A 144,179-nucleotide genomic window follows, 5' to 3' on the forward strand; every position below is an offset into this window, starting at 1 on the left:
GCTGGTCCGCTCGTGTCTACCAGGTAAAATATTTGTGGTTCCCATGCTGCCTTGCCATAGCTGCATTGCATTATTAGTGTGCCACTGCAAGGGATGAGTAACCCATTGTATGCAGATAACTTTGCCGTTGTCAGTTATATCATTGCTTTCCAACGACTCCAGTACATATCCTTCAGGATTCGGACTGGTAGGATATTTGCACTAGCTCCGGTGTCAATCTTAACCCTGAATGTGTGTTTGCCAACTTTCTTTGAGCACGTGATGTTAATAGTAGCAAAAACTTCCATTTGTTTGACTTCATCAACACAATGTGTCAGGTTCACAATGTGAAACGCCTGCTCGTCTTCTGGCTGAGTATCACTCCGCTCTGAGTCTTGTCTCAGGTTCTTTTCACTGTGGACTTCATGTATCAGCTTGTAGTTATGCAGGTCTCTGGAGCTCTCTTTGCTGCTGTTACCCTGTTGCTGCACCTGTCTTCTGTTGGTTTGTGTCCTACTGTGACTTCTGGCTGCAACTTTGGAGCCAGATTTCTTGCATAGATGAGTCATGTCCCTTTACACTGCACACCTTGCACAGATCTTGAAATGCAGAACAACTTTGCGGTGAGTGGGACAAACCACACTTACCACACCATTTGCTTACTCTTTTCGACCTGGTTATCGTGCCTGTACTGGCGGCTGCACCTAGTGCTTGCAGGTGCTGTTGTCCAGCTATAATGGCTTCATATTGACTGCCATCTTCTAGCAGCGCATTAATTCTGTGACCTTTCTTTTTCCCCAAGAGGTCCTTCTAAAATGCTTCAATGAATGTCGATATAATTACCAACTCCATTAGTCACTCTGACAGCTCAGTTTCTTAAAAATCACTTTCATTGCCCTTACTACGACATCTACTGATGAACTGGTCTATTGATTCCTGTGGCGGTTGCCTGTAGGACATCAATTCTAGGCGGTGAATTCTAAAATTCACTCTTAATCGGAGCTGATTTTCTTGCACTTTCCATATCTTTGCGGGATCTTTCTGGTCCTCTTCAGATAAGCCAGAGGTGTTGATTTCTGTCTAACCCCTCTTTCCAAATGCTATTAGTATTTTCACAGCCTGTTCTCTGGTTCTAAAATCACTTGGTCTGTGAAGCACAACTGCATTCTTTGTTTACGAAGTTTGAACTCGGATAGGATATCAATGGCCTTCCAGTTCATTTTGGCAAATTTGGTACCCATCTTTCTGCTGTACTTTTGCTTTCTGGTCTTTATTTATCTTTGTTCTATTCACTCTGTGCTGTTTCCTTTTTAAGAAATTCTCTGTTATTTAGGCTAGCTGCATAGATTGAGAGTAGCAGGTGTTTGATAGTGTTCTGTGTTTATTTTGCTTCCAGCATTTAAGCTTAACTGTTCACACAACTGTTCAATAGCTTTTTTTGCTAAAGTTTATGTTCTTCACGCTCAAGTGGTCTGACTGCGTAAATGGAGACTCTTCTTCATGCTTGAGTACTTTGATGATTTTTTTTAAACTTTGGCTGCGTAAATGGAGACTTTTCTTCATGCTCAAGTGGTTTAATGATTTTTTTAAACTTTGGCTGCCTGGAGGGAAACTCTGCAGTGTTCAGAGGTTTCCCACACCTTTTGCTATTGGATGCCTCCTGTAATTGCACTGACCCTGATCAGCCTGAGAAAGGAATTGGATCTTCCCCATTTGTTTTCAAAGGATCCGTTAAAAAAAATCAAATTTTTAAGCACTTGAAAGCTTTTTTTATTCCAATGGGGATTCATCGACCATTAGCACAATGACTCACCCAATCGCAGGAATTCACTTGCAGCCTGTCGTTCTGTACTCTGTCTTCTACAGCTGGAGGTAATTCCGTTTTTCTTTCCACTGTTTGGACCAGTATTTCTGTTGAACTTTCTCTCTTTTGGCTGTAGGAAGGGTCATTTTCAAGCTGTTTTACCCATGGTCTTCAAACCTAGACTTTGTCTTTTCGCCACAGCTGCCACCATGTAATAAGTTCTTTATGTTGTCTGATACAAATAAATGAGATGTGTGGAGTCCAGTTTGCTGAAGATCTCCAATAGGTTTATTAACAGCTAAACTATTATATATAGTACAGAGCAAACAATTTACAGAACCTTTATCTGGGTGTTACAGTTGCAGAGTATCTCTGCCTTATAGTCACATGACTATATCCTGGTACTTAGCTCATTAGCACAGAGATCTTAAAGGGACATCACTCTTAAGGCGATTACACAACAACAACAACTTGCATTTGTATAGCACCTTTAATTGAGATGAATTATTGTGCCCGACAGTAGAAGCAAGCTGAATTAGACTCTATAGCCCAGGTTGCAAACTTCCTCAGGGCTAGCACTGTTCCTGGGGTAGCTGTTCATCAGATGGTATCTGACTGGCCCCCCAAACATTGACCAGCACCCAGTGACACCCAGGACTCTGTTGCAGAGCAGTCTACAGATGGAATTCCAATTAACGGTTGAGGGTGGCTGGAAGTTTCATCCATTCCACAGAGCCCTGGCATTAAGAAGAGGAAGTGGGGCCAGAAGAATCTTGTCACCCCTGCTCCTGCCACCTCTGCTGGATGCAATCCTTGGGTTAAGACCATGGACCCTATACTCTGAGCAATGGCTTTGAGTCAAATGGTAGGTACTTAAAGGAATTCAAGGCCAGCATGATCTCCCGTGCTAAGTTCAATCACAAAGATGGGTTGGAGAGAAATTTCCTAGATTTTTCTCCCCCCAAATTGCCCTGGGTTTTAATCTTTTTTTTTGCCAGTCCCAGGAGATCGCTGGTGTGGTATTGAGATACACAATGTATCACAATTGTGTGGGACAGTCTGGATGGACCAGTTCATCATTGCGCATTTGAGTCTTCATCAAGTACATTTTCTATTGGAGGAGTCCAACCAATTGACCGATAGGAATCAGGCAACTTATACCCAAATCATGGTCTCCAAGACAATGAAAATAATCCTTGCATCCAGTGTGGTTTGAGGTTTTCAAGTATTTTAATAAGCAAATAAAAAAAATATGTCTTTGTAATTTGGGGTGTCAGCTACTTTAAAAATACTATTTAGTTAATGGGGATTTCTTTTAGTTTAGTTGTTGTAATAGAAGTCTTAAAACGTGAAATCTTGTGGAATTCTTTAAATTGATCTGGGGGGTTCATATCTCATATTTTAACATTAACCATCTCTCTGAGGTCGTAACAATAGAAAATCTACAGCAGGTGACAACTGATACTGTCCTCTCCTTTTGCACCCACCCTCTTCACTGGCATATTTAAATTAAGTGTGCACAGCAATGCTACGCCCTTTGTCTGCAGGATATTGCTTTGTGAGGCTATGTAAGATTCCCTCTCCACAATGGATCATGCCAATGGAACTTCCACTCTGAAATGGATCCTGCCAATGAGACTCCAACTCTAAAATGGATTTTGATGCTGTCATGCTAGGCCCCCACCTGCCAAGAATGAGGCACATTAATTTTGTCATGGACATTGATTTTAAATTGTTGCTGGAGCGAGGAAATGAAACAGATCAGCCGTAGCTGGAAAATACATTTGCATATTAACAGACGGTGATTGGATAGAACAAAGGACCATTCCCTGACACATTCAACCCACAATGGACCTTGATCATCAGGTATTGTGTGTAAGAGGAGCATTCCAAAGACTGCTAAGGTGATACAATCCAGGACTGGTAAGACCAGCTGGTCACATGACTAACTGGCTGTTCCAGGGTCTTTTGAACTAGCCACAGAGAGTTTGAACTCAGAGTGTCTGTTTGCTCCTGGACTGAGACAATCTCTGCTGTCTGCTCCCATCTCTTTCTCACAAGCCTCTGAATCCACTAAAGGCACATGAACCCCAAGAGAGAAAAGTCTCCTACAGTGAACAAGATTTAAGAAGAATACTGGGCCCCAACGAAAAGCAAAATCTACCTACAATCAAGGACTCTACAGTGAGCTCGAAGAACCATAACAAAAACTCTTCAGATATTGTCTCAAACTTTTCCACTTTATTTTTCTTTGCTCTTTTCTGTCTCTATTTGCATGTGTGTATTGCGTATACATGCTAGCATCGTGTATCTATAGGCATTAACCGAATTAGAGTTTAAGTTTAATAAATTTCAACTTTTCTTCCTTAAACCTAAGAAAACCTGTTTGTGCTGGTTTCTTTGCCTTATAATTGTAAAGTGGTGAACAAGGATTCACCAAGGTGCAGCTAAAAACACGGGTGTTTAAAATTAAACCCTGTTATGGTAAGATCAGGTGAAGGCTGAGAGGGAACCTGAGGCACCTTTTTCACCGGCTCGTAGCAATGCTAATACTGCTGCTCTAAAATGGATCTGGATGGTGTGACTCCTCTAAAATGAGTCCTGATAATGAGAATGTTTTTCTAAAATGGGTGATAACGCTCTAGAATGTCTCTAAGTTTTGCTTTAAAATGAGCCCTGATGGTGAGACTATTCCTGCATAATGAGTCTTGAGAGGATCCATTTTAGAGGTGGAGTCTCACTGACAGTGAGAGTCCACAAGTAAAAATGGCCCTGTTAGTGACTCTTCCCCTTTAAACAGGTTCCTAACAGTGAGACTCGTTCTTTAAGCATCAAAGCAGAAAAAAACTGATATAACTGCAAATTGCCATTGCTAGGCAACGTTATCCTATTATCCTTTGCTGAAGTTTATGCATGTGCAAGGGTTTGAATTTTAAAAAGTCTCCATTGGTTAACAGACATACTTACTCCAGTCGTGTTTACCACATGCAGGTCACCTGTGGAAAATAATTGTTCAAGGGTGTATAATATAGAGTGCACCATTTTGTGCCCAATAATAGGCACATGGGAATTTTTATTCCCGTGACATGGGATAATGACAAGTGGCAATTGGATCTGGGAGCTTTGAGAACTTTGAAATGTCTAGTCATTATGTTCCAGCCATCAGGTGTGTGGGACAGGCTTGATGGATCAGCTGGTCTTTTCCTGCTCGACAATTTTATATGTTCATATTGGCTTGCACCTGGCAGGTTTTCCATACTTAATTTACATGCAGTTTGCAACTGGTTTGAGCGTTCTGTGTTTGAGTTACATACAGGTGGAATAAAGCTGCGGCAAGGGAGGTGGAAGTATTTCAGAACATTGTAGCTGAAGGGTTATTAAAGACAAGGGTGACATTAGATCTGAAGTAACATTATGCACACCAGGTATTATTTTGGCATTAAATTACAAGAAAATATATCATACAGTAAAATTTTGCACACAATTTATAAGACTTGAAGAATGGAATGGCATTTTTACAGGATTTACTTTCAAGTACAGAGCTGCAAAGAAACAAGATGGGAAATATGGCAGCCATTTTATCCAGTCTTACGGTCACTATAAACATATTTATTATTACTATCACAGGGATGGAGAGGTGGAGGCCTGTAGGTACACCGTTAAATATAGCAACACATCTTGGAAACATTACTGCTCGTTCTCCAGTGAGAGTAGAGCTGTAATTGTCTGCATGTGAGATTGTGATCATGGGCAAGGACAGCATCTATCTGATCTTCGCTCACATGTTTCCAATTTGTGGACTTAAGGCTAAGTATTATCAGAGGGCCACTCTTGGCCTCAAAGGGTAAATTATATGGCAAACCTTCAATTTGGTACTTATTTTATTTGTTTCAAATTTGAGAATCTAAACTATAAATATTAACAGGGCTGTGATTGCTACGCTGTGATGTTCTCTGTCAGACTTGGTTTGTGAAATGTGACTGGTCTAAAACCCCCAGTTGCACAGCCACATCAGGTTTATGCTACAGCCGTGGAAAGTACTTCAACACATTTATTGCTTTTTAATGAGGAATCAGCAGTTTATCACTGCAGTGATCACATCTCAGGTGTGATGGGACTGAATGGACAGTGGAGAATATCTGGGTCTGTTGTAACTTGCACTGCCCAAAATGTTCAGTTATCCCACTGGGTTTTCCTCTGCTCCAAGCGTGCAGCTTAATTCTTTGTTTCCTTCCATCTGACAACATGACAGGAGGAGCTTCAGGGGCACAATCCCATTTAATGAAAGGAAGCAGCAAATCAGTAAACTGATGGCCGTGCAACGCTCAACATCACACCCCAACTCCCCTCAGACTTCTGTGAGCTGTAACTGAGGCATCGGGGTCAACAAAACTATTTGACAAGCACTCCTAATATTTAGTTTTATTACACAAGGTTTAGAACTGTATATTGTCTGCTGTGGCAAGTAACTTTACCATTCAGTTTCCTATTTAACTTATTTACTTGAAATCATTTTATGTTTCAATTAAAAGTAGTTAAATTCTATCGGCTGCAAGGGAGTTTTTAAGCAAACATTAGTTTTACCACAACTTCAGCCATTTAACCAATACCCAATTTAACTGGAACAGCTAGAAGTAGTGCTCCAAGTCCAGAGCTGATGTAAACTTGAGCAAATTTCAAAAAGCATTGAAGAAGAAGACCCATTGCAATTCAAATTGAATGAGCTAATATTTGGGAAGTGGCAAGAAGCACATCACTGTGCAATAGTGAAATGTGGCAAACAAGAGTTTGATTCAATTTTGAGCAAGACCTTCATAGTTAACTCATGGCCTTTCTGGGTTAGCAAACTATTCTCATTCATATCTCTCTATCCAGTCCTGATTCCTTATTACTTATTCTCTAGTTGTTTGCTCCCTGTGATCTAATTACCAGGAGGGGTAATACCACAGATCCCATTATGTCAACCAATGTACTTTCAGAAATAGTCCCTATCAGATCAATAGATCCACAAAATAGTAAGTACAACTATTTGAAAACACAACATAACTAACTGGTCGTTTAAATGGTAATGATCTGTAAGTGAACATAAGGCAACAATTGAAATAAGCATCAGATTCAATCTCACGGTTTTTGTGTGTAGGCTGGAGGGAGAGTCATGAATTCATGGAGTGCTTTATCAAATAGTTCAGAAGTATCGCACACAAATTCGCATAAAATGAATTACTCTGAAGTGCAGTGACTGGTGCACAGGCACTCAAAATGGACAGGGTCTCCTGCCAGAAAAATCAGCTGGTGAGCGCCCTCTGCCTTTTGGCCAACCGAAGTCCACACCAGCGGAGAGGGTAATCTACTTTGGAAAAGACATTTGTTTTACAGCATGGGGAATGAACTAAATGGATAGTTCTTTCAGAGAGGTGGCACAAATGCGAAGGGCCAACAGACCTTCTGTTGTGTTGTACAGTCTATTAAGAAAGATCCAATACCAATATTTGAAGGTGAGCAAGGGTGATCTCCTGTCCAGCAACTCTCCCTCAACCTACACCACCACTGAGATAGATTATCTGGTTATTTGCTGTTTATGGTACCTTGCTGTGTACAAATTGGCTACCACATAAGAAGAATGACTACATTGCAAGAGGTATTTCATTATGGAGTGATTTGGGATCTCTGAAAGGCACAGAAGATGCTTTATCAATGAACGTTCTTTCTTACCCAAGTCACTGATCAGATGAACAGTTAAAACAAACCCTCAGTGAATATTATCAGTCAGATATATGCAGTACGGATCCATCACATATCAAAGTCAGGCTTTATCAGAAGTCTAGGTATATGGTTTGACAGTACAACAAAGCGACCGCACAAGTCCAGTCATCAATAAACTCTGACATGCACGAAGAAATGCTATCTTAAGAGTTTCACAAATCTCCAGCAACCTATACATGAGACATGAGCTGCAGTTTCCACAACCTTCCTGTATCAGGTTGCAGCACATAACTAGGGTGTAACATTAGGGGCTTACAAAACCATAAATCAAGCACCCCACACTGAGCCCAAGAAAATTAAAGCTTTCAGTTCATTGCAGCTGAACTGCAACCAGAAGATGCAGGATAGACCCAGCAACTCTCAACATACAGCCTGTGTGACTCTACCAATCTTCTATCGCTTGGAACATCTCCTTCAGGTCCTGTGTGAAACCTTAGAGAACCTTATCAAACTGCTTGTGGGACTCAGAGGGCAAAGCAAGCTATCTAAAACACATGAAAAATGACACAGGTAAAGACCTACTGGATCATCCAACCTGTGACACACATCTGTGATGCCTGTGCATAACAATTCATTCACTCCCTTCCCCTCCTGTGAGAGGTGAGAAAAAGATACAAACCCCAGGCAATTAGCAAAAATATCTGGAAAATCCCTCTCCGATCCCCTTTAGCCAATTGGAACTTTAGTCTTGAAGACCACCCTGACCCTAATTAAAAGTACCAGTAGGCTTTGACTAGGTGTTGCCCTTAGGATGTTATTCCAATTCTCGTTCCTTATGCGACAGGAAATTTCCTACATGGAGGAGTGCATAAGTCCAAATAGTGGGAGCTGTCACCCATAATCCTCAGTGCAGATGAGGCTGCTCTTTAATGTTACAGAATAGTTTCGTCTATGGTTATACTGAAGAGTGTGATGTCCTCAGGACTAAGGTGAGGTTTAGTCGAGTTTAGTCCAAGCTATGAGGCAAGGACAGAGAGACAAAGATTGCAGTAGCTGAATATAAAGGCTTCTCCATTTATTCTGTCTGTTATAGTTTCACTTTGCGAGCATGTGTGTTCTACAGCAGCCTCCAGAGTACACATTGCACAATGCAATTTCAAACACTACAAACAGCATGGCCAAAAGATAACACTACAGGCTGAATCTTCTTCTTCTCCTTTCTTCTTTGGCCTCCTTGTCTCGAGAGACAATGGGTAAGCGCCTGGAGGTGGTCAGTGGTTTGTGCAGCAGCGCCTGGAGTGGCTATAAAGGCCAATTCTAGAGTGACAGACTCTTCCACAGGTGCTGCAGATAAAATTGGTTGTCGGGGCTGTTACACAGTTGGCTCTCTCCTTACGCTTCTGTCCTTTTTCCTGCCAACTGCTAAGTCTCTTTGAATGGTGGAAGATAATCCTCACATGATGATAGCAGTGATCACTGTCACACTCTTTCATCTTAGGATATTGTGCCTACTTATGAAGCACCTTGGGTTTTTTTTTCCAATGTTAAAGGCAATCATGCAAGTTATTGGAATTGCCTTTATATTTAGCACTGAGATAAGGAGACATTCCTTCACTCAGAGGGCTGTGAATCTTTGAAATTCTCTACCAGAGCCTGTGAATGCTCACTTGATGCGATCAAATATTGATAACATTTTTGGACACTAAGAAAATCACGAGATGTGGGGATCGGTTGGTAACGTGGAGTTGAAGTAGAAGATCAGCCATGATCTTATTGAATGGCGAAGCAGGCTCAAGGGGGCATATGGCCTACTGCTGCTCCTATTTCATATGTCCTTACATACAAAAAAAGTTGGGAAATACCATCAAGCCCATCAAAGCCCATCGTATCCATTCAATGCTCAACCTTGTGCAACCTGCTTCCCAATGCTGGTAATGATAACCTCTGAAGGGGACAAAAAAAACTCCCTGGCAAAGGAAACCAGGTTTAAAACAAGCTTAGGATACTCGAGTATGTTAACAATACTTAAACAGAGCTAAACAATGTTTGGTGTTCATGCAACTACCCGCATGATACCACCCTGTTGAGGTGACACTACCCCTTTAAATGGAAGGCAGATTCCTTTGCTCTTTCTCATTCCATATTCTTGTCCTCTGATTTCTTTTGAAAAAGCCACAATTCACAGAAACGGTAATGCATAAGCACCTGAACCCACAAGAAAAGAAAGATTCCCCTTTGCCTGCATCAAAGGCAGTTAGCATCAGCAAATATAAAAGCTGTTCATCTTCGTGGTAACGTCAAACACGTAACTCCACAGAAATGGATAGAAACTCAATTCAATCTGCCTCAAACCTGCTCTCTCCAGATCCAACCTCAGTGTGTTTGAAAGCTTGCTGTTCCAGACTGGATCAGAGAACAGACATCAGCTGCATTACGTGTTCAGAATGATAACTAGCCCAGCAGGGTCCTTTATTTAGAACATTTCCTATTGCTAAAAGGCCCTGATCCACTGCCACCCACACCTCTCCCTCTTCCCTTTCCAAAGCTTCACCTCAATTGTTCAGAAGCAGAAAGTGAACCTTTAAGCTGCAAGCTGGCCAAATATTACACCTATTAACTACAAGAGATAAAAAACAAACATAAACATCTTGACTGCTTGGACTTTAAAGATTTAAAAAGAGATCCTGAATATAATGAGACAAGGTGCCCTCTGGAGTTGGAATCCAAGTCTTTTCATGGTTTATTCATTAAAGAAAACTTTGAGCCCCTTGCATATGCATCAGTGCTTCCTGTGCAGTGTTTAAACCTGACATCAAGTCATAGGCTAATTGCCTCTTAAGAAAGACTCAAAAGAACATTTGAACTTGAGTTGCATTCTAAAATAGCTGCAGGTGATGCAGCTGTCAATGATGGCCTAGTTCCAAAGGTCAGGAGGTAGCAGTCTTCAGGGATATGGGGAGGGGACAGTTAGTTGAGAGATATTCCTTCCCAGGAATGAATTTTAAGCAGAGATCTGCAGCTATCCCACACTTGGCCAAGTGCATCTGAAACGAGTCAGATCTTGTTACTTTGCCTTGAAGTCACAATGGAAAGTAGTCCAAACATGGACATATACATACCTTAAATAGATCTTTGTATATGGCATTCTGGATTGTAACAGTTGCTGGAATGACAGGTCAAGGAACTTAACTGCAAAATGGGAGTCTTTATGGCCAGCATGGCAGTCAGGTAGAGTTTAGTTTGTCCATTTTTAAATTATGTTGGTCATTATATAAGAGTGAATCATCCTAGTGGATGGTTTCCTGAACATTACTATATTCAGCATGCTTAAATTTTCCCTCCTTTTTTTTCTCCCCCATTTAATTCAGTCTTTAAACTTGACGCACTGTTCTGCAAATGAGCAGATGCAAGCAATCAATCAGCTCCTAGGGGTCTGTCACTGGCACTTTCTGAATAGGCATTCGATGTTGCAAGTGATAAAGTGGCACATGTCAATTCACCTGCTGCTATTTCCTCTGGGGAATTTGATTCCACCTCCATGAGCTTCAATTGAAGTCAGGAAGTCACTTGGTGCATGGGAAAAAATGAAAGTAAGGTCTATTTGTTTGCACGCCCAACTTCAATAACACTGTCTTAATCGGAAGTCCAGTCATTTCACAGATGGTTCTTAAATAAAAAGAACAAATTTCATTTTCTTTTTTTAATTTAGGTAGGGGGGAATGTTTTCCTTATGAACATATCTGAATGAGGAATTAAACTCCTTTAACCTTCTATTCCAGTTTCCTGGGGGGATGGTCGCATAGTGGTAATGTCACTAGACTAGTAATCCAGAGACCTGGACTAATGCTCGGAGGTATGAGTTCAAATCCCACCATGGTAGCTGAGGGAATTTAAATTCAAATTAATAAAATGCTAGTCGCAATAATAATCATGAAACTACTGTTAAAAATCCAGCTGGTTCACTAATGCCTTTCACGGGAGGAAATCTGCTGTCCTTACCTGGTCTGGCCTACATGTGACTCCAGACACACAGCAACTGCCTTCTGAAATGGCCTAGCAAGCCACTCAGTTCAAGGGCAATTAGGGATGGGCAATAAATGCTGGCCTTGCCATCAATGCTCACATCCCAAAAACAAATATCAAAAAAAGCACGGTCACCAGATGGTTGAACAGAGACAGCTTTTGATTTTAAACAAGTGGCCTCATCCAGCCCTGCCGCAAACTCTGTTCCCCAGCAACTCAGTCCATCCCACTCCTTTGCAACAGCATGACGATGAACCAGATCGTTCACAACCTTGGTGTTGTACTTGGCCCCAGGATCAGCTCCCTAATACATATCCACTCTATTACCAAGACTGCCTACTTCCACCCGTGTAACATCTCCCAACACTGCCCCGCCTCAACTCATCTGCTGCTGAAACAAGCACCCATCCATGCCTTTGTTACCTCTAAACTTGACTATTCCAATGTTCTTCTGACTGGCCTCCCATCTACCACCCTACATAAACTTCAGCTCAGCCAAAACTCTGCTGCACACATCCTAACTCGCACCATATCCCATACACCCAACACCCCTGTCCTCACTGACTTACAATAGCTCCCACCTCAATTTTTAAGTTCTAATCCTTATTTTCAAATTCCTCCCTGTCTCTGTAACCTCCTCCAGCCCCTAAAATCCTCAGACGTAACTGCGATCCTCCAATTCTAATCTATTGATCATCCATGATTTTAATCACTCTACCATTGGTGGCTGTGCCTTCAACTGCCAAGATCCTAAGCTCTGGAATTCCCTCCCTAAACCCCTTGGCCTCTCTACCCCTCTCTCTCCACCTTTATGATGCTCCTTAAAGCTGACCTTTTTCACCAAGGTTTTGGTCACCTGTTTGAATATCTCCTTATGGGGCTCAATGACAAATTTTACAGGATAACACTCCTGAGCAGTGCCTTACTATGTTAAAAGCTCTATCTAAATGCAAAATTGTTGCTGTTATCGAGTGTTAATGGTGGATCCTCTCACATAATTAGTCTTTCTTACCCTGGCAATGCCAATTTTTGAATTGCAATACAGTTCTCCCAGATCAGCACCAGACATTTCCTCATTATTAAGTCGTCTCTTCTTCTGTTCCCTTCATGTGACGACAAGATTGAAACCCATGGAGGGAAGGATGTGAACAACTGGCCAACTAGTAAAGAAATAGTTACAGTGGAGTAGTAGTTACTGCGGACAAGCCCACAGTCACCAGTTTTACAACAGCTGGCATGCATCAGAAATTACTGAGTCCGGTGATCCTCCCAAAGGAAGTTACACATATCCTGCAGTTCAGTTTCACACACCCCTAATGTCCCAGTTTTGAAATCACTACAACCTGTTGATGGGATAGCAAGATTACTCATGCTCTCTGTATCTCTTTTCCCTACAGGTCCAATTTTCTGTAGAAATTCTGAATGCTTATAGGAGCTCAATGTACTGTCTATCCCAATTAAAAAGTGCCTCAGTGATGAACAGATTGTGACAAGAAGAAAATTTAGAAGAATTGTTTTCCCGCCCAGAATGAATGAGTAGACTAGACTTTCAGACTATTAATGCTCAGTCAGTTCATTCCTTTTTAATAAAGAGCTAGGTTAATGTGTGCTGAAGGAAGAGTATGAAGGATGAGGATAAACACAGATGAGCAAATACTCTTTGGAGCCTGATGGTTCATACACAATTAGGACAACGATCTGTGCAATGTAACTGCTCGGACTGATTACCTGGGTGTTACTTAATTATTCACGAGGATTGGGAGAAGTTTCACCAAGCTTTTTCCTCTGGGAAGATTCACCTGTGATTGGTTGGCTCATTCAGGAGATTGAGTGGATGGGGCCTATGATAGGGCAAATTGTGCAGTCTGTCAGAGGAATGGCCTTGATGGGCCCAATTGACTTTATCTCATTCCATATTTCACTGTTACTTTGACCTTTCATCATAAAGCCAATGGCTACTTGATGAAAGACCATACTGGTACTGAAGTAACAATGCACAATCTGCCTTACACCTTTCCCTGAGTGTTAAAGCGACATTGAAAATGGTGGAAACTAGCGAAGGCTTTACTGTATCTATATTCCCATTATTTTTGATACATACGTGCAACAGCAACTTGCATTTTTCAGCATTTTCAAGATGGTAAGGCATTTCACAAACAAAATTTGACTCTGAGCTGCATAAGGGGATATTAGGACAGGTGACAAAAGATTTGCCAGACAGGTAGGAGTGTCTTGAAGTAGGAGAGAGAGAGAGAGAGAGAAAGAGAGGCGGGAGGTTTAGGGAGGGAATTACAGAGATTAGGGCTTAGACAACTGATGGCACAACCACCAAAGGTGAAGCAATTAAGATCAGGGATGTGCACAAAGCCAGAATTGGGGGAAATCAGATATCTTGGAGGGTTGTAGGGCTGGAGGAGATTACAGAGATAGGGACGGGTGAGGCCAGGGAGAGATTTGAAAACAAGGATGATGAGAACTTTAAAGTCGAGGCATTGCTTAACTGGGAGCCAATGTAAGTCACTGAGAACTGGGACGATGGGTGAACAGGACTTGGTATGGCCAGCAGTAACAAAGGCATGAATGAGGGTTTCCGCAGCCAATGAGCTAGGGCAAGGACCGTGTCGGGCATGTTATGGAGGTGAAAATAGGTGGCCTTAGTGCCAGTGCAGATATGTGGTCAGAAGCTCATCTCAAGGTTAGGAACAGTCTGGTTCAGCCTTATATGTTGCCAAGGAGCAGGATGGAGTCAGTGGCTAGGGAACAGAGTTTGTGGTGGGGACCGAAACCAATGGCTTCGGTTTTCCCAATATTTAGTTGGAGGAAATTTCTGCTTATCCAGTGCTGGATGCTGGACACACAGTCTGACAATTTAGATATAGTGGAGGCATCAGGAGCAGTGGTGCTGAGGTAGAGCTGGGTCCCACCAGCGGCATGTGAAAACTAACATGATTTTCGCACCATGTCGCCAAGGGATAGCGTGTAGATCAGAAATATGAAGGAGTTAAGAATAGATTCTTAGGGGCTACCAGAGGTAACAGTGCAGGAGTGCAAAGAGAAGCCATTGCAGGGGATTCTCTGGCTATGCCTGGATAGATAAGAATGGAACCAGGCAACTGCAGTCTCACCCAGCTGGATGACAGTAGAGAGACATTAGAGGAGGATGGTGGCATTAACCATGCCAAAGGCTGCAGACGGGTCGAGATGGAGGAGGAAGGATAGTTTACCTTTGTTACAATCACATAGGATGTCATTTGTGACTTTGATAAGAGCCGTTCTGGTACTGTGGTAGGGGATGGAAACCGATTGGATGAATTAAAACACGGAGTTCCAGGAAAGATAGGCACAGATTTGGGAGGCAACAACACGTTCAAGGACTTTGGAGAGGACAGGGAGGTTGGAGAGTTTGCAAGGATGGAGCAGTCAAAGGTTGGTTTATTTGAGGAGAAAGTTAATGATGGCAAATTTGAAGAGGTGGGTGACAGTAACTGAGGAGAGAAAACCCTTAACAATATCAACTAACATGGAACCCAGGAAGTGAAGTTGGGTGGTCAGCAGTTTAATGAGAATAGGATTGAGGGAGCAGCGGGTGGGTTTCGTGGACAGGATGAGCTCAGAGAGGGCATGAGGGGAGTTAGGAGAGAAACTGGAGAAAGATGCGAGTTCAGGGCTTTAGAGAAAGATTGACCTGGTGGACTCGAGCAAGGGAGGTTAGTGGCAGAGGAAGCTGATCAGATGGTCTTAATCTTAGTGACAAAGAAGTCCGTGAGCTCCTCACATTTGTTGTTGAAGGTGAGGGTGGAGGAGACAGGACAGAGGAGTTTAATAAGATGGTTTGCAGTAGAGAAATGAAGCCGGGGGTCATCTTTGTACTCCAGGATGATCCTGGAATAGAGAGCAGTTTTGGCAGAAGAGAGTAGGACCCAATAGTGGCTTTGTATGGTCCAGCCAGATCTCACTGTAAATGGTCCACCATATACATTCAAGTCTGCCCCCATTAGACTTACGGGAGCAAAGATGAGGGCCCTATCACGGGGAATGGCCAGGGTGAGAGAGACTAATCGTTTTAGTCAGGACTAGGGCATCAAATGTAGATGTGAGGGTGTAGTTCAGAAGATCGGTATTTGCAGAAATGTTGTGGTGAATGGAGGGCCAAAGGCCAAAGGAGTTGGGATTTTGAAAATGTAGTTGTATTGAGGGGAGTTTTTTTCCCCGGGGCAGATGTAGTAGGAAACAGGGTTGGCAGAGAGAAGGCGGACGTGGGTGAGGAGCGATACAAGGAAGTAATCGGAGACTAACATAGCTGTGATTGATATGACGTGAGTTGCAAGACCACTTGAAATGGTAAGGTCTAGGGGAGGGCGTGAATAGGGATTGGCGTTTATATGGAAGGAGAGATGAAGAGAGGATAGCAGAGCAGTGAACTCAGAGGAGAAGGTGCACGATAAGTTGAGCTGGAGGTTGAAATCATCGAAAAGAAAACACAAAATAAAATGTCACTGGACTCCCCCACTGGCTTAGTGGGCAAGGCCCCACGCAGTGCGGTAATAAACCATAGCAACCACAAGATTCAAGGTTCGATTCTTGGTTGATGCTTTAGAAATGGCCTCAGCTCCTCTTTGCCAAGGAGAGGAAAGATCAACCAGGGTTCCTGTTTCTATCTGTTAAGAGAATTAACTGTCTTGAAAAGTGTGCTTGTGGATGTTGGGTGTTGATAGGATTGGGCTCAGTTGTCATGTCTTCAGTAGCTGAAGGCACTCACTGTTTAGACTCATGCATGATAAATGGCGACTTGGCTGAAAAGTGGAATAGTTCCCCAGCATGAATCAGTGTCTTCAGGAGAAGGAAAGCAAGCAATTGGGTGGGAAAAAATCCAGGTTTGTTTGAATCATTAATTAGCTATAATGCTGCAGAAGATAATGGGGAAGGTCCAAAATGGTCGACATTATCCACACACATCATTTGCCGTCCTTAATTTTTAAAGTAGTCATCTAGTATAGCATCCCTTAGACAATTTACTGAATCAGTAAACAAAGCACAATGAACAGTTTGAGGACCTCTGCCTGCTCAAGAAAAAAAAAATGCAAAATAAAAAACAATGCTTAAAAATAAAAACCTGTTCATAAAAAAAAGTCAAACGTAGAATCTTGTATCACGCGGACTTTCCAAGAAGCCCACAGGCAAGGCTTAAAGCTAAATTTTAAGAGTGCACAGCTGCCAGGAACTAAGTCTACTCAAAAACTCCACATTGAGGTAACACCACCACCTTTCTAATTTAAAGAGATAATGGAAATTGAATAATGATTGTTTTATTCCCCATTCTGTAGAGTTTGTACGTTTTCTGAATTCCTAACTGTTTCGCATCGAGGAATAATTTGCTTAATTATAGAGCATAAACACCTCCTGTTACATTCACTCTTTCATCCAGAATTATAGTAGTTATTACACTAAGGTAGGTTCATGATTAACCCACAGTTGAAGAACAAACCCACATCAGCATGCTGCTAAACTGCCTGAAGTGACCTCATTATCCTAACAATCCAACTAATGCACTCACCGACTAATGATTGGCTTCAAAACAAATTCTTTTTAATATATGAAAAAGGCAATTGTGTTTTCCGTTCTCTTCAGACAGTATGGAACAACTATCTGTACTCATCTCTGCCTCAGAGTAAATATCACTGCGCCTCATTCTTCTTGTCCACATTATGAACAATTTATAACTTGAATCCTGGGCTCCTGCCCAAATTCAATCACTTGTCCATTACTGGGTTCTGCTCTCGCTTAGTAAAATGTAACAACAAGATGCATTTACTTTCTCTTTAATAAGACACAGATGATTTAAGAAAAACAAAAAGATAAAATGGAATCTTTTGCTGCGTGAGAAGAGATAAAATGGTGGGTCAGTGGGATTGGCGGCACTAGAATGAACGTCAAGCCTTTGAGTTTATTGTTGTCCAGCAATCAGAAAGCCAGGCACACTGCTGCTGTGAGCTCCAGTTTGACAAAGTTAATGATTTCTTTTTTTTAATTCAAGGTCACATTTTTCCAGTTCACATTTCGCTTGTTCTTTATTTTACCAGTGCTAAAATGTTAAAGGCTCCATGTATTGACATTATTATTCCCAGCCAGAATGAATATGATTGGGCAATTCCCTTGTCAATCATCCCTGGAGAGACAGGGATCGATCTTATGCACATAATCCATATAATTCAACTATCCTCCACTCACTGAATTTTGCTAGAGAAAGAACCTGCTTTTATTGGGAGTCTTTGCTGTAGTATCTTTCATGAGTTCTGTTTGCTGCAGTTCATTGAGACTCTTTTTAAATAGACTTTGTTTGATGAGTAAGATTTTTTTTTAGATTTAGAGATACAGCACTGAAACAGGCCCTTCGGCCCACCGAGTCTGTGCCGACCATTAACCACCCATTTATACTAATCCTACACTAATCCCATATTCCTACCACTCCTCACCTGTTCCTGTATTCCCCTACCACCTACCTATACTCGGGGCAATTTATAATGGCCAATTTATCTATCAACCTGCAAGTCTTTTGGCTGTGGGAGGAAACCGGAAACCCAGGCAGACACAGGGAGAACTTGCAAACTCCACACAGGCAGTACCCAGAATTGAACCCGGGTTGCTGGAGCTGTGAGGCTGCGGTGCTAACCACTGCGCCACCCTAACCACCTAAGTAGACATTGTTTACTGTAAAATAGACAATTTGTTCTAAGTCTTGCTACACATCTCCAACTCATTGGCTGACACTGTGGTGTGAATACTTGCTTTGAATGTTAAAATCCCTTCTAATGTTGATTGTTTATTTGATACTAAAAAGGACTATTGAATGGCATTTGGACAAAGAAATAGTGCCACCTGTGGAACAAGTAAGAATCAATATCAATAGAAGGAAGGAGAATAGTTGTGTTTTTTGGGGGCGGAGGGGGTGGAGATGGGAGGTAGGAGGACATTGTTAGGATAATCAGGCAGTGATGTGCCAAGAGTAGCTGCAGACCTGAGCTGCAGCCAACACTATACCTGCTGCAATGTAGCTACTACATGTAATTTTTTGTAATGTAAATCACATTGTTATTTAAAGACAAAGGCAGGTGTAAGTGAAAGGACAAAAAGAAATGGGCCAAGGAGCCTTCTTCATTAAATCGAATCCTGTACTCTGGATGATGGATAATCTGTTGTGGTGGGGTTGGTTGAGGGATAAATATTGGCCAGCATATCAGGAGAATTTTCTGTTCTTCTTTGAATTGTGCCATGGCATGTTTTATGTCTACCTGAACAAGCAGGCAGGGCTTCAATTTAATGTCTTACCTGAGCATAGGAACAGGAGTAGACCATTCAGCCCCTTGAGTTTGTTCCACCATTCAATTAGATCTATATCTCAAATCCATTCACCCACTAATGCTCCATATCCATTGATGTCCTGCGCAGCAAAAGAAAACATGCAAATGATTGTCCAATAGTTCCGAACACAACATTTATAAACACACAAGGTTTAGATTCATGTGTACTAAGCTCGCAGTTCACCATTGTCAGTCTGATTCATTAAATCGCAATCCCTCTTTCCCTCTCCAAACATATGATGTGGCCTCCTCTGTTGTTTCAGATCTGGTTCCAGCATCCATTGCCAAAGTGCCAGATCAGCTGGCACCAGCCCAAGTCATGTCTTTGAACTTTCTACACTCCAAAAGACGTGTCAGATGATAAGTGAACTGGAAAAATCGGTGGGAAGGTTGCAAAACTGATAAGTGGACAAAGGGGAGGGAGAGGTTGGACATCCTGGCCGTGTTTAGATTGGAACTGATAAAGACATACATTAGGAGGGACTATTAATGGGCTGAGGGATTCTTGGTGTGGAGGAAGTATGAAATAGAGGGGAGGGGTGAAATCTTTCCTGTCAGTAATTTTACGAAAAAAAAGTCACCTTCTGTGCACACCAGTATTTCCACCAAAGGTAGCAAAAGGAAGAATTTCAACCTCAAAGCTTTTGCAGCTTGAGGAGGACATGTTGATAATCATCGCAGTGTTGATGATTAAATACATTCTTCACCACTAAAGCATATCCTTCTCGCTTGTTCAATTCCTTTAGCAGTCTTTCTTAAGCTCTATTTTCCAAAGGCTAATGTTTCCCCCATAATGTGGGAGAGACTCCAGAAATAACACATTCAACATGGAGTTAAGTGCCTTTAAAAGTCTCCTGTAAAATATCTACTCAAGAGAGGAGGTGGGAAACTTTATAAAAGCCAAAAAGGATTACATTTTTCCTTTAAGTACAGTTGAATCCTAGTAAACATGCAGCTTATTTGCCAAGGAATTTTATAGTTGGTCAAGAAGCTCTATAAATTCCAGGTTAAGAAAATAGCCCAGTTTCCTGATCTTTGGAACTCAGCTCATTGATCATACATTCCATTATTCAATCTGAACAAAAGGAAACAGAAAAAAAAGAGGCTGTGTAAAGACATAATTATTACAAAAGTGATTCAACTTTTAAAATCTTTTTATCTCAGTGACATTCAGAAGTGGAGGAGATGGGTTTGGCACACTCAGCATTGAATGAGGATAATTAGGGAATGTTTTATGTTTTTCTGAACAGTTGATAGTTAAAGGAAAACTGTGGCTTTCAAACCAATTATATCAGCTTTACAAAACATAGCCCCCACTTCCCCACCACAATATAAACCAATCAAATGATCTATATCAAACACTTACCCCCACCCCATATATGAACCAACCTTAATAGTTATATAAGATGGTCCCCTAGTTTACTCCAATCTGAATAGCTATATCACATGCCCCCACCCAGAGTTTTCACCTATTAGATTAGTCATTTCAAATGCTATCCCAGAATGCGCCAATAATATTGGCTATACAAAGCAATAACTCCCAATCCTACTGGCTATGCAAGCACACCTAGACAGTTAGCTTGGTCCAGTGGTAGCACTCTTGAGTCAGAATGCTCAAGGCTAATAATATAAGGACTGCAGTAAATAGTCAATGCTGCGTCTTGCAGTACTGAGAAGGTGCTGCACTGTTGGAAGGTGCCATCTTTCAGATGTGACTTTAAACTGAGGCCCTATCTGCCTGTTAAGGTGGGAGTAAATGATCTTAGGGTACAAATTGAACACGAGCAAGGTGTCCTGGCCAATATTTATCCCCCAATCAATAGCACCAAAGGAAAAACAGATTATTGGTTATTTATCTCATTGCAGTTTATTAGACCTTACTGTGCACAAATTGGCTGTTGCATTTGTCTAGATAACATATTTGTCTAGACTGCACATCAAAAGCAATTGATTGGCTGTGAATGTCTTTGGGACATCATGAAAGCAACTATATCAATGCAAAGTTGTTTCTCTCCAGTACACATCAATCTTTTTAGCTGTTCAAGATGCTCCCACAATAAGTACCAATTATAGTAGCAATACAAAAAGTTCCCCAGTAGTTGTCAACTCATTACCATCATTCCTTCCATACATTAAAGAGACATGCCTTAAAATGAATGCTTTTCATTTTGCCCAAGTTATCCACTCCAGTTCACAGATTTGGGGAGATCATTAATTTTGTCACATTGCGATATCTGCATTCAGCTGCCTGAAATTCTATGGAAAGCATCTGGCTCCATGCTTTAAGTCAACTTTGTTTTGCTCTTTCAGCACAAGACGTTCTCATTGAGCAGAAAGCTCGTGTCTTGTTTAATACAAACTGTTAAAAGCCAGAGTTTATAAAAACTGAGCAAAAAGAACTGGAGTTGCTATTTCTAGTTTTCTCATACATGTTAGCCAAGAGTAACAAGCAAAGTGACATCATTAACTCTGACAAAGGGTTGCTAATGATCTCCCCAGGGCTGTAAATGGCTGCTCTCAGTAAGGGGAAAAATATACACTTTCAGATTGGGCTTCCTGCATTTTTGAAATGATCAAAAAATAGTGCTGAGAATTAGATCCCATAGGAATAGTCTATGTATTAACTAAAAGTGAGGTAGAACCTGTAGTTTTCCTTTAAGGGTATGATGAGATCAAGAATACTATATGTGTCATGGCCCTTTAAAGTGAATGGGAAGTGGTTTAATCCAAAGGAATTCTGTAAAATGGGAGTGGGTGGGATGTGATCCAGTTCATTGGAATTCTGTGCTTGAATCATGCGTCCATATATCTAGAGTCAGCTATATTTCAAATATACATCTGTTGGCTGTTGAAGTGCCTCCCCACCCTCCCAGTTGATTAGATGGCAGTTACTGACAGTAGTACCCAATGTTCAGAATATAAGGCCAAAAGAACAGGAGTAGGCAATTCAGCTCCTTGAGCCATTCAGTTGTGCCATGGCTGATCTGTGCTTCAACTGCATTTACCTGCCTTTGCTCCATCCTTGATACCCTTACCTAACAAAGACCAAATGTAAAAGCAAGATATTACAGATGCTGGAAATGCTGAAATGAAAATAGAAAATGGTGGAAAAACTCAGCAAGTCAGGCAGCATCTGTGGAGAGAGAAACAGAGTTAATGTTTCAGCTCGATGACCTTTCATCAGAATTGGAGTTGTTGAAACTTGCGATCTGAAAGGAAGAAAAAGGGCTTTTCGTTGGATAAACCAAAGGATGAAATTAAACTGCGGACCAGGACAGCTTTGAGATAGTGAGTCAGTGCTGCTGTAGAGAGAGGTCAAGAGTGTGCATGTGGCATTGAGTGTGGATCTCAGGATGTAGCGAGAGCAGTGGTTTGAGAAACATTGAATATCATGCAGACATCTGTAATCATGGGTGGATCTGAAACACGAAGGGTGAAATTTCAGTTGGAATCCATGTGGAACAAGTCAGAGCCAGAGATATTTGCTGAGGAAGGAGATGTGACTGTCAAAGCAAGCTTTGGTAGATACCAGTCAAACATTAGGAGGGAAATGGAAAGCAATGAAGATGAACAAGGTAGAAGGGACATAAAAGCAAAATACTGTGGATGCTGGAAATCTGAAATAAAAACAAGAAATGCTGGAACCACTCAGCAGGTCTGGCAGTATCTGTGGAAAGAGAAGCAGAGTTAACGTTTCGGGTCAGTAACCCTTCATCGGAACTCCGATGAAGTTCCGATGAAGGGTCACTGACCCGAAACGTTAACTCTGCTTCTCTTTCCACAGATGCTGCCAGACCTGCTGAGTGGTTCCAGCATTTCTTGTTTTTATTTAAGGTAGAAGGGACAAACTGAAATCCCATCAGAGAGAATAACAGAACGTCTTCAAGGTGGACATTCCTGGAAGAGAAGTGGCAGTGAAGGAAACACGATCATAAAAGATCCATAGGACTGCAAATGAGTTTAATAAATGGGAAATTTGAGCCAATCACTTTAACCCTCATAAAGATTAACTTGACACTGCACTAACTTACAAAAGATTCTCATTCATAAAAATACCAACCAAACAGCTGGAAAAAGTTCCAAGTTCTTTCAGCAGCTATAATTGCTTCCTACCCAACTCATTGTCTCCTACTTCAATTCCTACCTTTCCTAAGCAACAACAACAACTTGCATTTATATAGCCCTTTAACGTAGGAAAATGTCCCAAGATGCTTCACAGGAGCATTATCAGACAAAATTCAACATCCAGCCACATAAAGGGATGTCAGCACAGATGAGCAAAAGCTTGGTCAAAGAGGTAGATTTTAAGAAGCAAGTTAAAGGAGGAAAGAGAGGTGGAGAGAAATAGGGAGAGAATTCAAGAGCTTAGGGCCTGGGCAGCTAAAGGCACAGCCACCAAAGGTGGAGTGAAGGAAATCAGAGCTGTGCAAGAGGCCAGAATTGGAGGAGGACAGATATCATGGAGGGTTCTAGGGATGGAGGTAGTTATTGAGATAGGGAGAGGGAAAGCTATAAAGGAATTTGACACAAGGATGAGAATTTTAAAATTGAGGCAATGCCGGTCTGGGTGCCAATGAAGGGCAGCGAGCACAGGGGTAATGGGTGAGCGGGACTTGGTGCGAGTTAGGACATGAGCAGCAGAGTTTGGATGAGCTCATGTTTACGGAGAGTAAAACTGTAATACAGTCATCATGATGGCCTCACTGAATAAGGCTATCAATAAATAGTTCCTGTGGACTAATGCCAACTAGAGCAAGACTGAGCCACACCCATTTCACATAGAACACAAAGATGGTGTCTTTCATTCTATCCTGATTGGAAGGATCTCTACACTTTTCTTTTAAGCAAAAGGTCAGTATTCTACTCCCATGGTAAGACTTGAATAGGAAATCTCAGCAATACAGCAACAAAAAATAGAATGGAAGGGTAAAAGAAAGAACTGAAGGCTGAATATGTAATGAAGAATAAAATATGATCAGTACATTGAAAGTTTAAGATGACATTCATCAAACCAGCTTCAGTGTTGTGGTTTATAACATTACATGGCCTCAAGTACCATATCACCAAGCTCCATTCATTGGTTATTCTCTATTTGAACTCCTGTAAACCCCTGTAAGGTTAGTAGTCTGTTTTTTGTCATAGAAAACTCACAAATTATGTTTTCCTAAAACTCACAACTTAAAGTACAAGATCATATGGCTTGCAATAAGAAGCTTTTTCTTGAATACTGAATATGTAGAGAAAATAAATTCCTTAAAAAAACGGTGCCACAACGTATAGATTAATCATTCTTTAATCTAATCAGCTAATTGAACTGTCCTTTGGAAACTCTTTTAAAAATTATGGCTCCAAATTTGGCAGAACAGGATGAACCATTTCGCTCTGTGACACACTAAATATCAGGGGTAGAGATTCCACTAGGTTCGCACAAACCCAGTGCAACAAATCAGGGAATTTCAAGTGAAGGTTACATCCAGCGCAAATCGAGTTTCTGCGGTCTTTTACATTGGTTTAAAAATCGTGCTGGAGGCTGGCCCCGCCCACAAAACTGGCCACACCCCAGATTGAATTAATCAGGTTTAGCAGGTTTCTGCTAATTGTAAAAGCAAACTACGGCAGATGCTGGAACTCTGAAATAAAAACAGGAAGTGCTGGAAATACTCAGCGGGTCTGGCAGCACCTATGGAGAAAGAAACAAAGTTAACGTTTCAAGTCAGATATGATTCTTCTTTAGAACCAAAAGAAGATAGAAATGTGATGGACTTTATGCCGTTGAAAGAAAAGAGGGGAGGAAGAAGAAAAGGGAAAGTCTGTGATAGGGCGGGAGAGATTAAATGACAAAGATGTTGGTAATAGTTGTAGTAAAAGACAAAGCATTTGTCCAGAGAGTATTAATGACAGAATAATGAACAGTTCTGTTTGAAAGTAAAAACATGAAAAACAAGTTGAAGACTGGCACATGGTTAAAAAAGAACAATGAAAATGGGGGTCATGATCTGAAATTGTGGAACTCAATGTTGAGTCCAGAAGACTGTAAAGTGCCGAATTGGAAGATGAGGTGCTGCTCCTCGAACTTGCTTTGAGCTTCACTGGAACACTCCAGCAAGCCTAGGACAGAAATGTGAGTGTGAGAGCAGGTGGTGAATTAAAATGGCAAACAACCGGAAGCTCGGGGTCATGCTTGTGGACTGAGCGCAGGTGTTCTGCAAAGTGGTCATCCAATCTGCATTTGGTCTCTCCAGTGTAGAGGAGACTGCATTGTGAGCAGCGAATACAGTATACTAAATTGAAAGAAGTACAAGTAAATCACTGCTTCACCTGGAAGGAGTGTTTGGGGCCTATGATAGTGAGGAGAGAGGAGGTAAAAGGGCAGATGTTACACCTCCTGCAATTGCAGGGGAAGGTGCCGTGGGAAGGAGATGAGGTGTTGAGCGTGATGGAGGAGTGGACCAGGGTGTCGTAGAGGGAATGATCCCATCGGAATGTTGACAGGGGAGGGGAAGGGAAGATGTATGAGGCAGTGGCATCATGCTGGAGGTGGCAGAAATGGCGGAGGATGATCCTTTGGATGTGGAGGCTGGTGGGGTGGAAAGTGAGGACAAGGGGAACTCTGTCGCGGTTCTGGGAGGGAGTGGAAGGGGTGAGGGCAGAAGTGCAGGAAATGGGTCGAACACAGTCGAGGGACCTGTCAACCACAGTGCGGGGGAATCCTTGGTTGAGGAAAAAGAAAGACATATCAGAAGTGCTGTTGTGGAAGGTTGCATCATCAGAACAGATGCATCAGAGACAAAGGACTGAATTTTATTAGTATGCCGCAGATCGCAGCGGTGCACTTTGAACTCAGCGGCCTTCAGACATGGAAGCATCGCCGCTGAGCCCCTGCGATATTACACGCGGAGGCTCATTTAAATGGAGGGGGTGGAGCTCCTGCCCCTGATGGCGCCCCCTAGAGGGGGCGGCCACTTAGTCCTCGGCAATGGCGTCCAGCACCACCATGCAAGCACAACGCCATTTTTAAAGGGCTACGAGCCCTTAGGAGAAATTTTAATATTAAAGATATATTGTGAAGTATTATGTGTAAAAATTAATTAAATACTGGAGGTGCTTTCCCACCCCACTCCACCCCAATGTTTGTTTACGGGGTATTATCATCAAAAGGAACAACCCGCACTTTCCCCCCCAACCTCTTAACATTTGCCCTTCAGCCTCTTCCCACCATCCCCACAGCCAATAAAAAAGGTTTTCCCCACACACCCCCCACCCCCGCCCTGATAATTTCAGTCCTCCCCCTCCCCACCAATGTCTCGCCTCAGACCTCCGTATGGAGTTCTGAAGGTGTGTGAGTTGCGGCTGGCAGGCATAAAATTGGCGTGGGACGGCTGCCGGGACCAGGTAAGTTGATTAGCATCTTACCGTAATTATTTTTAATATTTAAATGAAGGCCCCGCCTCTTGATATTTTACGGGCCCCCCACCACGACCCTCGACATCGAGGGGCTAGTAAAATTCAGCCCAAAGAAAACTGGGAGCATGGAATGGAGTCCTTACAGGAGGCAGGGTGTTAGGAGTTGTATTCTGGTGTATTTTAAGTAGCTGTGGAAGTCAGTGGGCTTATAATGAATATTAGTAGACAGCCCATCCCCAGAAATTGAGACTGGGAAGTCAAGGAAAAGAAGGGACGTGCTGGAGATGGACTATGTGAAGGTGAGAGAAGGGTGGAAATTGGAGTTCGGTGCGAGAGCAGGAAATGGCACCAATACAGTCATCAATGTACTGGAAAAAGAGTTGGGGGAGGGGGCCTGAGTAGGACAGGAACAAGGAATGTTTGACATACCCCAAAAACAGGCAGGCATAACTAGGACCCATGCGGGTACTGGTGCAGGTTCTGAAGAAGAGTCATATCCGACTCGAAACGTTAACTCCATTTCTCTCTCCACAGATGCTGCCTGACCTGCTGAGAATTTCCAGCACCTTCTGTTTTTATTTCAGATTTCTAACATCCGCAGTATTTTGCTTTTATCTTAAAATAAAGCTTTTTCTTAGACACAAAGGAATTAACAGGCACCCTTTAAAAGATTTAAATATTAAAAATTACTTAATTTGCTAAGAAACTGTGCACCAATGTGACTAGTAAATGGTTCTGTACGGTTTTTAAGATCATTTTCAGGTATTTAAAATTGTGCTACTGACAGCCAGTGGACAAGACAATCTGATCAAAAACGTTTATTTTTTGTGATAAACGCATTTTCAGCTGTATTCATAAAACTGCACCAGGATTTTTTTATTGCAAAGAGAAAACATTCTAAAATGCTGCCCAATTGTGCTGATTCATGGACGATTTTATATTTGTGATTATGCAAATGACTTTCTGCAGAAACGTGAATCATAGAATCAATTTGGAAAAGTGACGCAATTTTGAGCCTAATTTGAGCCCGATTAGCAATTGCACCCAGAGGGGAAACTTAGAATGCAACACATTCAGACCAGACAAATGGCATTGACTCAACTCACAAGAACGTAAGGTCAATGATCAGGAATTGCCGTTAGGCCCAATGATGCACATTCCTCTAGCACCCTACCTCTTCCGTTATCATAAGATCATAAGAAATAGGAGCAGGAGTAGGCTATTCGGCCCCTCAAGCCTCCTCCGCCAAAGACTGATCTGATTGTGACCTTTTTCCTGCCACTGCCCGCCCCCCCCCCCCCCAATAACCCCTGACTCCCTTGTAGATCAAAAATCTGTCTAACCCAGCCTTGAATATATTCAATGATGCAGCCTCCACTGCTCTCTGGAATAGAAAATTCCAAAGATCAATGAGCCTCTGTGAGAAGAAATTCCTCCTCATCTCCCTCTTAAATACAAGACCCCTTATTTTGAGACTGTGTCCCCTGGGCTGGATTTTGTGCTCCCATCTAAGGCAGGCTTGGTGACATGGGGGACGGAGAATTGGCTTGGAGTTGTCTGTCCCGAAACCTGGCATCTTGCCACAGTGTTCCGATGATATCAGAGGCGGGGAAGTATCATGTCGGTACTGACATCCCGTCGTGATGGCATCATAAATGCCTGAAATGCTGTTTTACATTCATTTGAATCTAATTATCCGCGATCCAATGAATATCCCGCAATTTTGTGGGTGACGTGCGGCAATCACGTGCCTTCAGTTTGGCGACCCTGAAAAGCTGGCGGCACAGAGACAAGAGGCCTCGGTGTGGCGAAAAGGAAGGTAGCCTGACTGAGCAGCATAGGGGAAGTGGGGAGTACAGCGGCTATTGACACTATGATGAGTGTCCAAGAGGGTTATGTGTACCGGGGGTGCACTGCAAGGGGGATGTGTGAATGGAGGGAGCTCTGCATGGGGGATGTGTGAATGGAGGGAGCTCTGCAAGGGGGATTTGTGAATGGGGGGAGCTCTGCAAGGGGGATTTGTGAATGGAGGGAGCTCTGCAAGGGGGATTTGTGAATGGGGGGAGATCTGCAAAGGGGATTTGTGAATGGGAGGAGATCTGCAAGGGAGATTTGTGAATGGAGGGAGCTCTGCAGGGGGGATTTGTGAATGGGGGGAGCTCTGCAAGGGGGATTTGTGAATGGGGGGAGCTCTGCAAGGGGGATTTGTGAATGGGGGAGCTCTGCAAGGGGGATTTGTGAATGGGGGGAACTCTGCAAAGGGGATTGATGAATGGGGGGAGATCTGCAAAGGGGATTTGTGAATGGGGAGAGATCTGCAAAGGGGATTTATGAATGGGGGGAGCTCTGCAAGGAGGGGATTTGAGAATGGGGGAGCTCTGTAGGGAGTTCAGTGAATGGTGGGGTCCTCTGTAAGTGTATAGGTTGTGTGTGTCGGGTGCCATTAGATGGTATCATAATGATGTTGTAATGTGTGTGATGTTTCAAACAGCTGGAAAAGATGTTAGACCAACAGTAATCTTTACTCTTCAGCCACATCAGGCATCCAGACGAGCAAAGATTGACAAAAATAAGTGGGCGTCCTCTGGGTATCTGCGGCCTGGGAGGCTCCAGGTGCCTGAGGGTTTCCTGCACTGGTGCAGGACTCCCCTCAGGTGTCATGGCTGCTGGAACTGGACTCACTGGCGGAGGGGCTGAGGAGCCAGTGTCCACAATCGAAATGCCCTGAGGGGAGCCCCCAGATGTGGAGCACAGCTCTCTTCCTCTCAAAGCTCGCTTGAACCTTCCTGCTCACCGGAGAAGGACTAGGAGTGGGAATACTCTCCATGTGCCTTTTCCTTCTCTCGCCCTGCCAATGCTGATTTGAACTCATGGCCAAGGCGAGGGCTAGCAGGTCATCGCGCATCTGTGGAATGTGACTTTTCAAGAGGGTCGCCACCCTCTCCATCGAGGAAGCCATGCGCCCGTAAGCCTGGGACATGCTAGCAGTCACGGCATGGATGGACTCCCCCATTGTCCATGCAAGGCTACGCATGGCCTCTGGCATCTCCGCCAGATGTTGTCTTACCTCTCCCTGCAACTCCAGCATGCGCTGTGCTGTCAACACCAGAGTCTCCTCATCAGTGTGGGGCTCAGTATGAGCCTGTCCACCTACAGTCCTCTGACTGTCAGAGACCCTGGCTGTCTCAGACTTAGCCAGCTGCTTGGGTGCATGTGTGCTCTCACCAGCTAGTGACCCTGATTCTAAAGCAGAGCAGTTACCCACCGAGGTGAAAGTATCTGCGCTGGTGGAAGGTGCAGGAGAGTCATGTGACAGTGCATCCTCTGAGTGTTTCTCCTTCTCAGAGGTTGATGGGACTCCCTCTGGGGCTGTGTTCACCTGCGAACGCTGACCTGCAAGATACAATGAAAACAACACATGTGTGTTTGGCTACACATATTCCATTAATGACAACATGCCAGAGCTAGCTCTTCATTATTATTGCATTGTTAGTTGATCAGCAATAATCACTCTCTTGCACAGGGATCCCGATTTCCCCGTCTGAAATAGCGCGTCCACATTGGCAAACCGCTAGTTCTAGGGCCTCTTCTTTGGCCTGGCTGGGAGGACACATGTCCAGCACTCCGCCACCGATCCTGGCTGCCCCCCCCCCCCCCCCCCCGCCTCCTGTTATGGGCCGTCTTCTCCTGCAAGAGCAAGGATATAACAATTAAAAATTGCCAAACGTTTCACCGTGACGGCTCTACTAACATGGGTCCCTCGTCAACAACTGGGGGATGTAATGTCTCTCAATACTGACTCACCGTGTCCTGGGATTTACCTGGGCTGATGTATAAATGAGGGAGACTTGTTTCACAGATGCAACCATGCATCTGTCCTGAATCTGCTAGGGCTTCCCTGTCTTCGGAATGGCAGTGGCACCCTGATCATGTGGCACACCGTGTAGAGACACCCCACTCACACATAGCAAGCTTAGAACATGACACTTTCTTTGGCTGAACGCAGGAATTCATTGGCCCTCTTCCTGCCCTACACTTAGTTGCATCAGGTGGCCCGAAGGCTGCTGACCTCCTCTGCGATTTCCATCCAGGCTTGCTTGGTCAGGCGGGATAACCTGTTCTTGCAATCGCTGGGGAAGAGGACCGCCCACCTTTCCCTTGCAGCCTGGAGGAGAATCAGTAGGGTTGCATCACTGAAGCATGGGGCCATCCTTGTTCTGACCTCTGACATTCTCAGCACTCTGCCCAGGGGGGGCTGCTTGCTGAGGTTGCAATTGATGCTAACATTCGGATGTTTACCATGACTGGGCTGCTGTAGAATTCAAGGAGAGAGTGAATGCAGGGCTGGCAGGCTTTTAAAGATGCGCCAGCATCTGTTCCAAGATCAGCTGCTGCCATGAACGGCATCTCGCTTGCCGCCCCATTACATGATTGGGGAAAATGGCCGCCTCCATTATGTAAAATGGCCGCCCACCGCGTATTCATGGCAGCGCAGCCACTCACGTGACAAGCAGGATCGCCGCCATTTTGCATGCCCACCACCGATCATAATATTCAGCCTCCTAGTTCTAGATTCCCCCTCAAAGGGAAACATCCTCTCAGCATCTACCCAGTCAATCCCCCTCTTCAATAATATGTTCAATATATGTTTCTAAACTCCAATGAGTATAGGCCAAACCTGCTCAACTTTTCCTCATAAGACAAACCCTTCATTCCAGTAATCAGCCTGGTGAACCTTCTCTGAACTGCTTCCAAAGCAAATATATGCCTCCTTAAGTAAGGAGACCAAAACTGTACACAGCACTCTAGGTGTGGTCTCACCAATGCCCTGTACAGTTGTAGCAAGACTTCCCTACTTTTATACTCCATCCCCCCTTGCAATAAAGGCCAACATTCCATTTGCCTTCCTAATTACTTGCTGTACCTGCATGCTAACTTTTTGTGATTCATGTACAAGGACACCCAGATCCCTCTGTACCACAGCATTCTGCAGTCTCTCTCCATTTAAATAATATTCTGCTTTTCTATTCTTCCCGCCAAAGTGGACAACCTCACATTTTCCCACATTATACTCCACCTGCCAAATTTTTGCCCACTCACTCAACCTATCTATATCCCTTTCCAGACTCTTTATGTCCTCTTCACAACTTGCTTTCCCACCTATCTTTGTATTGTCAGCAAATTTGGCCACAATACACTCGGACCCTCCATCCGAGTCATTAATATAGATCGTAAATAGTTGAGGCCCCAGCACTAGTGTGTGTAATTGCATTTCAAATACTCCTCCTGGTTTCTTTCTCCACTGTCTGTCTGCTCCTGCTCTGACTTAAGACAAATTGATCCTCCATAGCGTTATCAAAACAAGGAAGGCTGGACCATAAATGTCCACACTGCAGCAATCATATGCAGGGACCTGACTGAAGTCTCAAAGCACGTTGGAATTGAACATGCTCTCCCCTCCCCTTCCCTTCCCTCCCTTCACAAAAAAACTCTGAATCCTCAGCTGAAATGCTATTGCCAACATGATGACTCACTTGTTTTTTTTATGTGAGCTCTTGCACTGGACAATGTCATGGGTTGCGCAGATAATGAATGACAGAGATTCAACTGATGATATCATCAGGGAAGCGGACTAATGAGATGAGGGGCAGCAATACAAAATCTGGATAAACATTATTAAACGTACATTCAGGATCTGAAATATTAGACATTGTAATAAGCAATCCATTACTTGTCCGGGTAAATAGAGTTCATTGTTGGTGATTTAAATTGGGGATTAACTTTAAACATATGTTCAGTATCCGCTCACTTTGGTTGCTCTCTTTTCCTCCTTTCACTCCACTGTTCCTCATATCGTTACCTCTAATCGGGCGTCTTCCACTGCCACCCAAAATCAACAATTGTTCACTAAAGCTCGGGAAATGTAGGGGGTTTAGGAGAGGTAGGGGATGGGGGTTATTTTCTATTGCAGCAAGTATTTAGTTTCCTCTAATGCCAGACCTCCAGATACTCTGAAACAGCCTTTTGTATTTATGGCTCACTGACAGGTTCCTCTAGTAAATTGCTCCATAAGGGCTACATCAAATTCAATTGCTTACCAGAGGTGTTCTTCACTGTTTCACTCCTGTTAAAACATTCTTTTCTTGTCGAAAAAGCAGTGTTGCCGTAGTAACATGTTTTGGAAGGCATCTTACCACACTTTTTAAAACAGAGAAGGGTACGATAGTACATCAGTGATGAACGATACCGCCTCTATAGCTTATTTCAATCATACTTAAAACAAACAAAAGGAGCTGTATTTTAGATGTTAAGCTCTTGGCTAACATGACATCCTCTGCAATTTGAACTTTTCCCACAGATGTTCTGCTAACTGTGTTCTGAAAGGGGTTCTGTCAGAAGTGTGGTGCTAGCTATTCCACAAATGTAGCTTATCCCAAGAAATTCCAGTGCACAAACCTGAGAACAAGCACAGGACTCCACTTGGCATTCAAATTCTCACACATCCTAGATACAGGTTTCAGGAATTGACTTCAATGCAAGCGTGTGCCAATTTATTTCAGATGTCACTTAGAATCTTTACAACTTTGAAATGTTTTATATACTATATCTATAATATTCCTCTGGTGGCTCAATCTATTACCACTGTGGTAGTGAGCAATGCAAAACCAGGAAGAGCCCAGAACCAATCTTCAGTCTGCGCTGAGTAAACTGATCACACCTTAGGCAGCAAAAGGAATGCAGTCATTGGTGCTTGTGTCCCTGAGCTGGGGGCTGGGTGAGGGAAGGACAGGAAAGAAAAGATGTGTCAAGTTCCGAAGCTAATTATTATCTAGTGGTTCCCGTGGACAGTGAATGTGATATGTTATATATAGGAGTTGAATTTCCGCAGAGATTTTGCCAATCGTCCACCATAACTTCCGAACATATAAAATTGACTGTGAACATAGGAACATAGAAGCAGGAGTAGGCCATTCAGCCCATCGAGCCTGTTCTGCCATGCAATACAATCACGACTGATCTTCCACTTCAATGCCTTTTTCCCACACTATCCCCATATCCCTTTATGTCATTGGTATTTCGAAATCGGGCGGAAAAGACTCGCTGGTCCAGCAAACCTCATGATGGTCAGAGGACCGTGACTAAACATTTCCTCCCTCTCCCGTACCCACACCCTCTTTCCTGCCATGTCATCTCCTGGGAGAGGCAGGTAAAATCTCAGGCCCAATAAGGGAAAAAGCACACTTGAAAATTGCTCTCCAATCCCCTCAGTAAAGTAACTGCATACAAGAGCTGCAGAAACTCTGGAGGAGCGTTACCAGTGTTTAATGCATTTTTCCGTGGATCTTTTGCCAAACTTATGGAGGTCGATTGGATAACCTCCAAGGAAATTCAACCTCTATCTGTAGGCATTGGAGAGGGACAAGATTGAGTTCAGTTGCAATGCCCCACAAGATCACATCATCTGCCAACACTCACAGTCTAGATTGCTGAAGGATTAGATGCTTAGGCAAGATACTAAAGAAAGGCTGATACCCATGGAACTTTCAGAAGAGGAGCAGTGAAAATTCAAGGGATATAGAAAAGATATATATAGAATTTAAAAATCTGTAACTTAGAACAATCATAGTTGCTTACGTGCAGAATTAGGTGAATTAGGTGTAGCAAGCTATGCCAACGAAATGCTTTGAAACACATCTTCCAGTGTCTTCAAGCCATTATAACGTTTCAGTAAATGAGAGTCACTGGTTTCACTCAACAGCAACTGAACAATGAAACAGGGCAGAACTAAGATAAACCTCTGTCACCACTGCTTTGAATCAAAACCAAGTATTTCCATGTTATTATTTTCTACATGCAGTACATTCACATCCAGGGTAACAGAATGTGCTGGCAGAACATTACCTCAGTGTTGCACATCACATGTTGTACAATACCATAGTATGTCCTTATTTCAAAGGCATTTGAATTCCTAGAAAAATCCTGGCAGGAATTTGGCAGAGTTTATTCCTCATCCCAGATTGGTTGGTACAGGTGCTCTCGTTTTTGACACCACTTTGGAAAGGGAAGTCTCATCACCAGGACTTCTTAAAGGTGCCTCAATTTGGAGAGTTCCTCTTCAAAATGGGCTTTAATGGTGGAATTTCCTCTTTAAATGCATTCACCTCTGGGATTTGGGTTCAAATCCAGGCCAGACTGATGGCATGATAACTTTTCTTTGTGATTGCTGTTAAAATCCAAACTGAAGTCAATTGGATGTAGATTTGTTGGTTGCGAGTTGTCAGTACAAATTTCCCAAAAACTCAGCACTAAGTGGCAGTGTTATTTAGAGAGCCCACAAGGTTAGCTAGTGCAGAAATGGTGACAATGTTTTTGCTGCAAGGTTAGTCTTCTTTCATATTGGGGTTGGAGATAAAGTACTCCTTTGAGTCGTGTAGCGAGAACTGTGCTCTACATCTAACTGATAATACTCCTGACCTGGATATTCTATATTTTGACAATGACTACAAAATGGGTAAGTGATCTATTCATCACCAGAGATATCCCTCACCTCAACACACACAAGAAACAAAAACCCTATAATCTTTAAAAGGTGGATGTAAAATTCTCAGTTTAAAAAAGCCCTTGTCGGATAAGTCAATGTTCATCAAGGTATTCCTCTCTTTCAACCTTCACTGAGTGACGCAACTCTTTCAAAGTGTTCTTCACAAGAGGCCCTAGTTTTTAAAGCTGTCTTGATGAAGGAATCCGCTCTTTTGCAAAGAGATTCCAAAAGGGACCCTCTGTCTTTCAAAGGAGTCCTGATGAAGACTTTCTCTACGTGATTGATGTCATTCCATGACAGGCCCAAAGGATGAGTCTCTGGCTCAGTACAGGTAGAATGGAACACAGTTAACTACATAGCACTGGTAGCACCTAATATATTCTCCCTCTGGCTAATGCTCATTTCTAAGGAATACACCAAAGAGGACAGAGAGCACAGTTGTCAGCTGGCGTAGTCATGGCAGTGTCCACCTGCCTATGACAAACAGCAATGTAACAAGCTGACCTGGCAATGCCTTTTAGTGTGAGGTTCCAGGCTATGAGTCTGATGATGTATGATGTGCAATGAGAAAGAGTTACATAACACCACAGTTCACACAGGAGAACAGATGGCTGGGAGCATGTTACTTATAAATGCACTCTAGGGACTCCCGAGGACATCATAAACCACGCCAGCGATGCCTGAGCGATTTATGAACTTCATGTGAGCCTTTTGAATGTGTTACGCCCTCGGACAAACTCAACTTTCAATGCTCCAATCTGCTTCTCCATGTTCCCTCCTTCCTCCACAACCAGAGGTTTTTTGTGTGGGTGGGAGGTGTTTCTCCAGTTTGAGTTTCTGGCGTTGGGAGTTCCGGTGCCCGGTAATGCTGTTGGTTTCTGACCTCGTGTCAACGCTGGATTCTGCTGTGGTCTCGCAGATGGGAAATCTATTTTCTTTAAAAAATGGAAAATAAAATGCATGGTCTTTTCACGTGGCAGGAAGTGAGTGTTTTTACTGAAAAATAATACAGTCACCATCACTGATTTATAATACTCCTGTATATATTATACTGATTCAATATATACACTGGACTAACTAGATCCATATAAACACTCTCAAGTGTGTGGTCTGACAACTGGAAACAGAAATGCTTTTTTTGTCACTATGCTGTCACTAATCACTGGTCCTGATGCTGCATCCCCATGAAGTCCCAGAAGATGGGTGTGTTCTTCGCCCAACCCCCACTTGCCCCACAAATTTGTGCTGCTGAAACCCTCATCCATTCTTTCATTACTTCAAGAGTCAACTATTCCAGTGCTCTTCCAACTGACCTCCCACCCACCACAAACTTCAACTCACCCACAACTCTGCTGCCCCTGTCCTAACTCGCACCAGGTCCCATCCACCCAGCACCGCTGTGCTCGCTGACTTGCATGGACTCCCTGTCCACCAACGCCTTGAATTTAAAATTCTCATCCTTGTGCTCAAATCACTCCATGGCCTTGCCCTCTCCCTATCTCTACAACCTCTTCCAGCCCTACAACCCTCCAAGAACTTTGCATTCCTCCAATCCTGGCCTCTTGTGCCTAACCCCGCATTCTTTCATTCCATGATTTGTGGCCAGGCCTCCACCTGCCTAGGCCACAAAGCAGGGTAGATGTTTGGAAATGGCAATGGATGCTCCATTAATTGTTAATTTTAAGTCTGAGATTGATAGACTTTTGTTAACAGAAGGTATTTAGGGATATGGGGCAAAGGCAGTTATATGGAGTTAGGACGCACATCAGCCATGATCTCATTGAATGGCAGAGCAGGCTCGAGGGGCTAAATGGCCTGTTCCTGTCCCTATGTTCCCTAAGCTCTTAAATTCTCTCTGTAAACCTCTCCACCTCTCTCTCTCTCCTAAAACCCACCTTTTTAACCAAGCTTCTGATCTCCTTTCCTAAAGTCTCCTCCCTTGGCTCAATGTCAATTTTTTGTCTGATTACGATGCTATAAAGCGCCTTGTTCTATATAATTGCAAGTATGGAGTTAAAACCATGTGTACTTGAGATGCCTTCTCTCCCCCTAAAATACCCAGCAATTAATCTGAAGGCAAGAGAAAACATTTTTGGTTTGAATGTTAATGAATCGAATGATGCGAGTTAAGAATTCTTACAAGGTTGATTTACAAGCATTACGTGGGTCAAGATGGTCCCTGTGAATTTAATTCCTGTTTATTGAGATAGATCAGCAGAAAGGCTAAGAGTTAGCTCAGATTACACAGCGGCAAGGACTAAAGCTCCCTCTGTGCTTGTACTCGGCCTCATGCAAAACATAAATTAATATTAAGATTATTTCATTAAAGCAACACATCATTGTTGTAAATACGCAATGGAGTGCGGTGAAACAGGATTTTAATTTCCACTTTATTGAGTTATAATGCCTCATTCAAGCAAATTAACTGCTATTTCATTACTCCCTCCAGCATTGTAATTTTAATGCCCTGATGTCAGGGGCTGCTCAGAAGTAAATCTGCGATTTCTGCTGTTTAACATCAGTCATGGAACATTAAGCTTATGTTGTCCACAATAACAAAGACATTTTGACATAATAGGTTAGGACCTAGAATGTGATTCAATATGACACTGCAAATTGGGTACAGGGATCAATCCTAGTACTGGGATGGATAGGCCCGAGGCTGAGGCCCAGCCAAAATTAGGCCTCAGGCCTCATTTACATTGGACCACCAAGGTGCAAACCCCTGTTGAACGTCCCCTGGCAGCTTGCTGGTGAAGACCATTTGAATTTTGGGAAGTTTCCCTGTTCAGTTTGCAGCCCAATGATGTAATCAGGTCCAGATCTGCATATTTAATGAGCACCCTGACATCTGCAGATGGGTGCCTTTTCCAGCTGCTCAGAAGGTTCAAATTGAAGATCGTGTACTCCAAGCAGTACATCAACAAGTAAGTTAGACAGACAGGTAGGGTTAAAATTGACCACTTCTCAAATGCCTGGGGCAGAATTTTACCAGTCTCGTGGTGATGGGCTTAGAGCTGGGGTGCTGGTAAAATCGTGGGAGAACATGTCGGAGTGGATCCCTGATGTCTTCCCACTGCCGGCCAAATTTCCCAGGGGTGGGTGGGCAGGCCAGCAGCTGGCAGGCAATTGAATCTGTAAAGCAGCCAATTGATCATGATTTTCCACAAGATTTACCATTTTCCATGGGGTGCATGGGTCACACGCAGCTTTAGTAGCTCACCTGCTCAAAGTAGGCACAAGATGAGTGGCAGGGAGTGTAGCCATTGGGTTTTGCTGTGTTTATAATAGAACATAGAACATAGAACAGTACAGCACAGTACAGGCCCTTCGGCCCACGATGTTGTGCCGAACCTTTAACCTACTCTAAGATCATACTACGTACCTACCCTTCATTCCACTATCATCCATGTACCTATCCAAGAGTCGCTTAAATGTCCCTAATGTATCTGATTCTACTACCACCACCGGCAGCGCATTCCACGCACCCACCACTCTCTGTGTAAAGAACCTACCACTGACACCTCCCCGAAACCTTCCTCCAATCACCTTAAAATTATGCCCCCTGGTGATAGCCCTTTCCGCCCTGGGAAAAAGTCTCTGGCTATCCACTCTATCTATGCCTCTCATCATCTTGTACCCCTCTATCAAGTCACCTCTCATCCTTCTTCGCTCCAATGAGAAAAGCCCTAGCTCCCTCAATCTTTCTTCATAAGACATGCCTTCCAGTCCAGGCAGCATCCTGGTAAATCTCCTCTGCACCCTCTCTAAAGCTTCCACATCCTTCCTATAATGAGGCGACCAGAACTGAACACAATATTCCAAGTGTGGTCTAACCAGGGCTTTATAGAGCTGCAGCATAACCTCGCGGCTCTTAAACTCAATCCCCCTGTTAATGAAAGCCAACACAAAATACGCCTTCTTAACAACCCTATCAACTTGGGTGGCAACTTTGAGCGATCTATGGACATGGACCCCAAGATCCCTCTGTTCCTCCACACTACCAAGAATCCTGTCTTTAAGCCTGTATTCTGCATTCAAATTCGACCTTCCAAAATGAATCAATTCAAAGGCTGGGACCTTTAGAGTGAATGCTGAGTGAAAGTCCAGGGCTGTTAGTGGAAAGGTATCTAGCAAGTTCCCCGCAGCTAGAACAAGCAACACAATGGGTGGTGAGAGCCATTGCACTGTGAAGGTTCCAAAGGGAGGTGGGTGCTCTGCATTCACAGTTTGACTCCTCCTGTCAGGAGATGAGTGGAGAACAGAGACTGCATCAAGCACATGGAGAGGGGCAGCAGCGAGCAGAGGAGCACCAGTACATGGCACTGTGATGGGATGCGGAGGTGGTGGGCGCATAAGGGCAGTAAACCAGTCGAATGTTCAAAGAAGGAAATACCCAGCACAAAGGGTGTACAGATGAAGGCTTAGCTTCTTTCAGATGTCGGAGCACCAGTGTCTCTGAATGATGAAGGAGGAGTTGAGACCACTGGGATGTGATGGGCACCCACTGCCTGTGGTGGTGAAGGTAACTGTGGCGCTCAACATTTTCGCTTCAGGGTCCTTCCGAGGATCGTCTGGAGACTTTTGTGTGATCTCTCAGTCAGTAGCCCATCACTACATCAAGCAGATGATGGATGCCTTGTTCCATAGGGCAGGGGAATACATCAGGTTTTGCATTGATCAGGCCAGACAGGCCGCGAGGACGATCAGATTCGGCGCCATGGCTGGATTCCCCCCGCATGTGGCCATCAAGTCTCCCTGAGAGCAGGCAGGCACGTTCATCAACAGGAAGAGGTTCCACTCCGTGTTCAAATTATGTGCGACTATCACTAAAGGATCCTCTAGGTGTGTGCAAGGTTCCCAGGAAGCTGCCATGACTCAGACATCCTGTGACAGTTCCAGGTGCCTCACCTGTTCACTCCAGCCGAACGCCTTTGTGCGAGGATCCTTGGTGGACAAGGTTCATCCACTAAAGACATAACTGCTGAGATCAACATGGAACCCCAATACCGAGGCAGAGGAAGCCAACAACAGGTGTCATGGGACTATAAGGCGACCATCAAGCAGACAATTGGCTTTCTGAAAATGTGCTTCAGACGCCTAGACGGCTCGGGGGAGCAGTCCAATAGGGCCAGTCAAGGATCTCCCAGATTGTCGTGGTGTGCAGCTCTTTGCACTACCTGGTGCAGCAGAGAGGAGTTGAACTGGCCACGGACGACACAGTGCCGCTGCCTCAAAGGAGGAGGATAACGGAGAAGCATACCTGGACCTGATGTGCAATGGCCATGCACCTGAAGGAACAATGGCCATGGTCATTGACATGCGTATATGAGAAACACGTGTCTCCCTCATCCGCACACGATTCAACTGAGAATCCCTATCAACCCACTGAACATGAGGCATCTCCCTGTGGATGCCATTGTGGCCTGAAACTCCATCACTATGTCAGAGACCCCATGATGAGACCCTCCCAAATTCTTCAATCACCATAGCCCTACATTTACCAGCCACCATTTCATGTGCGCTATCTCAAAGCCACTACATCTGGTTATGGGCCACTGGGATAGAAAAAAACACATGAGCCATTTGTGGATTTCAACAGATGTCAAGGTGCACAAGCAAACACACAATGACATACAGGAAATAAAAGTCATCCAGTGAGAGCCCGTGTGCAACTATGTGCCTTTAACCAACAGCTTCCGTGTGCTCCTCCATTGAGCTCTCCCGGCAGCTGGAGCTTGCTGCTCTAGTGCATGAGATGCCCGCGGTGGATGACCTCTGGGTTGCGGAGCCCTGGATGGGCCTGGCACAGGCTATGCCACTTGCAGCTGTGCAGGGGTAGCCTCTGTCACCGGGGCTGGCAGCAACATTTGTGTCACCATCAAAGGGACAGAGGGGCCAACGCCAAGATAGCCTTGAGAAGAACTCCCATAGCCTTCAGGCAGCCGCTTCAGGCAGTGCGCGGTGCGCACCTCCTGTATCCAGCTCTTCTTTGAAGGAATGCCATGGGACCTTTTACATGCACCTCAGAAAACAGAAGGGCTCATGCAAAAGATGGCACCTGCAACAATGTAGCACTCCCTCAGTACTCAAGTCTCTAGAGCAGGCCTTGAACCCACAACCTCCTTTCTTGGAGGCAAGTGTGCTACCAACCAAGCCACAGGGCATCTTGCACTTGTCACCTGAGAGTCTAGACGGCAGGTGCCAGCTGATTATTTACACCCTAAGGACTCGATCCATCCCCATTATAATGCAATTTACAGCAGGAATTTCTGGACATGAAACAGGAGTGGGGCTCTGGCTAATATTTTTCCTCCTTCCTCAGTCTGGGGAAACAGGCCAGCTGTAACACCCCTAATAAAAAAAATAGTTGGAGTGCAATTTGAGTCAGCTCAGTTTAAAGTCTCTAAAGTTTTACAGTGCACGGCACCTTTAAATTAGTCAGTTATTGAAATCCAGATCCAAGTAGTAACTATTCTTGGCAAAGTGAGCATGAATTTCTCTGAATTCAGCTGCAACAACATCAGTCGGTTTTGAAGAGGTTTTTTTCTCTTTGTGAAATGGTTGCGGATTATGCAGCTGTGTCCTTTCGGCCCCAGAACTCGAACAAGGATCAGCATCCCTGCACTCTAAAGACAGCAGACGTGCAGGAGCAGGTAATGTGCTCAGCTGAAATCCTCACATTTAACTGGGTTCAGGGGGACTGTTTCATCCAGTGAGCCCAGGTTGTAACCTTTTCCTGGCCCTTGGCTTATTATTTAGATTGTAGTCTGGTTCCATCTCTTGTGGGATTGGTAACAAGCACAAGTGAATGACCATGTAACAATCTGAGAGATAGGTCCCTACCCTTCCCTCCTACCTCCCCCACCATCCAACCATACAAACAAAAATAAACCTACTATAATATGCAGGATATAAACTTCACTGGAACAGTATCATGAGAGGATTTTACACAATAAATGGTGAGTTTGGGCTACATAAATAACACGTGATCTACAAATTAGAGGGTTGTGAATGTCCTTCAGAATTTGACATTTTGTGAATGTCCTTCAGAATTTGACATTTAAGATCATTAGAAGATTTTAAAAAATAGCTCAGGAAAGGTCTTATTGCGGTATCCAAGATTTCAAGGGCTGTAGATAAATTGAATTCCAATAGCCTGTTTGACATAATTATATTCAAGAACTCACCTCAGCAAGAAACACTTACATCTATGTAGCGCCTTTCATGACCGCCAGACCTTTCACAGAGCTTTACAACCAAAGATGTAATTTTGAAGTGTAATTACGGTTTTAATGTAGGAAACACACCAGCCAATTTGCACATAGCAAGCTCCCACAAACCGCAATTGATAATGGCCAGATAATTTGTTTTTGTGATGTTGGTTGAGTGACAAATATTGGCCTGGACACTAGGGAGAACACCCCTGCTCTTAACGTCCGCCTGAGAGGACAGAAGGGACTTCAGTTTAACATCTCATTCAAAAGACACACCTCCAATAGTGCACTGCATCAGGACTTTACTGGAGTACATCCAATAGTCTGTTTGAGAGTCTGTCCAATAGTCTGTCACTGCAAGGCCTCAATTTCAGAGGAGGGAAGGTGAATGCAGTTTAAAATTATGTGACTGCAGGAGAATGTAGGTAGGTAATGATCGGGCAGAATAAATATCAGATTAAATTAAATCTGGTGATGTGCAAGGTGATACAGTTTGGGAGGAAGAAAAAGGAGAGGAGATATACACAAAAAGCTAACTTTTTAAAAGGAGGAGAGAACAGAGATATAGCAATTCAGAAGCATTTAAATGTGGGAGGACTTAAAAGTTGAGAAAGCTGTTTAAGAAAGCACATGGAATCTTTGGTTTTATAAGTAAGGGAGTAGGGTATAAAAGCAAAAATGTAATGCTAAACCTATGCAAGACATTAATTGCCATAGTTGAAATGTTGTGTTCAGTTTCCTGTGTCTTCCTTTAGGAGAGATGTCACAAACATGGGGAGGCTGCAAAAGGGATTCACTAAGATGATACCAGAGATTGAAGGCTTTAATTATGGGTGGGAAGACTGCAGAAAAACAGAGGACTTCGGTGTTCAAAATGTGGGAGGTTTTAATGAGGTAAACTGGGGGAAATTATGTTCACATGGTCAATGAGTTGGTAATTGAAGGGCATCAATTTAAGATAATCACTAAAGTAATGGGGAAAAAGTTGGAAGAACTTTTTTTTCATATCGAGGAGTTGATTTAGACTTTTGCACAATTGATTGGCAGAACATGCTGACCAGTTGCTCATACGCTTGGTGAAGAGACCCCGGCCATTTTGTGACCTAGGCCTCACTTGAATTGGTCCAACGGACTGCAGGCGTCCGAAGGCAGCTCACTGACTTTGGCCCACAAGAAGGTCAGTTGGCTCAGATGCTGGAAACAGCTGTAGGTAGATACTGGGAGGGCGAGGGGTTGCGGCTGCAGCGCAGGAGGGGAGAAGGTGGGTTGGGTGCAACACCAGGCCAAGATAGCAAGGCCGAAGGTATAAGCCTGAGCAGCAGCGGCCGCAGTATACTCATGGCACTTCTGCGACTCCCGCTCACACAAAAAATAATTTCAAATTTGCCCTTTCATGAGCCATTTTGGCCCCATCGCCCAGGCAACTGATCAGAGCTTGCATGGCGCAGACGCCGGCCAGTTTAATTTTCAAATGGCAATATGTTCTTCATAGGACCCCAATCTGCATATTAAAATGAGCCTGCTGCCTGAATCAGGCAAGCTGCTTGGATGGCCAGTGGTAGGCCCCTCTGAAAGTCGCAACCACTTGCTCATTGGCGGAGAGTTTACCAGCTCCATTAATAGGCCCCAATTGCCCTGTTAACACTGATTTTACCAAGTGAAAAATGCCCCAAGAGAGTTTTTAGGCCATGGAATACCCAAGCAGAATCAATGGTAGAAGCAAAATTGATTAAAGCTTTTAAAAGGAAAAATAAAGTAACATAAAGAACAGGACTAAATGGATAGGTCTTCCAGAGCTCTTTCAGAGAGCCAGCACAGGCACAATGGGCTGAACAGTCACTTTCTGAGCTGTAAATTTCTGTGATTCCAAGAAGGTTCTGAATTTGTGGAGTAAACCATCTGGAAATGCAATGACGGTTGACTGTGTCGACAACTAGATAGATATTCGACACAGAAAGGGATTACGGGCATAAGAGGTAGAGTAATGCACGAGATTTAATAACATTTCGGGCTAGCCTGATTGACAACACCAGTTTCTTTTAGTCCTTTACTTTCTTTTGTTCCTATATTCTGGTGTCATGAAATCAGACATGTGTAAAGCTGAAGCTAAAAATTCATTCATCCTCATACCAATATACAAAGCTCCATAGTCAGCCAGGAATGTTGAAGACACTCCCATGATCTCAACCATATCCAGATGGAAGATGCAGATCTAAACAGAGAACAAGATCCTTTGAAAAAAAAATGAAACAGAGTGAAAGTTGCCCCTGAGGCCTTCTGCCCCAAACAATCTACTTCTGCTAATTTATACAGTGATTTTAGCAAAGGCCTGCAAACTGAATTCTCACCCGTACAATGCACAGCACAGAGGGGCCTACAGAAAGAAAAGTGGAAAGGAAAATGAATTATCCCCAAAAATCATTTGTTTGAAGCATTGACACAATTATTTTTTTTCATTTAATTTAGGTTTCAAAAGGCGTTTCATACAGTGCGACACAACAGACTTGTGAGAAAACTTGTAGCTCGTGGAATAAAAGGGACGGTAGCAACATGTGTACGAAATTGGCTGAGTGACAGGAAACAAAGAGTAGTGGTTAATGGATATTCTTTGGGCTGGAGGAAGGTTTGTAGTGGAGTTCCCCAGGGATCAGTGTTGGGAACCTTGCTTTTCCTGATGTATATTAATGACCTCGACCTTGGTGTACAGGGCACAATTTCATAGTTTGCAGATGATACAAAACTTGGAATCATTGTGAACTGTGAAGAGGATAGTGTAGAACTTCAAAATGACATAGACAAGTTGGCGAAATGGGCAGACAGTTGGCAGATGAAGTTCAATGCAGAGAAATGTGAAGTGATTCATTTTGGTAGGAAGAACATGGAGAGACAATATAGAATAAATGGTACAATTCTAAAGGGGTGCAGGAGCAGAGGGACCTGGGTGTATATGTGCATAAGTCATTGAAGGTGGCAGGACAGGTTGAGAGAGCAGCTAATAAGGCATACAGTATCCTGGGCTTTATTAATAGGGGTATAGAGTACAAGAGCAAGCAAGTTATGTTGATCTTGTATAAGGCACTAGTTTGGCCTCAGCTGGAGTATTGTGTCCAATTCTGGGCGCTGCACTTTAGGAAAGATGTGAGGGAATTGGAGAGAATAAAAAAAAGATTCACGAGAATGTTCCAGGGATGAGGAATTTCAGTTATGAAGATAGATTGGAGAAGTTAGGATTGTTTTCCTTGGAGAAGAGAAGGCTGAGAGGTGATTTGATAGAAGTATTCAAAATCATGAGGTGTTTGGACAGAGTAGATAGAGAGAAACTGTTCTCACTCGTGAAAGGATTGAGAACAAGAGGGCACAAAAATTTAAAGTATTTGGTAAGAGAAGCAAAAGTGACATGAGGAAAAGCTTTTTCACTCAGCGAGTGGTTAAGGTTTGGAATGCGCTGCCTGAGAACGTGGTAGAGGCAGATTCAACTGAAGCATTCAAAAGGGAAATAGACTTTTATATGAAAAAGAAGAATGTGCAGGGTTATGGGGAGAGGTCAGGGGAATGGAACTGAGGGAATTGCTCTTTCAGAGAGCCAATGTGGACACGATGGGCCAAATGGCCTCCTTCTGCACTGTAACAATTCTGTGATTCTGTTATTTTTAAACCAGTCTGTCACAGAAGGATGATTTGGTTCCAATCTTCCATTGTCAGACATATCAGCCCCGATATTTACTGGGACAGGTTCTGTGAGCTGGGGGGCTTGGGCGGTCGTGGTGGAGGTGGGGATCATCTGGGTTTCCCACATGCTGTGCGGTTTTACCTCCACAGTGTGCGTCCTTTCATTTTCTAGCAGGTTCTTTGCCCAGAAGCCAGTTCAATTGTCAGGCTTGGTTCCCTGTTGGGCAGGGAACAATCTGGAGGAGACCACAGCCCCAGGAGCAGGTTGGGAGCTTGCAGCTGCTTTAGTGGGAGTCCAGACTTTAAGGTGATAGTTCATGATCCCTGGAGTGGGGTCTAATCCTGATCATGTTGGGGGTTTGATGGCCCATCCCCTAAACTGGGGGTGGGGGTTTCTGAACCCCAATCCAGGGTTAGTGGAGGGGTTCCAATCCCCACTCCTGGGGGTCTTTAGGTTGCCTGATCATAGCCAGGAAACAGGTAAGCTTAGAGAGCCAGGAGGAAGCACTCCTGTTCCCCCTGGCCCACAAGAAGTGCTGTAAAGACACTTACCTTTTTTACAAAGTGTTCCTCACTTCCGTTCAGCTGCTGGGTTAAACATGAAGGCAGGTTAAATCTGAGTCAAAAAGCCTCATTAGCAGGCTCAAAGAGCCAAATGGGCTACATCTGCTCCTAGTTCTTATATTCTTCTTATAATATTTAAATGGCCAACCTGCCTGAGTGTGGTTTGGTCACCTGACTCCCATCCCACCTTCCTTGAAACTGGGAGTAGGTGGGTTGGAGGCAGGTTGGGATCGGGTTTGAGATTCATATATTCTACCCACCCCAACCCAACTGTTTTTTTGTGCTTAAAGTTGCCCCATCATATGAACCACGTTGATCACTGGAAAGCAGTCAAGTTTTTTTTATTCTTTCAGTGGATGTGGGCATCGCTGGCAAAGCCAGCATTTGTTGTCCGTCCCTAATTGCCCTTGACAACTGAGTTACTTACTTGGTCATTTCAGAGGGCAGTTAAGAGTCAGCCACATTGCTGTGAGTCTGGAGTCACATGTAGGCCAGACCAGGTAAGGACAGCAGATTTCCTTTCATCAAGGACATTAGTGAAGCAGATGGGTTTTTACATCAATTGATGATAGCTTCAAGGCACCATTACTGAGAATAGCTTTCAATTGCAGATTTGTTTTGATAAATTAATTGAATTTAAATTCCACCAGCTACCATGGTGGGATTTGAACCCATGTCCCCAGGGCATTATCCTGGGTCTCTGGATTATTAGCTCAGTGGCATTAGCACTACACCACCATCTCCCCACATGTGAGTTCAAAGCTCTTGTTAGGTGGACAGCCGCTACTCGGAGCTTCCCATAAACATTGCTGTGAGCAACACAATTCTCCATAAAGTGTGTCAGTGCACTGCCACAATTCTCCTGACCATACCAATTGGATAATCACCAGGAGTGGAATAGGAATTAAAAATAAATCTCACATGAGATTTACCTTAATTCCAATGGTTACTAAACTGATTCACTGCCTACAGTTAATGCAGCAGGGCTAGGGTTACAGCCTTGTTATCACTCCCTTAGTAACATTTGTTTTCAGGTGTGTTTTTTTTATCCTCCGAGCAAAACACACACACACACACACATACACACGCCAATTAACCAGTCCAGCACCAGGACACAAGAGGGCCAGGAACATCAGGCCCAAGATTGTCTTAGGAACGGAAAAACCATGAGGCCCAATAATCAGAGTTTGAATCAGAGGGAGGTGCCAGGACTTCATGGCATTTTAAACCATTGGGCAATTCAGAAAAAGTCCTGTAACACTGGCACATCTCCAAACTTATCGAGCCAAGATCAGGAACTCATTGCCTGTTATTACAGGTATTAACACACAGCTGACTTATTAATATACCATACATATCATGCCCAATTGAAAATGGCACAAACACAAAAGCACTTTCATGTTACTAATTATAAAGTTGTTTTAGCTTCCTTGCACAATTGGACTCTGTAACTTCCGCGAGTTATGAAAGAAACCAAAGCTTGATATATGGCCAATCATCCTATTAAACCTGTTCGTTCCACAGACCATGTAACATTTACCTTGCCATAAACTCTACCTCCCACAGTCAGTCTTTCAAACGGAATGTTTTGCATGAATAGGTTCAGATCCTCAAACGCCATCATGCAAAATCCAGAATATTCAACCATTGTTTGATCTCCATTAAGAAGCCTTCACCTGCTACATTCTGGACAATCTCCTCTTGCCTCCAGCAAAACACAAACTGTGACATCTCAGTCTCCACCTATCACAATCAGCACCAATCTCATTTCCAACCATAGGGAAGATTTCCCCCGTGTGTCACATACAGCAAAATTGTAAAGATATTGGGGGTCATTTTTAACTTGGAGTAAGAGTGTAAAATGGGTGATAATGAATTTGCTGTCCATTCAACACTCTGCCTGACTTTCTCTTCCAATGTACTGCAAAGTAAAATAGGGTATTGTGTATAACGGACAGCTGAATTCAATATGGCCCATGTTGCACCACTTCCCAAGGTTAAAAGCTCCCCCATTCTCTCTAAGCAGGTCCATAGCTTTTTAGGACACCAAAAAAAATCTTCCTCCCCACCCACCCTTACCTTTCCAACCCCTTTTTGAAGGGGTTCACCCTCACAGCATCAACTACTCTTGTTGGGAGCTTGCTCCCTTTGAACAAGGAGTTAAACTTGATGCCTGTTCCATTTTAAAGAAGAGTTGAAATCCATGTCTCCAGTTCATGCTACCAACAGTGAGACTGCTTCTTTGAAAGGTGTCCAGATGGTGAGATTTTAAAGAGTGAGACTTTAAAGAATGTATTCATCATGAAGGCCCTTCTTTACTGCAAGAAAATAAGCCCTTGGTTAATAAACTCTTGTAGCAACAAGGGCGACAGCTTTTCCAAACTTGTCTGTTCAGCTCCTGCTGCCTCTCCTTCCGTTTACTTTGCTGTAACTCGATATGAACTGTCAAAAATATAATAATCTGGAGCAATTCCATAGATTACTACACAGTCTCAGCAAAAATAGTGGGGAGGGGATTGTGAGCCAAAACCTGCTAGATGTGTGAGGTCATAAAAGCATTGAAGATCTGCAAGCAGATGTGAGAAATGTGCAGCTGGAAGAGGGACAATAAGTTCAAACACATTTTAGTTGAATTCACACTCTGTGTTTGAAAGTAAAGCTATGACCGATCCAGGGCTAAAAAGCCCCGTGTACTCCAGGGCATGGACCTGTTCCTTCTTGGGTTCAAACTAGCGAGCTGGTGGTGTGGAGAGAAAAGAAAAAGTGCAAAGATGCATTAAAATGTAGCAACTCTTCACTAAAAGAAAAGAAAGGCAATATTCAGATTTATCTCAGCTCTTTGGGGTGACTAGATCCTATATTTTGTTAAATCACTATCCTTTCCCCGCTGAAACCCAGGTAAATATCCAGTCAAAAATGAAATTTTCTCCGTCTGCCAATGAGATTTCCTGTGTGTGTCACATGTTCACATGCAGTGAAGTCCTAAACATACTGGGGGTCATTTAATGTGGGACAATAGAGTGAAATGGGCAATATCAAATTGACCATCCATTAAGAACTCTGCCTGACTTGCCCTTCGATCGACGTCAAATAAAAAGTGAAATTGGCTGTGGTGTATAATGGGTAGCTAAGCATGCAGTGTGAAAACGCAACACAAATCAGGGATCAAGGCTGAGTCCTTCCTGACCTGAGTGGTTCAGCACCATAATGGCGGTGCATTTTAGTCAGTGCCTCATGGGTACAGCGCACTGTGCCAGTCAGTATCATACATGTGGCACACTCACCCACTCAGATTAAATTTTTTTTATTAAAAATACACTCTGGAAAATTCTTGCAAGTGCTTTGTACATAATTAATACAACAAGGTTCCCAGCAGAAAAGATATCCCAGGACTGAGCCTATTGATGGCTGGCACCCTCCCCCCACAGCCTCCACATTAAAAAGGGGCAGAGCCCCCATTGGTAACGCCCAGGCGCAGTCTGTCTCTCATCCGAGCTTCACAATGCACAGTTCAAGGGGCTGTAGCACTGGAGACCTCCTGGTAAACACCACAAAACACATAATATTTTCATAACAATGCAATTGATCTGCTTTGTACAGTCTATCTGCAGCTGCTCCTTCAATAAAATGTCACGGAGCAAGTTCATTGACTCCAAGCCAAAAGCCTTGGCAACAGCAAAGGACAAGGATGTAGTGCCAGCAAGACAGTTTTAAATAATTACTGTCATACTGTTGAAACCCAGACCCTCCAGCAATAAAATTCTTTAAAAAAACTTGCGAGAGCTAATAAAGGGAAAGGCTGTGCTATAACCTGTTAATGAACCATTCTGGGAGCAGATTATCAGACAGCTCAATACTCAGTCTGTGAGAGGAGTCGACACTCTCTGGGGTAAGAAACCATTCAGACTAGAAAGAATTTTTCCAAACACCTTGTTCTTTTTGCACACTTCCTCTTTCATGATTTTACTCTCCTTTCTCATTCTCTGTCCCTTTTTCTCTCTCCTTTAGTTACTCTAACACTTAAGGCACTTCTGTGTTGCCGCTTTGCTTTTAGGTCAAGAGCTCCCCAGTTTACTTCCCTACCCTAGCCCCTGTCACATTCTGACTGGAAGCAGAACCAGCAATTCACACAACCACCCCGACACCCATCCACCCACCCACCCACTCAGGGGAGGGGGTTTCCCTGGCACCCAAACAAGGTTAAGCCAGGCTGTTTATATTTCTAATTACAGCTGTAAAGGTGAACAGCCTGAGCTGCTTTGGTCAGGTTCCAGTGACCGAAACGTATAGTTTTACTGTCGACTGTACTTTGAAAAGTGAAAAGTGCCTTTGCAGTCTTTCACTCTCACTTTCTATCCTGTGCTGTTCATAATACGTAATAACATTCGGAGCAAGATTAGGCCATTCTGCCCCTCAGGCCTACTCCACCAATTAGATCATGGCTGATTTACGAACATACAAAATTGTTGGGCAGGTAATGACCAGCTGATCCATGACACACACACGATGGCTGGAGCATTCCGACTGCACGCTTTGCTCCTCCCACCTTCCCATGCCTTCCCTCCTTTGCCCCTACACCCCCCACCCTCCCCCTCCCTCCCTTGGCCCCCCCTCCCCCACCCTCCAGCCATGTAATCTCCTGGGAGGAGCAAAAAAAAGAAAACCCAAGACCAATAAGGGAAAATATACTCTAGAAAATTCCTCTCTGACACTGCCCCCATTCCCCACCTCAGGCAATCAAAACCAGGCCAGGAGATCACATGGTCATCTGTACCTCAACTCCATTTCCCTGCCTTCGCTCCACATTCCTTGATACCCTAAATCTAATGGATCTCAGTCTTGAGAGCTCCTATTGTCCCAGCACCACAGTTACGCAGTTTCCATTGAGGCAGTGTAAATTGGGCCAGGTATCAAGCACAAATCGTATTGTCCGACACAGGCATGAAATTGCCAAAAGCAAGTTTCACTAAATGGTATAAGACCACCTACAGTAGATAATCCCACAATGGTCACATTTTAAATCCACTCTAATGTAACTGCAGCCTGCAGCAAAGTGTAGGTTGAAAAGTTTAAACTTCTTCTTTTCAGCCACTTGCCTTTCTAACATTGAACCTTAACAGGCATTTGCATCCTGCTGAATGATGTTCTACATAGTCACAGCTCCATCTCTACTGAAGACTGGTGCAAAGCGAGCACTACAACTCAGCTCTGCTGGGCCTCCGAGTTACTCTCAGCACGGACCAACTGATACATGTAGGCTAATAATTCCCTTTCTATTTTTCTCACTAAGCAGGCTAAAACAAGACACTGCATAAATCACTTTCCAGGGCCGGAATGAATAGGTAGTCAAAGCTATAGGTGAATGGTCAGTCCTTGACTGCACTCAGATAGTAGCGTTAGGTTGACTAAATAACATAAGCATTCTAATTTATAAGGCGTTAAGGTTACTTTTAAACTTACTCGTGTTACAATCAGGGATCTTCCTCCACCTCCAATTCCTCCTCCTCTCTTACCTCCACAGACTGGAGCATGGTGGATGTGATGTCCCCCAAGGGTCAATGCTGGGATCACTGTTTTTTTGCTACATATAAATGACTTGGATCTTGGAATATAGAATAGAATCTCAAAATTTGCTGACGACACCAAACTCGGTCGTGCGTCAAACAGTGAGGATGATATGAACCACCTGCAACAGGATATAGATAGGCTAGCAGAATGGGCAGAGAGATGGCAGATGGAATTTAATACTGACAAGTGTGAAGTGATGGATTTTGGCAGAAGGAATAGGGGAAGGCACAGTTCTAAAGAGTGTGCAGGTACAGAGGGACCTGCGGATGCATGTGCATCGATCTTTGAAGGTGACAGGACATATTGAGAGAGTGGTTAGTAAAGCATATGGGGTCTTGGACTTCATAATCACTGGACTAGTAATGCAGAGGCCAAGGTTAATGCCCTGGGACACAGTTTCAAATCCCATTATGGCAGCTGGTGAAATTTAAATTAAATTAATTAATAAGAATCTGGAAATGAAAAGTCTCAGTAATAGTGCCATAAAACTATCAGTGATTGTTTTAAAACCCCATCTGGTTCACCAATGTCCTTTAGGGAAGGACATCTGCCATCCTTACCTGGTCTGGCCTATATGTGACTCCAGATCCACAGACATGTGGTTGACTCTTAACTGCCCTCTGAAATGGCCTAGCAAATCCATTCAGTTCAAGGGCAATTAGGGATGGGCAACAAATGCTGGCCTACCAGCGATGCCCACGTCCCATGAAAGAATAAAAACAAACAAATAAATAAATAGAGGTATTGAGTACAAAAGCAGGGAAGTTATGCTGAACCTTTATAAAGCTCTGCTTAGGCCCCAACTGGAGTATTGCGTCCAGTTCTGGTCACCACACTTCAGGAAGAATGTGAGGGTCTTTGAGAGGGTGCAGAGGAGATTCACCAGAATGATTTCAGGGATGGGGATTTTAGCTATAAGGTTAGGTTGGAAAAGCTGGGGTTGTTCTCCTTAGAACAAAGGAGATTGAGGGGAGATTTAATAGAAGTGTACAAGATTGTGACAGGCTTAGATAATTTAGACAAGGAAAAACTGTTCCCATTAATTAATGGTGCAAGGACTCGGCGACACAGATTGAAGATTTTGGGCAAGAGATGCAGGGGGAATGCGAGGAAGCACTTTTTTACGAAGCGTGTGGTAACGACCTGGAACTCGCTGCCCATGAGGATGGTGGAAGCAAAGACGATCAATGACATCAAAAGAAATTGGAAGGCTTCTTGAAGGAATTAAACTTGCAGGGCTACGGGGATTGAGCGGGGGAGTGGGACTAACTGAACAGCTCTGTGAAGAGCCAGCATGGACTTGATGGGATGAATGGCCTCCTGCTGTGTAGTAAATGACTATGACTCCTGCTCCTTCATTTGTCAGTGTGCCTTCAACCTCTCCCTCTTCTACATTCACTCCTAAATCCTCCTATGAAGTCTAACACTTTGTACTTCCTGCAGACTAAGGATTTTCAGAGCTGATGGCCCTTCCCAAGTTGACATTATTTGGCACTGCTTATACACATTTTTTCTTTTGGATGGGGAGAAGACAATATGGCAGTCTGAGTGTCATGAAGACTTCCCAATTACAAGCCATGCATGCCATGGTGATTAGAGGTGAAGGCATCTTGTCCCTTTAAATGAGGTCCTATATCGTCTATATATTTCTTTCACCAACACTTTATTTACAGAGGCATAAATGTTTGGCTTAGTCTACCAGGCTTAATCAATCTGTTCATTGTGTGTTGCCCTAGGGCAAGCCCGAATTCAAATCGAGTACATGAGTCATTTACGAGGGAAGAATAGATGAGGTGGCTTCCCATTGCTGTCTTCATGGATTTTAACTTCAAAATATTCTCCTGGATAGACACAACAAAGGCTAAAGAGCCTCACCCACCCTTTACAACCAAGTGGACAGGCAGAGTGGGGACGCCCACAGCCATCAGGCACAAGTACCATTGCTGGATGTGAAGCCAGTATCAGAGCTGGTGCTCCAGTCACCTTGGCTTCTGGAGGGCAGCCAGACTCAACCCTTCTGGCTCAGAATTGTGAATACTACCATTGAACCAGTGGTCAATCTGACTAAATGCTAGAACCCCGCTGGATGTCGACCCAGAATTTAGAGACCATACTCGAGTCTCCGCTCACCGGGGCATCATGGAGTGGGGCTTGAACCCTTCTATGGCTGAGTCAGCCACTCCTTACCAAACAAAGTAAGGTGTAAGAAGATCACCCAAACAAGTTCCTACCTTAACCTTTTGGTTTAAAGAGATTGCTTTTTAAAGAGGAGGCAAACTTTGATCTCTGCTTAATCTTCCTGGTGCCAATGTTTCTTTATGTGGAGAAACATTAGGAGACAGTCAGTTTTTTAAACCTCAATGGCAATTATACAGGTTAGTGTCAGCTTGCCATCATTGAGCCAATGATTATCTCACACGACTCGCTGTACAAACCAGGTGAAGTTCCTCAACGAACAGTTCGACTGGTAAAAACAGCTCCTTTATTAGCTGTTTTTTCACTTCAATGCTCTAATCTAATCTTTCTCTCCCTCACTCTCGCTCTTTGAAAACTGGATTTGATAAATGAATGTTCAGAGCCTTGGAGACCACGGATCAACACAGAGAAGGCAAGATAGATAAAGGCACAAAGGGAAATTACATGGATCACACTTACCCTGAAACACAATGGCAACAGTACAGACACGGAGGAAGGAGGAAATTGCCAGATTTCCTTTTGAATAATATTGCACAGACAGGAAAATAAAGCAGAATAAATTGAGCAGGCTTTGAAGTAACAGCCTCTTTGAAAAATGTGTTATTCCTCTTAAAGTGGAGCTATGACCATATATTAACTGATACTTTTCTGCTGAGTAACACACTCCCCCCTTTACAATTTCTGGTCACTCACTGACCAACACTACACCTCCTGTTATAATGGGATGGTCACTCACTGACCAACACTACACCACCTGTTATAATGGGATGGTCACTCACTGACCAACACTACACCTCCTGTTATAATGGGATGGTCACTCACTGACCAACACTACACCTCCTGTTATAATGGGATGGTCACTCACTGACCGACACTACACCTCCTGTTATAATGGGATGGTCACTCACTGACCAACACTACACCTCCTGTTATAATGGGATGGTCACTCACTGACCAACACTTCACATCCTGTTATAATGGGATGGTCACTCACTGACCGACACTACACCTCCTGTTACAATGGGATGTTCACTCACTGTCCGACACTGCACCTCCTGTTACAATGGGATGGTCACTCACTGACCGACACTACATCTCCTGTTACAATGGGATGGTCACTCACTGACCGACACTACACGTGCTTTTACAATGGGATGGTCACTCACTGACCGACACTGCACCTCCTGTTATGATGGGATGGTCACTCACTGACAGACATTGCACCTCCTGTTACAATGGGATGGTCACTCACTGACCGCACTACACCTCCTGTTATAATGGAATGGTCACTCACTGACCGACACTACACCTCCTGTTACAATGGGATGTTCACTCACTGTCCGACACTGCACCTCCTGTTACAATGGGATGGTCACTCACTGACCGACACTACATCTCCTGTTACAATGGGATGGTCACTCACTGACCGACACTACACGTGCTTTTACAATGGGATGGTCACTCACTGACCGACACTGCACCTCCTGTTATGATGGGATGGTCACTCACTGACAGACATTGCACCTCCTGTTACAATGGGATGGTCACTCACTGACCGACACTACACCTCCTGTTACAATGGGATGGTCACTCACTGACCGCACTACACCTCCTGTTACAATGGGCTGGTCACTCACTGACTGACACTTCACCTCCTGTTATAATGGGACGGTCACTCACTGACCGCACTACACCACCTGTTACAATGGGCTGGTCACTCACTGACCGACACTACACCTCCTGTTACAATGGGATGGTCACTCACTGACCGACACTTCACCTCCTGTTATAATGGGATGGTCACTCACTGACCGACACTACACCTCCTGTTACAATGGGATGGTCACTCACTGACCAACACTTCACCTCCTGTTATAATGGGATGGTCACCCACTGACTGCACTACACCTCCCATTATAATGGGATGGTCACTCACTGACCAACACTACACCTCCTGTTATAATGGGATGGTCACTCACTGACCGACACTACGCCTCCTGTTACAATGGGATGGTCACTCACTGACCGACACTACACCTCCTGTTACAATGGGATGGTCACTCACTGACCGACACTGCACCCTCTGTTACAATGGGATGGTCACTCACTGACCGCACTACACCTCCTGTTATAATGGCATGGTCACTCACTGACCGACACTACACCTCCTGTGACAATGGGATGGTCACTCACTGACCGACACTACACCTCCTGTTACAATGGGATGGTCACTCACTGACCGCACTACACCTCCTGTGACAATGGGATGGTCACTCACTGACCGACACTACACCTCCTGTTACAATGGGATGGTCACTCACTGACTGCACTACACCTCCTGTTACAATGGGATGGTCACTCACTGACCGACACTTCACCTCCTGTTATAATGGGACGGTCACACACTGACTGCACTACAACTCCTGCTACAATGGGCTGGTCACTCACTGACCGACACTACACCTCCTGTTACAATGGGATGGTCACTCACTGACCGCACTACACCTCCTGTTATAATGGAATGGTCACTCACTGACCGACACTACACCTCCTGTTACAATGGGATGGTCACTCACTGACCGCACTACACCTCCTGTTATAATGGCATGGTCACTCACTGACCGACACTACACCTCCTGTTACAATGGGATGGTCACTCACTGACCGACACTTCACCTCCTGTTATAATGGGATGGTCACTCACTGACCGACACTACACCTCCTGTTACAATGGGATGGTCACTCACTGACCGCACTACACCTCCTGTTACAATGGGATGGTCACTCACTGACCAACACTTCACCTCCTGTTATAATGGGATGGTCACTCACTGACCGAACTACACCTCCTGTGACAATGGGATGGTCACTCACTGACCGACACTGCACCTCCTGTTACAATGGGATGGTCACTCACTGACCGACACTACACCTCCTGTTACAATGGGATGGTCACTCACTGACTGCACTACACCTCCTGTTATAATGGGATGGTCACTCACTGACTGACACTACACCTCCTGTTACAATGGGATGGTCACTCACTGACCGACACTTCACCTCCTGTTATAATGGGACGGTCACACACTGACTGCACTACAACTCCTGCTACAATGGGATGGTCACTCACTGACCGACACTACACCTCCTGTTACAATGGGATGGTCACTCACTGACCGCACTACACCTCCTGTTATAATGGAATGGTCACTCACTGACCGACACTACACCTCCTGTTACAATGGGATGGTCACTCACTGACCGCACTACACCTCCTGTTATAATGGCATGGTCACTCACTGACCGACACTACACCTCCTGTTACAATGGGATGGTCACTCACTGACCGCACTACACCTCCTGTTATAATGGGATGGTCACTCACTGACCGACACTACACCTCCTGTTACAATGGGATGGTCACTCACTGACCGCACTACACCTCCTGTTACAATGGGATGGTCACACACTGACCGACACTTCACCTCCTGTTATAATGGGATGGTCACTCACTGACCGCACTACACCTCCTGTGACAATGGGATGGTCACTCACTGACCGACACTGCACCTCCTGTTACAATGGGATGGTCACTCACTGACCGACACTACACCTCCTGTTACAATGGGACGGTCACTCACTGACCGCACTACACCTCCTGTTACAATGGGATGGTCACTCACTGACTGCACTACACCTCCTGTGACAATGGGATGGTCACTCACTGACCGCACTACACCTCCTGTTACAATGGGACAGTCACTCACTGACCGCACTACACCTCCTGTTATAATGGGATGGTCACTCACTGACCGACACTACATCTCCTGTTACAATGGAATGGTTACTCACTGACCGACACTTCACCTCCTGTTATAATGGGATGGTCACTCACTGACCGCACTACACCTCCTGTTACAATGGGCTGGTCACTCACTGACTGACACTACACCTCCTGTTACAATGGGATGGTCACTCACTCACCGCACTACACCTGTTATAATGGGATGGTCACTCACTGACCGACACTACACCTCCTGTTACAATGGGATGGTCACTCACTGACCGCACTACACCTCCTGTTATAATGGAATGGTCACTCACTGACCGACACTACACCTCCTGTTACAATGGAATGGTTACTCACTGACCGACACTTCACCTCCTGTTACAATGGGATGGTCACTCATGACCGCACTACACCTCCTGTTACAATGGGATGTTCACTCACTGACCGACACTTCACCTCCTGTTATAATGGGATGGTCACTCACTGACCGCACTACACCTCCTGTTACAATGGGATGGTCACTCACTGATCGACACTACACCTCCTGTTACAATGGGCTGGTCACTCACTGATCGACACTACACCTCCTGTTATAATGGGATGGTCACTCACTGACCGACACTTCACCTCCTGTTATAATGGAATGGTCCCTCACTGACCGACACTACACCTCCTGTTACAATGGGATGGTCACTCACTGACCGCACTACACCACCTGTTATAATGGGATGGTCACTCACTGACCGACACTACACCTCCTGTTACAATGGGATGGTCACTCACTGACTGCACTACACCTCCTGTTATAATGGGATGGTCACTCACTGACCGACACTACACCTCCTGTTACAATGGGATGGTCACTCACTGACCGACACTTCACCTCCTGTTATAATGGGATGGTTACTCACTGACCAACACTACACCTCCTGTTGCAATGGGATGGTCACTCACTGACCGACACTACACCTCCTGTTACAATGGGATGGTCACTCACTGACCGCACTACACCTCCTGTTACAATGGGATGGTCACTCACTGACCGACACGACACCTCCTGTTACAATGGGATGGTCACTCACTGACCGCACTACACCTCCTGTTATAATGGAATGGTCACTCACTGACCGACACTACACCTCCTGTTACAATGGAATGGTTACTCACTGACCGACACTTCACCTCCTGTTATAATGGGATGGTCACTCATAACCGCACTACACCTCCTGTTACAATGGGATGTTCACTCACTGACCGACACTACACCTCCTGTTATAATGGGATGGTCACTCACTGACCTACACTTCACCTCCTGTTATAATGGAACGGTCACTCACTGACCGACACTACACCTCCTGTTACAATGGGATGGTCACTCACTGATCGACACTACACCTCCTGTTATAATGGGATGGTCACTCACTGATCGACACTTCACCTCCTGTTATAATGGAACGGTCACTCACTGACCGACACTACACCTCCTGTTACAATGGGATGGTCACTCACTGACCGCACTACACCACCTGTTAGAATGGGATGGTCACTCACTGACCGACACTACACCTCCTGTTACAATGGGATGGTCACTCACTGACTGCACTACACCTCCTGTTATAATGGGATGGTCACTCACTGACTGACACTACACCTCCGGTTACAATGGGATGGTCACTCACTGACCGACACTTCACCTCCTGTTATAATGGGACGGTCACACACTGACTGCACTACAACTCCTGCTACAATGGGCTGGTCACTCACTGACCGACACTACACCTCCTGTTACAATGGGATGGTCACTCACTGACCGCACTGCACCTCCTGTTATAATGGAATGGTCACTCACTGACCGACACTGCACCTCCTGTTACAATGGGATGGTCACTCACTGACCGCACTACACCTCCTGTTATAATGGCATGGTCACTCACTGACCGACACTACACCTCCTGTGACAATGGGATGGTCACTCACTGACCGACACTACACCTCCTGTTACAATGGGATGGTCACTCACTGACCGCACTACACCTCCTGTGACAATGGGATGGTCACTCACTGACCGACACTACACCTCCTGTTACAATGGGATGGTCACTCACTGACTGCACTACACCTCCTGTTACAATGGGATGGTCACTCACTGACCGACACTTCACCTCCTGTTATAATGGGACGGTCACACACTGACTGCACTACAACTCCTGTTATAATGGCATGGTCACTCACTGACCGACACTACACCTCCTGTTACAATGGGATGGTCACTCACTGACCGACACTTCACCTCCTGTTATAATGGGATGGTCACTCACTGACCGACACTACACCTCCTGTTACAATGGGATGGTCACTCACTGACCGCACTACACCTCCTGTTACAATGGGATGGTCACTCACTGACCAACACTTCACCTCCTGTTATAATGGGATGGTCACTCACTGACCGAACTACACCTCCTGTGACAATGGGATGGTCACTCACTGACCGACACTGCACCTCCTGTTACAATGGGATGGTCACTCACTGACCGACACTACACCTCCTGTTACAATGGGATGGTCACTCACTGACTGCACTACACCTCCTGTTATAATGGGATGGTCACTCACTGACTGACACTACACCTCCTGTTACAATGGGATGGTCACTCACTGACCGACACTTCACCTCCTGTTATAATGGGACGGTCACACACTGACTGCACTACAACTCCTGCTACAATGGGATGGTCACTCACTGACCGACACTACACCTCCTGTTACAATGGGATGGTCACTCACTGACCGCACTACACCTCCTGTTATAATGGAATGGTCACTCACTGACCGACACTACACCTCCTGTTACAATGGGATGGTCACTCACTGACCGCACTACACCTCCTGTTATAATGGCATGGTCACTCACTGACCGACACTACACCTCCTGTTACAATGGGATGGTCACTCACTGACCGCACTACACCTCCTGTTATAATGGGATGGTCACTCACTGACCGACACTACACCTCCTGTTACAATGGGATGGTCACTCACTGACCGCACTACACCTCCTGTTACAATGGGATGGTCACACACTGACCGACACTTCACCTCCTGTTATAATGGGATGGTCACTCACTGACCGCACTACACCTCCTGTGACAATGGGATGGTCACTCACTGACCGACACTGCACCTCCTGTTACAATGGGATGGTCACTCACTGACCGACACTACACCTCCTGTTACAATGGGACGGTCACTCACTGACCGCACTACACCTCCTGTTACAATGGGATGGTCACTCACTGACTGCACTACACCTCCTGTGACAATGGGATGGTCACTCACTGACCGCACTACACCTCCTGTTACAATGGGACAGTCACTCACTGACCGCACTACACCTCCTGTTATAATGGGATGGTCACTCACTGACCGACACTACATCTCCTGTTACAATGGAATGGTTACTCACTGACCGACACTTCACCTCCTGTTATAATGGGATGGTCACTCACTGACCGCACTACACCTCCTGTTACAATGGGCTGGTCACTCACTGACTGACACTACACCTCCTGTTACAATGGGATGGTCACTCACTCACCGCACTACACCTGTTATAATGGGATGGTCACTCACTGACCGACACTACACCTCCTGTTACAATGGGATGGTCACTCACTGACCGCACTACACCTCCTGTTATAATGGAATGGTCACTCACTGACCGACACTACACCTCCTGTTACAATGGAATGGTTACTCACTGACCGACACTTCACCTCCTGTTACAATGGGATGGTCACTCATGACCGCACTACACCTCCTGTTACAATGGGATGTTCACTCACTGACCGACACTTCACCTCCTGTTATAATGGGATGGTCACTCACTGACCGCACTACACCTCCTGTTACAATGGGATGGTCACTCACTGATCGACACTACACCTCCTGTTACAATGGGCTGGTCACTCACTGATCGACACTACACCTCCTGTTATAATGGGATGGTCACTCACTGACCGACACTTCACCTCCTGTTATAATGGAATGGTCCCTCACTGACCGACACTACACCTCCTGTTACAATGGGATGGTCACTCACTGACCGCACTACACCACCTGTTATAATGGGATGGTCACTCACTGACCGACACTACACCTCCTGTTACAATGGGATGGTCACTCACTGACTGCACTACACCTCCTGTTATAATGGGATGGTCACTCACTGACCGACACTACACCTCCTGTTACAATGGGATGGTCACTCACTGACCGACACTTCACCTCCTGTTATAATGGGACGGTCACTCACTGACTGCACTACACCTCCTGTTACAATGGGCTGGTCACTTACTGACCGACACTACACCTCCTGTTACAATGGGATGGTCACTCACTGACCGACACTACACCTCCTGTTACAATGGGATGGTCACTCACTGACCGCACTACACCTCCTGTTATAATGGAATGGTCACTCACTGACCGCACTACACCTCCTGTTATAATGGAATGGTCACTCACTGACCGACACTACACCTCCTGTTACAATGGGATGGTCACTCACTGACCGACACTACACCTCCTGTTACAATGGGATGGTCACTCACTGACCGACACTTCACCTCCTGTTATGATGGGATGGTCACTCACTGACCGACACTACACCTCCTGTTACAATGGAATGGTCACTCACTGACCGACACTTCACCTCCTGTTATAATGGGATGGTCACTCACTGACCGCACTACACCTCCTGTTACAATGGGATGGTCACTCACTGACCGACACTTCACCTCCTGTTATAATGGGATGGTCACTCACTGACCGCACTACACCTCCTGTGACAATGGGATATTCACTCACTGACTGACACTGCACCTCCTGTTACAATGGGATGGTCACTCACTGACCGACACTACACCTCCTGTTACAATGGGACAGTCACTCACTGACCGCACTACACCTCCTGTTACAATGGGCTGGTCACTCACTGACCGCACTACACCTCCTGTAACAATGGGGTGGTCACTCACTGACCGACACTGCACCTCCTGTTACAATGGGATGGTCACTCACTGACCGACACTACACCTCCTGTTACAATGGGATGGTCACTCACTGACCGCACTACACCTCCTGTTACAAAGGGCTTTTCACTCACTCACCGCACTACACCTCCTGTTATAATGGGATGGTCACTCACTGACCGACACTACTCTTTCTCTCTCCCTCCCTCTCGCCAGATCCAGAGAAGCCTCAGCTGAAACCGCTAAAGCCTGAAACGTACAGACCAGCACAGCCAGCAACGAGGGGACAAGGATAAAACCCCCTCTTCTGCCTTTGGGAGCCTGAGGAGAAAGCTTGAATCGTGCACGTGGCCCAGCAAGGACTTCAGGACTACAATTTCAACTAAAGACACTGAGACTCAGCATTTAAATTCCATTTATTTCAGACTCTACTCCAATCTCCCAACTCTGTTTTTCCCTCTGTAATCTATTTGTGTGTGTGTGTGGCCCTTGTGTGAATGTGGGTGTGGATGCGCAGCATATTTTAGTAAATATTAACCGGTTTACAGTGATAAGGATAATAAACTTACATATTTCTTGTTTAAACTCAAGAAAACCTGTCTGATTGGTTCATTTGCAATTATATTAGAGGAACAGGAGCAAGCGTTCACTGAGGTGGTAAGTTCAATCACTGTGTTAAACAAGAATAAACCCTGTTGTGGTCAAATCAGAGAAGGGGCAAAAGGGGAGCCTGAGACCCTTTCCTCATCTGGTCATAACAATGGTAACAAATATTTTGGGTTCTTTTTATTGAGGACTCACAATACTATATACAAGTTACAGGACAGCTCTGCATGTACATCTTACTCTGGATCAACGCAGCTCCTACTGCCGTGTCACATACTGTATGACATCACTTCCTGCAGTGAAGACACACACTCATTTACATATTCCATTAAAGCAATATCACAACAGGCCTGTCATGAGGGTCTGGCGTTGCATACACCCTGCCAGAGCGAATAAAGTCATTGAACCTTCTCTGGCACCAATCCAGTTTCTGCGGACCACACTTCGTCTGCTAATCAATCCCTACATGGTTTGGGAACGTGGCCTAGACCTGCCACACCCCAGAAAGAGGTGCTCCCTCCTCTCCCTCACTGCCTCAAGGAAGACCTTTAGGTCTTCGTCTGAGCAACGAGGGGCAGCCCTGCTTCAGGTACTAGCCCTCTGCCTTTCCTTTCCCATCCCTGCCGCTTCAATTCCCTCAGTCAAACAGCAGCCACAGTAATGGCTGCCATCTGTGATTCAGTGATTCCGTGTGCTTAAATCAGGCCCCACTTGCACTGTTCCCCTCTCCATTCTCACCCTGCCAACAGTTAATTGGCCACCAAACCCACCCTCTAACCAATTAACAGCCCACTTCCATGAAACACGGGGGCTGTGACTGTTTCCTCCTCCACCACTGGAGCGGGTTCAGGACCCGGAAACAGTCCACGTCGGGTTCCCAACCCCAGAGGCGGACGCACAGCAACAGCGACTCCCCACCCATCTGCTGTAAGTAGCCAATTAGGGCTACTTGTGAGATGAATTGGGGGCAAGATGCCCCTGCCGCCAGGATAGTCCCAATGTCGGACATACCCCACCCGCCCCACCCTGCCCGCTCCCGTTAAGGCTGAAATCCAGCAGGTACCTGGGGGTGGCATCCCAGCAGCAAGGTAGGCGGCCATCGACATCTCCTCTAAATCACCATCACAGAGCCACGGGGATCAAAGGGCCACAGCCACAGTCACAAGCAATGCTATGGAGGAGATTTCCCCTTCCGCAATGATGGCCTGACGGGTGTGGCCATTTCTCATTTTTCAGACGTCTTCAGAGAGCACCTCCATCTTGATGAACCCTCGTTGTCCCCTTCCTACCTCAGGAGCTCCCACAACCCCCGGTGGAGCTGCCAGCGTCCACATCATTGGGGCATCTGATTGGGCCTCAGGAACCTGCCTGCCATCCTTAATTGGACAATGAGCATGGAGGCAGCCTGGTAATCGTCTGCCTCTGGCAGAATGCAGACACCATTCAGGTCAGAACCCAGAAAAGGTCCTGACCCCCGAGAATCTTCTAAGAACAGAAGATTCTGCCCATAATGAGCATTGTACGACCTCTAGGTTCACGGGTATCATTGTTTCTGCTTTATAAAAATAAGACCGTCCTAATGTAACACTTCAGGCAAAGCAGTTTGATCAAACACTGGGCCTGTTTAGCAGCTCATGGAATCTAATCTTTCAGTAATTGTCCAGACTGGTTGCACAGCTTCTTTCAGACATAAAAGGATTTTCCTGAGCAGGATATTGATTCCTCTACTGTGTACGTTATATGGGCACACAGCTACACAAATGCTCTCTGGATTCGAAAAACCATATTTCCCTTGGTAACTTTTCAAGGACTACAATTTACTGGCTACAAGAATTCTTGGCTCTGATCCTTGGGTGTTGATGGCTGGACATTCAGCCTTTGATGGCACCAATGGTCTGAACACTCAGCAAAGCAGCAGGCAACAGTTAGTTGTGACGCTTTAGTGAGGGTTGTCTAATTGAGAGCATTTGGAGAGTTAGTCATGGAGGCCCTAGTAACAGCAGGGGAGTTGCTTAACAAACAACTGTAAGAAGTTACAGATTTTGATCTTAATGGAACAACTCATTTCTTTTGTTAAATGAATTTACATTTGAGCTTAATTCCTCGACTTTTCTAAAGTTGGAGGTAATTGCAATCTATATCCTGTTAAGTTGTCACAGCATGCAGGCAATAATGTTGAGACCTGCTTCTTACCCTACACCCTCTTCACATTAGATAGGGTTGACAGACCGAATAGTTTAAGGGAAAGGTTTGAATCCAAAAGTTATTATGGAAGTTGGAAGGTGCAAGAATCCACATCTGTATTTGGTGCAAAGTTGCTATTGTTGCAGGCAGCTGTACAAGCTGAGCAGTGTGTATCATATAAATCATACTCTCTGTGTTTTGCCATAAGTCCATATACATTGACTGCACACGCAAGTGGTAAATAATTCATTGTATCAATTCCCAAATGGATAAGTGTGTAAATTAAAAGTATCAAATGACCAGCGAAACAGGAACAATCTTACAGCAGTAACAATCATTTCTCACTTGCATGAAGCACCAGCCCAGATAAATACCTCATAACCTTTAGATAGCGACGAGAATGAGGGTATGCTAATCAGAGGCAGCATTAAGACCCAACGATTGCACAGGGGCCTGAGCGGATCCCGTGAACAGATGCCCACACAATGGTAATAGCTGATCCCGGATCATGTCATCAACTATTTTGACACTACCTATTGCAAACATGCCTTTTCATGATTGGACATGTGCGGATTTGACATTATATTAAGCAGGTAGTATTTAGTATCGTTGGCCAGGAAAACAGTACATAAATTACCTGCTTAATGCAGCAGTGGACAGCATGGCAACTAACATCAGCAATAACTGCGTCTGAAGAGTGGAGGCACTGTTTGGATAGTGTGAACGACAGTTTGTGCCTGCAGCTGTGCATACACATGTCAACCACAGTGATCCTGCTCAGCCATTTTTTTTATTTGTTCATGGGATGTGGGCATCACTGGATAGGTCAGCATTTATTGCCCATCCCTAAATGCCCTTGAGAAGGTGGCGATAAGCTGCATTCTTGAACCGCTGCAGTACATTTGGTGCAGGTACACCAACAGTGCAGTTAGGAAGGGAGTTCCAGGATTTTGACCCAGCGACAGTGGAGGAACAGCGATATAGTTCCAAGCCAGGATGGTGTGTGACTTAGAGGGGCACTTGCAGGTGGTGGTGTTCCCATGCATCTGCTGCTCTTGTCCTTCTAGGTAGTAGAGGTTGCAGGTTTGGAAGGTGCTGTCAAAGGAACCTTGTGTTGCTGCAGTGCATCTTGTAGATGGTACACACTGCTGCCACTGTGCACCGGTGGTGGAGGGAGTGAATGTTTAAGGTGGTGGATGGGGTGCCGATCCTGAATGTCCTGAATGGTGTCGAGCTTCTTGAGTGTTGTCAGAGCCGCACTCATCCAAGCAAGTGGAGAGTATTCCATCACACTCCTGACTTGTGCCTTGTAAATGGTGGACAGGCTTTCGGGAGACAGGAGGTGAGTTACTCACCGCAGAATTCCCAGTTTCTGATCTGCTCTTGTAGCCACAATATTTATATGGCTACTCCAGTTCAGGTTCTTGTCAATAGTAACTCTCATAATGTTGATAGTGGGGGATTCAGTGATGTTAATGCCATTGAATGTCAAGGAGAGATGGCTAGATTCTGTCCTGTTGGAGATGGTCATTGCCTGGCACTTTTGTGGCGCGAATGTTACTTGCCATTTATCAACCCAAGTCTGAATGTTGTCCAGGTCTTGCTGCATATGGACATGGACTGCTTCAGTATCTGAGGAATCGCAAATGGTGCTGAACATTGTGCAATCATCAGTGAACATCCCCACTTCTGACCTTATGATGGAGCGAAGGTCATTGATGAAGCAGCTGAAGATGGTTGAGCCTAGGACACTACCATGAGGAATTCCTGCAGTGATGCCCTGGGACTGAGATGATTGGCCTCCAACAACCACACCCATCTTCCTTTGTGCTAGGTATGACTGCAACCAGTGGAGAAATTTCCCCGATTCCCATTGACTCCAGTTTTGCTAGGACTCCTTGATGCCATACCCGGTCAAATGCTGCCTTGATGGAGATTACTCTCCTCTCCTGCTCACACTGTACTCCCAGTTCACCCTCCCACAGCTCCCACTGTACTCCCAGAACACCCCAGCTCCCACTGTATTCCCAGATCACTCTCCTCTCCTCCTCACACTGTAGTCCTGGATCATGCCAACTCCCACTGTGCTCCCAGATCACTCCCACTCCCACCACAATCCCTGATCACTCCCCTCTCCTGCTCACACTGTACTCCCAGATCACACCCAGTCACACCGTGCTATCAAATGATGGGCAATGAGCACTGCAACTTTCTCTTAGGCCAATAAAACCACCACTTTCGATGCAAGGTTAATTGATCCAAATTTTGCCTGATCTTTGTATAGCTAATCCCCATTTAATCTGGAGTTTTGACTTTATTTGTATCCGCGTTTTCCCCACACAGTCCTTCATGATTTTCTCAGGATGGGTCTTTAACAAGATCCTCACAGAACATAAACAATTCTGTTCATCATCATTAAAACAGAATATCCAGTCACTAGCACATTGCTGTTTGTGGGACCTTGCTATGCACAAATTGGCTACCGCATTTCAAGTCACCACACTTCAAAGGAACATCACCGGCAAGGATATGATGGGCCAAATGTCCTCCTTCTATGTTGTAAGTCTTTCTATGTTTCTATTAGCTACAAAGTGCTTTTTTAAAATTTATTTAGAGATACAGCACGGAAACAGGCCCTTCGGCCCACCAAGTCTGTGCCGACCATCAACCACCCATTTATACTAATCCTACACTAATCCCATATTCCTACCACATCCCCACCTGTCCCTATATTTCCCTACCACCTACCTATACTAGGGGCAATTTATAATGGCCAATTTACCTATCAACCTGCAAGTCTTTGGCTGTGGGAGGAAACCGGAGCACCCGGAGGAAACCCACGCAGACACAGGGAGAACTTGCAAACTCCACACAGGCAGTACCCAGAATTGAACCCGGGTTGCTGGAGCTGTGAGGCTGCGGTGTTAACCACTGTGCCACATCCCTTTGGGATGGCCTGAGATCATGAAAGGCGCTATATAAGTGCAAGTCTTTCTTTTTGTGCACAAGGGGCAAAAATCACTAATTTAAATCACACCCATTTCAGGCTACAGGCAAGATACAGAGTAACAATGAGCAACAAAGTCTGTCAATATTTTCTACCAGTCTTGCTCACCTGTTCACTGACAAGCTGTTTGGCTCACTCGGCAGAAAACTGCTTTAAAGTCCCAGTCAAAGTTTGCAAATCACACACATAATTGCATTCCCTCCTCCCTCCATAGAAAATTAATGAGAGTTGAATGGCCATGGAAGTTAAAAGGTGCCAACAGATCCCCCAAGTACAGTTACTTGGCAGGCAAGCAAGAATTACAAGTGAGGTAATCGATTCAGCAGAGCACAACAAGGTGTCAAATGTTGACATATGAAGGCCAGAGGTATTGTTTGGTCCAAGTCAGGAATTCCACTTACCTCATTCAGCCTGGCAAAAGGTGTAAAAAGTATTTCACAAGCTTTTTCCCATCTCTTTTTCGTTTTGTTCCCTTCCCTCTGCCCTAGCTCTCCATCTCCCCTCCCCAAAGACATTGTACAGACATGCAGGCTGTAGGGCCTGATCTACAAAAGCAGCTCCTAAAATATTTCAGCAGTGTGTGTGTGTCTGAAAGGTGGTTTTCTCTCAGTTAGTACCAGTGTAATTGAATAATGAAATTGGCAGAACTACAAATCATTGATGTAGAATGATCCAGGGGTCTGCCAGAGTTTTCCTGCTCCAATTAGGCCATGCCTCTCTGCATTAAATCCAAGACCCTGCACATCAAAACCACAAGACACTTCTAATAAAGCAGGAGCATTTCCATTTGCAATCCCCTTGAGTTCCAATCTCAGCTCCATTGTCATGGTGACTGAGGAAGGGATGAAGGAAGACGTTTTCCTTGTAAGACAACCGAGTGGAGCAGCAGGTTAGACACTGGCCTTTAACCTCGGATACTTGAGTTCAAATCCAGACCAGGCTGGAGGAGTTAAATTCTCTACTAGCTGAAGATTCTATGTGGCAAGAGTTTGGACATTCTCAATCCAGTTGTTACTGGGCCCCACAGCACACAACTAATACAGCACTGTTGGCAATCTGCCTCAGAGAGGGATGTTGTTGGTGTGGACAATGAAAATTTTTTATTCTGGTTTCTCTTGTGAGGTTAAGTTTACCTACAACCTCCTGGGCTCCTGAGTCAGAGAGTCATGGGTTCAAGACCCACTCCAGAAACTTGAGCATAAAACCTGAGCTGACACTCCAGTGCAGTACTGGGGGATTGCTGCACTGTCAGAGGTGTTGCCTTTCAGATGAGACGTTAAAGTGAGGCCTCATCTGCCCTATCAGGTGAACGTAAAAGATCCCATGCACTATTTTGAAAAGGGGAGGGGTTTCCCTGGTGCCCTGGCCATTTTTACCCTTCAACCGACACCTAAAGGTAGATTATCTGATCATTATCACATTGTTGATGATGGGAGCTTGCTGTGCGTAAATTAGCTGCCACATTTCCTACATTCCAACAGTGACTACATGTCAAAAAGCACTTCATTGCCTGTAAAACGCTTTGGGACATCCGGAGGTCATGAAAGACACGACATAAAATGAAAGTTTTTCTTTTTCTTTTGCTAGGGCCAAAGCCTAAAATCTCTTAAGCCTTTGGGCCCATGAGCCCACAACCCAGAGATCAATGGAAGAAGACATTCTATCTCCACAGTTGCTGCCAGACCTGCTGCGTTTTTCAAGCACTTTCTGTTTTTATTTCAGATTTCCAGCATCCGCAGTATCTTCATTTTATATTATAATGGAAGAAGACATATGGATTGCCCTCTTAACCTTTAAAGGTGGTGTTTCCAAATGAAATCAGGCCACTGAAATAAAGTTCAAGTATTAAAGACTGAGAAGGCCTTTGCTTTGAGTAAAAAACATTAAGTTATTTTTTTAAATCTGTCAGTGCTGACTCTATAAATGTCTTATTTATATTGCATTTGCCTGGGGCAGTTCAACTCATAAGTTTACCTTATGGCATCCCTCACTTTAATTTCCTGTCCAGGTTACAAGCTCGGGCACAGACAACAAGCACCATTCAATAGTAACAAAAAGATGACATCGTTACCACGAGTGTGGACAGCAATGAGAAATGTCAGTCACACCAGCATCTGGGCACCAATTCAACGCATGCTGTACCTCAAAGTTGTAGTTTCAAGTCAAAAACAAACAGGCTTGTTGAGCCACAAAACTTTTTCCCAATGCCGGCAATGGCAATTTTTTTTGAAGCCTTGAGCATAAGATAGGAATGAGAAGAGGCCATTCAACCTCACCCAGCCCTCCAAAGCCCACTGCATCATATAGATTCACCTTTTTTTTTAGATTAGATTAGAGATACAGCACTGAAACAGGCCCTTCGGCCCACCGAGTCTGTGCCGAACATCAACCACCCATTTATACTAATCCTACACTAATCCCATATTCCTACCAAACATCCCCACCTGTCCCTATATTTCCCTACCACCTACCTATACTAGTGACAATTTATAATGGCCAATTTACCTATCAACCTGCAAGTCTTTTGGCTTGTGGGAGGAAACCGGAGCACCCGGAGAAAACCCACGCAGACACAGGGAGAACTTGCAAACTCCACACAGGCAGTACCCGGAATCGAACCCGGGTCCCTGGAGCTGTGAGGCTGCTGTGCTAACCACTGCGCCACTGTGCCGCTTTCAAGACGGTCAGACCATTTCCATCTGCTCCCTGCCCTGGTGTAAAGTTCACATTCACCTACTCGCTCCCTGTTAATATATGGGGAGAATGGCTTAGATACCAAATGGTGAGGAGGGAGGGGATCATACTCAATCTTTAAAGGCAGGATTTTCCTATGGGTTTCTGAACCCCATTATCAGGCTCAAATGGGGGTCAGAAATCCACACTATGTGGTTTTTCCTGATTTGCCCAATTAATGGCCAGAGGGCGGGCTCTTTTTTTATATTCGTTTGTGGGATGTGGGCATCGCTGACTAGGCCAGCATTTATTGCCCATCCCTAATTGCCCTTGACAACTGAGTGGCTTGCTAGGCCATTTCAGAGGGCATTAAGAGTCAACCACATTGCTGTGGGTCTGGAGTCACATGTAGGCCAGACCAGGTAAGGATGGCAGATTTCCTTCCCTAAAGGAATTAGGGATGGGCAATAAAGGACATTAGTGAACCAGATGGGTTTTTACAACAATCAACAATGGTTTCATGGCCATCATTAGACTAGCTTTTAATTCCAGATTTATTAATTGAATTCAAATTTCACCACCTGCCATGGTGGGACTCGAACCCATGTCCCCAGAGCATCAGCCAGAGCTCTGGATTGCTAGTTCAGTGACATTACCACTATGCCACTGCCTCTTGAAGCTTGAGGGCCAAGAGGAGACCCTCCAGCTTGAAAGCAGCAGCAGGATGACATATGGCAGGTAAGTGAGGGAGAGGCCACATCAAAATAGAGGCACCCCCTCTCCAACTTTTTAAAATTTAAAAACAAAAAAGGCCTTTGTGGCAGCTGGCTCATCAATGTGGGCAGGAGGAGGGTGGGGGCAGCATGGGGTGAGGGGAGAACCCCTGTACAGAGCAGCCTAAGGCTGCAGCTACACACAGGCAGGCAGCGGGGGGCTCAGGGGGTGGGGGGCCTCTAAGCCTTCCTGGAGCGCTGGTCCCCCAGACTGTTACTGGGAGGCCGCCTCCAGGCAGCTGTACAGTCCCTCGCCACTTGCAGGGACCTGGAGGCTGACTGGAAAATCCCAGTTGGCCTCCAACAGCATAATAGGCCCTTAACCTGTTCAATTGGCTACTCGCTGTTTGCGAGTGGGTCGTGCTGCCGTGCACCCACCCACCACCACCACCCCCCCCTCCCCACTCCATCCCACCTCCTGGTAAGCGGCCGGATGGAGCCCGGGAACTGGCATACAAGCCAGCGGCATTCTGCGCCTCTCCGCCTCCATTCTCGCCCCTGGCAGGGGCTAAAAAAACAGCCCCAAATCTCAGATTGTAGGAGATTAATATGTCTGTCATTTGCTTAGCAACATGAAAGAATTAGAAATGCATTGGAGGTGCTCCTATATATCATATTTCACAGTAAATGATTTGCCCAATTGCCCAATTATTTCCAATTATTACTTGAAACCCACACACAAGTATTACATATTTTAAAATCAGGACATATATATATGTAGGGCTTACAGCCTGTCAGATACAATATTCCGTTCCAAGACATATATTTCATGAGAAAGGATGTCACATTAGCATGTGGTTAGCACGTAAGACTAAAGCCTTTCTACATTTCAGCATGTTCCGCATTTACTAAGTACCATCAGTAATTGCTGTGAGCAATATTTGTTGAATGAGCAGAGCTGGCTAGACCATGAAGGAACAAGTCCACATGTTTGATCTCTGTCAGTGGAATGTGTCAACTGGTTCTGAGTGCCCTGCCCCAAGAGGGTAGGGACCAATGTTGCCCCGAAGCTGTATGGGTGTGCAGTTTTTTATTTTATTTATTTAGAGATCCAGCACTGAAACAGGCCCTTCGGCCCACCGAGTCTGTGCCGACCATCAACCGCCCATTTATACTTCTTCTTCTTCTTCTTTGGCCTCCTTGTCTCGAGAGACAATGGGTAAGCTCCTGGAGGTGGTCAGTGGTTTGTGCAGCAGCGCCTGGAGTGGCAATAAAGGCCATTAATCCTACATTAATCCCATATTCCTACCACATCCCCACCATTTCCCTACACTACATTCACCTACCTACACTAGGGGCAATTTATAATGGCCAATTTACCTATCAACTTGCAAGTCTTTGGCTGTGGGAGGAATCCGGAGCACCCGGCAGAAACCCACTCGGTCACAGGGAGAACTTGCAAACTCCGCACAGGGTGTGCAGCAGCCTGGAAGGTACTGCACAGGCCTCGTTTCGTGATAAATACTGCATGTGAGCAGCTGGGCAAAAAAAATTAATGGGACTGCATGCTGAAAAACTGGTCGTGCACAGCAATAAGCTTTAAAGAGAACATTGGTGGGGTGGAGAGAGCCTGGATTTCTGCTCACTCGCCAGAGTCCCCTTACTGGAAAGTAGGCACGTGTGAATGGCGGGCGACAGCAGCATTGGTCCCACTCCTGCAGCTCCTGCTAACATCCATGGTCAAGGCTCACAAATAGAGAGGCCAAGGAACTTGGGCAAGGTACAGGAAAGCCACCGGCACCTATGCAATGAGAGCAGTCAGTGGCATGCAGGAGTGCATAATAACGCCGATTGGATAAATAATACAACCAAAAAGAGGTTGACATCTATTGTCATGCAGGCTGTAGATGACAGTTCTATCAATAAACTGCTATCCCAAGAGTTATAGGTGTAGCGAGAGAGTTTTATAAAGTGAGAGCTGGGCACGTGTTTACTGACTCCAATTCATATCTGCATGGCAAGTGGCATTCTTTCAAGTTGCCAAGGGGAGTTTGTTGTCCCAATTCTTGAAATAGATTTGGCGGAAAATAGAGCAAAAAAAGAAAAAGAGGCTTGATCTTGGAGTGCAGAATTAATTTTACTGCACGTTCCTAGCAATTATCCGAGACACAAGCATAAAGCTCCTGTACACATCGTGCAGTGGTTTACGAGGGCTTGATGCTGGCAGTCCCAGACTAGCAGGCTGCATGTAATTCCAGCCTTCGAAGTTCCTTAAGGAACTACGAGTGGCCAGCAATGCTGGAGTGCAACGGAGCTCTTGTGGCATTCCATTAGGGAACAGTTACTTTAATGACTATCAGAGTCAGATTACTGCTGCTGCAATAATCGCCTCCAATTCAGAGATAAATCTACTGGAAATCTCCATTACAGTGTCGTCTGGGGAATATACCTCCGCTGACTGCAGTGACAAATGTGCATCATCTTTGATATATGATGTTCATGTGAACCACTGACCTTACAGCAATTTTATAGGAAAGGAATAGCACAATTTAATAAAGAGGAATATTGTTTTGTTCTCTGAAGACTGGAGTAATGTGGTATTGGTTAGAAAGGACTCCATGAATGGAGACTACTTTTTCTCTCCCCTCTACTTTTAAATTGTCTCTGACCACTTCTTGCAATCGATGTGAAACATTACAGTCTGACTTTGACTTGCAGAGGTCAAAATTACCAGGTGACTGGGCAGAGTTGCCACTAGTGGGCAGTGACATTTTTTTGAACGATGAGTTCATAAATTTCTAAAATCTAACCCGGACATCTCAGCAATAATTTTTAAAATGTAACTGCTTCGAATCATAGACTCTTACGGCACAGAAGGAGGCCATTCAGCCCACCGTGACTGGGCCAGCTCTTTGCAAGAACTATCCAATTAATCCCATTCCCCTTGCTCTTTCTCCGTAGTCCAGCCAAACATTTTTTCCATTTTCAAGTATTTGTTCTTTGTATTACTGAATCTGCTTCCACTGCCCTTTCAGGCTGTGCATTCCAGATCATAACGATTCGCTGCATAAAAATATTCTCCTCATCTCTCCCCTCTTTTCCATTTATTTTGTGATGTGGGTATCACGAAGTTACAAAGTATTTATAGGCCATTCCTCCCAACAGGTCCATGCTGGTGTTTATGCTCCATGCTCCACATGAGCCTCCTCCCTCCCCTCCTCATCAAACCCCAACAATATATCGTTCTATTCCTTTCTCCCTCCAGCTGCCCCATGAATAAATCTATGCTATTCACCTCAGCTACTTCTTGAAGTAGAGTTCTATATTTTAACCACTCTCTGGGTAAAGTATTTTATCCTGAATTCCCTATTGGATTTATAATGACTCTCTTATATTTATGGGCCCTACTTCTGGTTTCGCCTGCAAGTGGAAGCATCTTCTCTATGTCTGCCCTATCAAACCCTTTCAGAATCTTTCGGGTCACTCCTCAGCCTTCGCTTTCCTAGAGAAAAGAGTTCCAGCCTGTTCAATCTTTCCTGATAGGTTTAACTTCTCAATTCTGGTATCATTCATTATTAGATTAGTTACATTTTCCAATCAATTTCCAGCATCTGTACAGAAGACATCAGAACTGAAGCATTAACCACATTCCTATCCCTATCCCCAGTGTAAACACCAACCTAAATGTACTCATGGGACCTGCATAATGTTGATGCAGAGTGGCTCCTACAATAATAAACACTCTGCATCTAAAGGAAAGGTTTATTTGCCGCAGTCACCAAGTTGGTAGAGGATGTGCAGATCTATTACATTAAAGAAATACAAGTGGGTTCTGCCCTCACTACAGTCCTAATCTTCATCAGCCCATTTACGGTGGGCCTAGATATGTTGGCGAGGGAACTCCCTGGAGGGACTGAAGGTGTAATGCAAAAGGGGAGTGGGCAAACATTGTGCGGCTTTTCAATCACCTCCTAATTTTTGGTTGCCAGAGAGAATAGCAAAGGTTTTGTGGAGAAGGGTCACCTCTATGCCCTTTGGGAACTGATACATATGGCATACAGCGAGGGACATGAATAACTTACAAAATTGCTCCCAGAAGTTCTTAAAAAAAAGTTTTCCTTTTTGTTTTTTGAAGAAATGAATATCTCCTTCAAAGTACAATAAGGATCAGAATCATTAAGTTAAAGGAGAAACTGCAAATGCTGGGAGCCTTGATCTCCGGGGGAAATAGAAACAGACAACACCCAGTGTTTGAGTGGTCTAGAATGAGAGATCATAGGTATAGGATTAAATGCAGGAGATTTAGGACAAAGAACAGGAGCAACTTTTTTAAAAAGCACAGATGGTTGCAAGGTTGTGGAATGCTCTACTAGAGTTAGTACCTGTCATGCAGATATCATGTCAACAATTAAGGGAAGATTAGGGTGGTTGAAGGAAAAGGTTGGAAAGGGACAGAGGAACAAGGCAAACACATAAGATTAGGACTATGCCTTGTTTGGAGAATGAACACCAATATGGATTGGTTGGGCCGAACAGTGTATTTACCTATTGTAATTTCTATGTGATTCTACTTGAAATCTGAAGTACAATCATGGAATTCTGGAAATACACAGCAGGTCATCTGACTTCTGATGTAGAATTACACAACCAAAAAAATCATAAGCTGTCTTCGTCCTTCAAAGATGCTGAATATTTTGTCTGCAATCCCATTCCCCTACCACACCTCCCAATCCTTTCCCATTCCTCCTTTACAAATATTTATCCCATTCTTCAGGAACTACTTGCGATGAATCATCCAATAGTTAAATAGTCCTCAGTTCAAAACTCTTCCTCCTCCTTTGGTTCTTCCAGTGAGAATCCTCCCCTTGTTTCCCCATTCACTCACCTGTGGAAACAATCTTACACTGTTTGCTCACACTAACATCCCCAGCTTACACTTGGCCCTTTACTGGCTCCTCGCTCCAAGCCTCTCGCACTCAACACATTGCTACTGCTCACGGCTTTGCTGAAAAGGCTGGGAGGAATTTTCCCAGACCCATGGAGGTGGGTTTGGAGGTGAGAGGCTAGGAAAATAGCAGAAAAACCCAGCAGGACAGCTCCCCAACATGACCCCACCTCCGAGCGAGTTTCCCAGGGGCAGCCTGCCACTGGAATTGGCAACCCACTCAATGGAGGGAGATTAGACAATCAAGGTAATTAAGGCCTCAATTAAGGGCCATTTTCTGAGCGTGATGCAAGTTGCCGGCATCACATGGGCCCTTCACTGTGTCCAGAGCCTACCAACACTTTGGAGGCAGACTTTCAGCAGGAGGTCAGAGACCCATCACAGGCTGCTATAAATGCCAGAATCAGGGAGACACAAGGCTCAAAGAGGTGCAATCGTGGTCGAACTCATTCTTGTGGAAGGAATTCCCCTCCATACTGAGGACTCTCACTGTTTTCTATTACTCCCTCTGGACCTTTTTATAAGCTCCTCCATTTTGAGCTGCCCCCTAGTTCCCCCTCTTTCTCAGCAAAGCTAACCTCTCCTAGTGGGGCTGCTGACCGGTCCTCTCATCAAGCCATCTGATTGGCCCTCCCGTGTCCATGTGCTATCCGCCATCCATAACTGGATGATGAATGCGGAGGCGCTCAGTTAATTGGCCACCTCCCATAGGTAGGTAGACCACTGCCACAAAAGGTCCTGACATCCATGAATTTTATGTCTGGAAGATTCTGGCCACAGATTGCCCATGGAGGAGGGACCTCCCCCACCCCCCCACAAACCCACAGGGAGAATGCCTCGTTTCACAAGGCATCCACCCCGCATGGTGGAGGCCACCCCTGCCTGGTAAGATCCCAATGGCGGCAGGAAGACGCCCTTAATTGGCAGTTAATAGGCCACTTAAGGGCCTCAATTGGCCTCTGGTCAGGAAGGCCATCATCGGCCTATCCTGTACTCAGGAAGATCGCTTGGCAACGGGCTCTCTGCCCCGCTCCCATCACCTGTTGTGATAGTCCCTGCCCCCACCCCACCGAACCCACCTCATGGGCCACATAAAATCCTGACCTATGATAGGAAGCACTTCTTCACACAAAGGTAACGGAAATATGGAACTGTCTCCTTCATAAAGCAGTTGAGGTTAGATCAATTGAAAATTTCTAAATTGAGATTGGTAGATTTGTGTTAGGTAAGGGATGTGGAGCAAAGGCTAGTAAATGGAGTTGAGGTACAGATCAACCATGATCCAATTGATTGGCAGGCGGAACAGGCTCAAAGGCTGAATGGACTACTTCCGTTTACTTGTTTCCTGAGCCCCATTCCATATCTATCCCCATCCCTGACCTCCAGTCTCTCTTGTCCCAATCCTTCAACTCCCCATCTCCTTCTCTCATCCATCTCCCAAACCTATTCATCAGACTGCCACTCGTGAGGCCCCAACTTGAACCCTCCTGACACTAGTCACTCCCAGCTCACTGGAGGAAAGTATCGTCACAAAGCCGGTGGGGGTGGGTAGCTGCTCGGGTTGTGGGGAAGCGGGTGCTGCTGCAGGGTGGAACTTAAATCATGAACTTCTCCTGGGCTGTAAGAATATACTGGGAGGGTTGACGAGAGCTCCTGTTTCAGTGACATTTTCTAACTGTTGACAGTGCAGTTAAAATTGTTACTTTGCCCATTTTTCACCTCTATTGACATTCATTCCTCACTGGAGTGCAATAACTACAGGTTCTTCTACAAAGCAAAGCATTGGCACACACTTAACATTTATGGGCCCCAAATGGAAGTTTATTATTACCATGTAAAGTCCAGGGTTTAGCAGTGGCTACTTCACATCACAAATACACCAGCCTACCTAGAGAAGGCTGCCTTTGGTAACCTCAGAAAGTGGTGGTGGGGGGAGGGGAGGTGCGGGCGGTGGGGGGTCTCCTCGATTTGGGGGGGTGCTTTAAAGTAATCTCTTTTCACATGAGTGGTCTTTTACTTTCCTCCTGACTTCTCCCAAATGTGTACTGAAAAAACAAAACAAAGGAAAACACACACACAATGAAAATTGATGGTTTCTGTACACATTAAGAAAATGTACTGATTCACTCCCTCCCCCAGTGCTTTTTACTTTGTCCTGCAAAAATGATGGATGGCCCCCTTGAGATAGGGCACTTTATCTGGTTTCTCAATTACAAATGGAGTTATTTTTAAAAATCAACTTGAGATTCGGGCACCGCTCAGCCCGACAGTTTTTTTTTCCATATCGATTGCGATTCCTTTATCTGATTTGAAATTCAATCGCCATGTTCCTATGAACAGGTGGGTGCAGACAAAATGCACAGTCTTCAGGAGAGGCAAAAAATAATAACAGGCCACCTGCCGATATCCTATTAGCTTCTGGTTCGGATAAATGATCGTCTGTTTTCTTTCATGGGGCAAGATTAGACATCCTGGCGGTCCTGCATCCAGATAGGGTGGGTCCAAACAGTCTTCCGTCAAAGGAGACGATAGCAGAGGAGAAAGGAGAAAAGGAGATAGTGAAGAAGATTAAAGAAACAAAAAGATGAAGAGAGACAGAGGGCAGTGGGAAAATTGGGAACAGAAACAATTTGTGGTGAATTAAAAATGAATATATTCATGAGTTGAATGAAATATCTTTATTCAGTATTTTTAACAGATGGCCTTAAAATCCCCAAAGAGGATGAAGTGATGCTTCAGTCAGGCATAGCCTTGGTTAGACCCCACCTAGAGAGTACTGCATTCAGTTCTGGGCACCACACCTCAGGAAGGATATATTGGTCTTGGAGCATAAGGACATTAGAAATCAGAGCAGAAGTAGGCCATTTTGGCCCTTCGAGCCTGCTCCTCCATTCAATAAGATCATGGCTGATCTTCTACCCCAACTACACCTTCCCGCACCATCGCCATCTCCCTTAATTCCCTTAGTACCCAAAAATCTATCAACCTCTGTCTTGAACATACTCAACGACTGAGCATCCACAGTTTTCTGGGGTAGAGCATTCCAAAGATTCACAACCCTCTGAGTAAAGAAATCCTTCCATATCTCCGTCCTAAATAGCTGACTCCTAATTCTGAGACTGTAACCCCATGTTCTAGATCCCCCAGCTCAAGGGGTACAGTGCAGATTCACTAGAATGATACCAGGGTTTAAAGGGTTAAATTATGAGGACAGGCTGTGTAAACTTGGCTTATATTCCCTTGAGGTTGAGGGGTGACCTGATTTAGGTGTTTAAAATGTTAAAAAGATTTGATAGGCCGGATTTGGAGAAACGATTTCCTCTGATGGGGTAAATCAAGATCAAGGGGGCATGATCTTAAAATTAGAGTTAGGCCGCGCAGGAGCAAAATCAGGGAACACTTTTTTCACATGAAGGGTGGTGGAAACTTAAAATTCTCAGAAGGCTGTGGATGCTGGATCAATTGGAGCTTTCAAGACATATAGATTTCTGTTAGGTGAGGGTATCAAGGGATATGGAGCAAAGGTGGAAAGTGGAATTGAGGTGTGGATCAGCCATGAGCTAATTGAATGGGAGAGCAGGCCTGAGGGGCTGAATGGGCTAGTCTTGTTCTGAATATTTCTCAAACAACAGAGGAATTTCACACATTAACTTTTATCAACTTTCCTCCTGGCACCTCCGGACACTCCAAGAAGAGTTGAGGATCTCCCTTGGCCTGAGCAAGCCAACTCTCTCCCGATCACGAGGCTCCCCCATATCTTGGCTCTGCAACTTACCTGAGCGATGGGGCCCATTCCTTTGGTCCTGGTGGTGACCTCCTTCATCATGCTCCCACCCACTAGCCAGCTGCCACTTCCCACTAGCAACCAAAGCTATGTAGGTTGGGCTCAGGAGTTAAAATCACCAGGCCTTACACTCAAGTTCAGGGCAATTTTTCCAACCACCTTGGCCCCCTGCCCTGCCTGACTCCTGCCCCCAGTTAAATCATTGTTTTTATCTTAACATCGACACCTATAGCAAAATATCATTAAAAATTGATAGAGGTGTTCAAAATCATGAGGGGCCTGGACAGAGTAGATATGGAGAAACTGTTCTGTTGGTGGAAGGATCGCGAACAAGAGGACACCGATTTAAAATGATTGGCAAAAGAAGCATGGCGACATGAGGGAAAATGTTTTTACACAGCGAGTGCTTAGGATCTGGAAATGCAATGCCTGATTGTGTGGCGGAGGCAGATTCATTTGTGACTTTCCAAAGAGAATTGGACAATTATCTGAAGGGAAAAAATTTGCAGCGCTATGGGGAAAAGGCATTGCCTCTTGCAGAGAGCTGGCATGGACACGATGGGCCGAGTAGCCTCCTTCTGTGCTGTGACCATTCTATAATTCTATGATTCTAAGAGCGTGTTTCTGCCACCATTGAGTAACGTTAAAACCCTTCCACATTTCAGTAAATCTGCTAAAGAAATGCAGTAATAAGGGGTTAAAGCCGCCACTAAAATATCCAAAGGAAGCATTTATCATTTCTCTGGGAAAAGGTTATGGCACCTTGTGCAAACAAGTATTAAATGGTATTTGCCCTACAATCTATTTTGTTTCACATCAATCGCAGGTCAATTGGCTCCATTTAAAGAACCCAATCATTTTAAGCATAGCATAGCAGCGGAGGGATTTTATTTTCATATGCCCTGAGTTTCAGCTGAGAAACTTGGAATTAGGTCCCTTTTCACAAATTCCTCTCCAATACTTGGCAGAAGAAAGCAAAAACAAAATCACCAGCAGGTAAATCTTGATTTATTCCAGATATGTTCCAATTGGATCTAGGTGTAGAATTTCTAATGTCCAAACCACTTTGTAATTACTTCCTTTATAGTGTCAGCTTGGTCTCAGTAACTAAAACTCCCATCTCAAAGGCAGAAGATTGTGTGTGTGAGCCCCACTCTGTCCTTTGGAAGGGGTGTTAAGCTGAGGCTCTGTCTGCCTATTCACGTTGATATTAAAGATCCCATTGCACTACTTGAAGGATACTGGAAAATTCTGCTGGTCAACATTCCTTCCTTGACCAACACCAGATCATTTGGCAGTTCATCTCATTGTCCTTTTTCCTACCCATCCACCCTCACCAAAAATTGGATAGTGCCGTCCTGCCAGAGTACAGACCATGTGCCACAATGGGTGGCCCAAGTCGCAATCAATATTGGTCCTCGGGTCTTTTTTAAGTTAGATTGGTGAGCTTCAGCTGCCTGCTGCATATCCCCAGGCGGCCCCCTGGCTGCAGTCCTCATGTAAGCCAAGGTGGGGGAGGGATTGGCGATCAGGAAGGGACTGAACAGGGGCTGGCAATGGTCTTCAAGACTGCTGTTCCTTCCAGTTCCACAGTCAGATAGTAACTTACCTTCTTGGTGGCGGTCTCCTGCAGGCCCTTCAAGGACTGCTGGTTACGCCGCATACAGGTGCGGCTATTCTGAATACAGCTAGCTTAGTACTGGCAGCATTCAGTGCAACCCAATTCTGAGGACGGATCAAGAAACAGGTATTAGGCCCCTCATTTGCATGTTCAAAGGGCCTAATGCCCATTTCTGATGCAGGCTCAGCCTTTACCAATAGGGCAAGTGGCACACTTCCAGCATGGACTCTCTATGTGTCCACGCCACCCATCATATTGGATGCTTGGCACCTGTTTTTATGCTTGTAAAATCGCCATGGCATCAACAAATTTCCAGCCTTAAATATTTCATCTCCAAGTTCACGACCACCCGTGCAGTTGCCACTGTCCATACCTTTTCTTACACTCCCTCAGTCAGGTTGGACTTCCATCACTCTGTAGTTTCTCTCCCATTTCTCCCTTCTTCTCTCCAAGCTTACCTCTGCTTACTTGATCCCATTCACTTTCAACATCTGGCCACAGCCTCTCCCCCATCCCCCCCCCCCCCACCACCCCCAGCCCCCTTAGCTCCCATGCTGGCTATCATTGTAAATGTATTCCCTTCTTCAGGTACCTCCATCTTCCTTTCAAAGCTGCTATTGTCCCACTCTTCCAGAAACATACTTGCTGCCCATCTATCCTCTACAACTACTATCCCATCTTTTGCCACCCTTTCTTCTCTTAAGTTCTTCAAATGTATCTTTGCCTCTCAGCTCCATACTCATTTTTCCCAAATCTCAAGACTCCCTGGCCAAGTTCATGCATGACATTTTCTGTGCCAACAACTTTGGTGTGTTATCCCTCTTGGATCTTTTTAACCTCTCCACAAAATTTGACTGACTATTTCATCTTCCTCCATTCCCACTCCTCCACTGTCCTATTTCCATGGAACTACCCTTGGAAAGTGCCTGTCCTGCCTGTCTAAGCCCATCTAAGCTGTCTAAGTTTCTCTTCCCAGCCCTGCACAGTCAGCTCCAGAACAACCCAAAGATTCTTGGCTCCTGCTCGTCCACATCTATACGCTATCCCTTGGTGGCAACAGCCAGAGGCATACGTCTATTGATGACACCCAACTCTACCTCTTCCCTCCCCTCTTAACCTTTCCTTCCATTCTTCAGAAACCATTCCCATTTCTATTCCTGTGTGTTTTCGTCGCCCTCCACAAAGTGTCTTAGGATGTTTTATACATTAAATTCACTGTGTGAAGATACAAGATGTTCTTTTGCATTCTTTCAGTATGCAAAAATGGCTGCTATCTTTGCCCATTATAGCAAGTCATGCACTTCAAACTCATTCATTTTATGTGAAAACACTCACATAAGAACGTAAGAAATAGGAGGAGGAGAGGACCAAATGGCTCCTCAAGCCTGCTCCGCCATTCAATACGATCTTTTATCTCAACTGCACTTTCCCACCCTATCCCTTGATCCATTCACTCTCTTCACCCCAACAGCCTGATCCCATCAGCTGGACTGACGTGTTCCGCTGTTGGAGTATACAATCCAACCATTCATGGAGAACATTGACATATTTGTGAGTATCTCCATCCCATCCACCAGAAATTAATATGCCAATATGAGACAGTGAGCAAAACATGTTGGCACTTGGTATGCAGATTACTGGTGGTAGATCTTGCAAGTTGCCTATTTGATTGTGAGAGTTGGGAAGGGATGTTTTTGACAATAGTTTTTTTTTCCTTTTAAAAGACGTCATTGTATCCTCAGTAAAGAGTCCTTCTGGATCTGGCCTTACCAGGGTTCTAAAGTCAGGTAGAATAACTTGTTTCAACTCAAGAGACAAGTTCCCTTGTGTTGTACCCTCGTGTTCAATTGATTTTGCTGATAAGTAGAACAGTCATCGGTGAGAACAGGCAAGTTCACTACCTCCAGATCTTTTAATGTAAGCCGAATTACAAACAGTAAGTGTGGAAAATCACAAGATTTGTTCCAAGATACTGGACCATACCAAGTAACAGCTGGATGTTGACTGGAAACATCAAACATCCAGCTTCAAACAAGACTGTTTTATTTTACTCATTCGTGGGATATGGGCATCACTGGCTAGGCTAGCATATATTGCCCCTCCCTAAATTGCCCACTGAGGGCATTTAAGAGTCAACCACATTGCTGAGGGTCTGGAGTCACATGTAGGCCAGACCAGGTAAGGACAGCAGATTTCCTTCTCTAAAGGACATTAGTGAACCAGATGGGTTTTTACAACAGTTGATAATGGTTTCATGGTCACCTTCAGACTAGCTTTTAATTCCAGATTTATGAATGAAATTCAAATTTCACCATCTGCCGTGGTGGGATTAAAACCCATGGCCCCAGAGACATTAACCTAGACATTGGGATTACTCGTCCACTGACGCTACCACTACGTCACCACCTCCCAAATTTCTAACCAGGGACCTTCTGTGTGTGAGGCATACACAGTGTGAAGCAAAACTATTCTAAAGTATTGAAAGTACAGTAAAATAGCCTATCCAGGGTATGTCTCCCACATATGTGTGCCCTTTTTATATGTCACCCTGAAAGCTATTGAAAACATTTAACTAAACACTGTGGTATATTCCCCTCTCATATTACAGCTCATTAAGATGTAATATATTGCATGACTAGGTACTTTGTTCTGTCTGAACTGTGAGGATGGGGATGCTAAAGATGAATGTTAAGTTGGTAGCACAACACCTTTATGCCACTCCAATTTCATTTACAAGGACTGTGTTGTTCTAGGCGAGAGCGAGTACATTTACAGGAGCTGACATGGAGACACAAGACAGGTACACTGCTCCAAACTAGAATGACATGTTCCCTTTTACATGTTGTGTGTGTTCTACAACTCCTGTCAGCTCCCTGGATCAATTTTGTTAGATACAAAATAAATATTGGAGCCTAGCTAACCCCCATTGAGGGTTCCTGCCACTCAATAAAAGCACATCCTGTTTGTTCTAGATACAGGATTACCAGGAGACTCTTGTAATCTGGTTTGCTTTGTGTGCGCGTGTGTAAGGACACCAGATCTGCTTTTCATCCCATGCCATTTTTATCTACTGCTAGTAAGATTTATAATTCCACTCAGCCATGCGACCTGAATAAATCCTGACATCTGCATCTGCACAATATTAGATAATAATTGCAGGGCTACGGGAAAAGGGGGGTGGAGTGGGACTAGCGGAGTTGCTCTTGCAGAGAGCCAGCATGGACACGACAGGCCGAATAGCCTCCTTCTGTGCGGTAACTATTCTGGGATTCTATGATATCTGCTCTCCCCACAGGATACACAGAGCTTTGCACTACTGAAGTTAGGAGTTCATTGAAAGGAGGTTGCTAAACCTCACCTGATTTGGATTATTCCCTGGCCCTCTTCACTCTGAACTATCGGGTGCCCTCTACCTTGCCCTCTCCCTTCATGCTGAAGCCAAGATTGTGGTCATGGAGGTGGGGCTCATGATGTTGTATTCGAACACCAGTAACATATTGTGTGGCTTCATTTAGACTTCCAAATGCAATTAAATCAAAAACCCTCTTAAAGGGGCTTTGCTTTTGCAGTGAAGTATCCTGCAAATATGTATTTATCCTATTGTGCATCCTACAGGAGAGTGGTCGGGGGTGGGAGGTGGGGGGTGGGGGGTGGGGGGGGTGCGGTAACTCTCGCACTGTCAGGAAGATAATCTGCAGAGTTGAACTTGTTTTCAATGGAGGTGGAAAGATGGAGAGCGGAGGGGGCAGAATCCAAGTCCTTAAAATACAGAGACACATGGAAGATGTAGATACAAGCTGATTAATTTGGGTTATACAGTGATCACAGAGACAGAAGAAACAGGTTGCAATTTATCAAGCTTCAAGTGAGCCAGAGATTGCAAGAAGCAATGGGGTTAAAGTTCCTTGGTGATTCTCCTGCTTTGAAACCTTTGCTATGCCTAAATGAAGGTTATGCTGAAGTTACGGTAAGGAATCGCAAGGACATTCTTCAACAACACCCCCAACCCATCCCACCCTCCTATTATGTGTTGGTTGAGAAATTTCACAAAATCTGTCCTTGTCTCCTGTACTAAATGTACAGTTCACTCAGGGTTTGTGTATCAGGATTATCTTTAATAGACTGCGCAGGACAAGAGTGAAACAAATAAAACAATGTGTTGGAGTAAAACTATATAACATGTGTGGGAAGGGTGGAAGGGGATGCGAAATATAGATTGGTGTGTGCCAATTCCATAAGTTCTCAACTTCAAGTATGAAGAGGTTAATCCAAATTGTGTTCAGCTCGAGGCTGCATTCCGCCATAATTATATCCCCAAGGATCTGAATTCTACTTTCAGATTCAGAGATCTGCCAATAGTTGAAAGATCAGTTCCAAACCAAGTGCAAATTCTGACACCCCACTGTGCTTAATCATAGCAAAAGATGGCACACAGTATCATTACTGCAGCAGACCGGAGTTTGTGCAATTTTGCAGTCATGTACCATGTCTCTAGCATCATAATGTTAGCATCCAAGCAAACAGTAGATTGAAAAGAGGCTGATATTTCAAGTTAGTGGAGTATGCAAGTTATTGTTCTTCATGTCCTCAGTTTTCATTGGGAAGTAGTTATCAGGAGCTCATTCCCCTGCATGATCAGAGGTCAGGTAGCTCAGTCAATCAGCCTCAGAATCAGCCGGATCTTGTGCTTGAATTCCCACAGGATTCATTTAGCTCTTTGCCCCTCTCTGGATAAACTGAGCATCATATCTTAGGTTGTGAGGAGAGAACCAGAGACTGCAGGAAATGAGCAGTGCTCTGTTGCAGTAGCAACTTGCATTTACATAGTGCCTTTAACATGGTAAAATGATCCAAGACGCTTCTCAGGGGTGTAATCAGACAAAATTTGACACCACGTAAGGAGCTACTAGGACAGGTGATCAAAGAGATTGGTTTTACAGACCAACAGAAAAGGAAGAGAAAGAGATAGCGAAGGGGAGAAAATTAGAGAGAGAATTCCTGACTTTAGGCGGCTGAAGGCTCAGCCGCCAATTGTGGGCAAAGGAAATTGAGGATGACAAGAGACCAGAATTAGACAACACAGAGTTCTCAGAGGGTTGCAGGACTGCAGAAGGTTGGAGATAGGGAGGAGTGAGGCCATGGAGTAATTGGGTAAGGTTTTGGACAAGGGTGAAAATTCAAAATTTTGGGCGTTGCTGGAACGGGGGTCATCGTAGGTCAGTGAGCACAAGGGTGATGAGAGAACAGGACTGGGTGCAAGTTAGGATATGAGCATATCCATTAGGATAGGTTGCACAATCTCCTTTCCATTTGGCGATGGCCATTAGGATCAATACTGCACCTGTCTTGCAAGGTGGGATGGATGTTTATCTGAATTGATGTAACTATATATGCACTAGTCTCGCCAATCATTCAACAATAAGCACATGGCTTGCTCTATATTGTTACAATTCCTAGAATTTTGAGAGTTTGAATCCTCCTTTCAATGGACATTTGACCTCACAGTGGTCAGCTGGACAACAGGTACTGGGTAAAGATTCCAATCAACTCTGATACTCACCCTCCAACTCTGAACTCTAGTCAAACAAGGTCTGCACAAAAAGCACATGGGGCAGATGCTTAGATATTAAATAACTGGATAAAATGGGCACCATAAAGCTGGAGCACAAAGCCCTTCCCTGGCTTGTGGATCGAATAACTGATACCTGAGAGTAAGCAACGGGCTGTAATCCAATCAAGCAGTTCAAATGGCTTACAGTAATGGATAACTATGAGTGAATTAATCTAATCGAGGAGTTCAGATAACGTCAAAGACTACATAAGTGAATCTTTAAAATTAGCCCTGATTAGATACTGCTTCAAAGTCACTGCACAGTATTTATTATGAGTGATATCAGTTTTTGGTGGGACCTTCATTGAATTTTGGGTTTAGCTTTGACAGCAGTACATTCCACCCTGCTGATGGTGACTGTTGTAGAACAGAGTTAGTGACTGGGATATCACGACAGCAAATTTAATCAAGAAATAATCAAGTTGCTTCCAGCCATATTCTATGACCAGTATATATGACAGTGTCCCAGCTCCCCTTGTGCTATCATTGGGCTCAGCATTCTCTGAGAGATTTCTTCTGTTGCAAAAGTCTCCAATGAGCTCTGTCTGCATCTCATGCTTTATGAGAATCTGAGAGGCCAAGACCCTTGGGAAATGTTTATTATACATCTGAAGATGAGAGATGTCGGAACAGAGGACGTAGCGAAAGGCCTTTAAAGGACAAGTTGAAGATGTAAAGGGAACTATTGGTTGCCAGTAGATTGTAAAACAATTTACGATTCTAAGAATATCAAATGTCATCTGTTTGATCAAGATTGGACTCCAGGCTAACAGCCAGGGTAGAGTAGTGGTTATGGTATTAGACTAGTAATCTGGGGGTCAGGGCGATTAATCCGAGGAGAACGTGAGTTTAAATCTTAGCTTGAGAACTTAAACTTGGTTTGAAAAATCTGGGCATAAAAACTGGAATCAGTCAAATTGTAAAACCCCCACTTAGTTAACTAATGCTCTTCTGGAAAATAAATCTGCCTTCACAGTCTGGCCTAAGAGGATATTTGATAGAGGTGCTCAAAATCATGAGGGGTCTGGATAGAGTAGATAGGGAGAAATTGTTCCCATTGGCAGAAGAGTCAAAAACCAGAGGATACAGATTTAAGGTGGTTGGCAAAACAGCCAATGGCAACATGAGGAAAAACCTTTTTAAGCAGCGAGTGGTTCGGATCTGGAATGCACTGCCTGAGAGTGTGGTGGAGGCAGATTCAATTGTGGCTTTCAAAGGAGAATTGGATATTTATCTGAGGAGAAAATATTTTCAGGGCTATGAGAAAAGGGTAGGGGATTGGGACTAGGTGAGTGATCTTGCAAAGAGCTGACATGGATACAATGGGCCAAACCACCTCCTTCTGTGCTGTGACCATTATATGATTCTACATGTGACTCCAGTCCCACACCAGCCTGGCGAATCACTCAGTGGTAGCAAGAAACAGCCTCACCACTGGATATGGCCAATCAATGCCGGCCTTGCCAAAAATGCCCAGATACCGAGAATGGATTAAACAAAAAGCCATCCAGCAATATTCATATATGCAAAATAGCAAATTACTTATTTTTGTTTCTTACTTTGTGTGTCATTCTTCTCTGACATACACAGGTGACAGCAGCATTACAGGGAAGGCAAACGGTAGCGGTGGGGGGGGGGGAGAGGAAGAGGAAAGAGGAAAAAGGAAATATTAGAGGAAGAAGAGGGGGAGGAGAACACAGCACACCATATTATTTCAAAATTATGGCAAGAAAGTTGGTCCAAACCAGGCAGATGGAAATCAGCAAAATTAGGAAAAATCTCTGCTCAAAAAAGTGTGTTCAAATATTTGTAACGATATACCAAGCAAGGCAGTAGAGGCACAAAATGCTGGGATTATTGAAAATACAATAAGAAAATTGGGAGAGTTAATGATTGGGATGCGTTTCAATTGGTTGAATGACCTTTATTCAACCCTGAATATTTTTATGTAAGTCCCCACAGGTTCGACTTTGGAGCAGTGAATTTCGGGTGGAGAATTGGGGGAAAATTTATTCTCTGCTAATTATACAGAACACTGACAGTGAAATATGCCTCTTGCCAGTACTCTACCTCTCCAAATGTATGGATACAATTGTTTGATAAAGCACTTTAGGGATTTGGGGTCAGTTTGGAGGCAATATAGTTGAAGGAAAAGTCTGTACTCAATAAGAACAGCTCACCAGGTAGGATATTGAGTGACAGAATAAATAGAACTACGTAACCCATGACATATTGAGCTGACATTAAAAACTTCTTAAATACAGCATGATTTTTTTCAAGGTGCTATGCTTTTTGTTTCATTAATTTGGCGACAATAGATTTAATTTCAGATGTGTTATCCTGACACAATATTTGTATAAAATCCTAATCTGTCGCCATAAAATGTCTTTCAACAGAAGCTCATGCGAATCTAAAAAAATTAGATCTGGAGCAGAATATATTTTTCATTAACTGAACCATTCCTGTCACATTTGAAGGCATCTTTGCAGACTAACAAATATCCCCTGGGAATGGAATGGAGATTCTCTATACTAGAGAGAGGAACATGGATGAAAGGGTTCTACTTCCTCAGTATGAGTTAGATTTGAAGCCTGGTTTCAAGAGTAAAAATACACTGTTCCCACCTGCTGTTTTCCCCTCCCTTTCCAAGCCCTCGAAGAGAAGAAACCATTGTATGTCACCTTGTCTGAATTGGATTTGATCCCAGCTCCAAGAAACAGAAGATTTGTTTCTAACTATTCTCCCCTTTCCTTGCCCTCAGTTAAAGAGGAAACCTTCATCCTCTCTCCATCTGAGCTCAGTTCAAACCCAGCTCCATGAAGTGAAATAATTTATTGCGACACACAACAGAACTCATCCGTCCCGTGCAGCACCCTCCCTGAAAAAGTCAAACAGAAACAAAACTCATTTTTAATTCACATGCAATTATTTTTTATCACTAAACTAGATGAGTCAATTGATTCCAGTTAATTGCCATCTATACAGAAGCTTCTTGGAGGAGATAAGATGATAATGATAAAGGAAGGATCTGCACGGAACACGCCAAGGAGACTTGTCTATCTTCTCCCTTCTTGTTGCTTAAAGGGAGGCTGGAGACATTGTTCAGTGGCATTTGGATTTATCAACACCGTCATCTCTGATAACTTCCTCCACAAGTTACCTTGTTATATTAAAAGAGACAGTGTCCCTCCAGTGTAGTCTACACAGAATGTGTTTCAAAGGTTTTAGGGATCAGATTAAAGTGGAGCATCATTACAATGTGCACATCAGTCGCCACTGAACATCAAGCATATTAGTGATGGCACGGTATCCTGATCTACTGATAGCCCAGTTTTCCACAGTGCAACGTGAGTTCTAAATCTGAAATTCAGGCCTTTGTCACACTTTTCTTCATTCCTGTTGCATAGTCCTCAGTAGGATCAACCTTGGCTCAGATAGAACTCTTGCCTTTGAGTCAGAAGACTGTGACATCAAGTTGCACCCCCAGAAACCTGAGCACAGGATCTAGGCTGGCACTGCAGAGCAGTACTGAGCGAGCTGTGTTGTTGAACGTGCCATTTTTTGGATGAGATGTTAAGCTGAGGCCCAGTCTGCCTTCTCAGGTGGATGTAAAAGATCCCACGGCCTTGTTTTGAAGAAGAACAGAGGAGCTATTCCCACTGTACTGGCCAACGTTTATCCCTCAACTAACATCACTTAGAACACATTATCTGGTCATTATCACATTGTTATTTGTGGGAAATTGCTATGCACCAATCCTGCTCCCAGCACAATTACATAATTCCAACCAAAGTAAATATTTCAAAGTTAGGAGAAAATGAATCAAAATTGCAATTATATAGCACCATTCACATCCTCAGAACATCCCAAAATGCTTCACCGCCAATTAATTATTTTTGAATTGTAGCCACTGTTGTAATTTAGATCCACCTACACTAAACAGTATTCACCCAATGCAAAACACCCCTCAGAAACAGCAGCAAGTTTCAAAAGTTGAATGAACTGTTTGCTTAAATTACAACTTCTTTTGGGCCTCCTTATCTCGAGAGACAATGGATACGCGCCTGGAGGTGGTCAGTGGTTTGTGAAGCAGCGCCTGGAGTGGCTATAAAGGCCAATTCTGGAGTGACAGGCTCTTCCACAGGTGCTGCAGAGAAATTTGCTTGTCGGGGCTGTTGCACAGTTGGCTCTCCCCTTGCGCCTCTGTCTTTTTTCCTGCCAACTACTAAGTCTCTTCGACTCGCCACAATTTAGCCCTGTCTTTATGGCTGCCCGCCAGCTCTGGCGAATGCTGGCAACTGACTCCCACGACTTGTGATCAATGTCACATGATTTCATGTCGCGTTTGCAGACGTCTTTATAACGGAGACATGGACGGCCGATGGGTCTGATACCAGTGGCGAGCTCGCTGTACAATGTGTCTTTGGGGATCCTGCCATCTTCCATGCGGCTCACATGGCCAAGCCATCTCAAGCGCCGCTGACTCAGTAGTGTGTATAAGCTGGGGGTGTTGGCCGCTTCAAGGACTTCTGTGTTGGAGATATAGTCCTGCCACCTGATGCCAAGTATTCTCCAAAGGCAGCGAAGATGGAATGAATTGAGACGTCGCTCTTGGCTGGCATACGTTGTCCAGGCCTCGCTGCCGTAGAGCAAGGTACTGAGGACACAGGCCTGATACACTCGGACTTTTGTGTTCCGTGTCAGTGCGCCATTTTCCCACACTCTCTTGGCCAGTCTGGACATAGCAGTGGAAGCCTTACCCATGCGCTTGTTGATTTCTGCATCTAGAGACAGGTTACTGGTGATAGTTGAGCCTAGGTAGGTGAACTCTTGAACCACTTCCAGAGCGTGGTCGCCAATATTGATGGATGGAGCATTTCTGACATCCTGCCCCATGATGTTCGTTTTCTTGAGGCTGATGGTTAGGCCAAATTCATTGCAGGCAGACGCAAACCTGTCGATGAGACTCTGCAGGCACTCTTCAGTGTGAGATGTTAAAGCAGCATCGTCAGCAAAGAGGAGTTCCCTGATGAGGACTTTCCGTACTTTGGACTTCGCTCTTAGACGGGCAAGGTTGAACAACCTGCCCCCTGATCTTGTGTGGAGGAAAATTCCTTCTTCAGAGGATTTGAACGCATGTGAAAGCAGCAGGGAGAAGAAAATCCCAAAAAGTGTGGGTGCGAGAACACAGCCCTGTTTCACACCACTCAGGATAGGAAAGGGCTCTGATGAGGAGCCACCATGTTGAATTGTGCCTTTCATATTGTCATGGAATGAGGTGATGATACTTAGTAGCTTTGGTGGACATCCGATCTTTTCTAGTAGTCTGAAGAGACCACGTCTGCTGACGAGGTCAAAGGCTTTGGTGAGATCAATGAAAGCAATGTAGAGGGGCATCTGTTGTTCACGGCATTTCTCCTGTATCTGACGAAGGGAGAACAGCATGTCAATGGTCGATCTCTCTGCACGAAAGCCACACTGTGCCTCAGGGTAGACGCGCTCGGCCAGCTTCTGGAGCCTGTTCAGAGCGACTCGAGCAAAGACTTTCCCCACTATGCTGAGCAGGGAGATTCCACGGTAGTTGTTGCAGTCACCGCGGTCACCTTTGTTTTTATAGAGGGTGATGATGTTGGCATCGCGCATGTCCTGGGGTACTGCTCCCTTGTCCCAGCACAGGCATAGCAGTTCATGTAGTGCTGAGAGTATAGCAGGCTTGGCACTCTTGATTATTTCAGGGGTAATGCTGTCCTTCCCAGGGGCTTTTCCGCTGGCTAGGGAATCAATGGCATCACTGAGTTCCGATTTGGTTGGCTGTATGTCCAGCTCATCCATGACTGGTAGAGGCTGGGCTGCATTGAGGGCAGTCTCAGTGACAACATTCTCCCTGGAGTACAGTTCTAGGTAGTGCTCAACCCAGCGGTCCATCTGTTTGCGTTGGTCAGTGATTATGTCCCCCGATTTAGATTTGAGGGGGGCGATCTTCTTGATGGTTGGCCCAATTACAACAGATGGTTGGCCAAATTACAACAGTGGCTACAATTCAAAAGTAATTCATTGGCGGTGAAGCATTTTGGGATGTTCTGAGGCTGTGAATGGTGCTATATAATTGAGAATAAAAGAGAAGGCAGCTGTAGTGTGGAGGTAGCACCAGCATAGGCAGGAATCACCTTTTTCTCTGTTACAATTACACTGAGATATTGGTGTACGGACACCTAATGCATTTTTCTGAAATTTCTTCCACTGATATTTTTTTCAGAGGCACTAAACCTTTTTAAATAAAGTGAATTAATGGCTCCATTAAAATAGTACAGGAGTGAATTTCAGAGCAACATATGAGACAGATTTCCCCCTCCCTACAACTGTGTGTATTGGATAGACTAAGCAAAACACACAGAGAAGTATCAACCTGGGAGGGTTGCATGCCCCTAAGAAAGCCTGTCCAATTTTCCTCTTTGTGCTGTGCCCAGGTGATTCAATACATTCAGGTTACAGAAACAAGAAAATCATTAAATGTTCAGAGGAAAAAAGAAATATTTGCATTTATATAGCACCTTTCACAATCTCAGGACATCCCAAATCGCTTTTACAGCCAATGAAGTACTTTTGAACTGTTGTCACTATTGTAAAAAATATGTTTGTACTGCAGTGTTCTTTTGGAGCTTATGGTCCTAAAATGTATGTTTTCTCTTGTATCCGTTTAGATTGAATTCCTCCGTGAGTAATTAAACTGGCTAGGGTAAGAGATTTGTAAGCTGGTTGTTTTAACAGAAACATTGCAGCAAGAAGACTCCTTGGTTTGAAGTTTATCCAGAATGAGTTGGAACAGGAAGACACGGCAATGAAATAAATTACAGTAAAGAGCTCCCAAAGGCACACAATCCAACTTTTTCCATTAAAAAAGGCATTGAAAGAAACCAATGCTATGTTTCATGGCTTTGATTACTGACTAAAGGTCAGTGGTCTAAAAAGCACTTGCATTTATATAATCCTTTGGAGATGTCTCAAAGTTCCTGTATCAATGAATTACTTTGGAAGTGCAGTGACTGTTATTATGTAGGCAAACAATTTGCATACAGCAAGATCCCACAAACAGACGTGAGACGAATGACCAGTTGTTGAGGGAGGGGCTTTGGACAAAGCACCAGCAGAAATCTTTGAGTAGTATCGTTTGATGTTCAAGTTTGTCCTAATTCCCGGTGGAATTGAGTTTAATGTCTCATCAATAGGGCGCCATCTTCAACAGTGCAACACTCACTCAACGCAGCACTGAAATGCCAGTCCAAATAATATGCACAAATCCTAGAGTGGGGCGTGAACCCAAAACCTTCCGAAGCAAAGGTTACCAACTGTGCCAACAGTTATAATAGAAAAGCAAAAAGTGGAAAAACAGCACTTTCAACAGTGCAGCACTCCCTTAATAATGCACTGAGAGTCAGTCTAGATTACGTGGTCAAGTCTGAAGTGGGGCTTGAACCCATGACTGTCCAACACCGAGGTAAAAATGCTACCACTGAGGCAAGCCTGTGACGTATTTCCCTGTCCGCCATTAACAAGCTACAAATCAGGAGTGTGATTTTTTTTAATTTCCAAAATATACTTTATTCATAAAAATCTGTAACAATTACATTGCCAAACAGTTTCAAACAGCACCAAAAAATACAAACATTGCAAGGGAGATCAGTTTCCTTCAATACAATCATGAGTTGCCTCACAACCCTTCCATTTCATTTGTTATGCCATTAACATTTTTACATTTTACAGCAAATGAAAATTTTTCCGATACAGTTCGATGGGTTTCCCATGGATCCAGCCCCTCAGTTCACTTGGTGGGGGGACCTTACAATGTGGTCTTTCCCCATTGAGCCTTTGCTGCGGCTGCCCCAAGCTTTAGTGCGTCCCTCAGCACGTAGTCCTGGACCTTGGAATGTGCCAGTCTGCAACATTCGGTCGTGGACAACTCTTTGCGCTGGAAGACAAGCAGGTTTTGGGCAGATCAAAGGGCGTCTTTCACCGAATTGATAGTCCTCCAGCAGCAGTTGATGTTTGTCTCGGTGTGCGTCCCTGGGAACAGCCCGTAGAGCACAGACTCCTGTGTTACAGAGCTGCTTGGGATGAACCTCGACAAAAACCACTGCATCTCTTTCCACACCTGCTTTGCAAAGACACATTCCAGGAGGAGGTGGGCAACCGTCTCTTCCCCACCACAGCCACCGCGGGGGCATTGCGCGGAGAGGGCGAGACTTCGGGCGTGCAGGAAGGATCTGACGGGGAGGGCTCTTCTCACCACCAGCCAAGCTACATCTTGGTGCTTGTTTGAAAGTTCTGGTGATGAGGCATTCCGCCAAATAACTTTGGCAGTCTGCTCGGGGAACCATCCGACAGGATCCACCACCTCCTTTTCCCGTAGGGCCTTGAGGACATTCCGTGCAGACCACTGCCTGATGGATCGGTGGTCAAAGGTGTTTTCCCGCAGAAACTGCTCCACGAAGGATATGTGGTACGGCACGGTCCAACTGCATGGAGCGTTCCGCGGCAATGTGACCAGGCCCATCCTTCGCAACACCGGGGACAGATAGAACCTCAGCAGGTAGTGACACTTGGAGTTTGCGTACTGGAGGTCTACACACAGCTTGATGCAGCCGCACACGAAGGTGGTCATCAGGATGAGGGCCACGTTGGGTACATTTTTCCCGCCCTTATCCAGAGGTTTGAACATCGTGTCCCTCCGGATCCGGTCCATTTTAGATCCCCAGATGAAGCGGAAAATGGCTTGGGTGACCGCCACAGCGCAGGAGTGGGGTATGGGCCAGACCTGCGCCACGTACAGCAACAACGTGAGCGCCTCGCACCTGATGACTAGGTTCTTACCCACAATGGAGAGAGATCGCTGCCCCCACATGCTCAACTTTTGTTGTACCTTGGCTACTCGCTCCTCCCAGGTTTTGGTGCACGCCCCGGCCCTTCCGAACCATATCCCCAGCACCTTCAGGTAGTCTGACCTGACGGTGAAGGGGTCAAAGGATCGGTCAGTCCAGTTCCCAAAGAATATGGCCTCGCTCTTGCCATGGTTAACTTTGGTTCCCGAGGCCAGTTCGAACTGCTCATCAGTCTGGGCACAGACAGCGGATCCGAACAGAAGACGGCGACGTCATCCATGTACAGGGATGTTTTCACCTGAGTGCCTCCACTGCCTGGGATTGTCACCCCTCTTATGCTCGCATCCTTCCTAATAGACTCAGCAAAGGGTTCAATACAGCAAACAAACAAGACCGGGGAGAGAGGACAGCCCTGTCTGACTCCAGATTGGATCGGGAAACTTTCCGATTCCCACCCGTTGATTGAGACTGCGCTACTGATGTTTGCATAAAGCAGTTTGATCCAATTGCAGATTCCCTCCCCAAACCCCATTTTGGAAAGCACGTCCATCATGTAGGTGTGCGATATCCTGTCAAAAGCCTTCTCCTGGTCCAGGCTGATGAGGCAGCTGTCCACCCTCCTGTCCCGTACATAGGCGATCGTATCCCTGAGTAGCGTGAGGCTATCGGAGATCTTCCTGCCGGGTACAGTACAGGTCTGATCGGGGTGGATCACCAACTCCAGAGCAGACTTGACTAGACTGGCTATGACTTTGGACAGAATCTTGTAGTCAACATTAAGCAGTGAGATGGGCCGCCAATTTCTGATTTCTGCCCTCTCCCCCTTCCGCTTGTAAATGAGGCTGATGATGCCTTTCCTCATGGATTCTGGCATGCTGCCGGCCAGGAGCATACTCTCGTATACTTCCAGCAGGTCCGAGCCGACCCAGTCCCACAGGGCCGAGTACAACTCGACCGGTAAGCCGTCGCTTCCAGGAGTTTTGCTCGTCTCGAAGGACTCGACGGCCTTTGTCAGCTCGTCCAGAGTTAGCTTGTCCAGTCTCTCCCTCCTGCTGTCATCTAAGACCTCTGTGATAGATGACAGGAAGGACTGGGAGGCTCTGCTGTCTGTGGGCTTCGCATCATACAGCCCAGCATAAAAGGATTTGCTGATCCTTCGTATGTCGGACTGTAAAGACGTTACCGAGCCATCCTCTTCCTTCAGGCTGCTGATAACAGAGCTCTCTCTGTGTACCTTTTGGAAGAAGTAACGCGAGCACATCTCATCCTGCTCGATGGAGCGGACTCTGGACTGGAAGATGATCTTGGAGGCCTCCGTGGCAAAGAGCAAATCAGGAGTGTGATGGAATACTCCCCATTAGCCTGGATGAATGGAACTCCAACAACATTTAAGAAGCTCACTACTATCCTGGACAAAGCAGCCCACTACAAGATGCATTGTAGCAACACACTAAGGCTTTTTTGACAGCACCGTCCAAACCCACAGCCTCTAAAAAGCCGAGAAGAACAAGGGCAGCAGGCACATGGGAACACCACTACATGTAACTTCCCCTCCAAGTCACACACCATCCTGACTTGGAACTGTATCATCATTCCTTCATTGTCACTGGGTCAAAATCCTGGAACTCCCTCGCTAACAGCACTGTGGGTGTACCTACTACAGAGGTTCAAGACGGCAGCTCACCACCACCTTCTCAAGGGCAATTAAAGATGTGGGCAATAAATGCTGGCCTTGCCAGTGGCGCCCACATCCCACGAACGAATAGAAAAGGCAGAACATCAGTGACTGCTCTTCAAAAAGTGACGCAATTAATTGTGAAATGCTTTGAGATATCCTGAGAATTTAAAAGGGGCAATATAAATGCAAGTTCATCTTTTCAATTTATTTGGAACCCATGCAGAAGCTGAGGAGCGGAGACATTGAGTCAACATGTACAGTAACATATACAAAAGCCAAATCATATATAAGTGCCTCATTTTTATATGCACACATTTACTGTTATTGTTCTCTGGGGATACATCCAGTCTGCCTGAATGAGCTTAAAATAAAAAATATAGCTAAATTTTTCCCTCATTCCTTTTCAACTCTACATACACAATCATCCTAGCCCAGCATTGAGATTATAACTCAGCACACCTTATTTCCTCAATAATTTTCCCAGGATCTCAGAGGTATAGAGCTCCTTATTGCTCTCTGTCTTCCCTTCATATGGGCTTTAACAATTCAAGCTTAGTGTCACTGAATCACTGCTACTTGATTTATCTTACCTTCCTTCCCGTTCTTTTTCAACCTAGGTGCTGTCCTGGGCTTCACCTTGGTTTCGTAACATGACAAAGACAAACGTTACTGCTGCAGAATGACTAAAACTCATGGATGAGTAGGAAAACAGCACTGGTTCCAGGCCATTTGTACATAGCAAGAGATTTAACAATTGGTTCTGTGTTTTTGGAATTGCTAACAAGTGACAAATGGTTCTCACATTGAGTCACAACACCCAATAATTAATGTCTGCCACAATCGAAACAATTTAGCAACTAGTTTCTTTAGTATGTTTGACATTGTGTGAGAGAAAGCAGCATTCACTTTAACTGACTGGGATGCAGGGTTTGTCAACTGACTTGCTGATCCTGCTGACTAAATGGTGATTAAATAACCCCCTGCAACTGCATTGTGTAATTCAAGAATTAATCATTAAAACAACAAAGAGCTGCTCGATACCTTAACAGTAAATGTGTCTACATGATATCTCTGTGTGAATAGGGTCATTGTGTTGGTTGATTCTGGGATGGGCAGCCAGTTCAAGTGACTGCTTTTCATTACCTGCCCTTCTTCTACCCATAGAGACAACTGGGCCACTAATTCCCAGATCACTTCCCTTTAGGGGGTTTGTTAATATGCACAGAAAAATACTGTCCTGATGCTTCACGTTGATGTTGAAGGGTTGAAACATTCATGAACAACAGGTGAAAGTGTCACTGAATGATGGGAGCGTGACATAGCAAAGCTCAGGCAACATACATCTGCAGACCACCTAGCTGCTCGATACTACCCACACCGTGTCCTCCTGTGTCCATTGATTGAGCTGCAAGTCCCAACAATTCCACTGTCTATAACAGGTCACCTGTTAATTCTGTGAATTAGTTCGTGGCTGATCATCTACCTCAACACCACTTTCCCGCACTATCTCCATATCCCTTGATATCATTAGTATCCAGATATCTATCGATTTCTGTCTTGAACATGCTCAATGATTGAGATTCCACAGCCCTGTAGGGTAGAGAATTCTGTAGATTCACTATCCTCTGATTGAAGATATTCCTCCTCATCTCAGTCTTAAATGGCCTAACCCTTATTCTGAGGGGACCGAATTCTTAATTGCAGCTGGTAGGATTGGTGTATGCTGGTGTTTCAACAGCCACAGAGAGACTTTACTGCCATGGTTAAGATGCTTATATATCCTATTTCATTTGTGCCCACACCATATACTGAACGACACACATCCTGTTACCAGGGCACCATCATTGCTGTTTAGTAACCAGGCATGAAAGCTGGGGTAGGGTAGAGGGTATTCCCTCTCCACCACTCCCCCCAGGGTGTTGGGAGAAGTGCTGATTCCCCGGACTGTACTATCATCCTGGCTATTCTTCATATGGGACAAAAGCAACCACTGCACAATATATCATATCAGTACCTTAAGCTCCCTTCCCCCTTTCACGCCCTCCCAATTATTTTCTCTCTCTCCTGGGGGCAGGGGAGCACAGTTGCATTAAAATAATGTTCTAATGAATTTTACATAAATGCATTGAGAAGTACTCTACCTAGAATAAAATGAAACCCCTTAAAAGTGATGACTTCACTGGAATATGGCACCACAGACACCTGATGCCATCTATTCTCACCTGCAATAACTATTACTCATGTTATAATGATGAGGAACTTATGTGGAGAGGCTGGAGAAGCTGGGATTGTTTACCTTAGAACAAAGAATGTTAAGTGGAAATTTAATAGAGGTGTTCACAACTATGAGGGTTTTGGTAGAGTGGAGAAGGAGAAACTGTTTCCACTGGTAGGGGGATTAGTAACCAGAGGACAGTTATTTAAGATAATTGCCAAAAGAACATGGGGGAGATGAGGAGAATAGCTAGTTTATATGATCTGGAAAACACCGCCTGAATTGGTGTTGAAAGTAGATTCAATAGTAACTTTCAAAAAGGAATTAAGTAAATAATCAAGGAAAAAATTGTGCAGGGCTCTAGGGGAAGAGCAGGGGAGTGGGATGATTTGCAGAGCTCTTTCAAAGAGCTAGCAGAGGTATGATGGGCCAAATGACCTCTTTCTGTGCTATATGATTCGATAACTCTATATGTGATCTTTGACAATGAGTGTTTGCAGGCTCTTTTAACCAGGGGACAGGGCAGCCGAGCCCAGTCCAGTTCTGTTATGACTTCCAAGGGTATACTTCCAGCAGTGTTACCATATCATGATCAAGAGCTGAAATCCTGGCCAATTCTTTCCTCACTAACCTGGGAAACTGAGATCTATTGTAGAACTCACAGCTATACCCCAGATGAGATTAACTAACAGCACAGAATAGGGATGCGACTGTATGGCTCAGTTATTTATCTGATAAACTCACAGAGGCAACTAACAGCATTTTCAGTCTTTGTGCCTCTGGAATCGCTACTTTTTCATAAACAGATGATACTCTGGGGAATTGTTATTCATTTATTCTCAGGAGGTAGGTATCTCTGGCAAGCCTGGCAATTATTGCCCATCCCCATTTGCACAGAGAATGTGGTGATACATCGAGTGGCTGGCTAGGCCACTTCAGAGGGCAGTTACAAGCCAACCTCATGTAGGCCTGGAATTATATTTAATCCAGACCAGGTAAGAATGGAATGTTTCCCACCTAATGGATATTAATGAACCAGTTTGGGTTCTTTTGACAATTTGTCAGCCTCATGGTCGTCAACTTTTGCCAAACAGAATTCAAATTCTCAAATGGCCCTGGTGGGATTTGAACTCACATTATCTGGATTGTTACATTACAATAGTGACTACACTTCAAAAGTACTGGCTGTAAAGCACTTTGGGACATCATGAGGTTGAGACAGGCACTATATGAATGCAAGTCTTTCTTATTAGTGCAGCCATTGTGTATGAACTAAATTATGTATCACACCAGCGAAAGTTTTGGACCAGTACCAAAAACAACCTGCATTTATATAGCACTATTAATGTGGTAAAATGGCCCAAGGTGCTTCACAGGAGCATTATCAAACAAAATTTGACACTGAGTCACATAAGGAGATAATAAGATTGGTGACTGGTTAAAGCAGTAGGTTTTAAGGAGCTTTTTAAAGAAGTTGAGAGGTGAAGATATTTCAGGAGGGAATTCCAGATCTGAAGACCTAGGCAGCTGAAGGCACGGCCACCAATGATAGAGCAATTAAAATCAGGAATGCTGAAGAGGCCAGAATTGGAGGAGCGCTGATATCTTGGAAGGTTGTAGGGCTGGAGGAGGTTATAGAAATAGGGAGGGGCGAGGCCATAAAGGGATTTGAAAACAAAGGATGCGAATTTTAAAAATCGAGGCGTCGCTTTGACCGGTAGCCAATGTAGGTCAGTGAGAGCAGAGCTGATGGGTGAACAGGACTTGGCATGAGCAAGGACACAGGTAGCAGAGTTTTGGATAGCCTCAAGTTTACAGAAGGTAGAACGTGTGAGGTCGGCCAGGAGTGCAATGGAATAGTCATGTCTAGAGATAACAAAGGCACGGATGAGGCTTTCATCAGCAGATGAACTGAGGCAGGGGTGGAGTGGGGAAATGTTACGGAGATGGAAATAGGCAGTCTCGAGAAGGGGTACTGGATGTCTTGCAGCCAAAGAAAGATAAGTGCCTTGCACATCCACAAAATCCTTTACTGTTATTGCAAAAACAACATGTGTGAGGATGTTCCTTTCCGTCCCTCAACTTGAGCTTTCATTACAATGATAACTGCTAAAACCAAAGGCTGGCCTTAGAATCAAACATGAGTCTCGAGCAATACTCAGGATATTTTGATATGAGTATTGCTAATACGTACTGCATAAAGTCCGTTTTATTGCTATCACTATGTACTGTTCATCAATTGTACTTTTATTTGGTTATAAAAGTAAAGATTTGCTTTGTATTAAAGGGGCATGATCTCCATGGCAACATCTCATGCAAGACACGGCACTTTGTTTATACACAGAGATGGGGTGATAACAGATCAGCAACATATGTGATTTAGGAGGGAGATTCCTCTGTCCTATTTATAGAAAACCCAAATGCAATCTTTTCCAACACGTTTTATGATATTACTACAAATAGCACACAGAGGATTCTTCCCGGATTGTCTGTCTCAAATGGATGGAATGTAGCTGAATTCCAATTTTTCTGCTGTCACTCAATAAGTCACACATTGTCTGGAATGTGGGACCCCCGACACACAGTAGAGTAAATCGACTGCCCCAATGCGTTAGTGAATAAATCTGTCACGTGCAGTGACACTAGCCGGACACACCTAGGTTTGATTAAAAACAAGAAATGCTGGAACCACTCAGCAGGTCTGGCAGCATCTGTGGAAAGAGAAGCAGAGTTAACGTTTCGGGTCAGTGACCCTTCTTCGGAACTAGGTTTGATTCCCTGGTCGGTGTTTAGTTAGCTGATCTCAGCCTCAGATGGTAGCAGTAGCGGGAGAAGGCGGGGTGCGCAGGGCAGTAGGTTATAACGTCCCTCAGTGTCCCTAACATATGGAACAATATTATCAGCCATTTTCATCCACTCCTGAGCGATAACTAATGACCTCTGCTGGAAGTACACATGTGCTGGGTGAGGACAAAACCAACGTAGGTGATGCTTCCCTACAATCAGGTCAAGTAGATTGCTAACGTCACTGACAGGGATCAGGCATGAGGCTTGGCTGAAGTATTGTTGGCACCTGTGGTACTGTATCTCTTCGAGAATCAACATGTTCAACGATAACAACTTGCATTTAGATAGCACCTTTAATGTAGTAAAATATCCCGAGGCTCTTCACAGGAGCGTTGTCAAATAACATTTGACACTGAGCCACATAAGGAAATATTAAGACAGGTGACCAAAAGCTTGGTAAAAGAGGCAGGTTTTAAGGAGCGTCTTAAAAGGAGGAGAGAGGTGGAGAGGTTTAGGGAGGGTATTCCAGAGCTTAGGGCCGAGGCAGCTGAAGGCATGGCCTCCAATGATGGACCGACTAAAATCGAGGATGCGCAAGAGGTCAGAATTGGAATTCAGTCAGGCATTGGCAACATTGGAATTGATTGTCCGAGTCAGTCCAAAACCTTTGGCTAATGAGCATTCACCTAAGAAATTCCAGGCACAAAAATATTCTTTGCCTCCAGAAAAATTGCTAATTTGTTAATTATTTTCATTTCGTCCTTTTATATCATACTTTCATTGCATTTCAGAGTCAATTTGTATTATTCTTATCTCAGTTTTTATTAAACTGTGTTCTAATGATTTGCAGCAGCATGCAATGAGGTCACTGATTGTACTCTTGTGCCCAATGATGAGATGGTATATGGTACTGTAAAAACTTTACCAATGGCAACATGGCCCTTTTAAGTAATGATGACTTTTCAATTCTCCAGTAAATGGATGGGATATCATGATCCTAATCGAGGATGCACTCTTGGGCCTTGCCCTCTCTGCAACTTCCTCCACTGCACATCACAGTAATGGTCACCCTCCACTCTTCCCACCCTGACTTTCTGTGCAATTTACTTTCCTTTGCTCCACCTATTGTAATATAATGATCACTCATTATGCCCTTACACTTTGCAACTTTGAACAGCCCTTCAAACTTTCAGCTACGCCTTCAATCATTTCCTGCAACCTTCTTCCCAAAAATCCAGTGTTTGGTCCCCGATTTGTAGAGGTGCTGATGATGTTTCGCTACATTAAATAGGTGTTATACACAAATGCAAATTGTTTTCCTTTGGTAGGGAGAAGGCTTTCCATGCATTAAAGCTGAGACAGCTCCAAGCATTTTGTACAATGCTGAACCCAAGTAATAATGTAAACTTATCATTTCTCATTCAAACAATTAAAGCAACGAATGTGTTCATGCATGTGTCCACCATATACTGGCTCAAAGACTACCTGAAACAGAGCCACTTTGGTTTGTAGTATGCAAATGTCAGGTGCTTTTTCTAGCACTGCATGCTGCCATTTCACTCAGGTTGGCACTGTCACAGGCCTGTGCCCATTGTCAACAGACAATTTACTCAGCATTAGCGAGCCGACAAGGATCCAGATGGTCACAGCCACATTCAAGTCCCTGGGTCACTTGCTAGTTAAAGTGCCAGCAGTCAGCACAGTTTAAAGGGAAGCAGGGAACATGCAGCCCTGCAATGCAGCACGCTGGTTGCACATGGCCTGGGCCTTGCAGATTTCTGACTCACACCATTTGCTGAGATCTCACTCTCGTAGGTGACCGCATGTGGAGGCCGCAAGTAAAAAGGGCCCCAAGTTTAGGGAAGACATTACCTCGGAGAAAGTGACAGTAATATTGGATGGAAACTTCACTCAGGAATTTTCCAAAGTCAGTCCTAATAAACAGCACTATGAGTGGGTTGCCTATGCACTGTCTCTAATGAGGACTCTGCTGCAATGAGCATTTGCTCAGTAGTTCTGTTTCTCCCCTTTCTTTGTCTTCATTCCCTCCAGGCCCCCATGGCTGCCCCTTGGCAAATAGGTAAGTGGAAAACCTGCTCCTACACATCCAATTTCATTGTGACACAGGCCACTGGAGGAGTGGAGTAGGAGGCCACCTGTGAATGCACCTCCTCCTTATAGGAAAGTACCTGGGCTCTACATGGAAGCACAGCTGAAATTAGGAACTCTGCATGCAGAGCCAAGGAGGAACTCCAGCAACCCTTGGCACATCACTGCACTGCTCTTCAATTCTCAATTAGCAATAATTACCAAAAGGGATTGTTAGCATTATACCATTATCACTTTGTCAATTGGGGAAAGACAGACAAACAGGCATTTGTATAGCACCTGTCATGATCTCAGGATATCCCAAAGTCCTTTACAGCTAATGAACTCTCTTTTGAAGTGTTATAGGATACGCAACAACAAATTTTTCACTAAGGAATGTCCCACAAACAGTAATCTGATAATCTGGAACGCACTGCATGAAGGGATGGTAGAGGCAGGAATCCTCACAACATTTAAGAAGTATTTAGATGAGCACTTGAAATGCCATAGCATACAAGGCTACAGGCCAAATGCTGGAAAATGGGATTAGAACAGATAGGTGCTTGATGGCTGGCATGGACACAATGGGCCGAAGGGCCTGTTTCTGTGCTGTATAACTCTATGACTCTATGACCAGACAATCTGTTTTAGTGAAGATTGTTGAGGGATAAATATTGGCTATGACAGCAAGGAGCATTAACTCTGCAGCAAAACTGGAGTGTTCTCTCCAGGGCGCAAGCCTGGGCATGATTTATGGAGACCCTGGGCTGCCCAAATGTCAGGATCACCCTCTTGACCTCCCAGGTTGAGTTCAAAGGAATGCAGAGCACTATATGTGGCACCGGCATGGTTGCAGGTGCAGGAAAGCTGATGTACATAGAAACATAGGAGCAGGAATAGGTCATTCAGCCCGTCGCGCCTACTCCACCATTCAACTAGATCATGGCCTATCATCTGCCATCCTGAGAATGACCCATTTATTCCTACTCACTGTTTTCTGTTGGTTAACCAATTCTCAATCCATACCAGTATATTAACCCCAATGGCATGTGCTCTAATTTTGTTTACTAACCTCCTGTTTGGGACCTTACCAAAAGCTTTCTGAAAATCCAAATACAACATATCCACTGGTTCTCCTTTATTTATGCTACAAGCAACATAAGAACATAAGAAATAGGAGCAGGAGAAGGCCATTCAGCCTCTCAAGCCTGCCCCACCATTCAATAAGATCATGGCTGATCTGTCTCAGACCTCAACTCCTCTTTCGGGCCTGCTCCGCATAACCCTCAACTCCCCAAGATTTCAAAAATCTATCTACCTCCTCCTTAAATACATTTAGTGACCCTAACCTCCACAACTCTCTGAGGTAGAGAATTCCAGAGATTCACCACCCTCTGAGAGAAGAAATTCCTTCACATCTCAGTTTTAAATGTGTGCCCCCTTATTCTGTAACTATGTCCCCTAGTTTGAGATTCCCCCACCAGTGGAAATATATTCTCAATATCTACCCTGACGAGCCTCCTTAAAATCTTATATGTTTCAATAAGATCACCTCTCATTCTTCTAAACTCCAATGAGTAAAGGCCTAACCTGTTTAGCCATTCTTGATAAGACAACCCCTTCATTCCAGCAATCAGCCTATTGAACCTTTTCTGAACTGCCTCCAATGCTAGTATATCCTTCCTTAAATACAGGCACCAAAACTATACGCAGTACTCCAGGTGTGGCCTCACCAACATCCGATACAGTTGGAACAAGACTTCCCTATTTTTAAACTCTAACCCCTGAGCAATAAAGGCCAAATAACATTCTCAAAAAAACTCCAACAGGTTTGGCAAGCATGATTTCCCTTTCATAAATCCATGTTGACTCTACGCAATCATATCATTATATTCTAAGTGTCTGGTTATCACATCCTTTATAATAGATTCTAACATTTTCACTACTACTGACGACAAGCTTACAGGTCTGTAATTCCCCGTTTTCTCCCTTCCTCCTTCCTTAAATAATGGGGTTACATTTACTACTTTCCATCTGCAAGAACCTTTCCAGAATCTATAGAAGTTTGAAAGCCAACCACCAATTTTTTTTTTATTCATTCCTGGGATGTGGGCTAGACCAGCATTTATTGCCCATCCCTAACTGCCCTAGAGAAGGTGGTGGTGAGCTGCCTTCTTGAACTGCTGCAGTCCATGAGGGGTAGGTACACCCACAGTGCTGTTAGGAAGGGAGTTCCAGGATTTTGACCCAGCAACAGTGAAGGAACGGTGGTATAGTTCCAAGTCAGGAAGGTGTGTGGCTTGGAGGGGAACTTGCATCCACTATCTCTATAGCCACCTCCTTCAACACTCTGGGATGTAGCTCATCTGATCCAGGGGAGTTATCAACCTTCAATTCAGTTAATTTTTCAAGTACTACCTCTTTATTAACACGAATTTCTTTCAGTTCCTCATTTTCACAAGTCCTTTGGTTCCCAGTATTTCTGGGAAATTTTCTGTATCTTCCTCCGTAAAGACAGAAACAAAGTAATTGTTTAGTTTCTCTGCCATTTCCCAATTCTCCATTATAAATTCTCCTGTCTACGCCTGTAATGGACCCATATTTGTCCTTGCTAATCTTTTCCTTTTCACATACCTAAAGAAACTTTTACAGTCCACGCTTATGTTTCTCGCTAGCTTGCATTCATATTCTCTTTTCCCTTTCTTTTTCAGTTTCTTGGTCATCCTTTGCTGGATTTTAAATTGCTTCCAATCCTCGGGCTTACCACTTTTTTGGGCAACCATATAAGCCACTTCCTTTGATTAAATGCAATCTTTTACTTCTTTTATTAGCCATGGTTGATTCATCTTTCCTGTTGGGTTTTTGTTTCTTAGAGGAATGTATATTTGTTGTAAACCATGTAATACTTCTTTAAATACTAGCCATTGCCTGTCTACTGTCAAATCTTTTAGTGTATTTTCCTAATCCACCATACCTTCATAGTTTCCTTTGTTCAGATTTAAGACCCCAATTTCAGAATGAACTATATCACTTCCAAACTTAATATAAAATTCTATCATATTATGCTCCCTATTTTCCAAAGACTCCTATCAGCAAGGTAATTGATTATCCCTTTCTCATTACATAATACTAAATCCAAAACAGTCTAATCCCTAGTTGGCTCTTCAATGTACTGCTCCAGAAACCCATCTCGGACACACTCCAGGAATTCATCCGCCACAGCATTAGTGCTGATTAGGTTTACCCAGTCTATATGTAAATTGAATTCACCCATTATTACTGTATTACCCATGTTACATGCACCTCTAATTTCCTCATTTATACTGTGCCCAACAATACCACTACTGTTTGGTGGCCTATAAACAACTCCCACCAATGTTTGCTGCCCCTTGCTGTTTATTAGCTCCATTGAAATTGATTCTACATCTTGATCCTTCGCTCTAAGATCCTCTCTCACTAATGTATTGATCTCTTCCCTTATTAAGAGTGCTACCCCACCTCCTTTTCCTTTTTGCCTATCATTCCTAAATGATGAATATCCTTGAATATTCAGTTCCCAGTCTTGGTCGCCCTATCTCTGCAATGGCAATTAAATCATACCCATTTACCTCTATGTGTGCCTTCAAATCATCTATCTTGTTGCGAATGCTGCGTGCATTCAGATGGAGTGCCCTTAACTTTGTCTTTTTAACATATCCTGCATTCTGATCCTATTTGATGCTTGCCTTCACTTAGTCTGTCTTGTAACTTCACTTACTACTTTTTTACTTCCTGTTACCAGTTTTGCTACCCTCCAATCTTCCCTTCCTGTCACAGTCAGATTATCAATTCCCTTACTGCTACCTTGCTTTCTTGCCTCTCCTGCCTCTCTAAATTACCACATCTTCTTGCATTTAGGCTTCAGTCTACCTTTGGACTCCACTCCAGATTTTTTGTCGGGCATTTACTTCCTTAGCCTTCATCTCTCCTGAGGTATCCACAAGGCAGTGGGGCTATTTGCCCATAACTGGGAATATAGCTCATGAGTGCCAGGGTGTGTCCAGTTGGCGGTGGGCCTGCCTGCTGCATATCTGGGGGCCAAACCCCCTCCAAGTTCGTCTTGAAACTTTAGCCCGGGGTCACGAGGGACCCAGTTTCCGTGTGTCGCCACACAGAGGCACAGGAGAGGACTTGCTGCTGGAGAGGCTGTATACTGACAGGGAGAGAATTAGAAATTTGGCTCTCCTTTTCTCATTGCTGCTAGCCAGTGGTGTAGGCTAAAAATGAGAAGCGCACTAGCACACAAAAAGCGAAAAGCACACTAACTCTCTTCAGCCACACACAAAGTGCATCACATCAACTTGGTGGACACACTTCTTCAAAATAATGTCAGGCGATCTTTTTTTGCCCACCTGAGAAGGCAGATGGGCCTTTGTTTAATGTCTCATCTGAAAGACAGTACTTCTGACAGTGCAGCACACCCTCAGTACTGAATTAGAGTGCCAGCTTAGATTTTCTGTTCAAGTCTCTGGATGGGACTTGGTGGGGGAATGGGACAGTAAACCAAGTAGCTCCCTCCAGTGACTCTTACATTAAAAAGACATCAAGTATCATCACGTCTCGTATTGATGAAAACCAGCACATTCGAAATATTCAGCCAGTGCAGTCAGTTCCCTGAATTTAAACAGCTCCTCATTAAACGTGGAAGACACACAAAAATAAATAAACAGAATCTGAGAGTGCAGTCTAAAGAAAGATCGGTCCCCCCAGGAGATGCCTTTAGACCAACTTCCAGCTCAACTAAAAATCAATTGGTTACAGTAAGTACAGAGGCTGTGAATCACAAAAAGGAAACCAGTTTTTTAAAAAAACAAAGTAATTAACAAGGGACTCACTCAAAGGAAAGTCCCAATAGGAGCATTTTCCCCACTGAAAGCCCTTCTTACAATTGTTCTTTCATGCACAACTTTTGTTGCTTCAGTGCCGTGGAATCTTTACAACTGGACAGATAATTGGGCACCAAGTGGAGTCAGAAGTGCCTCCATCAAAAGGTAAATCCCCTGATGTGCCCTGAAGTTAAAGAGACATGTCAAGTTGTTTGGTCCAATGAACTGTTTTCTTCTATTCAAAAAGCACCCTTAGCAACTCGGCAAGTTATGATTAAAAACACAGACACACACACAGAGGCTTGCCTCAGTTTAACATTCAAACACCTGTTCACACCAGGAAATAATATTCAAGAAGTAAAAATGAAAAATTAAAAGTACAGCCAAACACTGGACAGTACAAGTGATAATGCCATTTATCTTGCTGAGAGACAGATGGATGGAGGAGTGACCCTTTATTAACAAAAGCATATTTCCACATCATTGTCAAATATTAATTTCTGGGGTTTTTCACTGCAGGGTCTTGCTGTGAATGCTGGAACAAAGCAATAGTGAAATGCCTTTTTATAACTCACAGCCGCTTCAGAATCTTGTAAATAATCCATTCATGATTGCCCCAAGTCTCACATCCTCAAAACAACATCTGAAAGGGGCACAGCGGTGCCATTATATACTAAAAGAATTTGTCTAACAAAGATGTTAAAGGGGGAAGTACCCTTGCCAGGATTCCTTCCCCCTTATTTTGGGAAGCTTTACCATCAGGCCACTGTTTTAAAGAGATCCAGCCGTTGGAGTGGCATCTTGCGGTATCAGCAAAGCACACCTTTATATGAAATTCAATCTGCTACTTTAACAAGGGGAAGGGCACTGATCCACTAAGCTTAGGCCTTTGTTAAATTAGCTGACAAAAGACTTTCATAGGACACATTAACACAATCATTACTAATATCAGGCAGCCCCCAAAATTTCTCCTGATTTACGACTCCAGCATTATTTTCTTTCGTGCTGTGAGGAGCTTCCATTCAAACCGTGGACCTCCTCACTCGCCTCACCCCTGAAAGTTTGTTTGGTTTTGAAGATTAACAGGACTTTAAAAGAAAAGTCACTGATTAATTACCCGTGCTCATTGTGACTGAATGCAGGGAAGTCTGACCTGGGAATGGGGCGAGGGGGCAGCTCCTCGATTAGTCGTTGATTGACGAAATGATAAGTGTGATTGCGTGTTGAAGGATGGACAGGCATCAGGGACTGCAGATACCTCCTGTGCTCAGTCAGCTCTCTTGCCCATGTGCTCAATGTCAAGTTAAATGTTCTCACACATGACCTGCACCATATCAATCCCTCGTTAAAGAGCCCATTAAAACCAACAACCATGTGCTACTTGGTCAGGAACATCACCCATTCCACCCTCCTCCCCTCCCTGGAGGCAACAGGTGCTGCTGGTCTACAGTTGCAGGTGCCAAGTGGCCTCTGGTACCTACCCCGCAGCAGGGCTGTGAGCTCAGAAGGCGAGTGTTAGCAAGCTATTCAATCTAGGGAGTCATCAACATTTAACCAAATCCTGCCCTCACCTAACATCCATACCACAGGCACCTCTCATTGGGAGGGGTGGTGGGGTGTGGAGGGGGTGGGGTTGGGTGGCACTGCTGGAGCCAATTATTGCACCTCTCCAGTGCTCCCAACTGAGATCCAATAACTCAGCACTTATCAGAAATCAAAATCCGAGGATTCCAGTCAGCAAGAGGTAGTTACTGAAGTACTGAGTGAGCCTCTGAAAGTTAGTTTTTAAAGGGCTTTTCTGGAAATAAAACTGTCAGTTGTGGGCTTCTACAGGTTTTATGAAACCTTGCCCTGAAGGAATAAAGGGAGGGCTATCGGAACCAAAGGTTTTAAAAAAAAACAGAATAAAGGCTTCAAGTGTTAAAAAAAATTGCATCCTATTCTGATGGATCTTAACCCCAAGGGACCATCTTCTCGCCACATCCAGCTACCCTGTCTAATCTCCCCCAGCTGCATCGAGCTTATCCCTTGAATCTACTATGCTGTGAGATTTAATGGCTTTTTCCAATTCCTCCAAGTAGCCAACACTACCAGATTTGTCTAAAATCATAGTGAAAAACTGATTATTAAAAACATGATTCTTAAAAATGGAGGAAGAGGAATAGAATGTTGTCCCTCTCCCTTTTACCATCTTCAGCTGTACACATCGAAGTAAAGCAAACTCAATAAAAATAAAACTGCGATTGATGATAATGCTGTATTCACCTTTGGGTCAAGGTTCTCTCTGACCTCCCTCCTTACTCCTCACTCAGCTCATTTTTAGCTTATATCCCTCAGGTATTTGAATCCTTCACCACAGTGAAGGAGGAAAGGCAGTTAACTGTCTCCTAATGTTGGAAGAAATCTTTCTTTTCCATGTCTATCTGTCCCCTTTCCCAGCAACCTAGAGACCCATCATTCCAAGTTTCCTACAGGGACCACTTGGCTGACCGTGGTCTGTCAGTGAACTATCAATTGATTAGATATGTAAGCCTAAAAATGACAATCAACGATGTTATCTTACAAATGCTTAATGTGTTTGCACCAAATGTTTCCCTCCAGTGCTTTACAGAGGCTTGAAAACGATGCCACAAAGCACTTCACAACCAATTAACTACTTCTGTAGTCTAGTTAAAACGGTGAATCTGCTTTACGTGTCATCGATTGACGGAGGCCAGGACAATGGTTGAACTCCTGTTGGACAGACCAAGGCGGGTAGATGGAGCTAAGATTCAGATCAGCCATGATTAAAATGAATAGCGGAACAGGTTAGAGGGGCTGAATGGCCTACTCCCTGTTTCTATGTTTTCCTCACTTATTGCCATGGGATCTTCTACATCCAACTTTAAGAACAGAACAGGCAGATGGGGTCCCAGTTTAAAGTCTCATCCAAAAGAAACAGGCAGATGGGGTCCCAGTTTAAAGTCTCATCCAAAAGACAGCACCGGTGACAATGCAGCACCCCGCACAGCAGTGCACTGGAGTATCAGTCTAGATTAATGCCCAAATCCAGGAGTCAGGCATGAACTCACAACTCTGAAATCAGAGACTAAAATGCTTTCAACTGAGCCAAACAATCATCATGGGGTTAATTTTAAACCCCACGCCAGGATGAAACAGTGCATGGCAGGTGTTAAAATTGGGCAAGTCAACTTACTGACCCGAGACAGGCATCTAACTGAAATCTCAAACTTGTGATCCAGTAGCATCACTGGCACCACAATGCTACTTTTACTGGATCTTGGGGGATGCCCTGCTGTTGTCAAACCCACCTGTGAAACCTGGTGGGACGGCAGCAGAACCAGCACAAGTGACTATGCTAAGTTCCATTTGTTAATTTTTGGAAGAGGACCAGGAATGGTCCTCAGAGTAATCCTTGGGGCTTCCCAGCCGTGAATTTCGACAGAAGGCCAACGGAAACCTGGGAAGAGACAGCAATGTTTATTCTGTGATTCTGATGTGGTTGCATTAGCAGTGTGCATGTTGTCTGAATCTGTGTGGTCCAACATGAAACCAGTAGACACATTAAGTTCGTGCTGTTGTGCCAATGCTGGGACTTCTGCACAGATTGCCTGCCTCACAGAATGGACTAGCACAAAATTAAAACTTCATACCCAAGGAAAAATTAAAAGACAGTATTTTTCTCCTTCTTGAAAAAATGGCAAGTACTGGGTTTAAACACCTCACCCTTCTTTAAAAAGTTTTCTTTGAAGCAGAGTTGCCATTCCTGAATGGATCACCAATTTGAACGGCCCCAGATAAGGAGGATCTGCAGGTTTTAAACAGTTGGACATCAGCCATTTCCACCAACCCAGAGAAGGTGATTTGTTATCATCCCCAAAAATGGCATTTACACTGCTCTAGAGTCATTTTTTATGCTACATCTCTGTAATGGGGAGTAAATTGTGCAAGAGATATGGAAGCAAAAATTGTAGAATTTGTTGTGCCAAACTACTTATCTTATACATATTGCAAAGGGAGAAGATTGGCCGCCTCACTTGCCGATATAATAAGAATCACTACACTGCAAAATAGTTCATTCACTGTGAAGCACGTTGGTTCATCCCAACACTATGAAAGGTGCTATATAGATGCAAGTTTCTTTTTCTTTAGGAGGTGCAACAGGCAATAACTGAGGAACAACTCTCTGCAGAGGATTTTTAAAAGCTCCGCCCAGACATCTTTCCAGACATTATCAATACCACCCCATGGGCAATGCACTCCATCCCTTACCCTCGCTGCCCTACAATGCCTTTCCCGCTTCCCTCCTCCTCCGCCTGATGGCCTTAACCAGTGAACTCTCATTTGAGTTCAATTGTGCTTCTCTGAAAGGCTTTCAAGGATTTTTTTTTAATGCTGCACATACCAGTAATCCGGCTTACATTTCTCCCAAATGAAGCAAATTAAATTGTATTATCCAATCAATAGAAAAATTAGAGTAGTGTAACCTGGTCAGGGAATGCACTCTGCAGAATCAATGTTTTTAATGGCAGGCAATCTGTGCAGAAGTCCCAGCATTGGCACAACAGCACGAACTTAATGTGTCTACTGGTTTCATGTTGGACCACACAGATTCAGACAACATGCACACTGCTAATGCAACCACATCAGAATCACAGAAATCTATTGAGTAAATAGTCTTCATTTTATTCTACTGGGAACAGTTTGTTTTGCATAATGGGGTGTGGGGGGGCGGGGAGGGGAAGGGAGGGGGGAAGAGGGGTATGGGGGAAGGGAGTGGGGGAGGGGATGAGTGCATCCGCCAAACTCGGCAACGTTTCACAGCAGCGATTCTATTAGTTATAACATTTCCAAGGACAGAAAAATAAAATTAATAAAGCTGCTTTCTCAATGGGCCCATTAAAAGCCTTTGAACTTTTAGTGCAGCAACAAGGAGGTTTGCCTCAGAGTTTCAACCGTTAGAATGGGCTTGCTACTCAACATTTTAGACAAAAGAATTCAAGGTTTGCATAATAATGCAACATATCTAATGATCACATTTCAATCCCGGGGAAAGATGGAAAGGGAAGGAAGGTCCTTTCCTTCAGACTCTGCACAAACTATCACTTTACTAAAAAGTAACTACAATGCAAAACTAATTAATTGGCTGTGCAACGCTTTGGGACATCCGGAGGACACAAAAGGCATTTGATAAAAATAAGTTTGTTCTTCATACCCTGCTTATAAGTTTCCAATATAAAAATCTGCATTCGTTGCTGCACTGTCACAGGTGCCGTCTTTTGAATGTTAATCCGAGGCCCAGTCTCCCATCTCAAGTGGACATAAAAGATCCCATGGCAACATTCAAAGAAGATCAGGGACATTTTCCCCTAGTGTCCTGGCCATATTAATCACTCAACCAACATCACTAAAATAGATCATTACCACACCGCTGCTTGTGGGAGCTTGCTGTGCACAAATTGGCTGCCGCATTTCCTACATTATAACAGAGACTACGCTTCAGAAATACTTGATTGGCTGTAAAGTGCTTTGGGATGTCCTGAGGTTGTGGAAGGCAATATATAAATGCAATACTTTCTTTCATTCTGGATGTCAGATAATAGATCTTGGTTTCATACGTAGCCCCGGCTAATGTGCCTGGAGTCCTTTTCTACTGGTTCCAAGTCTCCTGCCCAAAATTACTTCAGGATGGTTTCCAATCAGTGTACGTCATCAGTTCTAATTCAGCCTCATTCAGAGAATGGTTGCTGTAGGAAAATAGAAAAGTTATTCTGTGTTGTAGAGATGACCTTCTGAGCATTTGGGCACATTGTTAGAAGCATTTCCAACCAACTTCTCTCTGGATCTAACCCTCATTATAGCTAACCTGCAAATCCTTTATCAGTCACTTGGTATAAAGTAGGGAAGCATTGAATGCCCCAGGATTTACATGATCCCTCCCCTAGAGAAGCAATAATCCAAAAAAGGCCACGAACCTTATAAATAGTTTTATAAACTGTCAGAAATGAATGGACTGTAAGCCTTATTGCTAACAAAATGGAGTTGCAATCTTCCTTTGTGAAGAAATCATTTCTTTGTCTCCAAAGCATGTGGTTTAAATTTCTTATTCGCTGTCATGCATATTCATCCTCTTTGTCCCCCAGGTTTATGCACAGCCCTGAGAAGGTGTCATGGTAACACTTGCGGAGGAAGATTCTGGGATATATGTTCTGAATGCTTTATGCACGTCAGCTCCTGACCCATTCAACGACCTAGAACCAATACTAACAATTCTCATGTGTATTCCCTTTATAGTGTCAGTTTAGTTAGGTTGGTAAACTGTGACCTCTGATTCAGAAGGTTGTTGTTTGAAGCATCCTTCCAAGATTTGAGAATATAATCTAGCTTTATACTCAATGCAGCAGAGTACTAAACTGTTAAAGGTTACACTTTTTTAACCAAGGGCCTGTTTACTTGTTTTGATGTCTTACATGCAAACTTATGAAACTGATGGGCAAGAAAAGACTCACTAGTTCATTGATCCTATTCTATTGGTTCTTTGGTTTAGGGCTATAATTTTTACTTTGGGAATGCGAGATCCAGGGTTCATATCCTGGATAATCCCATTTTGGGATCCTTGGCTTTATTTACAAAAAGCGATAAAGTACAAAAGTAAGGAATTATGCTAAACCTTTATAATACACTGGTTAGACCTCAGCTTGAGTATTATGTTCAGTTCTGGGCATCAGACTTTAAGGAGATTTACAGGAATGGATGAAGGACTTCAGTGATATAGAGACTGGAGTGTTGGGGTTGTTTTTCTTAAAGTAGTGAAGCTTAAGAGGAGATTTGGTAGAGGTGTTCAAAATCGTGAATGGTTTTCATGCTGTAAATAAGAAGAAATTATTTCCAGTGGCAGAAGAGTCGGTAACCAGAGGATACAGATTAAGGTGTTTAGCATAAGAACTCGCAGCAACATGAGGAAACTTTAAAAAAAACACCGCGAGTTGTCGTGATCAGCAAATCAGGAATGCACTGCCTGAAAGGGAGTGGAAGCAGATTTTATAGTAACATTGAAATGGTTACGTGCTTGAAGCGGTCTTGTGCAATTTTGTGGGACCACCTTAAGAATGGACCACCTTAAGAGCTGTAAGTGTAGATCACTGGAGGAAGTGATGTTGTGTCACGCATGACCATGTGGATGTAGCCTGACAAAGTGCAATTTGTTTAGATGTGGCTTGTGTAGTAAGTGTGTATATATATATATATATATATATATGTATATTCTAGTTAAGTCATAACAAAAACTCATATTTTCTTTGGATATTAGGATGTAGTCCTGTGAGTCTTACAATAGTTCACGTAGCAAAGGAAGAAGTAATATTGCATGCAGTAGTGCAGATTGAGCAAAAGATTGTCGGCAGCCCAACTTACACCCTGATCGATTCTCTATCCCTATATTTCCATTGCCTAATTTGCACTGTCATTCAAGATTAACTTCACCTCACAGCTAAAAGAGACAGAATCTGTTGGGAGAGCTGTCCCACAGACCAGTCAAGCAGCAGCTTAACATAGTCATTCTCACGGAATCATACCTTACAGACAATGTCCCAGACAACTCCATCACAATCCACAGGAATGTCCTGTCCCACCAGCAGGACAGAACCAGCAGAGGTGGTGGCACAGTGGTATACAGTCAGGAGGGAGTTGCCCTGGGAGTCCTCAACATCGACTCCGGACCCCATGAAGTCTCATGACATCAGGTTAAACACGGGCAAGGAAACCTCCTGCTGATTACCACCTACAGCTCTCCCTCAGCTGATGAATCAGTACTCCTCCATGTTGAACACCACTTGGACAAAACACTGTGGGTGGCAAGGGTGCAAAATGGACTCTGGGTGGGGGACTTCAATGTCCATCACCAAGAGTGGCTTGGTAGCACCACTACTGACTGAGCTGGCCAAGTCCTGAAGGACACAGGTGGTGATGGAACCAACAAGAGGGAAAAACATACTTGACCTGGTCCTCACCAATCTGCCTGCCACAGATACATCTGTCCATGACAGGAGTGTCCACCACACAGTCCTTGCGGAGACGAAGTCCTGCCTTCACATTGAGGATACCGTCCATCGTGCTGTGTAGCACTACCATTGTGCTAAATGGGATAGATTTCAAACAGATCTAGCAATGCAAAACTGGGCATCCATGAGGTGCTGTGGGTCATCAGCAGCAGCAGAATTGTACTCAACCACAATCTTTAACCTCATGGCCTGGCGTATCCCCCACTCTACCACTACCATCAAGCTGGGAGACCAGCCCTGGTTCAATGAAGAGTGCAGGAGGGCATGCCAAGAACAGCACCAGGCACACCTCAAAATGAGGTGTCAACCTGGTGAAGTTACAAGCAAGGACTACTTGCGTGCCAAACTGTGGAAGCAGCATGCGATAAACAGAGCTAAGCGATCCCATAACCAATGGATCAGATCTAAGCTCTGCAGTCCTGCCACATCCAGTCATGAATGGTGGTGGACAATTAAACAACTAACTGGGAAGAGGTGGCTCCACAAATATCCCCATCCTCAATGATGGGGGAGCCCAGCACATCAGTGCAAAAGAAAAGGCTGAAGCATTTGCAACAATCTTCAGCCAGACGTGCCAAGTTATGATCCATCTCGGCCTCCTCCTGAAGTCCCCGGCATCACAGATGCCAGTCTTCAGCCAATTCGATTCACTCCGCGTGATATCAAGAAACGACAGAAGGCACTGGATACCGCAAAAGCTATGGGCCCTGACAACATTCCGGCAGTAATACTGAGGACCTGTGCTCCAGAACTTGCCGGACCCCTAGCCAAGCTGTTCCAGTCCAGCTACAACACTGGCATCTACCCAGCAAAGTGAAAAATTGCCCAGGTATGTCCTGTACACAAAAAGCAGGACAAGTCCAACCCGGCCAATTACCGCCCCATCAGTCTACGCTCAGTCATCAGTAAAGTGATGGAAGGTGTTGTTGACAGTGCCATCAAGCAACACTTGCTTAGCAATAACCTGCTCAGTGACGCCCAGTTTGGTTTCCGCCATGGCCACTCAGCTCCTGACCTCATTACAACCTTGGTTCAAATGTGGACAAAAGAGCTGAACTCATGAGATAAGGTGAGAGTGACTGCCCTTGACATCAAGGCAGCATTTGATCGAGTATGGCATCAAGGAGCCCTAGCAAAACTGAAGTCAATGGGAATCAGGGGGGAACTCTCCATTAGTTGGAGTCATACCTAGCACAAAGGAAGATGGTTGCGGTTATTGGAGGTCAATCATCTCAGCTCCAGGACATCACTGCAGGAATTCCTCAGGGTTAACATAGAAACCTAGAAAATTTGAGCAGGAGTAGGCCATTCGGCCCTTCGGGCTTGGTCCGCCATTCATTATGATCATGGCTGATCAACTCAGTAACCTGTTCCCGCTTTCCCCCCATATCCTTTGATTCCTTTCGCCCCAAATTTTGAAAACTTACAATGTTTTGGCCTCAACTGCTTTCTGTGGTAGCGAATTCCACAGGCTCACCACTCTCTGGATGAAGAAATTTCTCCTCATCTCAGTCCTGAAAGGTTTACCCCGTATCCTTAGACTATGATCCCTGGTTCTGGACTCCCCCACCATCGGGAACATCCTTCCTGCATCTACCCTGTCAAGTTCTGTTAGAATTTTATAGGTTGCTATGAAATCCCCCCTCACTCTTCTGAACTCCAGCGAATATAATCCTAACCGACTCAATCTCTCCTCATACATCAGTCCCACCATCTCAGGAATCAATCTGGTAAACCTTCGCTGCACTCCCTCTATAGCAAGAACATCCTTCCTCAGATAAGGAGACCAAAACTGCACACAATATTCCAGGTGTGGCCTCACCAAGGCCCTGTATAATTGCAGCAAGACATTCCTGCTACTGTACTCGAATCCTCTCGCTATGAAGGCCAACATACCATTTGCCTTTTTTACCGCCTGTTGCACCTGCATGCTTACCTTCAGCGACTGGTGTACGAGAACACCTAGGGCTCGTTGCATATTCCCCTCCCTCAGTTTATAGCCATACAGATAATAATCTGCCTTCCTGTTTTTGTTACCAAAGTGGATAACCTCACATTTATCCACATTATACTGCATCTGCCATGCATTAGCCCACTCACTCAACTTGTCCAAATCACCCTGAAGCCTCTCTGCATCCTCCTTACAACTCACCCTCCCACCCAGTTTTGTGTCATCTGCAAATTTGGAGATATTACATTTAGTTACATCTAAATCATTAATGTATATTGTGAATAGCTGGGGTCCTAGCACTGATCCCTGCAGTACCCCACTTGTCACTGCCTGCCACTCGGAAAAAGACCCGTTTATTCCTACTCTTTGTTTCCTGTCTGCCAACCAATTTTCTATCCCTCGCAATACACTACCCTCTAGGCCCAACGATCTTCAGCTGCTTCATCAATGACCTTCTTTCAATCATAAGGTCAGAAGTGGGGATGTTAACTGATGATTGCACAATGTTCAGCACCATTTGCGACTCCTCAGATACTGATCTAGTCCATGTAGAAATGCAGCAAGACCTGGACAATATCCAGGCTTGGGCTGATAAGTGGCAAGTAACATTCGTGCCACACAAGTGCCAGGCAATGACCATCTCCAACAAGTGAGAATCTAACCATCTCCCTTTGACATTCAATGGCATTACCCTCGCTGAATCCTCCATTATCACCATGTACAGAAACTGAACTGGAGCAGCCATATAAATACCATGGCTACAAGAGCAGGTCAGAAGCCAGGAATCCTGTAGCACGTAACTCACCTCCTGACTCCTCAAAGCCTGTCCACTATCTACAAAGCACAAGTCAGGAGTGTGATGGAATACTCTCCACTTGCCTGGATGGGTGCAGCTCCAACAACACTCAAGAAGCTCGACACCATCCAGGAAAAGCAGCCCGCTTGATTGGCACACCATCCACAAACATTCACTCCCTCCACCATCGATGCACAGTGGCAGCAATGTGTATCATCTACAAGATGCATTACAGCAATGCACCAAGGCTCCTTAGACAACACCTTCCAAACCCACGACCTCTACCACCTAGAAGGACAAGGGCAGCAAATGGATGGTAACATCACCATCTGCAAATTCCCCTCCACGTCACACACCATCCTGACTTGGAACTATATCGCCGTTGCTTCATTGTCGCTGGGAACTCCCTTTCCTAACATCACTGTGGGTGTATCTACACCCCAAGGACAGCAGCAGTTCAAGAAAGCAGCTCACCACCACCTTCTCAAGGAAAATTAGGGATGGGCAATTAATACTGGCCTAGCCAGCAATGCCCACATCCCATGAATGAATTAAAAAAACTCAACTATTTTCCCTCATCTTGCTCAGAGTTAGGGCTTTATTCCTTTGTTGGAGTATTCACAGCAACACTCAGAGTTTTATGTGAATCTGCTGGGCTATAATGGTGTTGTAGTCATCTCTTTTATTGGCGGACTTTAAGCCAGGCTGGGAAAGAATTGCCACAGCCCTGTTGGAGTGAACCTCCCTCAGCATTTTATACATTCCAGGGGCTGCTGACCTGACTATTAACAAAAATATACACTCAGGACCCAATGGAAACTACCGAGGTCTGGTTTCTAGGCGGATTAAAGCTAACCCTCATTAAAGAGATGTTGTAATACTATAGGGAAGGTAAAGGTCCCAAGTTGTCACAATAGCTGCTCTTTGTTCAATGAGCCGTGACTCTGAACTAATGTTACCATAATACAGAGTATCACCTGACAGGAATGTGTCCAAGTTTCCATCATTTGAACGCTCAACATGACTGCCCATAGATGCCAAATCACCACTGTTGTGCCATTCTCACTTACACTGATGAGGCTTTTCTTACCTTCCTTGTGTCCCATAGGAATCCCAGTGGAGCAACTTTCAATACACTGGATCACTGAGGCTATTTTAACTTACAAAGTTTGCTTCAACCTGCCATATAAATAACGTCAGGCACTGTGATCTTTAAAATCACAGGAACCCTGTATGCACGGATTTGTAGCAGAGGCATTTAATCACAAGAGCAGTTTTAACAAATCACCCACTGGCTCAGTCACATTGACAGCAGGGGGCTGACTCATTAATTGTGAACCAGATCACAAACTCTGAAAACTGATCAATGATTTGGACTGAACTGGCAGAGTTTACCAGGAGTGACAAATCACGCAATCCAGTGGCTAAACTATGGCAGACATTAGTTTGTAGATTTTCTTGGTTGACAGATTCACCAGATGGTGAGCGATTCCTGAATTCGCCCAGATGCTAATGGTTGCCTCAGTGCAGAAGTAGAGAGCAAACACTATGATTGGGGGATGTTGCTCATACTGAGGGAACAATCATAACACCATAGAACCAGAGAAAAATCACTGCAGTTGTATTGAATGATAACCAATGTGTCCTTAAATAACTTCAAAAACTAAATTATGGTGTAATGCACTTTGATTATAATGCTATTTCCTGATATACAGAAGAGTGCAGGGCCTTGCAACAGTCTCCAACCTACAACATGTTGAAGGGTTTTAATAAGCTCATCGGCCAAAAGAATGAAGCTATCGTTTGGTTGGGTCTCCTGGTGACAGAACACAGGTTAACACAGAGTTTGAAGCAGATTCTGTAATTGAACAGAGAGCAGAGAGAGAAAAGCCAATGGTTTTAAAAAGCTCTTATTTCAGCAGGGGATCTGTTGGTTCATCCTTTGTAATCAGTACAAATTCATTAACATTACTGACTTCTAGATGCACCAGTCCCATCACAGGGCTGCATTGTGATGAAGGACAAGTGTCTTTTGCGACGTTAACACTGCTGAATTAAAACATGAAAATAACCTCAACCCTCCAGCCAATAACTGGATTTTCTCACCAGTTTATTTTGGAGCACCATTGTGTTTCTTTAAAATAAAAAATTGATGGCGGTTAAAAATGTTTAAAACTTGCTGTCGAAGGTCACAAGCACTGAGCCGTGCGTCGACAGATAGGAATGTGGAATTTCTCCTCAGTGCTCTGCTTTTCTGCCTCTCTTTTTTTTTGTCAATTCTTAAAGGAATGTAGGACGTTTTTCTATGTGGAAATTAATTACTGGCAGCCAGCCAATCAGACAATTTAATGCAGCCATGTATTAATGAAGTGTCATTAGAAGCCCATATATTAGAAAACAAGGTGTGGAGGGGGAAGGAATCTCCGGGATGTTTGGATCTCAAAGCTGTGTAGCTTTCCGATATTCTGTCTATTTTAGGCAGTGTAAATGTTGACATCAAAATCTGGGCACAGTTTTTACTTGCCCAGACAAGCAGAATAGTGGTGAGTGATGGTTTATGTAATTCTAAACCCAGCATCACGCTGTATTTGCCATCCATCATTCAGGAATGCATCATTAAAGTAAAAATAATGCCAACTTAAGTTTCTTTGTGGATTCCAGTGAAATAAGGCAAAAGAGAGATTTGGGAGCTTTTACCTTTCCTCATATACTGTCCACTCTGGTTGGGAGAGAATAATGTTAACTCCACGGATAATGAGACTTCGTCCCAGGAGGAGGAAGTTGAGGATGTTGAGGAGAAAAGCAATATGAGGGGACGGTGAACAGAAGTACACACGAAATCTGGAGTGAGAAAGAAAGAACCAACTTACATTTTACAGTACTGCACAGAATTGTCAGCCTAGATTACGTTCTTAAGTCAAGGAATATATGGAAAAGACAGACAAGTAAATACCAACTGGTCCATCAAGCCTGTCCCACACAGATGATCCCTGATTTATCATAGGTGGACCATTTCTTGAACCCACAACCTTCCGACTCAGAGGTCAGAGTACTGCCCATTCAGACTGACAGTTGAATGAGAGAAAATGCCATTTGGCCTATCAAGTCTACACCCTTTAGTAGGAATCACACCAATGAGAGTGGATTAAAAAAAAGAGAATGCAAGTCACAGAAATATAAAGAAAACCTTCCCCTTTATGTCTTAGCCTTCCTCTCTCAAGCACTATGACCACAGCTGGCAGACTAAACAACATACATTTGTATAGCGCCTTTAACCCAAAAAATACAACCCAGGTTCCTTCACAGAGATATAATCTACAGGAGCCCAATACCATTGTTAAGACTGGAATTACAGTTTGTCCAATCAGGTATTTACCACTGCAGTGTTTGTAGTTAAATCAATTTACTGAAGATACCATAAATGTTAATTTACTCCCATGCTCATGCCTGTATGTTCTTATATATCTGTTGTCCTCATGGAGTGAAGGGCTCCTGTTCGTTACAGTGTACATGGCAGATTATTTTACATTCAGAATATGCAGAACGTACATCATATTTACTGGAGTGAATAACCCTCTTTCCTTTAAGCTCCAGCCCATGACCAGAGTTCATGTCAGTGAATATCAGTGTGGCTCAGTTGGTAGCATTCTCAGCTCTGAGTTTGATGGCTGTGAGTTCAAGTTCCACTCAAGAGACTTGAGCACAGAATCAAGGCTGGCACTTCTGTGCAGTACTGAGGGAGTGCTGCACTGTCGGAGATGCTGTCTTTTGGATGATACATTAAACTGAGGCACTTCTGCCCTCACAGGTGGACATTAAAAGTCCTGTGGCACTATTTTGAAAAAGAGCAGGGTAATTGTCCCGGTATCATGGCCAATATTTATCCCTTAACCAACAGATTATCTGGCCATTATCTCATTTCTGTTTGTGGAAGATTGCTGTGTGCAAACTGCATGCCAGGTTTCCTACATTATAACAGTGACAGTGCTTCAAATGTACAACATTCACTAGGTTTATGCATATTATACAAAAACAAGCTTTGGCTCGCAATATTAAGCCACAGTAAATTTACCCAGTTGTGATTAATTTGGAGAGTTATGTGGTGTACTCCTGCAGCCAATGGTTTTGCTTTGTAGGAAGCGTGATTTACTGGATTGCTGATATTAGAGGTTATTTTTGATCAATACCTGAACAGGAATGTCTGATACAGGACAATACTGGGAGTTCACACGTTCTTTCCAGGAAGGTAAAACTTGACCTGATGTTGAGCTTTTCCATGGGTTCACATAGAATGCCATTCCCCTACAACTTGAAAGAAAATTCCCCTTATTCCCATAAAAGACTGCAACACGAGTAGCACACTCTTGAGTTTGCATCTCGAAATGCCTGGAAGTAATTCTCAATTCTCATAAACATTCCGTCGGAAAGTCTATAGAAAGGCTACCAGGGAGGAAAGAGGTTGAAAATGGGAATACTTGGTGCTCCTCCAATAATGGGTATGAACCCAAGAAATGTTCCATGTCCAAATAGCTGGCATCTCTCTACCCAAGCAACATGGAATTCAAAGTGTGGGAAATCATGCATTTGAACTGATTGCAAAACTCTCTTTCGGGTGCCCCAATTCCCTGGACCAAGAGCTAGCAGCAGATTTGTTATTGTCTTTTAGCTTCACTTCCCTTTCTCCCCAACTATCTTTTCTCTGCTCCCCCCACCGAACATTTCTTGGTCTTTATCGTTTTTTATGGATTGCTCTGGTTTCCATCGTCTTGTTTTGTTTAATTTCCTGCTGTTTTGAAATATTTTTCTTTCCCTCGCGTATTCATTCCTTAATTTTTATGTCCTATTTCCTGTTTTCCTAACTTTTCTCCAGCAGCAGAGTGAGGAATTTTAAGCCTCAATAGAGAGAGAGAGAGATCTTAAAATGCCCTTGAAGTGTTTGGATAAAATAAAAGCAAAATACTGCAGATGCTGGAAACCTGAAATAAAACCAAACAGTGCTGGAAATACTCAGCAGGTCTGGCAGCATCTGTGGAGAGAGAAGCAGAGTTAACGTTTCAGGTCAGTGACCTTTCAAGTGTTTGGGTCTTATAACAAGCTCCTGGATATGCCACTCACACGCCAGTCAGAGTGACTATACTCTGGATAGTGCTGGTTTTAAACAGGTGGCATCAAACAATTTAAAATTAGATTTTTTTTAAATTATTATTATCGGAATCATGGATTAGAGTAATGAGTGTTCCTGTTGAGCAGATTGGACAGCATATCAACACTTTGCATGCTGTATCATAGGGAGGTAGGATGTCAGCTCCCACAGCTACAATCAAAGGGTTAGGTTTTAAGGAGCCTGTTAAAGGAGGAAAATGAGGTGGAGAGGCGGAGAGGTTCAGGGAGGAAATTTCAGTGCTTGGGGCCTAGGCAACTGAAGGCATGCCCCCAACGGCGGAGCGATCAAAATCAGGGATGTTCTGGAGGCCATAATTGGAGGAGCTCAGATACGTCAGAGAGTTCCAGGGCTGGAGGAAATTACAGAGGTAGAAAGAGGTGAGGCCATGGAGGAACTTGAAAACAGGGATGAGAATTTTAAATTTGAGGTGTTGCTTAACCAGGAGCCAATGTAGGTCAGCAAGCACATGGGTGATGGGTTAATGGCTTTTGGTGTGAGTTAGGATATGGGCAGCAGAGTTTTAGATGAGCTCAGAGGGTGGATGATGTCACGCAGATGATAGGGGTAATATTAACTTGTGTTGATAGTGCAAAATGGACAGTATTGGGTCTACTGAGGTTGATGGAAAATGGTAAGTGATGTCGGACAGTCTGCTGATTCACTATCACGCACTCTACACTATCACACAAAGTCAAAGTTTACTCGAATCCACCTTGGGTGAGTTTGCACTTTATCCTGGCCATATTGTGAAGTTATACACAAATTTTACAGACTAAAACTGGCACTAAAGTCTTCTGGGGGTCTGAGTGTTAGTCATACTGTCATTTATATGTTGGTCAGCTGAGTGGCTGATAAACATGGGAACACTTCACCATGTACAGTTTCCAAGCCAAGCCAGTGAGAAATCCACACAAGTGGAGTTTGTGGTTGCCTGATCTGGAATGCACACTCTCTCCCAGTAAAGGCATGTCCCACTTACTTAAACTGGACATCTTAGACTCAGATTTGTAAGACTCAAGGTTTTGGAACCCTCAAGTGGGCACAGGGAATACAGCCAGCTACACCGCACACCTTATTAGCACTAGGCTCTGGTAAGCTTCCTGCAGCTCATCTTGCACATTACGGATACAGAGGCTGATTTTTATTTTTGGTGACTGACTGGCAGAGCTGCCCATTCAGGCACAAAGAGTTGACTAGGACATAGAGGCGCCACCCACATTTTAAATTTGAAAGGCAATCTGCGGATGCCAAACAGGGGTTCTTACCCAGCTTGCCGCACTTCGGCCTCAGGGATGTCAGTCAGCTGGGCGACAGGCAGAAGTGGGTGCACTGATGGGGGTGGTGGTGGGAGGGGGCAATGGTGAGGCCAGGGCCCACAGAGACACTCCAGCCTCTTCCAGCTCCACATAAAAAGAAATGAATTTTTCAAATTTTTCTGGTGAATTCCTGATCAAAATGAAGGACTCATGGGCGGAGTGCTTGCATCATAATCTTCACCAAGGTATCTCTTAAAATTGCAATCAGGTCCTAACTATGTCACTGGGACCTCGAGTTGCATGGAGGCCTACGGTTTGTTTCAGGTAGGCATCCGCAGCGGATCAATCATTGGGGTAATGGAGGGAGTAAGATGACCAGCCTTTTTGTTTAGTCCTATACTAGTTTTCTCAACCATCACCGCCATTGCGTTTCTCTTGGGAATATAGCAATGCTGCCATGACATGCAAAGCCTGAAGAGGGAGCTGCTGACAGGTACGCACAGCTCAGTCTACTGCAGTAATTAATTGCATACGACATATTTTCTGAGGCATTTCTGAGAGATGTAATAAGCCAATAAATGCAAGTCTTTCTTTTGCTATCCTTCTGTATTGAATTCAGTGCATGGGAAACTTATGGAACAGAGTTAGATTTTACCCCCAAGAGGGTATTTGGCACAGGTACTGATCTTCTCCACATCATAGTACCACATTTCCGAGTAACAAGCTCCTTAAACAAAACTCCAAACCTGGATTCACATGATGGAGAGGGCATATTTCCCTCACACTCAGGGCTGTAGGAAATAAACGGAAAGTACACTTTTAACCCAGAGACTTCAGTGTTTCAAAGAACATTTTTGAAACTTTTGACAGAGGGCCAGTGTGAATACATCTATATCGGAACCCACCTTATAGGACTCAGAAAATATCCTTTATAATGGGACAGAATCATCATGCTTCCCTCTTGCCAGCAGGAAAACTGTAAAAAAAAAATCACAATTTATTCTAAAGAATATTTTATTTCCATATTTTATTCTAATTTTCCCTTCAGCGTATTCCTCTGTCCCATCAAGCACTGACTGATGCTGGGATGTTGCTCCGTGGGTGTGCGTTATCCTCCAAGAAAACTAGCTGCTTGCTCGAGGCCATGCTGAGCCTAGACAGTGTGCGTTGGTATGTTGCTTAACTATAGAGAGCACCACAGCCAAACGCAGTCCTTATTGTTCTGAACAGGTGAGGAAGGGGTCTAGGGCTCCCCCCTTGGCCTTTTCCTGGTTTGGCCGTTACAGGGTTTAACTTTTAAAACACCATATTTTTTTATCTTCCCCTCAATGAATCCTTGCTCACTGCTCTCTAATTGTAATTGTAAAGAAATCAACCAGACAGGCTTTCTCAGATCTTAAACAAGAAAGGTGTAAGTTTATTAACCATAAAACTCTAACTCAGTTAAAACTACTAACAGTACGCGACGCAACCATGCTAGCATGCATACGCAATAAACACACATGCAAACAGAGACAGAGGAGGAGAAAAAATCAAAGGGAAAAGGTTTGAATTGTAGATGGAATTTAGTTACTGGTTTTGGGTTGGATGTAAAGTCTTTGATTGAAGTTCAGTCTTGCAGTCTTGCAGTTCTCATTGGGGCCCAATGTACACTTTCAAATTTGTTTCTGTGGTACCAGAAGGTTACAGGGGTCTTCTGTCTTGAGGCTTGAGTTACTTCTGTGGGTCCCTGGAACTTTGAGAGAGTGGGAGACCTTCCTCCTTGGTTCTCAACTTGCAGTCTCACTCAAAACTTTTCTGTAAACACAATTCAATTAACTCCAGGTTGGCCAGCGGATTAGTCATGTGACTAGCTCCTTGTTTGAAACAGCCTTGCCTGCGAGGTTTGTGGATTCCTCAGAGCTTACCAGACACTCTCAGTGGGGTGAGGTGGGGTGGAAAGTGGGGGGTTGGTGGTGGAATGCTGACACTTATACATTCAATGATTCTCAATGTCTCTTGATCATCACTATTGACAAAATCCATCTGGCTAATTGAATCCATGAATACTTCCATTGTCTCTCTATGCAACTGTCTCTCAGAATGCAAACGTGCAGCCATGTTTTCAGCCACTCAGTCCTGTGGTCTTTTTAAACAAGTTTGTTCAAGGTTCGGTACCAGTTCAGATAATGTTCCATATGACGGAATTAATATGTTTCCATTTGGCAGGTATGGTTTCCTTCACATTATCTTCGCCCGACATCACACATACACTCCAGCAACTCAGGAAGGCTTTCTCGATGGCACCTCTCAAACCACAGCCTTCACCACCTACTGGGAAAGGAGCAGCATGTACATGGGAATACTACCATCTCCAAGTCAGACACCATCCCGACTTTGACATGTATTGCTGTTCCTTCATCATTGCTGGGTCAAAATCTGGCAACTCCCGATCTAACAGCACTTTCGCCACTCGGTGTATCATCACTACCTTCTCAAGGGCAACCAAGAGTGGGCAATAAAAGCTGGCCCTGCTAGTGACACCCACATCCCAAGAATCATAGAATCATGGAGCATAGAAGGCGGCCATTTGGCCCATTGTACTGGTACTGACTCCCACTCCCCTGCTTTTTGCCCATATCCCTGCAATAATTTTTTAAGTCAATGATCAGCAATCAGGTGGGACCCCAAGCTCTTCCTTTTCCCAAGGGTGCAGAGAATAATTTTAGCTCCCTCCTTCACACAGATGAATGCTACTTCAAAGCCATTGAACATTTACAGAAACAATTTCAGTTTTGTACAAAACAAGAGATGTGTAATATTCAAAGCTGGAGCTCCTTCAGTGCATCAAGGGTTAATGGGGTAGTCTTTCTGTAATGGAACTATTTAATTCTCAATGCATTTTTAAAATCAGCAGTCATTTCACAAAAAAACTCGTTTTCCATGAGTACATGACAATTAACAAGCTTTAATTATGCATTCACCTCTAATAACCACAGCTGGTAATAGAGGTCGTTTGAACCTCTAACTGAGATAATGTTCCAACTGTCTATAAGACCAACCCCTACCCCCACTTCCTGTAATCTACACTTTAACTGAATGCCTTCCCAATCTTCGAGACAACACACCAGCATCTGCAAACTTATTAATAAGAACATAAGAACTAGGAGCAGGAGTAGGCAATTCAGCCCCTCGAGCCTGCTCCGCCATTCAATACGATCATGGTTGATCTCATCCCTGCCTCAACTCCACTTTCCTGCCCATTCTCCATAACCCTTCAATCCATTACTAATTAAAAATCTGTCCATCTCCTCCTTAAATTTACTCAATGTCCTGGCATCCACCACACTCTGGGTTAGTGAATTCCACAGACTCACGACCCTTTGAGGGAAGTAATTTCTCCTCATATCTGTTTTAAATCTGCTACCCCATATCCTAAAACTATGGCCTCTCGTTCTAGATTGCCCCACAAGAGGAAACATCCTCTCTACATCTACTTTGTCAATCCCCTTAATCATCTTATATACCTCAATTTGATCTCCTCTCATTCTTCTAGATTCGTGAGAGTAAAGGTCTAAACTGCTCAATCTCTCTTCATAAGACAAACCTCTCATCTCTGGAATCAATCTAGTGAACCTCCTCTGAACTGCCTCCAATGCAACTACATCCCTCCTCAAGTAAGGGGACCAAAACTGTATGCAATACTCCAGGTGCGGTCTCACTAATGCCTTGTACAGTTGCAGCAACACTTCCCTAGTTTTATACTCTATTCCTTTAGCAATAAATGCCAAAATTCCATTTGCCTTCCTTATTACCTGCTGTACCTGCATACTAGTTTTCAGCGAATCATGCACGAGGACACCCAGATCCCTCTGCACCAAAGCACTCTGAAGTTTCTCTCCATTTAGATAATAACTTGCCTTTCTATTCTTCCAACCAAAATGGATAACCTCACACTTATCCACGTTAAACTCCATCTGACAAAGTTTGGCCCATTCACCTAACCTATCCATATCCATTCGTAAATTTCTTATTTCTTCATTGCAACTTACGATCCCACCTATTTTAGTATCATCTGCAAATTTGGCTGTAGTACCTTCTATTCCTGCATCCAAGTCATTAATATAGATTGTAAGTAGTTGGGGCCCGAGGACCGAACCCTGTGGCACCCCACTAGTTACACCTTGCCAGCCAGAAAAAGACCCATTTATCCTGACTCTCTGTTTTCTGTTGGTTAGCCAATCCTCTATCCATTTGCCATCTCTGCTCAACTCCATCCCCAGTCATACTGGTTATCACAGATTACACAGATATTAAAATATTTATAACACTTTCAACTTCCCAACAATTATTGAATTGCCACCAAGTCAAAATGTAGTATTCCTAGCCAGCGAAGCTCACCCGTCCAAGAATTTAACATTGGTACTATCCTGGGGGCCTTGTGTAAATTAAATAAACCAAACTGCACAGAAAAACTAGCATTCTGGATACAGGTTTTTACCATGTCCTGGAGTATAGTGTCCAATTCTGGACACCATACTTTAGGAAGGATGTGAAGGCATTAGAGAGGGTGCAGAAAAGATTCAGGAGAATGGTTCCAGGGATGAGGGACTTCAGTTACATGGATAGATTGGAGAAGCTGGGGCTGCTCTCCTTAGAGAAGGGAAGGTTGAGAGGAGCTTAGATAGAGGTGTTCAAAATCATGAGTTGTCTAGACAGAGTAGATAGAAACTGTTCCCATTGGTGAAATGGCCAAGAACCAGAGGACACTGATTTGAAGCAAAATTGCCAGTGGCGACAGGGGGAAAACATTTTTACACAGCAAGTGGTTAGGATTTGGACTGCGCTGCCTGAGAGTGTGGGGGAGGCAGATTCAATTGTAGCTTTCAAAATGGAATTGGATAATTACCTGAAGAGAAATAAAATTGCAGGGCTACAGGGAAAGGACAGCGGAGTGGTACTAGGTGAGTTGCTCTTGCAGAGAGCCGGCACGGACACGACAGGCCGAATAGCCACCTTCTGCACTGTTACCATTCTACGATTCTCTCATGATTCTGTGAATTAAGACAGCACCCCTCTGGTGTTCACTGGTTGGCAGTAGACAGGATGCTTGTTCCTGGATTCTGCCAGTGTTGTTCTGTAACCAGATATTTGGACTGGTGTTAATAAATGAAAATAACGTAATTATAATGCACTTTATCACCTCCTGAGGATGTCACGAAACAGTCCACAACCAACAAACTAATTTAGAGAGAAGTGAAGTCACTGTTGTTGTGTATGCAGGCATGGTGGCCAACTTTATTCACAGCCAGGTCCCACAAACAGCAAATGAGGTGATTCAGTTAATCTTTTGCTGGTGTAGGGACATGTTGGCCAGGTCCCCACAAGAACTTCCCGCACTTCTTCAAATCGTACCATGAGATCTGTTAACAGAAAGACGGGACTTCGATTTCATTTATTCGAAAGATAGTGCCTCCAACAATGCAGCACTCCCTTAGAACTGCACTGAAGTGTCAGCTGAGATTATGTGCTCTGGTCCTTGAATCCACAACCTTCTGTCTGAGAGGTAAAAGCAAAAAAATGCTGGAAATATTCAGCAGGTCTGGCAGCATCTGAGGAGATAGAAACAGAGTTAATGTTTCAGGTCTGTGATCGTTCAACGGAACTGAGAAAAGTTAGAAATGTAATAGGTTTTGAGCAAGTGAAAGGGGAGAGGGTGGGAAGAAGAACAGCAGGGAAGGCCTGTGATAGATGGAGGGCAGGCGAGATTAAAGGTTTCATGGTGCAAAGCCAAAGGGAGTGGTAATGGGACAAGTAAAGAAACAAAAGATATGCCTAAAGGATCGAGGTGTACAAGATTATGAGGGGCATGGACAGGGTGGATAGGGAGCAGCTGTTCCCCTTAGTTGAAGGGTCAGTTACGAGGGGTCACAAGTTTGAGGTGAGGGGCGGGAGGTTTAAGGGGGATTTGAGGAAGAACTTTTTGACCCAGAGGGTGGTGATGGTCTGGAATGCCCTGCCTGGGAGGGTGGTAGAGGCAGATTGCCTCACATCCTTTAAAAAGTACCTGGATGAGCACTTGGCACGTCATAACATTCAAGGCTATGGGCCAAGTGCTGGCAAATGGGATTAGGTAGACAGGTCAGGTGTTTTAATGCATCCGTGCAGACTCGATGGGCCGAAGGGTATCTTCTGCACTGTATTATTCTGTGATTCTGTGATTCTGTGAAAGGAGGTCTGAATGGCAGGATCCTGAATAGCTGCCATCAGAAAGCAAAAAAAGGGAAATAAGAGAGAAATAATATAGAAAAATACCATCCCAACAAAGAAAAATGAAAAAAAGGAGGCAGAGGTTATGATCTAATATTGTTAAACTCATTGTTGAGTCCAGAAGGCTGTAAAGTGCTTAATTGAAAGATGAGGTGCTATTCCTTGAGCTGGCATTGAGTTTCATTGGAACACTGTAGCAGGCCAAGGACAGAAAGGTCAGAGAGGGAGCAAGATGGAGAATTAAAATGACTGGAAGCTCAGGGTCACGTTTGAGTACTGAACAGAGGTGTTCCGCAAAGCAGTCACCCAGTCTGTGTATGGTTTCCCCAGTGTAGAGGAGGCTACATCATGACCAGCGAATACTGTATACTAAATTGAAAAAACGTACAAGTAAATCACGGGCTGGAATTTTTCGTTGGATGGGAGGCCCCGTCCACTGACCGAAAAGTCAGTGGCGAGCCCGCCTCTGTCGGGCCTGGGGAGCCAGACTGGGATTTTTCGCTCCCCAGGCCTTTAATTGGTCTTGGGCAGGACTTACACTTTTTGAGACAGGGAATCCCGCCTTATGGAGCTGCAGGCCAATCAGTGGGTCGGCAGCTCTTAGTCCCAGCAGCGCCACCGGGAGCGGTGGCCACTACTGGGACTGCACCCAGCCATCGAAGGCAAGGTGAAGGACAGCCCTGGAACTAAGGTACGTTTTTTGGGCCTCGCCGGAGACAATCGGTCAGGCTCCGGCAAAGCAAGGGGCATCAGTAGGGGAGCGGGGGGAGCATTGTGTGTGGGGGCAGTTGGGGCTTCGAGTGGCCCTCTGTGGGGCACAGGGTGCCCTATTAGGAGGGCACCCCACCAGCGGACATTTTGAGCTTCTGCCAACAGTCTGCTCGTTTGGGGGGGCGTAAAATTCCAGCCACTTTTTCACCTGGAAGGAATATTTGGGGTCTTGGATGGTGACTATATGGTTCCCCTTGTCCTCGCCTTACAGCCTCTGTATTCAAGGTTCGTCCACCGCCATTTCCGCCACCTCCAGCGTGATGCCACCACCAAACACTTCTTCCCCTCCCCTGCCCTTTCAGCAGAAACCGTTCCCTCCAGGACACCCTTGTGCATTCATCAGTCATTCCCAACACCTCTCCCTTTCCGACGGCACCTTTTCATGCAAGCGCAGGAGATGTAACACCTGCCTATTTATCTCCCCCCCCTTCTCAGTGTTAAACATTCCTAACTTTTCCCAGCTCTGATGAAAGGTCACAGACCTGAAACACTTACTCTTGTTTCTCTCTTGCTGAGTATTTCCACCATTTTCTGTTTGTATTTCAGATTTTCAGCATCCACAGTATTTTGCTTTTATTCCTGTTTCAGAGACTAACCTCCTACCGACATGACTCTTTAAATGCAGCGCAGTTTGAGATCGGAACAGGAGGAGTCCATTCAGCCCCTCGAGCCTGTACAGCCATTCAATAAGATCATGGCTGATCGACATCCTAACTCCATTTGTCCATCTTTGCCCCAAATCTCTTAATATCCTTGGATAACAAAAATCTCTCAATCTGAGATTTAAAACTTACAATTGATTGCACATCAATTGCCATTTGTGAAAGAGAATTCCAAACTTCAACCACCCCTTGTGTGTAGAATTGTTTCCTAACTTCACTCCTGAAAGGTCTGGCTCCAATTTTAAACTATACCCCCTAGTCCGAGACTACCCAACCAGCAGAGACAATTTTTCTCTATCTACCCTATCTGTTCCACTTAATATCTTGAAAACTTCGATCAAATCATCCTCATTGCCTTCTAAATTCCAGGGAATACAACCAGTTTGTGTAATCTCTCCTCATAAATTAACTCTTGGATTCCAGGTATTATTCTGGTAAATCTACGCCCTCCAAGGCCAATATATCCTTGCTAAGGTGTGGTGTCCAGAACTATTCACAATACTCCAGGTGTGCTCTAACCTGGGCTTTGTATAACTGAAGCATGACTTCTACCCCTCGAGATATAAAAACTAGCATTCCGTTAATCTTTTTGATTATTTGATTTGTCCTCGTGATTTTCTTCCGCCTTCAACATTAACTCCACACACAAAGGGTAATTTTAAAATCATGCCTTCTGCATCTACATTCGTCAGTTCATGATTCCTGTACCCCACCCCCACTCACCCCCCTCCCCACTAGTCCCAGTCTGGCATGTGGGGTCTGGGTCCCACAATAAATTCAGATTTGCATCTTGAGGCTTTGCTACAACTACATTGCTACAAACATACACTGTGATTTGTCAAGAGAGGCAAGATTTATCTGTGGTACCAGACCATGTACCAAGAACGAGCAGAGCAGAATGGACAAAATCGCTCAAGTTGTTGAACCATTGTTACACTCCTGTTTATGTTTCACATGCTTCACATACAGTGTTACTTTGATGTTCAGTGTTGTGTAGCTAAATGCGGCAGCTGCCTTCTGTACAGCAAGATCCCACAAAGTGTGTGACTGACGAATTGATCTATTTTTGGTGTATTGTTTGAGGAAGAAATATTGGCTGGGCAATCACCACCAATGAACCTCTTCAAACAGTGGCACAGGATCTTCAACAACACCTGAACCCCTGGTGGGAACAGGCAGGGTTTGGTTGGGAGGTTAGGGCGGGGGATTCTCCCCAGCAAATCAACGTCTGATCTGAAAAGGTTCTTCAACGTCTCCTGTTTTAATCAAATTACAATAGCTTTGGCCTTAATCTCAGCCTGGAATCAAGACAAGACAGCACCTTCCAAACCCGCGACCTCTACCACCTAGAAGGACAAGGGCAGCAAATGCATGGGAACACCACCACTTGCAAGTTTCCCTCCAAGTCACACACCATCCTGACTTGGAACTATATCGCCGTTCCTTCACTGTCGCTGGGTCAAAATGCTGAAAATCTCTCCCTAACAGCTCTGTGGAAGTACCTACACTACTTGGACTGCAGCGGTTCAAGAAAGCAGTTCATCACCACCTTCTCAAGGGCATTAGGAAGGGGCAACAAATGCTGGCTTAGCCAGCGACACCCACATCCCATGCAAGAATAAATAGAAACAATTATAGGCACTTTACTGTGATAATTACTGAAACACTTTACCAACAAAATCTCACAAAGATGCGACGACGATTAACTGTGCACTGCTGCCACTTGGTGGATGGGACAATTATTACAGCAAGTAAAATAGCACAAGGGCAGCAAGGACTGAATTTTATCGCAGGCTTCAGGACCCCCATGTTGGGCTGAAATGCAGATTCCGAGCCCACGCCTGCCAGCAGTGAAATCGGCTCGGTGATTGGCTGCCTGTGGGCTCACCGTTCAATGAGGGGCTCCTGATCCTGTAGGCCTGATCAGGGGGCTGGCAGCTCTGATGCCTCAACAGCACCGGGGAGTTGTGAGTGCTGCTGAGGCAGGTCTGAGAACACGAGGGCACCTCAAGGTGGAGGTGCCCTCACATAGGTAAGTCAAAGTTAAAATTTAGGGGACCAAGGACAGTAGGCCCCGAGGGACGGAGGGGAAACCCCTCCAGCAGGGGGATTGTTGGGGCCACGGGAGCTACCGTGCCCACCGTCCCCTCTTTGGGCCACGGAGCCTTTGGCCATGATGGCCGCCCCAGGGCTTCAGCAGCGAGGCCGTCTCCATGAAGCTGGCGGCTCCCCACATGGCAGGGGGCTGCCCTGCCATCTGCAAAATACCAGCAGCCCTGTATAATGCCCCGTAATTGGGTCTTAATTATGCAAATCAGCTGCTCACTTCTGTAGCTTGGGCAGACGATCCACCACGCGGCCCGCCTCCTGCCTGCCACTGGGAAAGTTCCCCGGCGGCAGGACAGGGACGGGGGAGCTGACCAGCTATTTTACCAGCCCCCTCCTGCCTCTGTTCCACCAGAACAGGTGAGGTGAGAGTGACTTCTACTGACATCAAGGCAGCATTTGACCGAGTATGGCATCAAGGAGCCCAAGCAAAACTGAGGTCAATGGGAATCAGGGGGAAAACCCTCCACTGGCTGGAGTCATACCTAGCGCAAAGGAAGATGGTTGTGGTTGTTGGAGGTCAATCATCTGAGCTCCAGGACATCACAGCAGGAGTTCCTCAGGGTAGTGTCCTAGGCCCAACCATCTTCAGCTGCTTCATTAATGACCTTCCTTCAATCATAAGGTCAAAAGTGGGGATGTTCGCTGATGATTGCACAATGTTCAGCACCATTCGTGACTCCTCAGCTACTGAAGCAGTCCGTGTAGAAATGCAGCAAGCCCTGGACAATATCCAGGCTTGGGCTGATAAGTGGCAAGTAACATTCGCGCCACACAAGTGCCAGGCGATGACCATCTCCAACAAGAGAGAATCTAACCATCTCCCCTTGACATTCAACGGCATTACCATCGCTGAATCCCCCACTATCAACATCCTAGGGGCTACCATTGACCAGAAACTGAACTGGAGTAGCCATATAAATGCTGTGGCTACAGTGGCGCAGTGGTTAGCACCGCAGCCTCACAGCTCCAGCGACCCGGGTTCAATTTTGGGTACTGCCTGTGTGGAGCTTGCAAGTTCTCCCTGTGTCTGCATGGGTTTCCTCCGGGTGCTCCGGTTTCCTCCCACATGCCAAAGACTTGCAGGTTGATAGGTTAATTGGCCATTATAAATTGCCCCTAGTATAGGTAGGTGGTAGGGAAACATAGAGACATGTGGGGATATGGTCGGAATATGAGATTAGTGTAGGATTAGTATAAATGGGTGGTTGATGGTCGGCACAGACTCGGTGGCCCGAAGGGACTATTTCAGTGCTGTATCACTAAACTAAAAGAGCAGGTCAGAGGCTAGGAATCCTGAGGCGAATAACTCACCTCCTGACTCCCCAAAGCCTGTCCGCCATCTACAAGGCACAAGTCAGGAGTGTGATGGAATACTCTCCACTTGCCTGGATGGGTGCAGCTCCAACAACACTCAAGAAGCTCGACACCATCCAGGACAAAGCAGCCCGCTTGATTGGCACCCCATCTACAAACATTCACTCCCTCCACCACCAATGCACAGTAGCAGCAGTGTGTACCATCTACAAGATGCACTGCAGCAATGCACCAAGGCTCCTTAGACAGCACCTTCCAAACCTGCGACCTCCACCAACTAGAAGGACAAGGGCAGCAAATACATGGGAACACCACCATCTGCAAGTTCCCCTCCAAGTCACACACCATCCTGACTTGGAACTATATTGTCATTCCTTCACTGTCGCTGGGTCAAAATCCTGGAACTCCCTTCCTAACAGCACTATGGGTGTACCTACGCCAAATGGACTGTAGCGCTTCAAGAAGGCAGCTCACCACCACCTTCTCAAGGGCAATTTGGGATGGGCAATTAATGCTGGCCTGGCCAGTGATGCCTACATCCCATGAGTGAATAAATAAATAAAAAAATCAGGGCTCCAGTAAAATTCAGCACCAAGAGTCTTCCAGAAATGTGTACAAATGGCAGTAACTTTTATTTCAGGTGATGGTGTAAAACAGACACTGACCCTTATATATCCCTCACGATTTCCCCTTCCATTGACTTCAGTTTAGAGGAAAATCAGGCTGGCTGTAAAATGGCTGGTCAAGTCGAAAACACCTGCTTTATACCAACATTAAAATGATCCCCAATGTCTCTTATACCTTCTAATATTCTTATAGAATGGTTCCCCAGCAATAAATTAGAATTAGAATTAGAATTAGAACATTACAGCGCAGTACAGGCCCTTCGGCCCTCGATGTTGCACCGACCTGTGAAACCATCTGACCTACACTATTCCATTTTCATCCATATGTCTATCCAATGACCACTTAAATGCCCTTAAAGTTGGCGAGTCTACTACTGTTGCAGGCAGGGCGTTCCACGCCCCTACTACTCTCTGTTCCTGTATAGATTATAAATAGAATTGAGAAACTTGTAGATATTGTTTCGTTGGGTGACATTGCCATTAAGCACCATTGCAAAGTTTCCCAGCTTTCCTGATCTTGTGGCCATACTAGGATAGCTATCTGATGGTGTATTATGTTGGAGCTCCAATCTGTTCTGCCGTGGCTGGTAGCACAGGGCCTTGCAACAGAGTAGGTTACTGCAAGAAGATTGTAATCAGTAGGGTATGCAAATTGTTTGGTTGAAGATCAGAAGGGGTCCCAGCTAGGAAAACACCATGTGCGGTGCCAAGGGATAGATGGTTGGATTGTGTGCATAGGCAGGCTTGAATAATGATCAATAATAGCAGACAGTTTCTGGAACTAGCAGAATCAACAGCTTGATGGGCAGATCTTTTGCCATCTCTGGTCAGCTTCGTCTTCTAAAAACACTTTGTTTTGGTCTCCCTCTCACTCACAAACTCTTTGGCGGTCAAGGTTCCCCCTGCGCCACTCCCCCCCCCCCGCCCCCCCCCCCCCCCCCCCCCCCCCCACACCCCAAGTTTTTCTTTTCCTGAGATGAATTAGAGAAATGAAACTGTTTGCCTCAGATTTTCCCCAATCTATTTAATCTTGAGGTGAATGGCCAACCAAGAGTAAGTTTTGAAATGTCTCTTCGATCCCCAAGATAATAGAATGAAATCTCTATCCAGCTCGCATTGATGACATCTGCAATGATACATAAATGAAAATGATCAGGCAAATGTTAGAGTTAGACAGACTGGTAATACCAATATTCAAATGCTGACCTTTCCATGACTAGACTCCAACAGTAAATCTCATCCTTGACCCCAGACTTTCTGCCAAAGCCTGAGTTTTGCCCGTCTAGGTTGGGATAAAGAGAGAAGTTTACTTGGGAGGAATAAATGGAGAAAGAAGGAGGAATTACTTTACCTGCGCAGCTCAAATATATCCTTCAGGCCACAGAAGCATTGAATAAGCCAATGAAGAAAGGTCGATGGACTGAACCAATCAGTCCTTCCAAATGCTATGGCTATTGGGAGCCGAGTGACAACTGGAAGAAAAAAAAAATATATATATACATGCAAAAATACATACATGAGCTCTTCACTAGCGTCAGAGGGATTAGACACATTAGAGGGAGACTTCCCACTCCTTGGAGGCGGGTTTGGCGGTGTGGGGGAGGTAAATTTGAAAAATGTATGGCCAGGAATGCCGATGTGTTCCCACCTCTTCCTGCTTTACCCGGAGCCAGCTTGTCCACACAGCCAGCAACCCACCAGCAGCATTGGGAAGCCACCTAAGCTTGTTATTAAATCAATTAGCAGCCATCTTGCCAGGAAAATACTATTTACCAGCTTGTCAACTTACAGAAGGCGAGTGCACAGCAGGAGTTTGTTTTATTTGTTCTTTCATGGGAAGTGGGCATCACTGGCAAGGCCAGCATTTGTTGTCCATCCCTAATTGCCCTTGACAACTGAGTGGTTTGCTAGGCCATTTCAGAGGGCAGTTAAGAGTCAACCACATTGCTGTGAGTCTGGAGTCACATGTAGGCCAGACCAGGTAAGGACGGCAGATTCCCTTCCCTAAAGCACAGTGTCGCAGTGGTTAGCACCGCAGCCTCACAGCGCCAGGGACCCGGATTCAATTCTGGGTACTGCCTGTGCGGAGTTTGCAAGTTCTCCCTGTGTCTGCGTGGGTTTTCGCCGGGTGCTCCGGTTTCCTCCCACAGCCGAAGACTTGCAGGTGATAGGTAAATTGGCCGTTGCAAATTGCTCCTAGTGTAGATAGGTGATATGGGATTACTGTAGGGTTAGTATAAATGGGTGGTTGTTGGTCGGCACAGACTCGGTGGGCCGAAGGACCTGTTTCAGTGCTGTATCTCTAAATAAATAAAGGACATCAGTGAACCAGATGGGTTTTTATGACAATCGATGATAGTTTCATGGCTGAGACTAACTTTGAATTCCATATTTTTATTAATTAATTTAACGTATTCATTAGTTGAATTTAAGTTCCATCAGCTGCCGTGGTAGGATTTGAACTCACGTCCCCAGGGTATTAGCCTGGGCCTCTGGGTTACGAATATAAAAACAAGAAATGCTGGAAATACTCAGCAGGGTCTGGCAGCATCTGTGGAGAGAGAAGCAGAGTTAACGTTTCTGGTCAGTGACCCTTCTTCGGGAACTAGTTCAGTGACATTACCACCACGCAGCATTAAAATGACATCTAACCTGAATGCTAATGGTGCAAATCAGCACGCCTGCGGTCATCCTCTGGCAGAGGCTTGCCATTGCAAGAGGAGCTCCTGGGGACTGCTGTCACAGACAGTGCTCGGGTGTGCGGAGATGGCTGCTAGTTCCTCCCTGTTCTGTGCCATTCATCTCAGCAGCATTCTCAGTATAGCCACAGTGAAGGCTGCCAGCCATCCTTTCAATACCACACGCTGAATTACCCTCCCGCCTCCTCGGCTTGTCCACTGTCCCTTATTGGACAGTGATCCCAGAGGCGGTTTCTTAATTGGACACCTCCTGGAAGATTGGACTAAGGTGGGAAAATTCAGCCCATTGCCACAAATCCCCTGCTCCCACACAGCTGCTGCTCCATCATCAGCATGAAACATAAAATTCATTTTCCCCCACCCACCAAAAATAGCTGTAAACATCAAAGCTACCTATCCAAAATGTCAATGTAGTTTCCTTCTCCTCAAGTTCAGTGAGACACCTGCCATAGAAAGCAGTTCTCCTGCACCTAGCAAACATATTAAATGGGCAGACTAGGTTTGATTGGGAATTGGTTCAAGGCATGAACAGAGAGATCTAGGGGTCAATACACTAATCTTTGAAGATAGCAGGACAAGTTGAGAAGGCGATTAGAAAAGCATCTGAGATCCTTGGCTTTGTTAATGGAGGCATAGAGCACAAAAGCAAGGAGGTTATGCAAAACCCTTATAAAACATTGATTAGGCCTCAGCTGGAGTATAGTGTTCAGTTCTGGGCACCAGATTTTAGAAAGGATATCAAAGTATTAGAGAGGGTGCAGAAAAGATTTACTAGAATAGTACCAGGGATGAGGGAGCTCTGTTATGTGGAGTAACTGGAGAATTTGGAGTTATTTGCCTTAGAGCAGAGAAGGTTAAGAGGGGATTTGATAGAACCATTCAAATCATGAATGATTTTGATAGAACATGTAAAGAGAAATTGTTTCCAGTGGCAGAAGGGTCGATAACCCAGAGGACGCAGATTTAAGTTGATTGGCGAAAGAACCAGAGGCAACAGGAGGAAAGGTTTTTTTTAACACAGTGAGTTGTTGTGATCTGGAATGCACTTCCTGAAACTTTCCAAAGGAAATTGGATACTTGAGGGGAAAAAGGTTACAGGGCTACGGGGAAAATGGGAAATGGCATTAATTGGGTGGGTTTACCAAAGAGCTGGCACAGGCATGATGGGTCAAATGGCTTCCTTCTGTACTGCTGTATCATTCTATGATTCTATGAAAGGCAAATTAATGGACATAGAGGTTTTTCTCCTGATCATTAGAAAGGTTTGTTTTACAAAGAACAAAGAACAAAGACAATTACAGCACAGGAACAGGCCCTTCGGCCCTCCAAGCCTACGCCGATCCAAATCCTCTATCTAAACCTGTCGCCTATTTTCTAAGGGTCTGTATCTCTTTACTTCCTGCCCATTCATGTATCTGTCTAGATACATCTTAAAAGACGCTATCGTGCCCGCGTCTACCACCTCCGCTGGCAATGCGTTCCATGCACCCACCACTCTCTGCGTAAAGAATTTTCCACGCATATCCCCCCTAAACTTTTCCCCTCTCACTTTGAACTCGTGTCCCCTTGTAATTGAATCCCCCACTCTGGGAAAAAGCTTCTTGCTATCCACCCTGTCTATACCTCTCATGATTTTGTATACCTCAATCAGGTCCCCCCTCAACCTCCGTCTTTCTAATGAAAATAATCCTAATCTACTCAACCTCTCTTCATAGCTAGTGCGCTCCATACCCGGCAACATCCTGGTGAACCTCCTCTGCACCCTCTCCAAAGCATCCACATCCTTTTGGTAATGTGGCGACCAGAACTGCACGCAGTATTCCAAATGTGGCCGAACCAAAGTCCTATACAACTGTAACATGACCTGCCAACTCTTGTACACAATACCCCGTCCGATGAAGGAAAGCATGCCCTATGCCTTCTTGACCACTCTATTGACCTGCGTTGCCACCTTCAGGGAACAATGGACCCAAACACCCAAATCTTTCTGTACATCAATTTTCCCCAGGACTTTTCCAT

Source organism: Heterodontus francisci, chromosome 19, assembly GCF_036365525.1.
Source record: "Heterodontus francisci isolate sHetFra1 chromosome 19, sHetFra1.hap1, whole genome shotgun sequence".
Taxonomy (NCBI): domain Eukaryota; kingdom Metazoa; phylum Chordata; class Chondrichthyes; order Heterodontiformes; family Heterodontidae; genus Heterodontus; species Heterodontus francisci.